The sequence below is a fragment of the Mauremys mutica genome, chromosome 10, assembly GCF_020497125.1.
Source record: "Mauremys mutica isolate MM-2020 ecotype Southern chromosome 10, ASM2049712v1, whole genome shotgun sequence".
Lineage (NCBI taxonomy): Eukaryota > Metazoa > Chordata > Testudines > Geoemydidae > Mauremys > Mauremys mutica.
In genome coordinates this window covers 1,699,557-1,820,627 of record NC_059081.1, presented here as the reverse complement: position 1 = coordinate 1,820,627, position 121,071 = coordinate 1,699,557, and the positions used below count along the sequence as shown (strand labels likewise).

At 61.6% G+C, this 121,071-nt stretch overlaps 6 protein-coding genes across 11 annotated transcripts; 3 read left to right on the top strand and 3 right to left on the bottom strand.

Moving 5' to 3' along the window:
* Positions 1 to 213: 213 nt before the first annotated feature.
* SLC23A3 (solute carrier family 23 member 3) lies at positions 214 to 29,338 on the bottom strand. Its single transcript, XM_044978474.1, has 12 exons — positions 29,162 to 29,338; positions 26,767 to 26,924; positions 26,463 to 26,548; positions 15,836 to 15,909; positions 14,652 to 14,833; positions 14,219 to 14,342; positions 12,414 to 12,561; positions 12,069 to 12,322; positions 2,264 to 2,369; positions 1,773 to 1,940; positions 1,333 to 1,428; positions 214 to 760 (listed from the first exon to the last, which is right to left on the bottom strand). Exons 1-12 carry the CDS (start codon positions 29,267 to 29,269, stop codon positions 435 to 437), a joined length of 1,830 nt encoding a protein of 609 aa, XP_044834409.1. The 5' UTR covers positions 29,270 to 29,338; the 3' UTR covers positions 214 to 434.
* Positions 29,339 to 32,467: 3,129 nt separating this feature from the next.
* Positions 32,468 to 42,730, bottom strand: CNPPD1 (cyclin Pas1/PHO80 domain containing 1). Its single transcript, XM_044978487.1, has 8 exons — positions 42,256 to 42,730; positions 40,470 to 40,572; positions 39,363 to 39,444; positions 38,390 to 38,510; positions 38,176 to 38,304; positions 36,723 to 36,784; positions 35,980 to 36,097; positions 32,468 to 33,771 (listed from the first exon to the last, which is right to left on the bottom strand). Exons 1-8 carry the CDS (start codon positions 42,526 to 42,528, stop codon positions 33,076 to 33,078), a joined length of 1,584 nt encoding a protein of 527 aa, XP_044834422.1. The 5' UTR covers positions 42,529 to 42,730; the 3' UTR covers positions 32,468 to 33,075.
* A 1,015-nt stretch (positions 42,731 to 43,745) lies between these two features.
* RETREG2 (reticulophagy regulator family member 2) lies at positions 43,746 to 66,915 on the top strand. 3 transcript variants are annotated; one of them, XM_045031930.1, is made up of 10 exons: positions 43,746 to 44,140; positions 49,463 to 49,569; positions 55,026 to 55,056; positions 55,902 to 56,037; positions 57,575 to 57,659; positions 59,786 to 59,923; positions 60,350 to 60,444; positions 61,496 to 61,631; positions 62,707 to 63,264; positions 63,359 to 66,915. In XM_045031930.1, exons 1-10 carry the CDS (start codon positions 43,947 to 43,949, stop codon positions 63,505 to 63,507), a joined length of 1,629 nt encoding a protein of 542 aa, XP_044887865.1. In that variant the 5' UTR covers positions 43,746 to 43,946; the 3' UTR covers positions 63,508 to 66,915. The 3 variants fall into 3 exon arrangements, with proteins under 3 accessions (XP_044887865.1, XP_044887863.1, XP_044887866.1); XM_045031928.1 differs by having other exon boundaries at positions 62,707 to 66,915; XM_045031931.1 differs by lacking the exon at positions 43,746 to 44,140 and adding an exon at positions 45,686 to 45,780 and having other exon boundaries at positions 62,707 to 66,915.
* ZFAND2B (zinc finger AN1-type containing 2B) lies at positions 63,549 to 79,169 on the top strand. 3 transcript variants are annotated; one of them, XM_045031933.1, is made up of 10 exons: positions 63,549 to 63,685; positions 71,132 to 71,211; positions 73,116 to 73,210; positions 74,081 to 74,212; positions 74,953 to 75,104; positions 75,722 to 75,841; positions 76,091 to 76,160; positions 76,810 to 76,886; positions 77,339 to 77,423; positions 77,757 to 79,169. In XM_045031933.1, exons 2-10 carry the CDS (start codon positions 71,157 to 71,159, stop codon positions 77,799 to 77,801), a joined length of 831 nt encoding a protein of 276 aa, XP_044887868.1. In that variant the 5' UTR covers positions 63,549 to 63,685; positions 71,132 to 71,156; the 3' UTR covers positions 77,802 to 79,169. The 3 variants fall into 3 exon arrangements, with proteins under 3 accessions (XP_044887868.1, XP_044887869.1, XP_044887867.1); XM_045031934.1 differs by lacking the exon at positions 63,549 to 63,685 and adding an exon at positions 70,607 to 70,713 and having other exon boundaries at positions 77,342 to 77,423; XM_045031932.1 differs by lacking the exon at positions 63,549 to 63,685 and adding an exon at positions 70,607 to 70,713.
* Positions 79,170 to 80,955: 1,786 nt separating this feature from the next.
* On the top strand, positions 80,956 to 87,011 carry LOC123378703. Its single transcript, XM_045032802.1, has 7 exons — positions 80,956 to 81,331; positions 83,284 to 83,463; positions 83,910 to 84,080; positions 84,540 to 84,671; positions 85,194 to 85,366; positions 85,909 to 86,163; positions 86,572 to 87,011. Exons 1-7 carry the CDS (start codon positions 80,956 to 80,958, stop codon positions 86,755 to 86,757), a joined length of 1,473 nt encoding a protein of 490 aa, XP_044888737.1. The 3' UTR covers positions 86,758 to 87,011.
* A 413-nt stretch (positions 87,012 to 87,424) lies between these two features.
* Positions 87,425 to 118,590, bottom strand: ABCB6 (ATP binding cassette subfamily B member 6 (Langereis blood group)). 2 transcript variants are annotated; one of them, XM_044978378.1, is made up of 20 exons: positions 118,535 to 118,590; positions 114,318 to 114,849; positions 111,622 to 111,759; positions 104,825 to 105,014; positions 102,175 to 102,267; positions 100,390 to 100,582; positions 99,728 to 99,849; positions 99,251 to 99,360; positions 98,540 to 98,605; positions 98,083 to 98,208; positions 97,797 to 97,873; positions 97,075 to 97,138; positions 96,645 to 96,730; positions 94,360 to 94,417; positions 93,947 to 94,051; positions 91,594 to 91,768; positions 91,198 to 91,310; positions 90,020 to 90,114; positions 88,480 to 88,548; positions 87,425 to 88,162 (listed from the first exon to the last, which is right to left on the bottom strand). In XM_044978378.1, exons 2-20 carry the CDS (start codon positions 114,831 to 114,833, stop codon positions 88,021 to 88,023), a joined length of 2,538 nt encoding a protein of 845 aa, XP_044834313.1. In that variant the 5' UTR covers positions 114,834 to 114,849; positions 118,535 to 118,590; the 3' UTR covers positions 87,425 to 88,020. The 2 variants fall into 2 exon arrangements, with proteins under 2 accessions (XP_044834313.1, XP_044834314.1); XM_044978379.1 differs by lacking the exon at positions 118,535 to 118,590 and adding an exon at positions 117,814 to 117,908.
* Between the last annotated feature and the right edge of the window lie 2,481 nt (positions 118,591 to 121,071).

Here is a 121,071-nt window from a genome sequence, read left to right as displayed (position 1 = left end):
ACAGAGACTGAAGCAGCCCAGCTGGCTGCTGGCTCCGCTTTCAGCCCCTAGTGAATCTGGCCTCAGTCCAGAGCAGACCTTTGCCCCGGCTCCAGCACCACAGGGCACTTTCTCTCCTAGAGGCAGCCAGTAGGAGCCGGGCTCTCTCCTCTCTTCTGCTAACACAAACACACAGCAGTGGAGATGGCTGGAAAGGAAACCAGAAGTCCAGAGGTGGTTGCATCTTTTTATACAGCCCCAGCTGGGGAGGAACAAGGTCTGTGCTGGGAGCGTGGGACGGAATTGCATCCTCCAGTCGGTACAAGCTTGAAATGCAGGGAGCAAAATAACCGGGTGAAACCCACGTCACTTCCGGTGCCTGCCTCAGCGGGATGCAGAGCAGGTTCCTTGGGAAGGTTTCCCAGCCGTGCTCCCTCGGAGCAGGGCTCCCAGCATCAAACAGCATTGTCCCATTTGCGCCTCTCGGTCTCTCTCCATTTCCTGTCTGACTCCACCTCCATAGCGCTGGGTTTCAGCAGCAGGCCTGTGGCTTCCCCCAGGGGAGCTGACCCCTCTTCCAAAGCGTGGCTCTCCTCCCTCCCCGGGCAGAGGAAGCAGAATGGAAAGGCCTTACACCTGGAGGGAGGGAGAAGCCTTCTCATGGCCGGGGGAAGCCCGTACACCTGGCTGGCTTCGCTCCCATACCCTTGACGAGCGTTCTGGCCCACGCCTGGTTTCCACGCTGCCAGCTCAGTGAGCAGCCCTCGTTCTTCCAGAGTCCCTGCAACCAAGGAGGAGGGACGTGGTCAGAGAACCCGCCCACAGGCAGCTGGAGGAGAACCCGCTGAGATCCAGCTGGCAGCTGGAGGTTGGCACTGGTAAAAATACTCACCACGTCTACGTCCTCCCTAGCCACTAAGCTACGCTCCGGTCCCCAGGGCAATGGAAGGTGCTGCAGGGGCGCAAGGCACTGGCTTTACCGCTACCACCATGGTGACAATAAATATCACCAGGGTCCTAGGTGTCCCGGTCACTGGCCACCAGCACAGTCGGGATTGCAGAAAACCCCATCCTTACGGCCGTCCCAGGCGGGGACTGTGGGGCTGGAGCCGTCAGTCTCACGGGGCTGTTGTCCCGGTGACAGTCCCCATGACTCTCCCTCACAGCAGTCCCACAGGGGCCTCCCTCCCGCATGCGCCCGCTGGCCGGATGCACAGGAAGGGATTCCACATCCCTCGGTAACTAACACCAGAATCCAGCCACAGCGACTCGCCTGGAGCCAGACTTGCTGCCCCTGCAGCAGAGAGAGATTTAAACGAGGGCGCCTGGCAATGGGTGGGGGCGTCCTCTTACCGGAGACCGTGTTCTCCAAGAAGAAGGACAAGAGGCCGGTTAAAAAGACTGGAACCGTCATCACAGAGAGGAGGAAAAGGTCCAGGCAGACCCAGCCTAGGGGGAACAACAGCAGAGTTACCCGACCACGAGCAGCACCGACCTGCCCCCAGGCGTCCATCACACTGAAACGTTCCAGCCAAGGGCTGCGAGGGGGAGATCGGCCCATAAGCAGGTGCCAAAGAGCAAGGAGGGTTCGGAGCCCCGCTGCAGGGTTCAGAGCCCTGCCAGGGATCAGCGGCTGGAGCCGAATGGCACAGAGGGGGAGCAGCCAGCCACCAGGACTGGACTCACACAGCACATGGTGACCCAGAGTCCAGCGTCCCGGGGGGGACACAAGAGGGAATGTGATTCCCAGGGTCGTCAGCTCCCAGCCCGAGAGAAGGCGGCTCATACGGCACCTGTGGCCACGTATCCGGGGGCCGCGCTGAGCCACCGCGGCACCAGCAGCGCCATGAACATGGTGAAGCCGACGATGAAGATGTTCCTCCCCGAGTCGATGTTCGCGTACTGGAAATACGAAATCCCAGTGCCGACAGCAACGGTGTATGTCACGCAGAGCACCCCACCTGCAGCAGCAAGCGGAGGGGTCAGACCGGGTGGGCAGGCTTGTGTGCCCATTGCAGACAGGGAAGGTGAGTGTGCAAATCCTGATGGGGGGTGGGGTGGGAGAGGTGTGCGAATCCCAGGCCTGCTGTTGCTTTGCTTCTGGGGCCCTGGCCTCACTTCTCCCCTTCTCCCCCCCACACTCACAGTCCTCCCAGCTGTCAGGCCTGCACATGGCCCCGTCCAGAGCGCACCTGCTCTGCTGCGGGAGTGCAGACTCCAGCGCTCTGTTCTCCCTGGGGGGAGGGGGTTCTCCCTGGAGCCCCGGCTCCGGGGGGCTATTTACCATGAACCGCCAGTGGGATGGTGGTGAGGAGCTCTGCCAGCCGGGGGGACATGCCCAGGAACACACATGCCAACGCACTCACTTGCACGGAGTGACGCGAGCTGGCCTGGGCACAAAGAGAAGAGAATGGGGAGGAGTGGCGGGCTGGGGGAGCCCCAGTAGCACCCTGCCCAAGCCTGCACCCCCCGACTGCCTCTGCCCACTCTGGCCTGCCATGCACCCCGGCCCCCTCACAGCTGGTGGGGCCTGGCGCTTGGGGTAGGGGGCATCTGTCTGCCTCAGCGCTCCATACTCTGGCCTGAAGCCCCCATTTCTGGAGCAGACCAGGGGCCCCAGACAGCCCAGACTGTCCCACAAGGCGGCCTCCAGCACCCTATGTCCTACGCATGGCCAGCGTGCAGTGCCTGCTGGGAGCCATTGTCGCCCTGGGCTGCACCTCTGTGACAAGCAGGGCAGCAGGGATCTGCTCTGTGCCGTGCCCCTGGGCTCCCGCCACACTGCCAGCGCAGATGGGCAGAGCCTGGGTGTCTGCTGGGTCGTGACGTTATCCCTCTGTGCTCTAGTGCTCTGAGGCCTCCTGAATTCCCGGCACCCTGCCCTGCCTGCCCAGACCACCTTGCTCACATGGCACAGCCTGCGGGAGAGTCGCCTTCCAGTGCCAGCAGCTGCCCTTGTAGGGTCTCCCTTCGTACCCCAGTGCCATCCCATGGGCGCCAGGGCACCGCTGGCAGGCAGACCCCTTCCACCAGGCCTGCCATACCCATAAGAACATAAGAACATAAGAACATAAGAAAGGCCATACCGGGTCAGACCAAAGGTCCATCTAGCCCAGTATCTGTCTACCGACAGTGGCCAATGCCAGGTGCCCCAGAGAGAGTGAACCTAACAGGCAATGATCAAGTGATCTCTCTCCTGCCATCCATCTCCATCCTCTGACGAACAGAGGCTAGGGACACCATTCCTTACCCATCCTGGCTAATAGCCATTTATGGACTTAGCCACCATGAATTTATCCAGTCCCCTTTTAAACATTGTTATAGTCCTAGCCTTCACAACCTCCTCAGGTAAGGAGTTCCACAAGTTGACTGTGCGCTGCGTGAAGAAGAACTTCCTTTTATTTGTTTTAAACCTGCTGCCTATTAATTTCATTTGGTGACCCCTAGTTCTTATATTATGTGAATAAGTAAATAACTTTTCCTTATCCACTTTCTCAACATCACTCATGATTTTATATACCTCTATCATGTCCCCCCTTAGTCTTCTCTTTTCCAAACTGAAGAGTCCTAGCCTCTTTAATCTTTCCTCATATGGGACCTTCTCTAAACCCCTAATCATTTTAGTTGCTCTTTTCTGAACCTTTTCTAGTGCTAGAATATCTTTTTTGAGGTGAGGAGACCACATCTGTACACAGTATTCGAGATGTGGGCGTACCATGGATTTATATAAGGGCAATAATATATTCTCAGTCTTATTCTCTATCCCCTTTTTAATGATTCCTAACATCCTGTTTGCTTTTTTGACCGCCTCTGCACACTGCGTGGACATCTTCAGAGAACTATCCACGATAACTCCAAGATCTTTTTCCTGACTCGTTGTAGCTAAATTAGCCCCCATCATGTTGTATGTATAGTTGGGGTTATTTTTTCCAATGTGCATTACTTTACATTTATCCACATTAAATTTCATTTGCCATTTTGTTGCCCAATCACTTAGTTTTGTGAGATCTTTTTGAAGTTCTTCACAATCTGCTTTGGTCTTAACTATCTTGAGCAGTTTAGTATCATCTGCAAACTTTGCCACCTCACTGTTTACCCCTTTCTCCAGATCATTTATGAATAAATTGAATAGGATTGGTCCTAGGACTGACCCTTGGGGAACACCACTAGTTACCCCTCTCCATTCTGAGAATTTACCATTAATTCCTACCCTTTGTTCCCTGTCCTTTAACCAGTTCTCAATCCATGAAAGGACCTTTCCTTTTATCCCATGACAGCTTAATTTACGTAAGAGCCTTTGGTGAGGGACCTTGTCAAAGGCTTTCTGGAAATCTAAGTACACTATGTCCACCGGATCCCCCTTGTCCACATGTTTGTTGACCCCTTCAAAGAACTCTAATAGATTAGTAAGACACGATTTCCCTTTACAGAAACCATGTTGACTATTGCTCAAGAGTTTATGTTTTTCTATGTGTCTGACAATTTTATTCTTTACTATTGTTTCAACTAATTTGCCCGGTACCGACGTTAGACTTACCGGTCTGTAATTGCCGGGATCACCCCTAGAGCCCTTTTTAAATATTGGCGTTACATTAGCTAACTTCCAGTCATTGGGTACCGAAGCCGATTTAAAGGACAGGTTACAAACCTTAGTTAATAGTTCCGCAACTTCACATTTGAGTTCTTTCAGAACTCTTGGGTGAATGCCATCTGGTCCCGGTGACTTGTTAATGTTGAGTTTATCAATTAATTCCAAAACCTCCTCTACTGATACTTCAATCTGTGACAGTTCCTCAGATTTGTCACCTACAAACGCCAGCTCAGGTTTGGGAATCTCCCTAACATCCTCAGCCGTGAAGACTGAGGCAAAGAATCCATTTAGTTTCTCCGCAATGACTTTATCATCTTTAAGCGCTCCTTTTGTATTTTCATCATCAAGGGGCCCCACTGGTTGTTTAGCAGGCTTCCTGCTTCTGATGTACTTAAAAAACATTTTGTTATTACCTTTGGAGTTTTTGGCTAGCCGTTCTTCAAACTCCTCTTTGGCTTTTCTTATTACACTCTTGCACTTAAGTTGGCAGCGTTTGTGCTCCTTTCTATTTGCCTCACTAGGATTTGACTTCCACTTTTTAAAGGAAGTCTTTTTATCTTTCACTGCTTCTTTTACATGGTGGTTAAGCCACGGTGGCTCTTTTTTAGTTCTTTTACAGTTTTTCTTAATTTGGGGTATACATTGAAGTTGGGCCTCTATTATGGTGTCTTTAAAAAGGGCCCACGCAACTTGCAGGGATTTCACTTTAGTCAATGTACCTTTCAACTTTTGTCTAACTAACCCCCTCATTTTTGTATAGTTCCCCCTTTTGAAATTAAAGGCCACAGTGGTAGGCAGTTGGGATGTTCTTCCCACCACAGGGATGTTGAATGCTATTGTATTATGGTCACTATTTCCAAGCGGTCCTGCTATAGTTACCTCTTGGACCAGCTCCTGCGCTCCACTCAGGATTAAATCTAGAGTCGCCTCGCCCCTTGTGGGTTCCCGTACCAGCTGCTCCATGAAGCAGTCATTTAAAGTATCGAGAAATTTTATCTCTGCATTTCGTCCTGAAGTGAAATGTTCCCAGTCAATATGGGGATAATTGAAATCCCCCACTATTATTGGGTTCTTAATTTTGATAGCCTCTCTAATTTCCCTTAGCATTTCATCATCACTATTACTGTCCTGGTCAGGTGGTCGATAATAGATCCCTAATGTTATATTTTTACTAGAGCATGAAATTTCTATCCATAGAGACTCTATGGAACCTGTGGATTCGCTTAAGATTTTTACTTCATTTGAATCTACACTTTCTTTAACATATAGTGCCACTCCTCCCCCTGCACGGCCTGTTCTGTCCTTCCGATATATTTTGTACCCCGGAATGATTGTGTCCCATTGATTGCTCTCAGTCCACCAGGTTTCTGTGATGCCTATTATATCAATATCCTCCTTTATCACAAGGCACTCTAGTTCACCCATCTTATTATTTAGACTTCTGGCATTTGTGTACAAGCACTTTAAAAACTTGTCCCTGTTTATTAGCCTGCCTTTTTCTGATGTGCCAGATTCTTTTTTATGTGACTGTTCATCATCTGATCCGGCCCTTACATTATATTTCTCATTCCTCTGCTCCTGACTATAACCTGGAGATTCTCTATCATCAGACTCTCCCCTAAGAGAAGTCTGTGTCCGATCCACACGCTTCTCTGCAGCAGTCGGCTTTCCCCCATCACCTAGTTTAAAAACTGCTCTACAACCTTTTTAATGTTTAGCGCCAGCAGTCTGGTTCCACTTTGGTTTAGGTGGAGCCCATCTCTCCTGTATAGGCTCCTCCCATCCCAGAAGTTTCCCCAGTTCCTAATGAACGTGAACCCCTCCTCTCTACACCATCGTCTCATCCACGCATTGAGACTCTGAAGCTCTGCCTGCCTACCTGGCCCTGCGCGTGGAACTGGGAGCATTTCTGAAAATGCCACCATAGAGGTCCTGGATTTCAGTCTCTTCCCTAGCAGCCTAAATTTGGCTTCCAGGACATCTCTCCTACCCTTCCCTATGTCATTGGTACCTACATGTACCACGACCACCGGCTCCTCCCCAGCACTACACATAAGTCTATCTAGATGCCTCGAGAGATCCGCAACCTTCGCACCAGGCAGGCAAGTCACCATACGGTTCTCCCGGTCATCACAGACCCAGCTATCTACATTTCTAATAATCGAATCTCCCATTACTAACACCTGCCTTTTCCTAGAAACTGGAGTTCCCTCCCCCGGAGAGGCAACCTCAGTGCGAGAGGCAACCCCAGCACCATCTGGAAGGAGGGTCCCAACTACGGGAAGGTTTCCCTCTGCTCCCATTGCCTGCTCTACTTCCCTGGGCCCTTCTTCCTCCTCAACAGCACAGGTGCTGTCTAAGCGGAGGTGGGACAATTCTACAGTGTCCCGGAAAGCCTCATCAACATACCTCTCTGCCTCTCTCAGCTCCTCCAGTTCTGCCACCCTGGCCTCCAAAGTCCGTACATGGTCTCTGAGGGCCAGGAGCTCCTTGCACCGACTGCACACATACGCAACCCGCCCACAGGGCAGGTAATCATACATGCTACACTCAGTGCAATAAACTGGATAGCCCCCACTCTGCTGCTGGGCTTCTGCCTGCATTGTCTCCTATTTAGTGAAAGGCTGGTTTACAGAAAGTAGTTTTGGAATGTAGTTTGGTTTATAGGTTTTAGGATTTTAGGGGGGGCTACAGGGAAGGGGTTATGGCCGGCGAGGGACTCCCGCTCCCTTCCCACTCCCCTTCTAAACTCCCTTGCGAAACTCCCTGTTAGCAGCCCCTGTTCGCAAAGCTCCCTGGTCGCTTGTGCGCGGCTTTATAAAGCCCTGGCCTGGCCTGAGTGAATGCCCCGCCCACTGATTAAGGCTCAGCCAATTACCAGAGGCTTCGAGCTTTCAAACCTGCCTCCAACTGCCAGCCAGAGCACACGGTCCCTCAAACAACCAAACAAACAAACAGACTGACAAACACAAGCTCAGCACACAGCAAGTAACCCCCAAACACAAACAAACACACACTACAGACAGTCACTTACCCCACAGATGCTGGATTAGCTCCTCCTTCACCTGGAGAACTCCCTTGCGAAACTCCCTGTTAGCAGCCCCTGTTCGCAAAGCTCCCTGGTCGCTTGTGCGCGGCTTTATAAAGCCCTGGCCTGGCCTGAGTGAATGCCCCGCCCACTGATTAAGGCTCAGCCAATTACCAGAGGCTTCGAGCTTTCAAACCTGCCTCCAACTGCCAGCCAGAGCACACGGTCCCTCAAACAACCAAACAAACAAACAGACTGACAAACACAAGCTCAGCACACAGCAAGTAACCCCCAAACACAAACAAACACACACTACAGACAGTCACTTACCCCACAGATGCTGGATTAGCTCCTCCTTCACCTGGAGAACTCCCTTGCGAAACTCCCTGTTAGCAGCCCCTGTTCGCAAAGCTCCCTGGTCGCTTGTGCGCGGCTTTATAAAGCCCTGGCCTGGCCTGAGTGAATGCCCCGCCCACTGATTAAGGCTCAGCCAATTACCAGAGGCTTCGAGCTTTCAAACCTGCCTCCAACTGCCAGCCAGAGCACACGGTCCCTCAAACAACCAAACAAACAAACAGACTGACAAACACAAGCTCAGCACACAGCAAGTAACCCCCAAACACAAACAAACACACACTACAGACAGTCACTTACCCCACAGATGCTGGATTAGCTCCTCCTTCACCTGGAGAACTCCCTTGCGAAACTCCCTGTTAGCAGCCCCTGTTCGCAAAGCTCCCTGGTCGCTTGTGCGCGGCTTTATAAAGCCCTGGCCTGGCCTGAGTGAATGCCCCGCCCACTGATTAAGGCTCAGCCAATTACCAGAGGCTTCGAGCTTTCAAACCTGCCTCCAACTGCCAGCCAGAGCACACGGTCCCTCAAACAACCAAACAAACAAACAGACTGACAAACACAAGCTCAGCACACAGCAAGTAACCCCCAAACACAAACAAACACACACTACAGACAGTCACTTACCCCACAGATGCTGGATTAGCTCCTCCTTCACCTGGAGAACTCCCTTGCGAAACTCCCTGTTAGCAGCCCCTGTTCGCAAAGCTCCCTGGTCGCTTGTGCGCGGCTTTATAAAGCCCTGGCCTGGCCTGAGTGAATGCCCCGCCCACTGATTAAGGCTCAGCCAATTACCAGAGGCTTCGAGCTTTCAAACCTGCCTCCAACTGCCAGCCAGAGCACACGGTCCCTCAAACAACCAAACAAACAAACAGACTGACAAACACAAGCTCAGCACACAGCAAGTAACCCCCAAACACAAACAAACACACACTACAGACAGTCACTTACCCCACAGATGCTGGATTAGCTCCTCCTTCACCTGGAGAACTCCCTTGCGAAACTCCCTGTTAGCAGCCCCTGTTCGCAAAGCTCCCTGGTCGCTTGTGCGCGGCTTTATAAAGCCCTGGCCTGGCCTGAGTGAATGCCCCGCCCACTGATTAAGGCTCAGCCAATTACCAGAGGCTTCGAGCTTTCAAACCTGCCTCCAACTGCCAGCCAGAGCACACGGTCCCTCAAACAACCAAACAAACAAACAGACTGACAAACACAAGCTCAGCACACAGCAAGTAACCCCCAAACACAAACAAACACACACTACAGACAGTCACTTACCCCACAGATGCTGGATTAGCTCCTCCTTCACCTGGAGAACTCCCTTGCGAAACTCCCTGTTAGCAGCCCCTGTTCGCAAAGCTCCCTGGTCGCTTGTGCGCGGCTTTATAAAGCCCTGGCCTGGCCTGAGTGAATGCCCCGCCCACTGATTAAGGCTCAGCCAATTACCAGAGGCTTCGAGCTTTCAAACCTGCCTCCAACTGCCAGCCAGAGCACACGGTCCCTCAAACAACCAAACAAACAAACAGACTGACAAACACAAGCTCAGCACACAGCAAGTAACCCCCAAACACAAACAAACACACACTACAGACAGTCACTTACCCCACAGATGCTGGATTAGCTCCTCCTTCACCTGGAGAACTCCCTTGCGAAACTCCCTGTTAGCAGCCCCTGTTCGCAAAGCTCCCTGGTCGCTTGTGCGCGGCTTTATAAAGCCCTGGCCTGGCCTGAGTGAATGCCCCGCCCACTGATTAAGGCTCAGCCAATTACCAGAGGCTTCGAGCTTTCAAACCTGCCTCCAACTGCCAGCCAGAGCACACGGTCCCTCAAACAACCAAACAAACAAACAGACTGACAAACACAAGCTCAGCACACAGCAAGTAACCCCCAAACACAAACAAACACACACTACAGACAGTCACTTACCCCACAGATGCTGGATTAGCTCCTCCTTCACCTGGAGAACTCCCTTGCGAAACTCCCTGTTAGCAGCCCCTGTTCGCAAAGCTCCCTGGTCGCTTGTGCGCGGCTTTATAAAGCCCTGGCCTGGCCTGAGTGAATGCCCCGCCCACTGATTAAGGCTCAGCCAATTACCAGAGGCTTCGAGCTTTCAAACCTGCCTCCAACTGCCAGCCAGAGCACACGGTCCCTCAAACAACCAAACAAACAAACAGACTGACAAACACAAGCTCAGCACACAGCAAGTAACCCCCAAACACAAACAAACACACACTACAGACAGTCACTTACCCCACAGATGCTGGATTAGCTCCTCCTTCACCTGGAGAACTCCCTTGCGAAACTCCCTGTTAGCAGCCCCTGTTCGCAAAGCTCCCTGGTCGCTTGTGCGCGGCTTTATAAAGCCCTGGCCTGGCCTGAGTGAATGCCCCGCCCACTGATTAAGGCTCAGCCAATTACCAGAGGCTTCGAGCTTTCAAACCTGCCTCCAACTGCCAGCCAGAGCACACGGTCCCTCAAACAACCAAACAAACAAACAGACTGACAAACACAAGCTCAGCACACAGCAAGTAACCCCCAAACACAAACAAACACACACTACAGACAGTCACTTACCCCACAGATGCTGGATTAGCTCCTCCTTCACCTGGAGAACTCCCTTGCGAAACTCCCTGTTAGCAGCCCCTGTTCGCAAAGCTCCCTGGTCGCTTGTGCGCGGCTTTATAAAGCCCTGGCCTGGCCTGAGTGAATGCCCCGCCCACTGATTAAGGCTCAGCCAATTACCAGAGGCTTCGAGCTTTCAAACCTGCCTCCAACTGCCAGCCAGAGCACACGGTCCCTCAAACAACCAAACAAACAAACAGACTGACAAACACAAGCTCAGCACACAGCAAGTAACCCCCAAACACAAACAAACACACACTACAGACAGTCACTTACCCCACAGATGCTGGATTAGCTCCTCCTTCACCTGGAGAACTCCCTTGCGAAACTCCCTGTTAGCAGCCCCTGTTCGCAAAGCTCCCTGGTCGCTTGTGCGCGGCTTTATAAAGCCCTGGCCTGGCCTGAGTGAATTAAGGCTCAGCCAATTACCAGAGGCTTCGAGCTTTCAAACCTGCCTCCAACTGCCAGCCAGAGCACACGGTCCCTCAAACAACCAAACAAACAAACAGACTGACAAACACAAGCTCAGCACACAGCAAGTAACCCCCAAACACAAACAAACACACACTACAGACAGTCACTTACCCCACAGATGCTGGATTAGCTCCTCCTTCACCTGGAGAACTCCCTTGCGAAACTCCCTGTTAGCAGCCCCTGTTCGCAAAGCTCCCTGGTCGCTTGTGCGCGGCTTTATAAAGCCCTGGCCTGGCCTGAGTGAATGCCCCGCCCACTGATTAAGGCTCAGCCAATTACCAGAGGCTTCGAGCTTTCAAACCTGCCTCCAACTGCCAGCCAGAGCACACGGTCCCTCAAACAACCAAACAAACAAACAGACTGACAAACACAAGCTCAGCACACAGCAAGTAACCCCCAAACACAAACAAACACACACTACAGACAGTCACTTACCCCACAGATGCTGGATTAGCTCCTCCTTCACCTGGAGAACTCCCTTGCGAAACTCCCTGTTAGCAGCCCCTGTTCGCAAAGCTCCCTGGTCGCTTGTGCGCGGCTTTATAAAGCCCTGGCCTGGCCTGAGTGAATGCCCCGCCCACTGATTAAGGCTCAGCCAATTACCAGAGGCTTCGAGCTTTCAAACCTGCCTCCAACTGCCAGCCAGAGCACACGGTCCCTCAAACAACCAAACAAACAAACAGACTGACAAACACAAACCCCCTTTACAAGAACCATTTCTAACGAGCTGCCAGTAGCGCCGCAGGGGGCATCCACGCCACCTGAGCCATCTGATCCAGGCCCTCGCTGGCGTGAGATGAGCCCCGGGATGGCCCCTGGTGGAGGCACACGCCCAGCTTGGGCGTGGACAGGACCCGCCTGCATGGAGGAGGCGACACGGCCCATAGCTGGGCAGCCTCCGTTATGCCCCTGCAAGCCCTTTACCCGCTGCCCCACAAGCTGGCCAGACCGGTGCCCCACAGCGCAGTGGCACTCTGGCTTGGCCTGGCACGCCCACAGGCCCCCCAGCCGAGTCGCCCGCCGTACCTGGGTGAGGCTGTTGGTGCAGGCGTTGGGGATGCTGGAAGCTGTGCCACTCACGCCCCCCAGCGCCCCCAAAAGGAGGCTGCCCAGCCCTTCCGTGCAGAGCCCGCGGTTGCAGGCGTGCCGAGGAAGGGCGGGGGCCCGCAGTGCTCGCGGGCACAGCAGGTAGCAGCCCACGGAGTTCATGCTGGAAGTGATGCCCATGGCGACGCCCACGCCCAGAGCCCGGGAGCTGAGGGACGGCCATTCCCGCTCACCTACAAGGGAGGGAGGGAGAGACGGTCACTGGCGAACGGGGGCCAGGGGCAGAGGGTGGACAGGCAGGGCCCGCCCTGTCCCCCATCCTACCTGGGTAAGGGACTTGGACCCAAGGGGAGTGGAGGGTGCCGTTGGCTGTGGGCAGCTGCCACGTGGCAGGGCCCAGCAGGTCCCAGCGGACGTGAAGGTGGCTCAGGATTCCCCAGACAATCCAGGCACAGCAAAGCGGCAGCAGCACCTGCAGAGGCAGCGAAGGGAGCCTGAGACGGGCCCGTGAAAGCCCCGTCCCGAGGGCACACACCCCGCCCCCTCCAGAGTCCCCACCGATGACAGCTACAGGCTCGAAACCCGGCCCAGCCAACGCGGCTGCCCCAGCCAGGCCAGTGCCACTCCCCGGAGCAGGGCGCCCACCCCACAACGTACCATTGCCACCAGGTGCTTTGATCTGCTTGTGGGGCAAGGGGGCAGACCCATCAGCATCAAGTCAGTGGAGCTGCCCTGACAGAGGGTCTGGCCCAGGGAGCGGAATGGGACACCAGCACTGGCAGATTGGGTCAGCCCCCGGCTCCAGCTCCCCCAGTCTCCTGCCTGGGGCAGCGCCCAGCATCACTGCAGAGGGAGGTGGAAGAACCCTGCAGCAGCAGATGGGGATAATCATCAAATAATAGAACCCCAGGACTGGAAGGGACCTCGCGAGGGCTCCAGGCCAGTCCCCTGCACTCAGGGCAGGACTAAGTGTTATCTAGCCCAGCCCTGACAGGTGTGTGTCCAACCTGCTCTTAACAATCCCCAATGATGGAGATTCCACAACCGCCCTGGGCCATTTATTCCAGAGCTTAACCACCCCGACAGGACGTGTTTCCTAATGTCCAACCTAACCCGCCCTTGCTGCAGTTTAAGCCCATTGCTTCTTGTCCTGTCCTCAGGGGTTAAGAAGAACAATTCTTCTCCCTCCTCCTTGTAACAACCTTTTATGTACTTGAAAACTGGTATCACCTCCCCTCTCAGGCTTCTCTTCTCCAGGCTAAACAAACCCGATTGTTTCAATCTCCCCTCCTAGCTCATGTTTTCTAGACCTTTCATCATTTTTGTTGCTCTTCCCCTCTCTATCTCCCCCATATCCCCCCCCGCCCCCCAGTCTGTGACAGTTAGAGATCCGCTCAAGCTCTGATGCAGGAGGGGTGATAGCCCTGCCAGAATTTGTGTTATAATTCATTAGAACAACTCTGGAGGGTCCTGTTATCCAGAGAAATGTCCAGCCCCTTTCTGAATCGTGACTTCCGGTGGCAGTGAGTTCCACAGGCTAATCACACATTGTGTGAAAAAGTGTTTTCTTTTGGATCTCCCACCTGCCATTCTCGTCCAGCAGCCCCTTGTTCTTGCTCCGTGAGCCGGGAGAAGAGACACTCCTCACCTCCCTTCGCTCGACCAGGCAGTGCTGTACAGACACTGATCACATCCCCAGTCTTTGCACTCTCCCAGGTCCTTGATGGTTCTCGTTCCTGTCCTCTGAGCCCGTCCGGTTCTGCTCTGTCCTTTCTTTGCACTGACCAGAGGTCTGCTCGCGCTGGCTAGACGGGCCCAGCTCCCTCCCCGAGCAGATACAGCCCCGGGAGAGCCCGGACGGTGCACCCGACGTTGACATCCCCCCGCCATGTGCGCTACTTGGCCTTTGTCGATACGAATTCCCCTAGCACAGCCCATTGCCTGGAGGGGCTGCGTCTCCCCGATGCCCCTCACAATCCCCTTTGGTGCCGACTAACCCAAATCCCCTGGGTCTAGGTCAGTCACAAAGAGGAGGGTGAAGTGCTCAAGTCGCTGAGGGGCCGGTGCCCAGGCAGGCTGCCCGGGGCCAGCGGGGAACGAAAGTGCCGCGCGCAGCAGGGGCCTCGTACCGAAAACATGCGCAAGGCTGGGATGCTTGTCTCCACGGAGATGCCCTTGGCCCAGGTCCACGTGCAAAGGGGCAGGCGGCAGGACCCCAGGTGCTGGGAGAACAGGATGGCGAGGAGCACGAGCCTAGGAGAGACGGAGCCCGGGTCATGGCATGCACCCAGGCCCCAGCTCAAATGGATCACCCCTGCTGGGACAGGGTGGGCCTGGAAGAGCTGGGAGCATGTGCCATTCCCCCAGCGCCTCCTGCTGGGAGAGCCTGGGGATCAGAGCGCTCACATTCGTGCCTTCTGCTGGGAATGCAGTAGCGGGGAGTTCCCCGGACACCACTCCCCACAGCACCCCCCTTTGGGAGAGACTGGCCAGAACCCCGGTGTGGGTGTGACCAGGTGGCTCCGCAGGCCGCCCCAGCGGCAGGACCCCAGACTCACGTACAGCAGGGCGACCCCCCAGCTGGCCGAGCAGAAATGGGCTGCCTCTTTGTAGGCAGACAGTCCGATGATGGAGAGGCTGGGGGCCAGGACCATGGGCCCGCAGCGCTGGGCTACCCATCCCCCCACGCCAGACACCCCCAGGGCCAGCTGCACCAGCCCCGACACCACCACGGCTCCAGAGACCTGCGGAGAACAAGGGATGAGAAGATGGTGATAGCGGCCCCATGGCCTCCCCCAGCCCCTCCCAGAGCGACTCAGCCACTCACTGGGTTCATCCGCTCCCTATTGCTCCTGGGACCTGACGTCTGCAAACCCCCCACCCCCCATGCACCCCGCATCGCACCCCTACACACACACACACACCCCACCGCCCCACCCTCCCATGCACCCAAACCCCCATGCACCCCGCATCCCACCCCTACATCCCCCACACCTCCACACCCCATGCACCCCGCATCGCACCCCTACACACACACACCCCACCGCCCCACCCTCCCATGCACCCAAACCCCCATGCACCCCGCATCCCACCCCTACCCACACACACCCCACCGCCCCACCCTCCCATGCACCCAAACCCCCATGCACCCCGCATCCCACCCCTACCCACACACACCCCACCGCCCCACCCTCCCATGCACCCAAACCCCCATGCACCCCGCATCCCACCCCTACCCACACACACCCCACCGCCCCACCCTCCCATGCACCCAAACCCCCATGCACCCCGCATCCCACCCCTACATCCCCCACACCTCCACACCCCATGCACCCTGCATCCCACCCCTACACACACACACACCCCACCGCCCCACCCTCCCATGCACCCAAACCCCCATGCACCCCGCATCCCACCCCTACATCCCCCACACCTCCACACCCCATGCACCCTGCATCCCACCCCTACACACACACACACCCCACCGCCCCACCCTCCCATGCACCCAAACCCCCATGCACCCCCCATCCCACCCCTACATCCCCCACACCTCCACACCCCATGCACCCTGCATCCCACCCCTACACACACACACACCCCACCGCCCCACCCTCCCATGCACCCCAACTGCCCCCATCCCCCCACACACCCTCATCTCACTCCTGCACCCCCCCCCACCCTACCCCTACCCCCCCCACCCCACTCCTCTACATTCTCCCCAGGGCTGGGATAGCAGAGGCACCAACCTCTCTGAGTGACTGATTCCAGCTCCCAGGGGCGGCACAGTCCTGCCCAGCACACTCAGCCGGCACGTCTGTACCTGGAAGGGAAGGATGGACAGACATGACTGGGCAGCCATCGGGACTGAGCGGTACCTGGAGGGGGAAGGGACCCCAGTTACTAGGAGGAGCCAGGTAACAGGAATGGGGCATTCGATTCTTAGACATGTCAGCAGTGGGGTTGTGATGAGCAGGAGACCCGGCCAGCGAATTGCCTGCTGGGTGCCCAGGCAATGGGTGGCAGGGGACTCCAGCAGGTTTATGTGCAGTGCTGGGAAGGAGCCGGTGGCCGTGGCACATGGAGGTACCAGTGATATAGGGAAGGGCAGGAGAGAGGTCCTGGAGGCTGGCAGGAAAGAGGTTGAAGTCCAGGACTCCATGGCAGCGTTCTCTGAAATGCTTCCAGCTCCACGTGCAGGGCCAGGCAGAGCTGCCAGGTCTCAGTGCGTGGCTGAGGCGATGGTGTAGGGACGAGGGGTGAGGTGCATTAGGAACTGGGGAACCTTTTGGGGAGGGAGGAGCCTATACAGGAAGGACGAGCTCCACCGAAACCAAACGGAGCCAGTTAAAAAGGTCGCAGAGGAGGTTTTACATTAAGGGCTGGGGGAAGCCGACTGGTGGGAAACCACAAGGTTCAGGCAGAGGCCTCTCTTAGGGATGAATTGATTAACGGCGGAACTCTGTAACCTAACAAAGAGGACAGGCTAGAGGTCGGGGAAGTCCAGGTGGGAGCTGGTGAGGACCAATCAAAGGTAGCGGAGACGGAGTCCTAGGTCAGTATAACACAGGAAGGCAAGGAAGGAAAACTGTGATGCTCAAACGCTTCTCTCTCCCACCGACAGAAGTTGGGCCAATCAGAGATCTGACCTCCCCCTCCTTGTCTCTCCGGAAGTCTAAATACCAAGCTGGGTGAAGCAGAGGGGCTGGCATTGCGTGAGGATAGTGATGTAAGAGGCATCAGAGAAATGTGCTGGAAGGATGATCATCAAAGGGTAAAAATATACAGGAAGGACAGAGCAGGCTGCGCTGCTGGGGAGTGGTGCCGCCGTGTGTGAAAGAAACCACCACACAGTCGAATATGGTAAAAATCTTAAATGACTCAAACGGTCCCATAGACTCTCCGTGGGTAGAAATCCCATGCCTGAATAATAAGAGTCGAGCAGTGGGGATGTGCTACCCACTGGCTGACCAGGATGGTGACGGCAACTGAGAAATGCTAAGGGAGGTGCTGGGGAGGAGCCGGTGGTCGTGGTACATGTAGGTACCAATGACATAGGGAAGGGTAGGGGAGATGTCCTGGAAGCCAAATTTAGGCTGCTAGGGAAGAGACTGAAATCCAGGATCTCTATGGTGGCATTCTCAGAAATGCTCCCAGTTCCACGCGCAGGGCCAGGTAGGCAGGCAGAGCTTCAGAGTCTCAATGCGTGGATGAGACGATGGTGTAGAGAGGAGGGGTTCGCGTTCATTAGGAACTGGGGAAACTTCTGGGATGGGAGGAGCCTATACAGGAGAGATGGGCTCCACCTAAACCAAAGTGGAACCAGACTGCTGGCACTAAACATTAAAAAGGTTGTAGAGCAGTTTTTAAACTAGGAGATGGGGGAAAGCCGACTGCTGCAGAGGAGCGTGTGGATCGGACACAGACTTCTCTTAGGGGAGAGTCTGATGATAGAGAATCTCCAGGTTATAGTCAGGAGCAGAGGACGGAAGAGGATAATGTAAGGGCCGGATCAGATGATAAACAGTCACATAAAAAAGAATCTGGCACATCAGAAAAAGGCAGGCTAATAAACAGGGACAAGTTTTTAAAGTGCTTGTACACAAATGCCAGAAGTCTAAATAATAAGATGGGTGAACTAGTGCCTTGTGATAAAGGAGGATATAGATATAATAGGCACCACAGAAACCTGGTGGACTGAGAGCAATTAATGGGACACAATCATTCCGGGGTACAAAATATATCGGAAGGACAGAACAGGTCGTGCGGGGGGGGGGGGGGAGTGGCACTATATGTGAAAGAAAGTGTAGATTCAAATGAAGTAAAAATCTTAAGCGAATCCACATGTTCCATAGAGTCTCTATGGATAGAAATTTCATGCTCTAGTAAAAATATAACAGTAGGGATCTATTATCGACCACCTGACCAGGACAGTAATAGTGATGAAATGCTAAGGGAAATTAGAGAGGCTATCAAAATTAAGAACCCAATAATAGTGGGGGATTTCAATTATCCCCATATTGACTGGGAACATTTCACTTCAGGACAAAATGCAGAGATAAAATTTCTCGATACTTTAAATAACTGCTTCATGGAGCAGCTGGTACGGGAACCCACAAGGGGAGAGGCAACTCTAGATTTAATCCTGAGTGTAGCGCAGGAGCTGATCCAAGAGGTAACTATAGCAGGACCGCTTGGAAATAGTGACCATAATACAATAGCATTCAACATCCCTGTGGTGGGAAGAACACAACTGCCCAGCACTGTGGCATTTAATTTCAAAAGGGGGAACTATACAAAAATGAGGGGGTTAGTTAGACAAAAGTTAAAAGGTACAGTGACTAACGTGAAATCCCTGCAAGTTGCGTGGGCCCTTTTTAAAGACACCATAATAGAGGCCCAACTTCAATGTATACCCCAAATTAAGAAACACAGTAAAAGAACTAAAAAAGAGCCACCGCGGCTTAACAACCATGTAAAAGAAGCAGTGAGAGATAAAAAGACTTCCTTTAAAAAGTGGAAGTCAAATCCTAGTGAGGCAAATAGAAAGGAGCACAAACACTGCCAACTTAAGTGCAAGAGTGTAATAAGAAAAGCCAAAGAGGAGTTTGAAGAACGGCTAGCCAAAAACTCCAAAGGTAATAACAAAATGTTTTTTAAGTACATCAGAAGCAGGAAGCCTGCTAAACAACCAGTGGGGCCCCTTGACGATCAAAATTCAAAAGGAGCGCTTAAAGACGATAAAGTCATTGCGGAGAAACTAAATGGATTCTTTGCTTCAGTCTTCACGGCTGAGGATGTTAGGGAGATTCCCAAACCTGAGCTGGCTTTTGTAGGTGACAAATCTGAGGAACTGTCACAGATTGAAGTGTCACTAGAGGAGGTTTTGGAATTAATTGATAAACTCAACATTAACAAGTCACCGGGACCAGATGGCATTCACCCAAGAGTTCTGAAAGAACTCAAATGTGAAGTTGCGGAACTATTAACTAAGGTTTGTAACCTGTCCTTTAAATCGGCTTCGGTACCCAATGACTGGAAGTTAGCTAATGTAACGCCAATATTTAAAAAAGGGCTCTAGGGGTGATCCCGGCAATTACAGACTGATAAGTCTAACGTCGGTACCGGGCAAATTAGTTGAAACAATAGTAAAGAATAAAATTGTCAGACACATAGAAAAACATAAACTCTTGAGCAATAGTCAACATGGTTTCTGTAAAGGGAAATCGTGTCTTACTAATCTATTAGAATTCTTTGAAGGGGTCAACAAACATGTGGACAAGGGGGATCCGGTGGACATAGTGTACTTGGATTTCCAGAAAGCCTTTGACAAGGTCCCTCACCAAAGGCTCTTACGTAAATTAAGCTGTCATGGGATAAAAGGAAAGGTCCTTTCATGGATTGAGAACTGGTTAAAGGACAGGGAACAGAGGGTAGGAATTAATGGTAAATTCTCAGAATGGAGAGGGGTAACTAGTGGTGTTCCCCAAGGGTCAGTCCTCGGACCAATCCTATTCAATTTATTCATAAATGATCTGGAGAAAGGGGTGGCCAAGTTTGCAGATGATACTAAACTTCTCAAGATAGTTAAGACCAAAGCAGATTGTGAAGAACTTCAAAAAGATCTCACAAAACTAAGTGATTGGGCAACAAAATGGCAAATGAAATTTAATGTGGATAAATGTAAAGTAATGCACATTGGAAAAAATAACCCCAACTATACATACAACATGATGGGGGCTAATTTAGCTACAACGAGTCAGGAAAAAGATCTTGGCGTCATTGTGGATAGTTCTCTGAAGATGTCCACACAGTGTGCAGAGGCGGTCAAAAAAGCAAACAGGATGTTAGGAATAATTAAAAAGGGGATAGAGAATAAGACTGAGAATATCTTATTGCCCTTATATAAATCCATGGTACGCCCACATCTCGAATACTGTGTACAGATGTGGTCTCCTCACCTCAAAAAAGATATTCTAGCACTAGAAAAGGTTCAGAAAAGGGCAACTAAAATGATTAGGGGTTTAGAGAGGGTCCCATACGAGGAAAGATTAAAGAGGCTAGGACTCTTCAGCTTGGAAAAGAGAAGACTAAGGGGGGACATGATAGAGGTATATAAAATCATGAGTGATGTTGAGAAAGTGGATAAGGAAAAGTTATTTACTTATTCCCATAATACAAGAACTAGGGGTCACCAAATGAAATTAATAGGCAGCAGGTTTAAAACAAATAAAAGGAAATTCTTCTTCACGCAGCGCACAGTCAACTTGTGGAACTCCTTACCTGAGGAGGTTGTGAAGGCTAGGACTATAACAATGTTTAAAAGGGGACTGGATAAATTCATGGTGGCTAAGTCCATAAATGGCTATTAGCCAGGATGGGTAAGAATGGTGTCCCTAGCCTCTGTTCATCAGAGGATGGAGATGGATGGCAGGAGAGAGATCACTTGATCATTGCCTGTTAGATTCACTCCCTCTGGGGCACCTGGCATTGGCCACTGTCGGTAGACAGATACTGGGCTAGATGGACCTTTGGTCTGACCCGGTACGGCCTTTCTTATGTTCTTATATGTTCTTAGGTTAGAGAGGCTACAAAAACCAGAAAACTCACTAATTATGGGAGATTTCAACTATCCCCATATTGCTTGGGAACATGTCACCTCCAGGCAGGATGCAGAGAGAACATTTCTAGACACCGTTACTGCCGGCTTCTTGGAGCAGCTGGTCCTGGAACCCACAAGGGGAGAGGCACGTCTTGATTTAGTCCTAGGTGGCGCATAGGATCTGGTCCAAGAGGTGACTGTAGCTGGATTGCTCAGTAACAGTGACCATCATGTAATTAAATTTAACATCGGGGGGGGGGGGACTTTTCACTTTCAAAAGGGGAACAACCCAAATTCAGAGGAGCTGTCACAAGGGTGAAATGCCCACAACAGAGGTGCAGATGAAATGCAGACCCCAAATCAGAAAAGCTTGTAAGAGGACCAGAAGACACCCCCCCGCCCCCCAGGGCTAAACAGCAGAGCAATGGATGCCGGGAGAGGCAGAAGGGCAACCTTTAAAATCTGGACATCAGATCCTAGTGAGGACACTGGGCCGGGGCACAAACTCTGCCCAGTTCGGTGGAAAGGTAGAATGAGGCAGGGCAAGGGAGAATCTGAGAAGCAACTTGCTGAAGGCACAAAAACGAACAGGAAGAATTTGAAGTGTAACAGGAGCAGGAAGCCGGCCAAGCAGGCAACAGGGGCACTTCACCACCAACGTGCTAACGGAGCCCTCCGGGAAGACCAGGGTGTTGCAGAGAAGCTAAATTAATTCTTTGCGTCAGTCTTCACCGTGTGAAGGGCCATGGGGGAGACCCCCACATCAGAGCTGTCCTGTTTGGGAAACAAATCTGAAGCACTGTCCCACAGTGAGGTGTTAACAGCGGAGGTTTTGGAACAAATTGATAAACAGCAGTAAGTCACCAGGCCCGGATGGTATCACCCAAGAGTTCGGAAGAACCTCAACTATCAAATTGCAGAACTATTAACAGCGCTGTGGAACCGTTCACCGAAACAAGCCTCTGGACCAGATGGCTGGAGCACAGCTAATGTGCCCTGCCTCACCACTCTGCTAGAATCATTTGAGGGGTCAAGAAGCAGGTGGACAAGGGGGCTACAGTGTACTTGGATTTCCAGAAAGCCTTGACCAGGTCCCTACCAAAGGCTCTAAAGCAAAGTAAGCGGGATGGTCCTCTCGTAGGCAGGGCCACCCAGAGGATTCAGGGGGCCTGGGGCAGAGCGGGGGAGCTGCGGCGCTTGTACTCACCCGGCGGGGGTCTGGGGCTTCAGTGGCATTTTGGCAGCGGGGGGCCCTTCAGTCGCTCCGCGTCTTCAGCAGCACCGAAGGGCCCCCTGCCGCCGAAATGCCGCCAAAGACCTGGAGCGACTGAAGGGCCCCCGCCGCCGAAATGCCTCAGAAGACCCAGACCGCCGCCAGGCCAGGGCTCGCGGGGCCCCTGTGGGCCCCGGGACCTGGGGCAAATTGCCCCCCTCCCCCCCCGGCGGCCCTGCTTATAGATCAGTAACTGTCTGAAAGACAAGAAACAAAGGGTAGGAAAAAAGGGCCAGTTTTCAGAATGGAGAGAGGTAAATAGTGGATCCCCCAGGGCTCTGTACTGGGCCCAGGCCTATTCCACATAGTCACAAAAGGTCTGGAAAATGGGGTAAATGGTGATCACCGCTGGCAAAGTTGGCAGATGATACAAAATTCCTCAAAATAGTTAAGCCCAAAGCAGCCTGCGAAGAGCTACAAAGGCATCTCACACAACTGGGTGACTGGGCAACAAAGTGGCTGATGAAATTCACAATTAATAAGTGCAAAGTAACGCACGTGGGAAAACATCATCCCACATGCAATAGCTAATGATGGGGTCTAAGTTAGTTCCTACCACTCCAGACAGAGCTTGGATTCACCATGCATAAGGCTGCAAGTTTGTCCATGACCTCTGCAGGGGCTGGTGCGCCTGGCCCGGGAGCAGCTCAGGCAGCCCCTGCGCCAGTCTCGCCAGCCACTGGTAGGGCAGTCTCGGGCCTCTGCGCCCCGCCCCCCAGCAGCAGCAGAGTTAGGTTTGGGGGTGGGGGGTTGGGGCACGGGACAGGGGTGAGGTGAGCTCTGGGCGGCGCTTACCTTGGGGGTATCCCCGGAACTAGGGACATCCCCCTCCCTTGGCTCCTAGGCGGAGGCGTGGCCAGGCAGCTCTGTGCACTGCCTCTGCCTGCAGGCACCGCCCCCACAACTCCCATTGGCCGTGGTTCCCAGCCACTGAGAGCGGGTATGACAGAGGCCTATGAAATCAGGATAGGTGTGGAGAGAGTGAATTGGGAAGTGTTATTTACCCCTTGTGACGTTATTGATATAATCTGGGACCATATAGAACATGGTTGCAACCAAGGTCCTGTAGTGGCACCAAATCTTATGTAAAGGGGGTCATATAAGGTGTCTAAGACCAGGTTAGGGGTTGCTGGTTAGGATGATGCTGTCTGTGTGTCTGTATCATTTTGTAGTTGAAGTTATGAGTATTGGCTCTGTACTGTCTGTATTTCAAACTTGTGCTGTGCTGCTGGGAAACATCCCAGACAAGTTGGTGTCAGCTCTGCCTAGCCTGCTTGAGGGCCCATTAAGGACCATCAGCTACAATTGACCCACTGAGAGAAGGCAGATACGCCTTGTAACTCAGCAAAGTGCAGGGACTTGCCCATGTGACTCCAGACTCCATTTTGCTGTAATTTTCCTCAGTAAGGACAAGGACGTTCTTACACCTGGAAAAGCCTATATAAGGCAAATGCCTCATCTCCATCTTGTCTTCAATCTGCTTCTTATCTCTGGAGGGACTTTGCTACAAACTGAAGCTCTGAACAAAGAACTGACTGACCCATCCCAGCAGGGGATGTACTGCAGAGACTTGATTTGAACCTGCAGTTTATTCCATCACTGCTACAAGTCTGAACTAAGAACTGTGCCATCACTGTATGTAATTGATTCCATTTAACCAATTCTAGCTCTCATCTCTACCTTTTTCCCTTTATGAATAAACCTTTAGATTTTAGATTCTAAAGGATTGGCAACAGCGTGATTTGTGGGCAAGATCTGATTTGTATATTGACCTGGGTCTGGGGCTTGATTTTTTGGGATCGAGAGAACTGTTTTCTTTCACTGGGGTGTTGGTTTTCATAACCATTCATCCCCAGGGCGAGTGGGACTGGTGGTGATACTAGGAGACTGGAGTGTCTAAGGGAATTGCTTGTGTGACTTGTGGTTAGCCAGTGGGGTGAGACCGAAGTCATTTTTGTCTGGCTGGTTTGGTTTGCCTTAGAGGTGGAAAACCCCCAGCCTAGGGCTGTGACTGCCCTGTTTAAGCAATTGGTCCTGAATTGGCACCTCAGTTGGATCCTGCCAGAACCGCATTGTCACACCCCCTTCACATAACACAAGAACCAGGGGTCAGCCAATGAAATTAATAGGCAGCAGGTTTAATGCAAACAAGAGGAAGTATTTCTTCACACAAAATGCACAGTTAACCTGTGGAACTCCTTGCCAGGGGAGTTTGTGAAAGCCAAGACTACAGACGCTCCCCGAGTTACATAAACCCGATGTACGCAAATCTGAGCTTACAGAAAATGTTCCATAAACTAGAAATAGGAGGCTGGGGTTGGGGTTTTTTTGCGTAATGGTCAGAGATATGTTTCCAATTTACGCGAAATTTGAGTTACGCAAGGCGTTCCGGAACAGAACACTTGCGTAAGTCGGGGAGCGTCTGTATAGCTGGGTTCCAAACAACTAGAGAAGTTCCTGGAGAATAGGTCCAACAATGGCAATTAGCCAGGATGGCCAGGGATGCCACCCCCTGCTCTGGGGGTCCCTAAACCTCTGACTGCCAGGAGCTGGGACTGGACGACAGGGGGTGGATCACTCGGTGATTGCCCTGCTCTGTTCACTCTCTCTGAAGCACCTGGCGCTGGCCACTACAGGAAGACAGGACCCTGGACTGGACAGGCAAATGGCCTGACCCGGTGTGTCCGTTCTTACATTCTGGGTTTGAAGCTGCTTTGAGTCCTGAAATGTCAGCCATGAAAGCCCCCTGCTGGGGCAGAAGCAGAGAGATGCCAAACTCCTTGCACTGCCAGGCTGGGGTAGTGGCAGCACATCAGTGGGTGCTCTGGGGCCACGAGCCAGGTGCCCTGCCCTGCAGCTGGTACGTGCCCTGCTCAGTTGCCAGGCCAAGGAACGGGTGCAAGGAGATGCCACCTGGGGGGTGGGGTCGTAACACCGAGTGGATGTGTCCCCAGCAGAGGAAGGAACAAGAAAGAGCCGTGACTAGGAACACAGCCCCCAGCCCCTCCCTATCCCCTGGTCCCTGCTTCTCCTTCCCTGAACACAGCAGGCCCTGGTCACTCAGGACCTTGACTCAGGGACCGTGACCCAGCAGCCTGAGGCTGGCAGCTGGAGCAAGACAAGCCAGCCTGGGAGTAAGAGGCAGCCTATCGGGGAGGGTGACGGACCATCAGGGGAGCGTCCCTGGGCTGGAGGCAGCACTTGCGGGTGACGGGCTCTGGCTGCCTAACACCCCTGCCTCTACGAGAGCCAAGTTCAGTCGCTCCCCTCGGGGGGGAGGCGCAGAGCGCTGGGCTGGCCATCGGGCAAAAGGCCTGGCTCCCACGCTCCCACGTCCCCCCTGGGCCAGGCCCGGCTCCCACATCCCCCCTGGGCCAGGCCTGGCTCCCACGTCCCCCCTGGGCCAGGCCTGGCTCCCACGTCCCCCCTGGGCCAGGCCTGGCTCCCACGCTCCCACGTCCCCCCTGGGCCAGGCCTGGCTCCCACGTCCCCCCTGGGCCAGGCCCGGCTCCCACCTCCCCCCTGGGCCAGGCCTGGCTCCCACGTCCCCCCTGGGCCAGGCCTGGCTCCCACATCCCCCCTGGGCCAGGCCCGGCTCCCACGTCCCCCCTGGGCCAGGCCCGGCTCCCACGTCCCCCCTGGGCCAGGCCCGGCTCCCACGTCCCCCCTGGGCCAGGCCTGGCTCCCACGTCCCCCCTGGGCCAGGCCCGGCTCCCACATCCCCCCTGGGCCAGGCCCGGCTCCCACATCCCCCCTGGGCCAGGCCCGGCTCCCACGTCCCTGCCTGGGCCAGGCCCGGCTCCCACGTCCCCCCTGGGCCAGGCCCGGCTCCCACATCCGCCCTGGGCCAGGCCTGGCTCCCACGTCCCCCCTGGGCCAGGCCCGGCTCCCACATCCCCCCCTGGGCCAGGCCCGGCTCCCACATCCCCCCTGGGCCAGGCCTGGCTCCCACGCTCCCACGTCCCCCCTGGGCCAGGCCCGGCTCCCACGTCCCCCCTGGGCCAGGCCCGGCTCCCACGTCCCCCCTGGGCCAGGCCCGGCTCCCACATCCCCCCTGGGCCAGGCCTGGCTCCCACGTCCCCCCTGGGCCAGGCCCGGCTCCCACGTCCCCCCTGGGCCAGGCCCGGCTCCCACATCCCCCCTGGGCCAGGCCCGGCTCCCACGTCCCTGCCTGGGCCAGGCCCGGCTCCCACGTCCCCCCTGGGCCAGGCCCGGCTCCCACATCCCTGCCTGGGCCAGGCCTGGCTCCCACATCCCCCCTGGGCCAGGCCCGGCTCCCACATCCCCCCTGGGCCAGGCCCGGCTCCCACGTCCCCCCTGGCCCAGGCCTGGCTCCCGCGCTCCCACGTCCCCCCTGGGCCAGGCCCGGCTCCCGCGCTCCCACGTCCCTGCCTGGGCCAGGCCTGGCTCCCGCGCTCCCACGTCCCCCCTGGGCCAGGCCCGGCTCCTACGTGGCCAGGTCCCCGCTGGGCCGGGACGATATATCGGGGGCTCCGCTCACCGTTCCTGGCCGTGTGGGGCATGTGGCGGCTCAGCACCATGGCGGGGACCAGGAACTCGAACGATGGCGCTTGAACCAAAGGCAACCTGCAGGAACAGCAAAGACAGATCAGCTGGGAAGTGGGGAGGGGGCTGCTAACACGTCTGCCCCCCCACCGCCCCGGCAGGGGAGTGGGAGCAGGGAGAGAAACCCCCTTGGCCCAGGTGCAGGCTCCCGTCTCCCCGGGTGCCTGGGTTCAGGGAGAGGTGGGTGCCCCCTCCTGCCCACCCCAAACCCGCAGGAGTCCCCAGGGCCCTTCACTCACCTGCTACCCAGGCTGGTCTGCAGCGCCGTGGAGACCCCACAGGCAAAGAGGCTCCGGGCCAGCAGCTCGTTCCAGTTCCGGTTCTGGTCCCGGACGGGGGGCGCTGGGAGCAGGAGCAGGTGGAAGATGCAGAGGAGAGAGGCCTGGACAGCCAGGTGCTAGAGAGAGTGAGGCCGGGGGGTCGGGTGACAGCAGGCACTGGCTTGTGCCACTGTACAGCATAGGGCGCCCCACGGCTCTGCCCCCTGCCCTGGGGCTCTGCCCCCCTGCCCCGGGGCTCTGCCCCCCGTCCTACGGCTCTGCCCCCTGACCCGGGGCTCTGCCCCCCTGTCCTGGGGCTCTGCCCCCATCCTACGGCTCTGCCCCCTGACCCGGGGCTCTGCCCCCCTGCCCTGGGGCTCTGCCCCCTGCCCCGGGGCTCTGCCCCCTGTCCTGGGGCTCTGCCCCCCGTCCCGGGGCTCTGCCCCCGTCCTACGGCTCTGCCCCCTGCCCCGGGGCTCTGCCCCCCGTCCTACGGCTCTGCCCCCTGCCCCGGGGCTCTGCCCCCCGTCCTACGGCTCTGCCCCCTGCCCCGGGGCTCTGCCCCCGTCCTACGGCTCTGCCCCCCGCCCCGGGGCTCTGCCCCCGTCCTACGGCTCTGCCCCCTGCCCCGGGGCTCTGCCCCCCCTGCCCTGGGGCTCTGCCCCCAGTCCTACGGCTCTGCCCCGTGCCCCGGGGCTCTGCCCCCGTCCTACGGCTCTGCCCCCCGCCCCGGGGCTCTGCCCCCGTCCTACGGCTCTGCCCCCTGCCCCGGGGCTCTGCCCCCATCCTACGGCTCTGCCCCCTGCCCCGGGGCTCTGCCCCCTGCCCTGGGGCTCTGCCCCCCGTCCTGGGGCTCTGCCCCCTGCCCCGGGGCTCTGCCCCCCGTCCTACGGCTCTGCCCCCTGCCCCGGGGCTCTGCCCCCGTCCTACGGTTCTGCCCCCCGCCCCGGGGCTCTGCCCCCATCCTACGGCTCTGCCCCCCGCCCCGGGGCTCTGCCCCCGTCCTACGGCTCTGCCCCCTGCCCCAGGGCTCTGCCCCCCGCCCCGGGGCTCTGCCCCCGTCCTACGGCTCTGCCCCCTGTCCCGGGGCTCTGCCCCCTGCCCCGGGGCTCTGCCCCCCGCCCCGGGGCTCTGCCCCCGTCCTACGGATCTGCCCCCTGCCCCAGGGCTCTGCCCCCCGCCCCGGGGCTCTGTCCCCGTCCTACGGCTCTGCCCCCTGCCCCGGGGCTCTGCCCCCGTCCTACGGCTCTGCCCCCTGCCCCGGGGCTCTGCCCCCCGTCCCGGGGCTCTGCCCCCTGCCCCGGGGCTCTGCCCCCCGTCCTGGGGCTCTGACTCCTGCCCCCGGGCTCTGCGCCCCACCCTGCAGCTCTGCTCCCCCCAATCCCAACCCGCAGCCCCCTGTCACCCCTGCCCTGGGCTCCCTCCCGCCATAGCTGTGCCAGTGCCCCTCAGTCCCAACTGGCTCCATCAGCCCTGTGCTGCCCAGCACACCTGGCCCCTTTAACACTCCCATCAGCAGCTAGAGTCTCAACAGTCCAATTTTGTAGAAACAGAGGCTGTAACAGAATCTGCCCAAGAGCCAGCTCGGAGCTAGAGCAGCCGGCAAAGTCCCAGCCCTGCTCGGTTGGCGACACTCTGGGAGACCCACAGCGCCTCACATAGGGCCAGGCCCCATAGGACTGAAAATCTGGCCAGCCCCTCCCGGTGCCTCAGTTTCCCCCCCACACAATGGGGGTGAGGGGCCAAGCCCCAGGGCATGTGGTGTGGGGGGGTTCCTGGAACAGGGTGAGCTGCCCAGCTGCAGGCGGTCGGACTGCAGGAGGCTTCAGTGAAACGCTGGGGGAACACGTACCACAGAGCTGGGGCCTGATCACGTCAGGCTGGTGCCAGGGCTGGGCTGGGCTGGGGGGACCAGCCAGCCCCGTCTCACTCCTTGCGGGTGCAGCCGGCGGCCAGGGAGGGGCTGTGCCCTGTGGGGCTGGACGGTCCCTGGGACTCTTGGCACTGCAGCGGAGGCCTGGGGGGAGCTCTGTCTTGACCACATCCTTCCCCAAGCACCGACGGGGATCCCAGCACCACGCTGGCACCTGCCCTGCTGAGCTGCAGGAAGCGCCGGGCCAGACCCGGCTCCCATTCCCTAACGCCTGCCCCACCCCCCTCCACGGGCAGAGAACCGGCTCCCCAGCCCTCCTGGGGATTTCCCTTAGATCCTGCAGGGTCTGGGTGTCGTGCCATGGTGCCCTCGATGCTCTCGGAGGTGCAGGGACCGTCCCGCCAGCCCCCGCCCACCCTGGGCCCTGGGGTGTCAGGGTTGTCCCTCGCCCCAGCGCAGGCAGCGAGCCCATCCCCTGCCAGCGCCTGCGGCAGCTCTCACCTGCAGGGCGAAGCAGCAGCTCAAGCCCCAGGGGGGCGTCTTCAGCAGGGAGTAGGAGGCGCGCCCAGGGCTCCGGGAGGCAGGGCTCGCGCAGCAGCCCCCATTCATGCTGCCCCTTCCCTATGCTCCCTGCTTCCGTCTGGCACAGGGCATGGCAGCCGGGGGGAGGCCACAGCAGGGCTGAGTGGAGGTGACCTTTGCCCGAGCCCCCGGCCGGTTAGCCATTAACCCGACTGCAAGGAACCGCTCACTGCCCCCCCCCCCAGACTCCGTGCTGTGACCTCGAGGCACTGCCATGGTACCAGCGCTCGGGCCACGCTCAGGGCACCCCAGCCCCAGCCCCTGGTCCGATCCGCACTCGCTCCCCCAGCGCCCGTGCAGGGGAGTTCTGGGCGCAGCCGGTAGAAGGAATCACCCATCCCTGTGCCAGGCTGGGGGACGGGCACCACTGCAGACAGCTGCTCCTCAGGGCTCTCTGCCCCCCTTGGCTGAGGACCCTCCCAGCCGTCTGGAGCCAAACGCCCCCCAGGCAGTGGCAGAGCCCAGCTGCTCCCTGCCCACAGCCCGGGTGCCCCTGCAGCAGCCCAGCTGAGGAGGGGCCGGGCAGGGCCGCCCAGCGCAGCCTCACAAGAAGAGACTGGGAGAACAGCTGGCCAGACGCAAACACCCCGACTGGAAGGCAGCGAAGGAGTGAGCTGTCCCAGCCTGGCTACTGAGACACCCTTGGGCCTCTGCTGCCTGGATCCCGAGAGGTGTGGGAGCAGGCTGGGCCGAGGGACCCACACGACGCCGCCACTTCCACTGGCCTTGGCTGCATCCCAAACACCCCCAAACTGCCAGGGGCCCTTTTTCTCTCTCTCCTTTCGCCTTCTGTCGAACAGGAGCCTGGCTCAGCCGGCCAAGACAGCATCCCTTGCAGCTGCCGGAGCCTGGGACCAAGGGCAGCCGAGCCAAGCCCCAGGCCTGGGGTTTGCCCGCAGTGACATTGCAAATGAACGTCCGCACCCGAGACCGACGCTGCGGCTCCCCTCGTGCGTGTTCGGCTTGGTTTGTCCTTGAGGAACGGGGATGAGATTTTAACAGCACCAACAGCCCCCTCCCCATCTCAGCTAACTTCTCCCCCAGGACAGATCTCACCATCTTTCCACCCATCTAACAGACTGTCAGACTTGGGCTCTCTCTCCCCAGCTCCAGGGAGAGGGGACAGGGCTGCTGTTACCAGAAGAGCCTCATTCACTCCCGTCTAGTCCAAAGGCTCTAACGGCTTTTCCCCTTCTCCATATCCTCAGTGCAGGGCTTGCACGACCGGCAGCTATGTCTGCCGGGTGCTAACGCGGCTCAGGTCCTGGCTACCAAACCCCACGGTGGCTAACGCTGGTTAATGTTGGACAGCGACTGGGTCACGGTAACACCGGTGTCTCTTTGGGCCTATTTATTCCACTGAGGTGAATACAGCTCCCTGTGCTTCACCGGTCCCCCCTCCCTTGTGCCCAGCCCTGGGTGGGTGCAGCGCCGGGGGCTGGCGATTCCCTTGGGCGGGGAGCTGCAGACCCAGCCCCTGCTCGCTCCCTGAGTTCACTGATTAACTGGACGCTGTGAAGGGAGCAAAGGGCAAAGGGGAGCCGTGCATTCCCCACATTCCTCAGGGGGCAACCGGCAGCTCCTCTCCCCACCCCCTGCCCCCACACCGGCCATCCCAGCACTGCCAGCAAAACCAGCCCAAACCGGGCACCCCCGCTGGGGGCAGGCTCCTGGGCCGGTCAGAGGGGACCAGGCCATGGGAGTCCTGGATGCTGGGACCTTTCCCGACCGCTCATATTAAGCAGGGGGCAGCAGGGACTGTGCTTGGATGGGAGACCTCCTGGGACCTCCCAGTGACTCCAGAAAGTACCGCTGGGGATTGAGGAGAGGGCGCTCTCTGAGCCAGTGATCACAGTGTGCCGCTGCCAGGGACACGGTACTGCAGGGAGCAGGTGGGGGGCTCACTAGGGGGGCTATGCTGGAGGGGGGGCACTAGGGGGCGCTCTCTGAGCCAGTGATCACAGTGCGCCGCTGCCGGGGACACGGTACTGCAGGGAGCAGGTGGGGGGCTCACTAGGGGGGCTATGCTGGAGGGGGGCACTAGGGGGCGCTCTCTGAGCCAGTGATCGCCGTGTGCCGCTGCCGGGGGCATGGTACTGCAGGGAGCACTTGGGGGGCTCACTAGGGGGGCTATGCTGGAGGGGGGGCACTAGGGGGCGCTCTCTGAGCCAGTGATCGCGGTGTGCCGCTGCCAGGGACATGGTACTGCAGGGAGCAGGTGGGGGGCTCACTAGGGGGGCTATGCTGGAGGGGGGGCACTAGGGGCGCTCTCTGAGCCAGTGATCGCGGTGTGCCGCTGCCGGGGACACGGTACTGCAGGGAGCGGCTGGGGGAGTCTCTAGGTGGTGCTGTGCTGGGGGGGAGGGCTCTCCAAGTCAGTGATCACAGTGCAGTGATGCCAGAAGCCCCGTACTGCAGGGAGCAGCTGGGGGACTCACTAGGCAGCACTGTGCTGGGGGAGGCCTCACTATGGGGTGCTCTCCAAGTCAGTGATCGCAGTGCGCTGCTGCCGGGAGCCCCATGCCCCAATGGGTGTGGGGGGGTTGCTATGGGGTGACCTCCCACTCAGTGCTGGATCCAGGGGCCACTATGCTGCAGGGGGGGGCACGCTCCCTTAGGGTCACTATTACCAGCAGTTAAGCCCCAATATTCAGCGCCCTGCACAAGAGACACAGAACAGGGGCTCAGACACCCTGGGGTGGGGCTCAGCTCGCTCTGCCCTGCTGACCCAGACCTGGAGGAAGGAGGGGGGCAGGCTGTGCCCCGGTGGGAGCAGCCCCTCCACAGGGCACTAGGCGACGTGACTCGTGTTTTCTCCTGCTCTCTCCTGGGGAAGCCGGGGCAGGGGTGAAGCATGTTGGGGGGGGTGTTTCTGCTGCAGGCGGCTGGGGAGAGAACACACCTAGAATGGGGGCTGGGCCACGGAGACAAGGAGCAATCATGTTCCAGGTCTCAGGCAGCCTCTAGGGTGCCAAGGCAGGAAGCGGAGGAGAGTTGCTGCCTTGCTGCATGGCCGAGATGTTGGGCCCGGGCCCAGTCCAGCTGGGGCAATTCCTCCCCTCCCCCTTCAGCAGGCTCCTCCTTACGCACCGTCCTGCATTGCTGGGGGCTGAACCAGCCGCTGTGCCCCGGCCCAGAGGTGGCTGCATTTCAGTGGTGGGGGAAGCGCCCCTGGCCTGGGACCCGCTGGGGCGAGAGGCAGTAGGAGAAAGGCCGAGACGGGCGCACGGCCAGAGCTACCTTTATTGGAAGAGATTTTCAGCTACAAAAGAGTGAAAAACGGATTTAAAATCCAGCGTAAAAAGAGCTGGTGCTGGGCGGGGCGAGAGCTGGCACAGCAGGTGAGGCTGGGCAGCAGAACCAGCCCCTTCTCCCCACGCCCAGCAGATCCACTCCAGGCCGTCAGGCCCCTAACTCCCCTCTGGATCTTACAGCCCTGTCAGAGCGTGCCCCTGCCCCTCCCCCCCCAGACCCTCCATTGTGCAGCCCACGGACCCAGAGCCTCATGTGCCCCCTCGCTCCCCCCACCCTCCACGCTGCCCAATGCAGCAGGGGGCTGAGATCCCAGCTTCACTGGGAGGCAGCAATGGGTGCGGGTGAAAGGTGCCCTCCCCAGACTGGCACCCCTGCTTGGGGGCACCCTAATCCCCCAGCAGTGTCGCTGCACCCCACAGCCGCCAAGCCCCCGTGCCAGCCCCCGGCAGCCCCCCCACCCTGCCCATAGCTGCCCCCACCCAGTAAAGCCTGAAGGGTCTGGTGAAGAGAAGCCCGACCCACAGGGTACAAACGCTGGCTTGGAACTAACGCGGGGGCCTGGCCCTCCCAGGCCAGCCCTAGCTGGGGAAGATGAAGGTCTTGATTCTGCCCAGATCCATGGCTGCCTGGAAGGAGCACTGCTTCAGTGCCAGGGGGTCGGGCCAGTCCTGGGGGCTGAGGGCTGCGGACGGATGCCAGCCCCAACTGGGGCCGGATGAGCAGCCACTGCAGCAGAGCGCCAGGCGAGCGGGGCCCAGGCCGAGTCCAAAGGGGGCAGGCGGGGTGAAGGGGCGGCTGGGGCTCGTGCGGTTGGATCTCTCACAGGTGCTGCGCCCTCTGCGGAGTTTCAGGCAGTTTGGGCAGAGAGGGGGCACTTGCTGGGGACTAGTCTGCATGGCAGAGCCTGGGGCCTCCGTGTAGGACAGTGCCGTCAGCACGCTGCCCCACAGGTACAGTGCCGTGGCCGTCACCCCACCACCAGGGCAGCACTGCTCCTCCTCCGTCTCGTTCTCCACCGGACAACAGGAGCTGCTATCGGAGCCAGAGGGGGAAAGGGGGCCAGGCAGCCCCAGCCCAGGATCTGGCAGCTGAGTGACACAGGGGGCGAGGGGTGCCCCAGAGCCCAGCGGGCGCCCACCATCCATGGGGAACAGCAGAGGCCGGAGGGCAGCGGGGCCGGCACTCCTCACACCCACGACCTGGTGCACCACAGTGACAGAGGCGAAGACTGCAGCAATGCCAGTCAGGTACATCACGCCCAGCAAGCAGGCCAGCTGTGAGGAGAGAGAGACTGGTCACCCAGTGCCCGGGGGGCCACACAGACAGTGACCCTAGTGCCCCTCGCAGGGGGCAGGCCAGCTGTGAGGCCAGTACCCCTTGGCAGAGCAAAAACGGCCCCACCAAATGCCGGCTAACGCCATGCAGAGGACGTCGGGGCTGGAACCAGGGCTCTCCGCTGCAGCCCTCCGCCCCAGGCTCTGACCAGCAGCTGGCACGGGGGACGAGGGTGACACAGACTGCCACCCACCTGCCAGCAGGAGTGACCCATGCTGACCACTGGCTCTGTCCTGCCGGGGGCAGCAATGCACAAACCACTCCGCCCTGGTCCAAAAAGGGGGGGGAGGGTCGTCACTTTCATCCAAGTTTGCCCAGGAACATCTTCATAAGCCAAAATGTTTGGCAAAAAAGCCTGTTTCCTCCCAGAAATGCTGCCGCTGTGGCTTGAGACATACCCTCAATCAGTCAGGCTCCGCCCTTGGACTACATTTCCCATGATGCACCACCTACCCCCCAAGAGTGAATGCCGTGGTGCATCATGGGAAATGAAGTCCAGCAAGCAGAAAAGGCAACTGAGGCACATTTCCCAAGAGGCTTTGCGGCAGCACTTCCAAGGTAAAACGATTCCATTTTCAGCAGTTTGGTTTCTCAACAACAAAAACTGGAATTTTCCCTGGAAAATGTTCTGCCCAAAACCTGCCTGATGGAAAGCAGCTCTCATGCCCTCCAGCAGGGGGCAGTGCACTCATGGACATGGCTCCTGGCTCTGGCCCATGGCCTCCTGGCAGGGCCGCCACTAGCCATTTGGGTGCCTTACACAGCCCCCCTTGCCCCGGCCGAGTCGCTCAGGGGAGGGGGCTTGGGGAAAGCGGTCCCCCCCCGGCACTCTCCAGCAGCAGCAGGAATCGGAGCAGCAGCCTGCTCTACTCTGCCACCTCCGAGCCGTGTCTCTCCGCTTCCCGCCGATGGTGAGCGCGGGGGGCGTCCTTTCCCAACCCCACCTTCCCCGATCGACACGGCTGGGGCCGCGTCTCTCCGCTTCCCGCCGCCGGTGAGCGCGGGGGGCGTCCTTTCCCCAACCCCCCCTTCCCCAAGCGACACGGCTGGGGCCGCGTCTCTCCGCTTCCCGCCGCCTGTGAGCGCGGGGGGCGTCCTTTCCCCAACCCCCCCTTCCCCGAGCGACACGGCTGGGGCCGCGTCTCTCCGCTTCCCGCCGCCGGTGAGCGCGGGGGGCGTCCCTTCCCCAACCCCCCCTTCCCCGAGCGACACGGCTTGGGCCGCGTCTCTCCGCTTCCCGCCGCCGGTGAGTGCGGGGGGCGTCCCTTCCCCAACCCCCCCTTCCCCGAGCGACACGGCTGGGGCCGCGTCTCTCCGCTTCCCGCCGCCGGTGAGCGCGGGGGGCATCCTTTCCCCAACCCCCCTTCCCTGAGCGACACGGCTGGGGCCGCGTCTCTCCGCTTCCTGCCGATGGTGAGCGCGGGGGGCGTCCTTTCCCAACCCCCCCTTCCCCGAGCGACACGGCTGGGGCCGCGTCTCTCCGCTTCCTGCCGATGTTGAGCGTGGGGGGCGTCCTTTCCCCAACCCCCCCTTCCCCGAGCGACACGGCTGGGGCCGCGTCTCTCCGCTTCCCGCCGCCGGTGAGCGCGGGGGGCGTCCTTTCCCCACCCCCTTTCCCCGAGCGACACGGCTGGGGCCGCGTCTCTCCGCTTCCTGCCGATGGTGAGCGCGGGGGGCGTCCTTTCCCCAACCCCCCCCTCCCCCCCACTCACCGGCGGCGGGAAGCGGAGCGCCGTGGCTGGGAGCTGGCGGAGTAGAGCAGGCTGGGGCCACGTTGCTCTGCTTCCCAGCGCTGCCAGTGAGTGCGAGATCACGGGGGGAAGAGGTGGAATGAGGGTGGAGCAGGGGGGAAGGTTAAGAGGTGGGGCGGAGGGAGTTGTCCGGGGCCCCACAGCCCCTAGGTACGGCCTGTCCCTTGCAGTGGGCGCAGCCTGCAGGGGGCCGGCCGGGGGATAGGGCTGGTCGCTGGAGCTGGTGCTGCTGCGTATGCACACAGCTGCCTAGGGCACCATGAAATTTCATGGTACCCTACGCAGCTGCGTATTCTGCGTATGCCTAGGGACGGCCCTGCCTCCTGGTTCTCTCCCTCCTGTGGTGCCTCCTTACGGGAAGGCTTCCTGTGCCCTCGGGGCCTGGCCAGCTCTCACCTTTGCCACCTGCTGGTAGAACTGGCCCAGGGCATGCTGCCAGAGGGACTGCTCCAGCAGGACGCACAGGTCCGTGTAGGTGAACCAGCCACGCTGAGTGCCCTGTCTCCTTGCCACGCTGAGGGGAAGGAAGGCAGTTAGCTGTGTGCTCTGGGCACAGACCCTCTCCCGCCCTGGCTGTGCCTGCAGCTGCCATCGGTGAATGGGTGGCTGCCTGCATCGCAGCTCCTGGCAGAGTCTCTGTGCCTCTGCCCGCGGGTTCAGCGTGCCACTGACGAGCCCCAGGTCCCTGGCGGCCGAAGTGCACTGGTGCCATGTGCGGCTCTGCTCAGGGCGAGCCCAGGCCAAGGAGGAGCTGCCTTCCCCCTCTCTGCCCTGGGGCTTGGCATGTTGACTCCCCTCAAAGCCCCACCAGGGGAAGAGGGTGCAGCCCCCACACACACCAAAGGGATTCCGCTGCCGGGTAATCGAGGCCACCTCGGACAAGCTGTGACTAGCACGAGCCTCACCCAAGTCCAGCCTAGAGCTCCCTGGGCAAGTGGACGGCCTGCTCCTGGGACAGCTCCGGCTGGTGGGAGGGGTTTGCAGAATGCAGCGAGTGGGGCCCGAGGAGCCCAGAGCAGGGGCTGGCCGACACGTACCCCAGCAGATCCGGGCATGGCAGGGCAGAGGTGCTATATCTGCCTCGGAGCCAGACCCCTGCCATGAACACACCCCCTCACCCCGGTGCCCCAACCCCCTACCATCCTTCCAGCCAGCTCAGCACTTCAAACAGCTCCTTGGGGTCAGTGTAGAGGGTCCAGTCCTGCAGGAAGGGAAACACCAGTCAGGCGGAGGGTGCCCGGTAACAGCCTGGGCAGGCCAGGCGCCCCCAGCATGGACTGAGCGGGGTCGAGAGAGGCTGGGCAGCCAGCGGAGGAATTCCAGCTCCATTTGGCCCATTGCCCAGCCTGGCTGGGGGCTTTTCAGCCTGTCCCCTCCCCCCTGCCCTGGCCCCCTCGTGGTGTGATCACTGCTCTGCCCAGCCAGAGCTCAGACGGGAGCCTGGACAACCACCGCCTGCAAGCGGGAGTCCCCTTCGGGCTGCCCCCAAAGGGACACTCTCGCTGCCCCTCCGCAGACACGGCTGGCCCGGGGAGCCCAGCAGGGCCGCAGTCGCATGCACAATGGCCAGGAACCAAAGGAGGAGGGGGGACTTCATGGGGGAGGCAGATCCCAGGCTGGACAGAACCAAGGCCTAACGAGCTGCAGTAAATGCTACGTTCCCACAATGGGACAACTCTGCGCCAGCCCCTGCCGGCCCCTCCCACAGGGGAATGTGCTACGCCAGCCGGGGCCCCAGGCCAATCTCCCCTTCTGCACGCCAGCCCCCGGCCCCGCAACCAGCCTCGGCTCAGCACCCCCAGCTGCCCGCGACGCTCCTTGAGATGCTCCAACCTGCACTCAGGTGGGCCGGGAGCGCCCCCTGCTGGCCAGCTGTGCACACTGCACTGCCGACAGCCCAGGGGATCCTGGCCGGGAGTGGGGGGTCAGGCAGCAGAACTAGGGGTATAGTTTGTGCACGAGGGAGCAGGCTGTTCCCAGCCCAGGCTGACTGGGGATGGAGCAGCCCACACCAGGGTGGGGCCCACAGCAGACACATTCCTCCATGTCTGATCTTACTGGGCCAAGCCCATGGCTCATGGGGGCAACAGTCCCGCTGCACCCTGGGAAAGGGGCCAGCTGCTCCCACCCAGGCGGGAAGCCCTCTCCCCCTCCGTCAGCTGATCCTATTCCATGCAGCCTCTGATTTCACCCCAACGCCCCACTGAGTGCAGCACCTCAGCAGGCCCTGGCCCGGCTGCCCAGGTCAGACGCCTCCTGAAAGCTAGGCCCAGCCCTGAGCTCTCGCAGCGTGCCCAGCCCCGCGCAGCCCTGGGAGAGCCCTCTGCTAGTTAGCCGGGTCACCCTCAGCACTACGAGCTACCCCGGCACCCTGACGCGCCATTTCTCCTCTGCCCAGTGCCTCTCACCCGGACACAGACAGACGCCGAGCGAGCACGTCCGGACTGGTCTTGTCACCTCGCTCTGGGTCTGTGCAGCGCCCGGTGCAACGGGACCCTGATCGTGTGTGCGCGTGTGCGTGAGAGAGAGAAAGGGGCCCCCCCAGTGGGCTCAGGACACAGGCACTCCAGCGATTACATCAGCACTACTTACAATGGCGCTCAGGAAGTTCATCTCCAGCGTGTTAACGGTCTGCACCCCCACCTTGCCAGCTGCGCCCCATTCATCATTGAACACCTCCTCCTCCTCCCCTTCGTCATACAGGTACTTGCTGGCAACCATCTGCAAGCCAGGAGCACAGCGCCCATCAGCACAGCCCCCAGGGGAGAACCCGCCCCTGCCCCAGCCCACTCGGGGCCTGGCTCACCATGGAGATCAGGAAGAGGTCCGAGGAGGAGATCTGCTGCAGGTACTCGGGGTTCCGGTGCCGGAGTCTCTCGATGTAAACCAGAGCCAGCATCATGGAGCAGGGCGAGATGCAGGCTTCCCTGTGACCGCGGGGCGAGAGCAGGACTTAGGGTTCCTCTGCGGCCCGGCACACACAGCGTCCCACCACTGCCAAGGCAGCCTGGCTGCTCCCATCCCCCCACGTAATGGGCAGGGCAGGGCATACGCTGCCTGCTGCTGGGTAGAACAAGGTTTGTGTGCACGCCCGTAACTGCCCCTGGCAGATGGACAGATCACACCAGGTGGCTCGGCTCCTCCTGCTAGTGAAGCTGCGTCTGGCTTGTGCCTGCGGAGCTGCCCTGAGTGTCATGGCGTTCACAAAGGTCACGGCTTTCTCTAGTGGACAGAGGGGAGAGCGGCCCAGCCGCAGGGCTCTGGGCCACCAGCGTCGAGCTCTGCCTGTGTCAGGAAATCCTTCAATCCCTTACACAGAGACTGGAACCGCCTGGACAGAGCTGCACAGGCAGTGGTACCGGCTGGCTCCCTGCCCCGCCAAGGTGCAAAACCCAGAAGCCTCATTGCTCACCTTTGGCACTACAGAAACCTGAGAGCACCAGGCCCCAGGGAGCTACCCCAGGCTGAAATACAGACCAGACAGGCATGGCGTGCACTGCCATATAGCTCAGGGACTGGCTGCGCACATCAGTCAAACAGTGACCCAGGACAAGCGACCCAGGAGAGCATCAGAGGGGCAGACAAGGGAAAAGGCCCAGAGAAGCTCAGTGCAGGGCCATCGAAATCCAGCACGACAGCACAGGGGCGATGCCTGGGGTGGGGATGCTCTCCGGCAAGAGGCTCCCCATCCATGTGGCTGGTAGCCACGCTGAAGTGTCGAGCCAGACCAGAGGCCCCCGCCTGCTGCAGACGACGGGCTAGGAGGGGTCGCGTCTTACCGAGACACGTGGCAAACGTATTTCTTCTGCAGCCTGCGGATGGGGCTGGGAGCTGCTTTCTGGAGCAACTCGACGGCGATGTCTAGGACAGAGGAGAGCGGCACAGGGATTAACACCAGCAATAATGCTGCCCCCGTCCACCCCCCTCGATTCCCTCCCAATGAACAACCAACGCCAGCACCCAGCCGGGAGCAACACCCCTCTACCCAGAGGCAGGGAGCTCAGCAGGGAATGGATGCCCTCCCCTCCTGGAGCAAGATTTTCAAGAGTAATTTATGGTGCCTGGCTCGAGGCACCTGCCCTCGGAAACCAGCCCCTGAGAGTGCGTCTCATGCTGGGCAGCCAGAAATCAACCACCAAGTTCAGCATCTGTTACCCCGCTCAGTAGTCAGGGGTTTACAGAGATGCTGGCAGAAGGTCAGACAGAGATGGGCTCCCCAGTCGTTACGGGAAAGGCCCGAACAGCTCTGAAATTTACACCCTAGTTCTCAAACACAACCCAGCCTCAGTTTGGTGGGCCCCTTGTGCCACGCCAGCCCCGCTGGATTGCTACGGCTATTCCAGGGGGCACGAGCGCAGAAGCAAGCTGTACGGCAGGGACGGGCTCCTCGTTGAATTTGTAGAGCCCCCAGCACAGTGGCCTTGGCCCCCAGGCTCTACCCTAACACAGCTAATAAATCATAACGAGAAGGGAGACCTGCTGGCCACTGCTCCTGCAGAAACACGCCTGGGCGTGCACACATCTGTGGGGAAAGGGGGCCAGAGCCTTTGCCAGCAAAAACGGAGGTCGACCCAGCTCCGTTGCTCGGGGTGTGAACAATCCACCCCTCTGGGTGACGTTGCTACGCCAACCTAACCCCAGGCGCAGCCAGCGCTAGGGCGACAGAAGAATTCTCCCGTCAACCTGGCCACCGCCTCGCGGGAGGTGGGTTAAGCACAGCACTGGGAGACACCCTCCCATCTGCACTGAAGTGCTGCACCGCAGCAGCTGTAGCGGTTCAAGTGTAGACGTGGCCTTAGTAGATGACTGAGTTCATTCAGCCCGTGGGTAGTTCCAATCCCTGGCTCAGCACACGTCCTCGCCACACAGAGACAGGCACCACTCACCGGCCACCGGGCTGGAGAGATTGTCCAGGCTACAGTCTTTGTCCCAGCCATAATACAAGCGCTTCCGCACCCTCTCGCTCAGCTGCTGGTGCCCTGGCAGAAACTGAAGATGGGATGGGAAGGATGAGAACAAAGCTGCAGACCACCCAGCCCTGGTCCCAGAAAGATGTGCTGGGTCCTCAATACAACTGCAGGCTGGTCCCATGATACGGCCACACCTGGAATCCTGCCCCATCTCAAAAAGATACATTCCAATTGGAAAAGGTGCAAAGAAGCCAATAAAAGTGATTAGGGGGATGGCACATCTTCCATATGAAGAGAGATTTAAAAGTCTGGGACTGTTCATTTTAGGAGAGAGGTGACTAAGAACAGAAGAACATCCACACTGGGTCTGACCAATGGTCCCTCCAGCCCAGTGCCCTGTCTCTGATAGTGGCCAGCGCCAAATGCTTCAGAGGGGATGAGCAATACAGGGCAATTGTTGACTGATCCATCCTGTCATCCAGTCCCTGGCAATGGGAGGTTTCGGGATCCCTGCAGCATGGGGCTGGGTGCCTGACCGTACTGGGGGGATATGGCAGAGGTCTGTAAGGGGATGGCTGGTGTGGAGAGTGAATTGGGAAGTGTTGTGTGACGGGGTAAATAACACAAGAACCAGGGGTCGGCCAAGAGGGTTTAAAAGAAGCCCAAGGAGGCGCTTTCGCCCGGCGCCCAGCCAGCCTGCGGAGCTCCTCGCCAGGGCACGGGGCAAGGCCAGAAGCGTAACTGGCTTCAGAACAGCCCCCGAGAAGTTCCTGGGGGACAGTCCAGCCATGGCGCTTAGGCAGGGACACAGCCCCTGCGCTGGGGGGCCTGGCCCTGGAGAACGGGGGGGGGGGGGTCACTGGGTCACTGCCCGGCCCTGGCCGGACGGACCCTTGGGCTGACCCGGTCTGGGGCGGAGGGAGCTGGGAGCCCGCGGCGGGGGGGGGGGGGATTTTAGGGTCCCTGGGTTTGGGGGTCCCTCGCTCATCCCCGGGCCCGGCTCGGCTCCCGGCAGGGCTGGGCGCTGCTGGGCCGCGGGCTGGAGACGGGCCCGGCGGAGCCGAGCGGCGGGTGTAGGCCGCGCCCGCGCCGCGTCCTCCGGCAGGTGCCGCAGCCGAGAGCGGCCCGCGCCGCGGCCCTGCCCAGCGCCGCCCCGAGGCCCACGGGGGCCGGGGAGGAGGAGCCTGGGGGGGCGCGGGCCGGGGAGGGGGGGCGCGGGCCGGGGCGGGGGAGCGGAGGGGCCGCGGGCCGGGGAGGGGGGAGCACGAGCTGGGAGCCGGGGGGGGGGTGCGGGCGGGGGAGGGGGCGCGGGCCGGGGCGGGGGAGCCGGGGGGCGCGGGCCGGGGCGGGGGAGCCGGGGGGGGCGCGGGGAGCACGAGCTGGGAGCCGGGGGAGGAGGGTGCGCGGGCCGGGAGGGGGGGCGCGGGCCGGGGAGGGGGGGCGCGGGCCGGGGGGCGCACGAGGGGGGAGCCGGGGGGAGGCGCGGGCCGGGGAGGGTGAGCCGGGGGGCGCGGGCCGGGGGGAGCACGAGCTGGGAGCCGGGGGGAGGCGCGGGCCGGGGAGGGTGAGCCGGGGGGCGCGGGCCGGGGGGAGCACGAGCTGGGAGCCTGGGGGGGGCGCGGGCCGGGGCGGGGGACCCGTGGGGGGCGCGGGGCGGAGGGAGCACGAGCTGGGAGCCGGGGGGGGCGCGGGCCGGGGGGAGCACGAGCTGGGAGCCGGGGGGGGCGCGGGCTGCGGCAGGGAGGCCTCGGGGGACGCTCACCGTGAACTCCTGGAAGCCGCTCAGGGAGAAGGTCCCCTCCTCGTCCAGCAGCAGCCCGTCCAGATCCATCCCGCGGGGGCTGCTGGGGGCCCGGTCCGTACCGCGGCGGGGCGGGAGTAGGGTCCGTCTCTCTCCCTTCCTCTTCCCGGGGCAGGGGGAGTGTCTCAGGCAGCCCGGCCCGGAAGCTACCGGCGGTGATTCACCAGCCAGCGAAGCTCCGGGCTCTTCTGCGGCCTCCTGACTCAGCGCCCGGATACCGCGGGGATGGGTCATCTAGTGCTTGTGACCCTGAGTCTGATGGGGCGGAGCCAGCTGGGGGACCCGCGAGTACAGCGCCGAGCCCCCATCCCACCGGGCAGCTGAGTGAGAAGCAGGATGGGCCGGGTCAAGCACTGGGCTGGGAGCCAGGACTCCTGGGTTCTGTTCGCATCTCCAGCTCTAGGGGCTGTGACCCTGGCTGAGTCACTTCCCCCTCTGGGCCTCAGTTTCCCCTCTCTGCAAGCTGGGGACAGCAGCTCGCTACTTGGGGACTCCGCAACCTGATCAATGTGTGTGAAATGCTTCCTGCTCCTCTGGATGGCAGGACACAGGGGTAAAGGATGGAACATTATTACCTCCTGGCAGCTTATAAGCAGCTGGAGGACTTGAGAGGTTAAGATCCTCCTCTGTTATCTGCCAGGACAAACCTGACCCTGGGGTCATTCTTCCTTGTAGGTACAAACGTGATGAGAAACTGTCACTTTGGCAAGTGCAGGGAAGTGACCAAGGGATTAAATGTCACATTCTGGGCCCAGGGCCGGTGTCATCCCAGTGACGGAGAGATGTCCAGTAACCAGCGGGGAACAGCAGTTCCCTCTCCACTTCAAGCTGCCATCTTTTGGGGACAAACTCGCCCATGGTGAGTTTTGTCACAAGGACATCCGGGCCTGCCACAGCGAGGTGGTGTTATGTCAACCCCCCTGTCCGGTGAGATTGCAGCGAGGAAATTGGGACACTCAGAAACAGCAGCCAGAGTGGTGATGGCCCCTGTTCACCCCCTGGCCAGGAAAGGAGCAATCGAGGGGCCCTGGTGGTAACAGACATGCCGGAGGAATTGGATAGCAAGTCCTTTGAGGGAGGACGATGGACGGCCCCGGGAGGGAGACTGGGGCCTGGCCCCGAGTTATCTGGCCTGTAACATCCCCGCTAGTGGGATCCACAGGCCCCAGCAGCCCGAGTTTGGTCCCAGGGAAAGGCCCAGAGGGGTGCAGACCCCAAAGCAGAACACGTGCACACAGCCTGGGCTGCAGGGACTCCCTGGAGTGCTGTCCCTGCTTTCCCCTCCCAACTCAATGCTAAAGGCCATGCGAGGGGGCGGGGCTTGGGAACGCACCTGCCCTGTGTCCCGCCCCTTATGAGCCCTGCCCAGCAGCAAGCAGCACGCATGCGCAGTTGGATAAGGGTGCCGCCGTCGCTGATACCCCCTATGAGGGACTGGGAGGAGCTAAACTGGAGCATGCGCAGTACAGTCACCAGTGTCACGTGACGAGGGCTAGCCAAGCAGTAACACGTGATGTAGAGCTGTGCGCTAGCGCGCGCCGCATTCCTCCTGGGTCACGTGCTGAGGGAACGCCCAGGCCGGCCTCAGCGCGCGGCTCCTTCCGCCCGCGGCTGACAGCCCCTCCCCCCGCTGGGCCCGGAGCCGAGGCGCCATGGCGAGCGGCGGCCGGGCGGAGGAGGCGGCCGGGCCCGAGGCGCACGAGGAGGCCATGGAGCGGCTGGCGGCGGCGCTGAGGCAGCGGCTGCGGGGCTGGGAGGCGGCGCTGGCGGCGGCGCAGCGGCTGCTGGTCTGGGAGAGGCCGCTGCTCAGCCTGGTCACGGCCGGCGGGCTCGGGGGGGCCCTGTGGTGAGAGGGGGCGGGGCACCAGGGCTGAGGGCAGCGAAGGGGGCGCGAGGCTGGGGGGGGAGAGGGGCGGGGGAGAAAGGGGGTGCGCGAGGCTGGGGGGGAGAAAGGGGGGGCGCGAGGCTGGGGGGGGAGAGGGGCGGGGGAGAAAGGGGGGCGCGAGGCTGGGGCGGAGTGGGGCGGGGGAGAAAGGGGGGGCGCGAGGCTGGGGGGGGAGAGGGGCGGGGGAGAAAGGGGGGGCGCGAGCCTGGGGGGGGCGAGGGGCGGGGGAGAAAGGGGGGGCGCGAGGCTGGGGGGGGAGAGGGGCGGGGGAGAAAGGGGGGCGCGAGGCTGGGGGGGGAGAGGGGCGGGGGAGAAAGGGGGCGCGAGGCTGGGGGCGGAGTGGGGCGGGGGAGAAAGGGGGGGCGCGAGGCTGGGGCGGAGTGGGGCGGGGGAGAAAGGGGGGGCGCGAGGCTGGGGGGGGAGAGGGGCGGGGGAGAAAGGAGGGGCGCCAGGCTGGGGGGGCGCCTGGCTGGGGGGGAGGAAGGGGGGGCGTGAGGCTGGGGGGAGGGGGGCGGGGGAGAAAGGGGGGCGCGAGGCTGGGGGGGAGAGGGGGGGCTGGGGAGAAAGTGGGGCGCGAGGCTGGGGGGAGGGGGCGCGAGGCTGCGGGGGGGAGAGGGGCGGGGGAGAAAGGAGGGGCGCCAGGCTGGGGGGGAGGGCGGGCGCGAGGCTGGGGGGGAGGGGGGCGGGGGAGAAAGGGGGCGCGAGGCTGGGGGGAGAAAGGGGGCGCGGGGGCACGAGGCTGCGGGGGGGGAGAGGGGCGGGGGAGAAAGGAGGGGTGCGAGGCTGGGGGAGAAAGGAGGGGCGCGAGGCTGGGGGTGAGGGGGGTGGGGGAGAAAGGGGGGGCGCGAGGCTGGGGGGGGAGAGGGGAGGTCAGGGTGCTGGGGATTTTGGAGCCCCCACAGTGTGAGCAGGGGAAGCTCCCCACTAACTGGCACTAAATGCTGTCGGGGGTGATGCTAATGTCGGGGTCCCTGGTTCCTGCCCAGGTCCGTTTTGCTGTGAGCTACGCGTGCCTGGCAGTTCACATTCGAGCTGGCAGCCTTGCTCGGGAGGGAAGGTGGAGTAGGGGAATTCAGCCCCGCAGTGATGCGTCTATTGAAGTGCATCTCCTGAGTGGTTTTTTAAGGATTTCATGTGCTGCTGTTCTCATCTTCCCCGTCTCCTGGTACCTCAGTTGCTTGTTCCGACTGGAACACAAGGTCGGAAAGCTGTAGAAACTGCCCAGAAAACCAGATGCTGCGTTCAGCCTGTTTCTCTGGGGAGAGGCGATACAGATCTTGTGCATTTGTGAAGAGTGGGGCTCTCTGCCCCAGTGTAGGTTCTTGTTCCTGCCTTGTCCTTTCCTCACATACGCCATCTCATGGTGACGCTGCTGTGGTGGGAGAGTTAGAATTCTCTCCAGAGCCTGGTCAGTGCTACTTGTTCAGGAAAAACAAGTGTTGCTTTAGATCTGGGTGAGACAAATGTTTTTCACTTTCTCCCTAGGGGACTGAATGCACTATCACTTCTGGACAGGGACAAGTGCAGCCCTGTTGTAGGACAGAAAGAAATGTGGTCCATGGAGTTCGGCACTGTGCCCTGCTGTTGCCCTCTTCTCCAAGGTGCAGTTAGCGGAGATGCAGATCTCAAACTGCAGCCAGGCTGCATAGCCCAAGATAAGGTATCTTGTGATGTATCAGAGGGGTAGCCGTGTTAGTCTGATTCTGTAGAAGCAGCAAAGAATCCTGTGGCACCTTATAGACTAACAGACGTTTTGCAGCATGAGCTTTCGTGGGTGAATACTTGCATCCGAAGAAGTGGGTATTCACCCACAAAAGCTCATGCTGCAAAACGTCTGTTAGTCTATAAGGTGCCACAGGATTCTTTGCTGCTTCTATCTTGTGATGTCACTGGTAGTCTCAGGGGGCTGCTAAATTTTATTTAAATTTAGGGAATCCCTGGAACTCCTGGCAAGTTGTTTATGTGAGTTGGGCAGAGTTCACATGTCCCCAGCTCGAGGCCAATGAACCAGTTACCTTTGGCTTAATGGCCAGTATAAAGCTGGGTGTGAGCAGTTCAGTGCACAGTTCTATAATTCTCTCATGCATCAATTGCCAAGGTGTATTCGCCTCATGATCTTTATAGAAATCTAAAATTCCTGTTTTGAAGTGCAAATTGAACTTCAGGTGATGTTCTGTAGAACCTCATTACAGAAAAGCGTTTCTAAACACACTTCGGGACGTCTTCCGAGAACCTGGATGGTCTGAAGTGAGAGAGGCTTGAGGGGAGACTAAAACAAAGCCTGGAATGACCCGGTGTCCCCAAAGCATCCTGCAGGCTAAGTCAGGGCAAATCTCCTGACTGTCTCAGAGCAGAAAGTGTGTGAGAATAGTGGGTAAAGTGCAAAGCTAGAAACCATTGTGGGCAGTTGCATGCAGATGTTTACAAGATAATGTGAGCAGTGGAAAGAGAAATGAAATTGAGTTGCTGCCATACCGCAAAACCATTGTTATGTCTAGCAATGGTAGCAGCAGCTAGAATGATCCAGGGCTGCAGTAATGGAGGATGCTGCAGGTTAGGATTGAGGTGCATTAGCCGAGCTGTCTTGACGACTCCAGAATTAATTAATGGTGTCGGTGGGTCACGCCGGAGAGTTGCATCTGAAGTGGGGTGGTGAGAGCTTACACTGCCTTTCTGAGTACAAAGTCTCACCTTTTCTGAGAAATAAAATTCTCCAAAATATTTTTAAAAGACCGAAGTACAAGACTCTTCTCTGTCCCTATTGCATGTGTTTAATAGCTGATGTGATCCCAAGAGAAGTGCTCTGAATACTCCTGGGGGGATGTATCTAATGTGGGAGACTGTAAAAAATCAATGGTATAGTGAGCAGGGAGGGAGGATGAAGCAGCAAATACCCTTCGCTGTGGGAACATCCAAAATGTGCCCATCCAGGAGTTACGCTAACATCTTACCAGCTGGCATCTAGCTTGCATAAAACTGTCCTTTGCATCTGCCCTGAGTATGGCGGTGCAAACCATGGGTAGTAGGGGTCCCAGCATACAGTACGCCATCTTGTCCAAAGAGGAGGCCTCTGCGCAGATGTTCTGTCTGTCTAATGCCCCCTTGGTCCATGGACTGCACTTCTGTATTCAAGATGAGGTCAGCCACAGTCCATAACACAGAAGTGTGTGGCTTGTGTTTAGCCTGGAGTAACCCTGCTGCTTTCATTTGACAAGCACAAACAGGCCTCTCCCTGCTGCCAGGGAGGTGCCAAGGGCTTCTACAGGATTTGGCCTATGATGATAAAGTGCTTGCTCCTGCTGGCAGCTGTAGCTAATTGGAGCCTCGCCCAGGCATGTTTCTAGTTAAATTCTTTGTCCTTGCTATATTAGTGCACTTCATCCCATGGTCACCCTAGTAATGTTCTGGGCTGGAAGGAGGCTTGGTCCCTCCACTAATTCCCTCCACTAATTCATCTCAGTGTTTGGGGACCTTGGTCTCTTGCTAAGCCTATAGCTGCACTGTATTTCTGTCCTGGCACATTCCTTTCATCCCGCCCTGCGTGCCTGCCTGTTTCCTCCCCCACACACACAGCAGCAGCATTAACAAATTTGGACGATGAGTGGCAGAACCAAGCTGTGGACTGGAATGAAAAATATCCTGTTTACTCATGTAAACAGTGAGTCTGATTGTTTTTGGCAAAATGTTCAGTCTGTGGTCTTCCAAACAGAAAAGGACAAAATTGGTCAGAAAATCTTTTTTTTTAAATGCCGAAACAATTGAACAATTGAATCTAAAATTATGGGAAGAAAAAAGGTACTTGACCAGTCACTCATTTAAATCATCTTCTATTACTGTTCCCTCTTCCTTAAAATTACCCAGCTAGAAACTTGCATAATATGCATCTCCTTAAATGACTATGAACTAATGTGCTGAATATAGAGGGTAAACCCAAAGCAGAGCTTTGAAGCTGGAGCTACGCTGTGAGGCTGGTGTGTTTGGGAGGCTGGTGTATGAGGAAAGATTAAAGGAGCTAAATGTGTCTAGTTTGGCTAAGCAACAATGACAGTGGATTAAAATGGGGTGTGACACACACACACACACACACACAGAATGGTTTAAGTGCCGCAGGTGGGGGGAGGCCTGAGTACAGTCCCATGGGGGCTATGATTGGTGATTATGAGCTGAAATTCAGAAAAGAGACATTTAAGGTGAGCAGTAGGAAAAACTTCCTGAGCTGGTGTGTTTCTAGCTGTAGAATCATCCCCCCAAGGGAAGAGAAGGGAACAGTTCCGTCTTGGCCTCACCGAAGGGAAAGGGAGGTTGTTTTGCATGGCCCTTGATAAGACCTAATCTCTCTTCTGAGCTCTCTAACTTCTGATTCTCTGGTTTACCCTGGCGTTCAGCTCTCTGTTGCTCTGCACAGTGAGATGTGTACACCTCCTGATTATCTAGTCTGTATTTCTAGTGCACTTCCCTGTTTGAGGTTAATCTCTTGATAAGTGTTTCTAGCAAGGTGAAGCCAAGTGTGGTTTTGTGCTCCCTGGGCTGAGAGCACTTTCAGCCTGAAAGCATAGAGGGCGAGGAGTCTATTCGCTCCCTCTTCAGCCTGTGGTTGGCCCAAGGATGGGGATGACCGGCTCTGGAAGGAGACGTTAACCTTTCTTTACTTGCTGCTGGGGGGTGAGAAACCAAGAAGAATGGGGCTGGAGTTGGGGGGTAGCATGTGTTTCATGAGCACCTTTTGCTGTTGAATTTATGAAGTGTTGATTTCTGCCTTGGGAGGAGACAGCCCCTCTAGCTAGGGGCGAGCATGGATCTCTGGGGCTGTTGGGTATGGGCCAGAATGTCGGCGAGAGAGATGGAAGAGCCTGGGATCCAATCCGTCTACATCAGCTGAGTGGTAGGGCCACATGCTGCATGTGACCCATGCTCGGATCAGTGAGGGAGAGGACCGGCAAAAGGACTAGTGTTTGGAAGCAGATTCTGGATCAGTTTCTGTTGCCATCTAATGCTATCTGGCGACGGTTTAGAAACCGGTGCTTCATCGGTCACCACAGCTCTTTTTGAAACTGAGCTAATCTTCCCAACGCACCTCCTAAAGGGTCAGTTAGACAGTATGTAGCGCTGTGAGGATTTGTACTTGTGCAGCTGCCCTTATTCTGCGGCGGGGGAAGGAAGTCTGGCACAGAGGGGGAAGTCTGTCTGCCCACAAAGCCGCAGTTACGGATTCATCTTAGTAACGGGGGCTCACAGCTTTCTTCCCAGTGCATCAGCTAATGATGGCTCTGTTTGGTTTCCCAGGTTGTTTTCCTCCACTTCTCTGCGACCTCTCTTTCTCCTCAGCATCTCTCTGCTTGGAATTCTCTTGCTGGAGAGGTGGAAGCCCAGGTTCCTGTTTGACTTCTCTGGTAGGTGATGCATATTGCTGTAGCAGGGAACTGCTGGGTCGTGGACAAATGCTGGTATTCCCTGACCATTATGGGTATTGTAGGTCCCCTCCTTCCCTTTCTTCAGGGCCTTGTTTTGCCTCCGTTGCATTGAGCGGGCTCAAATCCACAAACTAGCTTGGGCAGACTCCTTGGCGGGTTGGAGCATGTGCAAATAGGAGGCAACAATGGCTGTCTGGGGATTGATACAACTGCCTCAGTCAGTTGGAAGTTGCTGACAGCAGTTCAGTTTGATGCGGGGGAGGGATAGCTCAGTGGTTTGAGCATTGGCCTGCTAAACCCAGGGTTGTGAGTTCAATCCTTGAGGGGGCCATTTAGGGATTTGGGGATTGGTCCTGCTTTGAGCAGGGGGTTGGACTAGATGATCTCCTGAGGTCCCTTCCAACCCTAATAATCTATGATTCTATGGATCTATGATTCTATGGGGCCTGGCGAGGCCCAGCTAACTTGGATACACATGTCAAAAGGACAGTGACTGGGGTGGTACAGTGTGTTTCTGCTGAACACTAGGATTATTCTGACTCTGGGTCTCCTCTGCCAGTTCAGATGGGAAATTCCTCAGAGCCCAGGTTCTCTGAACCAACATCACTTTGTTAATCCTCCCTTTTTCTGAACAGCGTTCTTCAGCTTCCAGGGGTCTGTGTCAAACAGTGCGAGGTACTGTCCTTTCCATAGTAAAAGCCATCCAATGGTCCAGCTAGCCCAGTAGCCTGTCTTCCCACAGTGGCCAGTGCAGATCAGTAGGGAGAGTGAACAGAACAGGGCAATTATCAAGTGATCCATCCACTCTCGTCCAGTCCCAGCTTCTGGCAGTCAGAGGTTTAGGGACACCCAGAACAGGGGGTTGTTACCCTGACCATCCTGGCTAACAGCCATTGCTGGACCTGTCCTCCAGGAACTTATCCAGTTCTTTTTTGGGTCCAGTTATAGTTCTGGCCTTCACAACATCCCCTGGCAATGAGTTCCACAGGTTGACTGTGCGTTGTGTGCAGAAATACTTATGTATGTTTGTTTTAAGCCTGCTGCTGATTAATTTCATTGGGTGAGCCTTGGCTCTTGTGTTATGTGAAGAGGTAAATAACGCTTCCCTGTTCGCTTTCTCCACATCAGTCAGAATTTTATAGATCTCTATCATATCCCCCCTTAGTCGTCTCTTTTCTAAGCTGAACAGTCCCACTCGTTTTAATCTCTCCTCATACAGAAGCAGTTCCATATCCCTAATTGTTTTTTGTTACTCCACACTAGGCCTCAGAGTAGCAGCAAGGAAGAATATTCAAGCAAGGTGTGATTGGTTGCCATCTAGTTTGAGCCCCTCCTTCAGCTACATTTATTAAATGAATAGACTTTAGGAAACAGTTTTGTATGTAGCTGAAGGAGGGGCTCAAACTAGATGGCAACCAATCACACCTTACTCTGAGGCCTAGTGTACACCTAAAACTTAGAACAACCTAGCTACCTTGCTCAGGGGTGTGAATTTTTCACACCCGTGAGAGACATCGTTAAGCCAACCTTAGTCTTCCTGATTTACCCACTTAAGTCACAACCTGGAGTTCAGTGTAGTCCATTGTACCAAATGTCCTTAGCTCCCGCGAGGGAAGATCCGTGTTCCGGCACCAAGGGGCCTCCTAGTGCCATGTGCCACAACTGAGCGTGTAACGGCTCTTGTCTGAGTCTGGCCTCCAGTTTAAACACAGAATGGCACCCTGGTAGCTTCAGGCCTCGTACTTCCTGCAGAGCAAGAAACAGGTCAGTACGGCACCTGTACGAGTTTCTACATATACACACACGCACACTCCTCAAAACCAGTATGTGTCAGTCTGGAGCAGCATGGGAGGCTGAGCGTCCTCAGTAATTCCACTTGTGGATGAAAGCTGGTACGAAACATCAGCTTTTATTCTTCAGTGACTCACCCGCCACAGTCACGGACCACAGCGTGAGCACAGAGAAGCGCAGCATGTTAGGAGCTGTCTCAGAATGGAATGGGTGCATTCTGCGCACTTCCCTCTCTTTCCATTCCATTCAAAACCAACTCTTGCAATGTCACAGAAACATGAAAATGCTTCCTGCAATGAGGATCAAATAAGGATCATTACTGGAGCACTGTACAGAACCAAGAGAGAGACACTTGCCCCCAGGATCTTGTGGTCTGTTAGTGCAAACACACTGGAACTACAATCTGCTGGCCGACCAGACGACAGGCAGAGCTGAAGGAGGTGCAGATCATTCCTACATTTTTTTTTTTTTGGTCTTGATATTTCAAGTCTATGCATAAGTGTACAAGGAGGGATTTGAATAGAGTACGTGACTGACTGGGAGTAGTGGGAGCTGCATCTGGGGTTAACGCTTCTGCCTCCACCCGTGAAGTTCACTTCTCCCAGGGTCCAGATCCTCTTGTGACTGGAAAACACCTCAAGTCACACTCCAGCACCAGGGTGGAGGCCTGGCTCAGTAGCTGCATTCTGTATGGACAATAACTAGGACACAGATGAGTGCCTGGTGCTCTTTTAAAAAGGGGGCCTGCTTTCTAGCGGAGTTTGCACTGGGAATTTCTAAGAGCTGAGGAACTGCAGGCGCCATCCCCTGACCTGAATACTGGCAGTTGCATCTCTTAGATGGAATCTGGTGTGTCAAGCTGGGTTTACACTGGTTGTAGGTTAATGTAAATGTTTACCGTGAAATGTCGGCAGGCATTACTGTTCTGGACAGATGTTTAAAGGCCCGCTGGCTGTCCTGAATACACTCTCTAACCTCCCACTGATTTAATTGGGATGATGGCGGATGATCTCTCAGGAAGAACATAAGAACAGCCGTACTGGGCCAGACCAAAGGTCCATCTAGCCCAGTATCTGTCTACCGACAGTGGCCAATGCCAGGTGCCCCAGAGGGAGTGAATCTAACAGGCAATGATCAAGTGATCTCTCTCCTGCCATTCATCTCCATCCTCTGACGAACAGAGGCTAGGGACCCCATTCCTTACCCATCCTGGCTAATAGCCATTAATGGACTTAACCACCATGAATTTATCCACTTCTCTTTTAAACGCTGTTATAGTCCTAGCCTTCACAACCTCCTCAGGTAAAGAGTTCCACAGGTTGACTGTGCGCTGCGTGAAGAAGAACTTCCTTTTATTTGTTTTAAATCTGCTGCATATTAATTTCATTTGGTGACCCCTAGTTCTTAGATTTCAGTTGCACTTTGGTCGGCTGCGGTAGACACCGAGAATATGCTGCCATTCTGCATCTCCCAGAGCCACCATTGATTTGGAGCTGGGTTCAAAATCATTTGGAGTCAGCAGTTCTGGAAGGAAGGAGTCATCTCATTCCCCCTGTGACACCCTGGTCCCCCAATATTCACCAGTCATGTGGCAACCGAAATCCCCTGGTAGAGAACAATCAGTGGGTGTACAGAGTTAGGATCTTATACTGAGCCTGTCACGCCCTCCATTGCCATAGATTCAGTCACTCTGCCATTGCTTGTGGCAGGGTCAGCTGCACTGCCGGCACTGGGATCCTGGGGAATTTCACAGCCCTGGTGCTATGCTCCAGGCAATAGGAGAGGTGGCAGAGGTAGGCCAGTGGAGTATCACTTGTGCGATAACAGTGCAGGCGCTATCACCTAATGCAGCAAACAAACAAAAAAATGCCGATGCCAAACACAACTTCCGGAGTGATATTGGCGTAGTGCAGGTGGCAGCTGCACCTCAGAGAGCTGGATTTCTCTGTGCTGTGATGCAGCAGCACCTCTGTGTCGTCTCAGCATGGAGACGGGATAGACAGCAAGCGTTTTGCGTCTACTACAAGAGAGAGGTAGACTCCCAGCACAGCAAAACGGCTGAAGTAATGATGCTTACATCTCATGCTGTGGCAGGAAACTATGGCTCTCGGTGTGTGCCTGCTGAGCTGATGAAATAGCCGCCAGAATGCAGACGGGCAAGGAGAGTGACTGGGCAGCTGACAGGGCTGATTACGAGAATCTGGGTCACAGACTCAAAGGATTGCCTCCTCGCCTCCGCACACTGTCTCCCGCTCCAGTGCACAGCTCAAGAGCCTGTCGGTTTGGACTTACAGCAAAGGGAAGTGTTTGACTGACTTGCCCACCACTGTCATTTCCAGGGCCAGTGTACAGCGAACAGATCTGTTAAACAGAACAGCCTCCATCTCCGCGTCGGGACCGCTGGAGAGAGTTAAGTCTGAGAAGTCCAAGTCTCACTTCGCACTCGCCACGGGGAAGAATGCTTGTTTCTTTTTGCATCTCACTCAGCTGGGAGGTGAGACTGGACTAGACCAACCACTTCCACTTCCTGGCGGACAAGACTCCGGGGAGAGATTCCAAAGCCCTTCGGTTCATACAGGGTTTGGGAACCTGTGTTTTGCATACAGCTTGAATTCCAGGCCTAAATTCAGTCAACAACGGCCCTTTATTTGTATTGCACTTTTTGGATGTTTGAGGGGAAAAATCCGGTCGGAGCCTGGAATTGTGCAAGCATCAGGAAATGCCTTCAGTGCTGCACAGAAGCCCTGCTTCATTGTCCCTGAGTCTGTCCCCCAAGCTGGGCTGGAGAGATGTCTCGGCCAGTCAGCGTTTGTCAGATTCCCAAGCCCTCCAATAGCCTGACTTGCATCAGTACAGTGGGGCCCTGGGCACTTTGGTAGGACAAATAGTAAATAATGTCAATTTCCCAGGGCGGGTCAGAGTTACACCCAGGAACCCTGCAACTAGTGAATTATACAGCAGGTCTGTGCTATTTGGTACCCAGTTGCGGGGAGGGGGATGTTTTTAGCATGCAAACATCCCGCCATGACTTGCAGAGAGGAGCCTACTTGGAACACTCTCAGCAGATGAATCTAGGGTGGCAGGTGCTAAAGGAAATGCAGCACGTAGCTGGCAGCCCAGGGCATCAGATGAACCATGTTCAGGGACTTCGCTATTCAGTTTTCAAACAGCCTCTGAGCTCCTATTTGGCCCAGCTCAGGAGCCTCATTGGTGCCTTGTTGGGAGTTCAAGGGATGCTCTTGTCTTTAATACAGTGTTGCAGCCTATGGAAGCGACAGGCCCAGCATTCAGGACTCCCAGTCAATCTGTATTGGTGTCCCGAGTGGAGATGGAATCTGTGGCCTGACTGCATTGCCTGCTGGGGTCTGAGACAAGGGCAGCCACTGGCCCCATTACAGACCTCTGGGCTGAATCTGGGCTGTGTGCAATGCTTCAGCCACTCTGGTGTTGAAAGCGAACCTTTACCAAGAAGCGTTCCCGCTTATCTCTGCACGTAAACACATGCAAACCCAAAAGCCATCTCTAGCCTGATTCCTACGCGCAGGGAGATCCCCAGGCTAATTCTCTACTCAGCTCCTAGCAATTAAGCTGTCGTGTTTTATTTTTCACTTGGCTAACGAATCTCTCCTGCTCTGTCCCTACAGCACAGCCCTCGGAGGAGCCGGGAGGGGACAGGTAGGCTCTCTTGTGCCCTCTTAGGAAAGGGGACAGTGGGGGTGGTGAGTTCAGTGTGGTGATTTTGTCTGTCCTTCTCTCTGCCTGGCCCCCCCTCCTTTGCCCTTGCTCAGGATTGCTCCCCCCTCACACTGTAATGTGTTTGTGTGCATGGTTCCTGAAATGCCTGTTCTTTAGTTGACACACAGCAGGGTTTGCAATGGTTCCTCCTTCCGCAGTGGGAGCTGTTTGCTTCATTTGCGCAGGAACAGCATTTTGAGATTCCAGGAAACCTTGATACCCTTCAAATGTCTGTGTGCTTCTGGCACTCGGAATGTCCAGGATTTTTCCCTAAAGCTCAGGCAAAGAGGATCTGTCCCAAGCTATTTTAAGAATCCCCAGAGAGAGGAAATCCCTGGGATTGGCTTTTGTAGAGTGTATGCGCCATCTGTAATTGCATGCTTCCGGCCCCCAGTGCTTAGCCATTGGTTATGGGCAGCATGGTCACCCAGCGTTCCAGGGCGTTTGTTGCCCAGGGCTGGATGCTAGGAGCTCCCTGAGGTTTAATCCCGGCTCTTGACCTGTGACATGGGATGTTGCTGTTTGCGAGGAGGTGCTGTGTTTTGCAGCAAGGTGCCTGGGCCCCTGCTCTTTCAGCATGGTTCAGCTGTCCCTCGTCAGAGCCTGTCTGAGCTTGGAGTGGGATGGGCAAATCAGAGAGGTGTCATTAGTGAAGTTAAATTTGAGATGCACCTCAGTAGTATGAAGCCCTTGAAAGGGAGCCCTGCTGCCCTGTTGCTGTTGAATCCCCCAATGAAGTGGGGCGCACTGAAGGTTTGTCCTGACACTTGTATCTGTGTCTCTAGTGAGAGCGTGACGGCCGGAGCACAGCCTCACCTTCTCAGCGTCCCCGAGCTGTGCTACTGCCTGGCTGAGAGCTGGGTCACCTTCCACTTGTACCTGCAGGAGCTGCTACAGTACAAGAGGCAAAACCCTGCCAAGGTAAACTTGGGCCATGCCACTCCCCTCTGCCGGAGGTGTTCCTCTTGTCGTCAGGGGCTCCTCAGATGACCTGGGGGATGGGAGGAATCTTAGGGCAGGATTTTCACTGGTGATCGCAGGTGCTCTTCTTTCATCCCACCCTGCCCAGACTTCAGGGAGGGGAAGCTTTGCTAAGGAATAATTGTGTTCCCAGCACCTGTGAGCTGGGGCCAAGCTTAACCCCTTATGGGAGTGGCCAGCTCTTTGTTCCGTTTGTTCCTCGATTTCTAGTCCGAGTAGGAAGTTTGCCCGATTACGGCTTTTGCCCTGTCATAGGCTCCATTCAGCTCTGGAAGCTGTTTGTAGCTCTCTTGCAAGCAGCACCCTCAAGCTGCTGTTCTCCAAACCCATCGTGCAGTGGTGGGCAGGGCTCCTGAATGCGTGAAAGAATCTGGCATGAACCTAAGGGTTGATGGATGTGCCAGATGTCGTTCGGAGAGGAATTACCTCTTATAGCCAGGTCTTGGTTCTGGCCTGTATTAGGACCTCGACATCACCGAAGATCAATGACCTCCACACAGGCTACCTTTGTAGCAGGCTCGGCAGAATCCAGTGCGCTCAAGTTATAGAAACAAGTGGGGTTTTACTATGTTTATTTCCATTGCTGGCTATACCCCCGTCTCAGACAGGTGACTCCACACTTACAATATTCAGCCAGAAGCAGGGGAGAAAGCAACTCAAGACAGATGCCGTAAACTTAGTCTGGTTTCCTCTAGTGTTGAGCTTGAATTAGTTAGAAGCTGAGACTCAGAGTGCACCAAACTCTCCTCTATGGCTTCCTTTACTTGGCGAAGCAGCATTTCAGCTCCCGCTGAGCGCCAGTCTCTCCAGCCCTGATCCCTCCAGTACCCTAGAACCATCATCTAACCCGTGAGAAGGGCCTGTGCCCCTTGCAAAGAGCAGAAGAGTCTGGGCTGGACGGTCACACGCCCACCAATTCCAGATGAGCCATACCAGGGAGTGGACAGGGCACCATGGATTGTGAACAAATCATCTAACATCTCTCTGCCTCGGTTTCCCCATCTGGTAACGGGAGGGACAGTATAGACTCCTCTATAAAATGTTAATCTACAAATGAACAGCACTATCTAATGCCTAATTATAATATATCCTATCTTACTTCCAGGAGACCTTGTTGAACTTCGGAAGTGAGACAGTTTAGGACATTCCCATAAAGGTTCTTTAGTCGGGGGGCAGAGGGGTGGTCACAGGTTCTTAGGTTTCCCTAGGTCTCATCTACACTGACTTTCTTTTTTGCACTTCACTCTGCTTCTCCCCAGGGCTGGGAAGTTTGAGTTCTGACCACCAGTGCCGGGAGCTCAGCACAAAGCTAGGCCAGAATAAGTCATTGGGTTGGATCAGGCTTTTGTGTGTTAAATTTGCGTTACAATATTTTAAGGTGAGAAATGGCGCCGAGCGAGTCTCTTGCCCCCGCTGCAGGGATGGCGTCTTTGCCTCTTGTCTGTTTTGTTAATCCCTCACCCCCTTGTTTCCCCAGTTCTGTGCGAGGGTTTGTTCGGGGTGCCTGATCCTGGCTATGGTCGGACATTATGTTCCAGGCATAATGATCTCCTCCATCATCTGTGAGTATAAGTGGCCCCTTCGTGTCAGCTGAGACTAGTCGTGACTTGGCAGAGTCATTTGATAAGTTGGTAGAAGTGTGCTCCCGATTCTTCATATCCCACAGCCCATACCAGATAAAGTGAGGTGCATAACCCCTCACCTCCCTGCCGCCTCAGGTCATTCGCTCGCATACAGGGGTCAGCAACCTTTCAGAAGTGCTGTGCCGAGTCTTCATTTATTCACTCTAGTTTAAGGTTTCACGTGCCAGTCATACATTTTAACCTTTTTAGAAGGTCTCTTTCTACAAGTCTATAAACTATGGTTGTATGTAAAGTAAATAAGGTTTCAGAATGTTTAAGAAGCTTCATTTAAAATTAAATTAAAATGCAGAGCCCCCTGGACTGCTGGCCAGGACCCGGGCAGTGTGAGTGCCACTGAAAATCAGCTCGCGTGCCGCCTTTGGCACGTGTGCCATAGGTTGCCTACCCCTGATGTAGGACCTGCAGTGTGATGCAGTACCGCACAAAGCCAGCAGAGGGGGCCGAGGTCAACCAATGAGCCCTCTTCCCAGCTGTGCACCGCTGGGTGATTACATGCAGTGTAGCTGTAGGCGCGTTGGCCATGGTATTAGAGAGACACGGTGGGCGAGGTGTTGGTCCAGTAAAAGCTATTACCTCACCCGCCCTGTCTCTCACACTTGCTCAGTGAAGCAGGTGTTCCTGCAGGGAAGCAGAGAAATGCAGTGTCACTCTGAAACTTCAGCAGAGAACAAGTCCATGGCTACCAGGTTTGAAAGGAAAAAATTGCTGGGGAAAGAAAATGTGTATTCAACCTTCCCAAAGCGTTACAGGCAGCAGGAGGTAAAATTGGAAGGACATGTAAGTACTTGGCTATCTTAAGATCACCCTAAAGAACTTGATAGTCAGGGCAACAGTTTGGAAACTTGGACTGCTGATCTGCTTACTCTTCCCCTGCTCCAGTGGACGTGTTAGCTTATCGGGTCACTCAGGTGTTCAGTACGCTGGCTTCCCATTGGGGCACAGCCTTGCTTGTAGGGCCTAGGCTGCTGCTGCCCTTTCAGAAGTCAGTCACTTGAATTAACCCCCAGCTATAGCTCCAGCTCAGAGGTCAGGAATGAGGTGTGTTGAGTGAGCTACAGAGAGCTCAGGCTTTGGAATAGCAGGTGTGACAGGGAAGGACTGCTGTGCCTGGGCAAAACTGTTTGTGGATGAAAGCAGCCCTGGAATAATAGGGTGGTGCTGCAGATCAGGAGTGAGGTGCATTGGCAGACCTGTAAGGGTGAAGCCAGTGCCATCAGACTGCTCTTCAGCTGACATCGGGTTCCATTCCTGGCGCTCATGTGCCTGGCTACTGGGAGAATTGGCCTATTGTTCCTTTCCTAGAGTAAGAGCGGCCACAGCGAGTCAGACCAAAGGTCCACCCAGCCCCGTATCCTGTCTCTGACAGTGGCCAATACCAGGTGCTTCACAGAGAACGAACAGAACAGGACAATTATCAACTGATCCATCCCCTGTCATCCAGTCCTAGCTTTTAGCAGTGAGAGGTTTTAGGGACACTGGGAGCCTGGGGTTGCACCTCTGGCCATTTTAGCTAAGAGCCATTGATGGACCTACCTTCCAGGAACTTGTCTAGTTCTTTTTTTTTAACCCAGTTGTAGTTTTGGCCTTTACAACATCCCCTGGCAGTGAGTTCCACAGGTTGACTGAAGAAGTACTTCCTTATGTTTGTTTTAAACCTGCTGCCTGTTAATTTCATTGGGTGACCCCTGGTTCTTGTGTTATGTGAAGGGGTAAATAACACTTCCCAGTTCACTCTCTCCACACCAGTCATGATTTTACAGACCTGTCATATCCCCTCTTAGTGATCTCTTTTCCAAGCTGAACAGACCCAGTCTGTCTGTTCTCTCCTCATATGGAAGCTGTTCTATACCCCTCCTCATTTTTGTTGCCCTTCGCTGTATCTTTTCCAATTCTAGTACATCTTTTTAGATCAGGTGACTAGAACTGCCTGCAGTATTCAAGGCGTGGGCGTGCCATGGATTTATATCGTGATGTTATGATATTTTCTGTCTTCTTAACCCCTTGCCGAATGGCTAACGTGTTCTGGGTTCTCTCTGCATTTCCAGTGCTCAGCATTCTGCTCTGGCCGCTGGTGGTTTACCATGAGCTGATTCAGAGGATGTACACTCGGCTGGAACCTGTCCTGATGAAACTGGACTACAGTATGAAAGCAGAGACCCTGCACCTGAAGCACGAGAAGAGAAGTAAGGCAATGCCTTTTCCCGGTTCTCTCTGCCTTGGCCGGCTGGGAAAACAGCACTGGCAAGTCGGAATAGGTGTGGCATGCCCGAGGAATGTCCTCCCCGAGGAGGAGGGGGAAATAGCCGGGGGAGGGAGGGTCATCCTAGAGGTTGTGACTAGGGCTGATGGGGTAAAACTGAACAAAGTATGGGGAGAGACTGCTTGGCAGTGACCTGTCAAGCATGAAAGAGGTTCCTAGGGGAAGGGGGGAGAGCCCCATTACGTGGGAGGCTGGGCTGGGCGGGGCAGAACTCTAGCGAAGGGGCTGAAGGGAACAAACCTGGCCTGGCTCCTTGGGCAGGGGTGGGGATGGACCAGTTCCTTCCCTCCCTTTCCAGGATTCTGAGCCCGGTGCCGCTCAGTGACGTTTCTTCCATTTCCGCACACAGAGCGCCAAGGAAAGAGTGAGCCCATGGCCGGCGATGAGCCAATGGCGGAGACCGAGAGTGAGAGCGAGGCGGAGCTGTCTGGCTACTCCCCGGTGGTAAGGGCTGTAGAGGAGCCCTCTCCTCCCTGCCAGCGCCTCCCCAGAGAGCCAGGAACAGAGGGTTGGTCAGAATGCAGCCACACTGGTAACCAGCAGCAGAGCTGTACAAGTCGTCCCTGGCCTCCGGGCCCTGGCAGGGATTGGAAAGTCACCAGTGGGTGCTAAGGGAGGGTGCGAGCTGCCTCTGTGGAGGGGCTGTCACCGAGAGCCTGCTTGTCAGGTGGCCCCGGGAGCAGTGCGGCGGAGTGCAAAGCCCAGGGACCCTTGTGGAACTGGTGCACTCGAGCCCTGGAGTAAGGGAATGCCCTGCCCTGCTCTCCTGCTCCCTCGAGCAGCCCCGATGGGCTCAGGAGGGAGACACGCTGCACCTGTCTCTGCCGGCCTGCAGGCAGCGGTGCTGGTGGTGCAGAGGGCTTGCTATTTCCTGGAACCCTGACCACGCCCAGGGGAAAGGGTCATGGAGCTGTTCCCCGCCACCCGCGCGTGCTCAGTAGATGGGAGATGTGTCGTCCCATTTATTTCCACACTGATGGGGTCATCAAGGCAGGTGTCTGGCTTTGCTGCAGCTGCCAGTGGAAGGAGAAGCTGGGCTGGGAGGTGGGAAGCTGTGGGTTACATGGAAGCATGTGCAGTGCCCGCTGCTGCTGCATGTATGGACGTCCTTTTTGGCATGGCCTGTTGGCACTAGTGTGAAAGGGGGCCCTGCCCTTTGCAACAGTGCTGTAGCCACCGCAGGAGGGGGGAGAATCCCCTGCTGTGGGGATTTCTAGGGCTTGCAGGATTTCACTGGGCCCTCCATGTGGGGCGCTGGCAGGATGCAAACCCATCCGAGCTCACTCCAGGAGCAGCAAGGATGAGCCTGGGCGTGGACGGCGTAATGAGGATTCTGCCCAGCCCCTTGCTCGTACAGCGCAAGAACCCCGTGTAACAGTTCATCTGGCAGATACCTTCTGCCCCTGCGGCTCTGGTCTGTGCAGAGGAGCCAGCAGGGAGCACTGCCAGCTGGGCACCCAAATCTAACTGTCCCCTCTGCTCTCCTCCGCCACAGGTGGATGTGAAGAAGACCGCTCTAGCGCTGGCGATTACAGACTCTGAGCTCTCTGACGAGGAGGCCTCCATCCTGGAGAGCGGGGGCTTCTCTGTCTCCAGGGCCACCACCCCGCAGCTGACTGATGTGTCTGAAGGTAATTCCCACCCTCACCCCACGCTTTGTCCTGAAACAGCTGTCTGGTAGGAACTGGCCATCACTGTCCCTTCCTCCGCCCCTGGAGCTGGGACAGGCCTCTGGAGGGCAGGGGGAGAAGCAGGCTGTTTGCAGAGGGAAAGGGCCGGAAGGGAGCCAGGAGACCCTCACTTGGCAGTGAAGGTGGCCTGCCCCATCTCCCCCATCACTGGGCTGGGAGTCTGTATGTTGTCATTTCTGGGTGTTTGGAACTCTCCTAGCCGGGCTGTTAGCCCAGCCCCCGTGGGGATGGGCTCTGCCCAATTGCTGCCTTGGGCGGGGAGGCGTTAGCAGCAGCACATCTTGTCAGGGCTTCCCCCGTAGCCATGACTGCTCTGGCTGTCTGATCGCTGCTGCCCGGATGATCCCGCTCCCTGCTGACTCTGGGAAGGGAGGCAGCGCAGTCCTCAAGGGCTCTGCCAACGAGCAGAGGCGCAGGCAAGCCCAGCCAAGTGCTGACGTGTGCTCTGGCGCCCAAGCTGTGCGTGGCATTGTAGAAAACAAAGCCAGAGGCCTTGCCCGCCGCGCTCGCTGGCTCCGACGAGGGCTGTGTGCTGGTGACGGCAGGATCCCGGGGCTGGCTGGGTGTGTGCAGGAGCAGTGGCGGGGACTGGGTAATCCACGGGAGTGTAGCTCGTCAGGCACTTCGGGGTGGCTTTGAGGAGGGATTGAGAGAGTGGAAGTGTGACAGAGGAGTTCTGGGCATGAACAGGCCCAGTGGCAGGTGGAGGATGGCAAGAAGCGGGTGGTCAGGTGACACCCCACATGTGGGGCAGAGTGAAGGGAGGTGGCTCCTAGGCAGGAAGAAGCTGAATTGTGGAGGAGCTTGAATCCAAACCCAAACTCCCTCGTGGGAGTACAGGGCAACTCCTGCTTCCACACTCCCCAGGATGGAGCAGCCCGGGGGGCAGAGATCAGCTGTTCTCTCCGCTGGCGCAGGCAGACGCGCAGCCTGGGTCTAAGGGGCTGGGACTGTGGAGGGTGGCAGAAGCACCCAAGAGCTGCCGCTCATGCCGTTGCCCGGCTGTGCCTTTCAGACCTGGATCAGCAGAGCCTGCACAGCGAGCCGGAGGAGTCCTTCGCCAAGGACCTGGCAGAGTTCCCCTCCGTAGAAGAGTATCATTCCAGAGACCTGGGGCCACAGAGCGACGACGATGCCTTCGGCCTGCCACTGGGCCCTGAGCTTGCCCATGCTGCCCACGAGCTGGACTCTGTGGAAAAGGAAGCTGTGGACTCTGACCTCTCCGTTCTCCATCTAGCTTCTCCTCTCCATTTTGTAAATACGCACTTCAATGGGAACGGGCAAGGGGCGCCAGGCAGCCCAGAGCCGCAGACTGCTGCTGCCCCCGGCCTGGGCATCTGCATCGATGCGCTAAGCGAGGAGATTGTCACCACTGCCATCACCACGGTGGTGCAGAACACCCTCTCGGCCCTCCTGCGCTCCTCTGAAGCTAGCGAGGGGCCTTCCCTCTCCGAGTTCCTCCCCACTGATCCCGAAGAGAAACTGAACTTCCAGGCGCAGCTGTCAGAGACCGAGGTGGTGGGGACGGAGACTGCAGCTCCCCCGGAGGAGGAGGGGGAAGTGGATGACTTTGAGCTACTGGATCAGAGGGAGCTGGAGCAAATGGATGTAGAGATGGGCCTTGGAGGAGAGCAGGAAGTGCAGGAATCGCCCATCACTCCAGTTCCAGCTTCCTCCCAGCCCGCATTTTCTGAGCTGCCAAAGCGAAAGGATCCAGAAGAGGCAGCGTCAGCAGCGTCTTTGTCTTAGGTCATCTCTGTCGCCCCCTCTTTCCTCGTCCTCCCTGGAAGGAAGGATGGACGGACGGACGGACTAGTGCAGTGATGTCCAGTCCGTTTTAGATATTCGTGTTGACCAGGATGGCAAAAAGGCCGTGTTCATGCGCTGTGTCTGGAATAACCCATCCTGCCCAGCCCAGCCTTCCTCGGTCTGAGTGAGGAGAGGAACCAGGCCGCACTTGTAACACCAACCCCAGCAAAAGCTTCCTAGTGATGGTGCAGTATTTTGGTCTGTCTTCTGTTTGTCTTTCGTTTTGCACGCAGAGTGCTGAGCTAGATGTAGCTGCTGCTATCCCCACGTCCCCGGTAGGACAGATGCAATCTTATTTTATTGGGGTTTTAAATGGCTAAAAGTGTAAATAATTTTAACTGTCTTTGGTTGAGCTGGATGGGGGGAGGGGAAGGAACTACAACTCAGATCTCCGGGTGGGGGGAGGAGCAGAGGCAGGCCGCTTCCTACCAGCAAGGAAAAGGTGGGTGGATGCAGGAAGGGGCCTGCGAGCCTGATACCAGATTGTAGTGTCCTCTCCATCAAACCAAGCGTCGGGCATTTCCCTGTGTGTCTGGCCTGAATTACGCTCCCTCGCTGCCTTGGAGACCGCGGCTGGGAATGGAGCAGCTTCCTGGGCTGGACCTTGCCCCGGTTCTCTCCTGTCTTTAACTCTGCGGCACGCGGATGGCTCCTCAAACCATCGTGCTCTAAATAAGCGTGACCAAGCCAGAGCCCCGAGTGCCGCTTCCTCTTGTGTAGTGTCTCGCTGTGGCAGCTGGCGGCTTTCCGCTGGCTTGGGAGGAGTTTATCCACTTGGCTTGTGCAGCAGAGAAGAGTCTGATTGTTTTATGGATGAGACTGTTTTGTGGCCCTAGTCCGAGGGGCTGCGCAGACAGTAATTGTGTGAGAGGGACACCCCCCGCCCCCTCCCCATGTAATTTTTTAGATAACTAAAGGCTGTTTTTAGGCAGGGTTCTGTAATCTCTTACTGCACTTTACGTCCCAAGTGCCCCCCGCCCAAGGCCGGGCCACTACAACTCCACTCTACCACCTGTCCTTGGCTTGTCCCTGCTGTGAGCACTTGGCATCTCAGTCCCAGTCCCAGCTGGCAGGGCTGCCCCAGCTGGGTCTGGGAGCTTTCAGGGCAGTGTGGGGGACTGAAGAGCCGCCTCAGGTCCTGTCCTCGCAAGCAGGCCTGTTGGAAGCACCTCCTATCCTAGCCCAGTTGGGTACCCAGCGCTTCCTGGGACTGTCCCAGAGTGTACCCTGGACTAGGTTCTGGTCTCGCAGCCACAGGCCATCCTAGCTCTAGTCCCTGCCTGAAAAGGCTCCTGTTGTGTTCCTGGAGCAGGGAATGGGCATCCTTGGCCGTAGCTCTGGCATGGGAACAAGAGAGGCTCTGCTGCCTCTCATGGGGGAGCTGTAAACTGACTTGGCAGCTTGTGTGCACAACCCAGCAGAAGTGTCTCAGCCAGCGGGTGGAGGCTCAGCACGTACCCTAGGCCTGTTCGGGGTAGCTCTGTCTCTGCCCAGACAGCGGAGCACCGCAGGTGTATGTGGAAAGGGCCTCTCTGAAATGGTGGCAGTGGAACTTCAGGCTCTGCCTTGGGCATATAGGCCAACATGCCCAAGAGCAACGCTGCCTGGAGTCCTGCCTGTCGTCGCACCCAGTACGTACAACCCCTCTCACTTGCGTAACCCTCGTACTGGCTGAGACTGCGCGAGCAGGGAACTCATTGCACGTAGACCCTACAGCGTGAGGGTCCTTGGCTAGCGGAAGTGGAGGAGCGGGAATCTTATGTACAGGTGAGTCTCATCTTACGCGCATTTAACATGCAAATTCAGCTTTGCATGGTCAGCAAAAACAAAAAAAGCAAAATAACAATTCAATCCTGTACCTGTAGTGCAGGCGATTCCGCCTGCCATTACACTCAATGTCGTTTTGACTAGACGCGATTTTCGCTTTACGCGCTGACAGCGGAACCCCAGCGTAAGATGAGACTTGCCTGTATGTACAGGGCAGTTGCAGCCTCTCCTATCAATTCTTGGGGTGCTGCAGTCGAGGAGCGTATGGAAAGTGAGAGGCTGCATGGCCGTGGCCACCAGTCCCTGGAATATGGGCCCGGAGGGGGGTCTGTCTAGCCTGAGTGCAGAGGCAGGATGCCTTGCCGTGCTCCCCTGCCTCCCAGACAGCACTCTCTCTTCCAGAGCTGAGACTGTCAGCTCGGCATGCACCCAAGCACAGCCCCTTGACTGGATTTCTCTTAACTGACAGCAGAGCTTTTAAATCAGCAGCGACTTGTACTCCAGAAAACTCAGCTGAGATAACCAGGGGATGGGAGCAGAGGCCCAGTGATTTCCTTGCTGCACCCCTTGGGCAGAGCATTTTGGAGAGTTCTCTGGCCCCACGACGGCAGTTGGAGCTGGGCTTCGGCTGTGCCCCTGGATTGTGTGTGGGCTAATCCCCCCCCTTTCCCTGTCTGTGTGGGACAGGGCAGACTCCAGAGGCATTGGTAGCTCTGTCACTGGTTGACTGTTCAAAGCATGGACTAGATGGACACTTCTACACTCTGTATGACTTCCATGGAGTGTTCCATTGAGCAGGGGAGTGGTGGCTTGTGGGTCTATGAATTCTTTAATGGTAGCCCCTCCTGGCCTCTTTCGAGCTAGGAGGATCTGCTTTCAAATCCCAGGTTTGAGAAGCATTAGATTATTTATTGAGTAGATAATATAGATGCACTTCCCAAAAACCTCCTCCTAGCCCAGCGAATGCCAAACTGGCCCAAATGGAGCCTGTTCTCACCCCCTTTACCAGAGCAGTGTAGCCCCTAGCAAGCAGTGTCCTTCCTCGGAGAACACCATGTCTCATGAGGGTGGCTGCAGTCTGCTTTGATGTAAATTAGATAAGCTCCTGGTAGGCTGCCAAAGCAAAATGTCGGCCCCCTTGTCCTGCATTGCATTGGGAATCCCGTGCGCAGCGCAGCATCCTGCGGTCTACAAGGTTGTGTGCATGGCCCACATGGCAGCCGCCTACGTTCAAATGGTGCTAACGTTGTTCCAAAAAGCCCCCGCCAACGTATCCAGTGAACAGGCTGCCACGTATTGCTAACCAAGGCATTGTTGCATGGTAGGAGCACAAATGGGTCACAACAATTTGGACCCCAAATTTTCTTTCAGGATGTGGGGCAGGGAAGGGATCTTGTATGCGTGTGCTCATATGCCCGCCTCTCCCTGAGTACTGTGTCCGCAAGAGAATTTGAGGCACCAGTGCTGGTAGCAGCGGGTGGCTTTTCATTGCTGGTAGGTCTGTAGGAGACCTGGTGATAAAAATGTGTTAATCTCTTCCTAAGAACATCCAGGAAAGGCGGGGTGGGGGGATGGGTCCTTGTAACCAGTGTTCATTCTATGGCTATATTTAAAAGCAAAATGTAGAATTTGTAATAAAAAATAAAAACAAAAAAAGTTAGAGGAGAAAGTTTTGGGCAATAAAGTTTGTTGGCTGTATGTGATGGAGTCTTTCTAGCTTGTCTTACAGACGTCGCTCTCCTCGCTTGGGGTGTCAATCTGACCTTCACCCCAGGCATGGGGGGAGAAATCACTTCTTTTCAACCTGGCAGGAGATGTCTGTTTGTCTGTCTGTCAGTGGTGGTGCTGTACACTCAGAGCAGAGCTAGCAGTGAGCTTTGGTGCCTATCAGCTGCAGGGTGGTGTGAGCAGGCCCCCCAGGGAGGTAACGTTGGGGGTGGGGCAGAGCCGGCTGGCTACCAGCTTGGATTCTCCTCTCCTGCCCAGATCACTCATTGCTCAGGAAAACCCCTTTCTGCGGCAGTTGCTCAGCCAAGCAGCCTTGTAGAGTTGTTGCAATGACAATGAGGGGATGGGTGACTATGCCTTTAATGCTCACTGGCCTCTGGCTGTCCCTTCAGCATCACTCTCCTTGGAAACCTCGGCAGCCTCTACTCTGCAGTGGCCTAAGATGCTCTAGTGTCAAGTCCCACATTTACTGACACCTCCCCAGTCTGATGCTCTGCTGGCCACGAAATCCCCAGGGCAGCTGCTACCAGCCTTCAGAAGCCGCTGTCTGGAATCTGTGCCCGGTGCCTGCTGGGCACAGGCAGGAGCAAGGCTAGAGCTGATGAGAGCAGACTCCAGTACTGCAGCCCTCTGCCCTTGCAGCTAAGGGAGCCGGGCGAGCACAAGCCTCCTGCTAGTTAACTTACAGTGGTAGAGGGGGGGTGGGCCCCAGGTGACCTGGATTCTACTGGCTCTGGCAGGGGCCTGCTGGGAGACATGGGCAAGAACTGAAGAAGGGCAGACACAGCCTCATCTTTAAAAAGGGGAACAAAGAGGAGCTGGGGCTTATAGACCAGTCAGCCTAACTTTGGTACCTGGAGAGATACTGGAACAAATGATGAAACAATCAACTTGCACGCACCTTTGTCTAGAACAGATCATGCCAAACTACCTGGATTTCCTCCTTTGACAGGGGTACTGGCTGAGGGCGGGGGGGCAGCAGACATCATGTCTTGATGTCAGTAAGTCTTGACACAGTCCCATGTTCTTAGAAGCAAACGAGGGAAATGTGCTGTAGATTAACTTACTATCCGGTGAACGTAAGAACAGCAACACTGGGTCAGACCAAGGGTCCATCTAGCCCTGTTTCAGATGCTTCAGAGGGAATAAACAGGGCATTTATCATGTGATCCATCCCATGTCATCCAGAGCCAGCTTCTGGCAGTCAGAGGTTTAAGGACACCCAGAGCAGGGGGTTGTGTCCCTGCCCATCTTGGCTAATAGCCATTGCTGGACCAGCCTCCATTAATTTATCTAATTCTTTTTTTAAAGCAGTTACAGTTTTGGTCTTCACAGCGTCCCCTGGCACTGAGTTCCACAGGTTGTGTGTGTTGTGTGAAGAAAATATTTCTTTGTTTATTGTAAAGCTGCTGCCTATTAATTTAATCAGGTGACCCCTGGTTCTTGTGTTATGTGAAGAGGTGACTAACACTTCCCTGTTCACTTTCTCTGCACCCCATTCATGATTTTTAGACCTCTACCATATCCCCTCTTAGTTGTCCCTTTTCTAAAATGAACAGTCCCAGTCTTTTTAATCTCGCCTCTTCTGGAAGCTGTTCCATGCCCTAATAATGTTTGTTTCCAATTTAGACCCCATCATTTTATATGTATAGTTGGGATGATGTTTTCCAATGTGTGTTACTTTGCATTGATCAACGTTGAATTTCATCTGGCCAAGGCCCTGTGTCCTCGCAACTGATGGCCTGGGCCCCTCCCCTGCAAAGGTGCCAGCTGAAGGTGTTGGAGAACAGAGAGATCAGGTGACCTCCTGGCCCGGGGAAGGGACAAAGGCAGAGGAGGGGCTGGAGAGTTTCAGTTTGGAGCTGGCTGGGGAAATGGAGGGGAGACTAGACCGACCTCTTGGCCTCCCCGGCCCCCCAAGATGCTCCTGACTGGGGGGGTCCTGTTGTCTGTACCTGCAAGACCTGTATTGGACTGTGTTCCTGTTGTCTAAATAAACCTTCTGTGTTACTGGCTGGCTGAGAGTCCCAGTGAATCGCAGGAAGCTGGAGGTGCAGGGCCTTGTCTCCCCAACTCTGTGACACCATGGGATCATTCCTCGGTCAGGCACTATTCAATATTTTCATTAATTACTTAGATAATGGAGTGGAAAGGAAGCTTATAAAATTAGCAGATGACATCAAGTTGGGAGAGGTCACAAGCACTTTGGAGGCAGGATCAGAATCCAAAAGGTCCTTGATGAATTAAAGAATTGGTCTGAATTCAACAAGATGAAATTCAGTAAGGACAAATGCAAAGTACTTCAATTAGGAAGGAAAAATCAAATGCACTGAGACAAAACGGTCAATAGCTGGCCGGGGGTGGAACTTCTGAAAAGCATCTGGGGATTATAGTGGATCACAAAGTGAGTCAACAGGGTGATATGGCTGCAAAAAAGGCCAATCTCATTCTGGGTGTATTAACAGGCGCGTCCTATGTAAGACACAGGAGGCAATTGTCCTGGTCTAGTTGGCACTGGTGAGGCCAAAGCTGGAGTCCTGGGTCTGGTTCTGGGCGCTGCACTGCAGGATGTGGACAAACTGGAGAGGCCGGAGGAGAGCAACAAACCTGATCAAAGGTTTAGAAAACCTGAGCTGTGAGGAAAGGCTAAAAGACGACTGGGGAGGGGGACTTGATACCAGACTTCAAATATGCGAAGGGCTGTTATAAAAAGGACAGTGCTCAATGGTTCTCAGCGGCCATGGATCGCAGGAATGGGCTGAAGCTGCAGCCAGGGAGACTGAGGAGAGATAGTGGGAGCAGCTTTCTAGCGCTGGGCAGTCACCTCTGGCACAGGCCTCCGGGGGCTAGGGAATCCCTGTCACTGCAGCCTTCCAGAACCAAACCCGTCAGGCCTGGTCTTTACGTGGGCCTGCCTTGGTGCAGGGGGCTGGACGTGCGGAGGGTCCCCCAGCCCCACGGGTCTGGGACTCTACGGACCTGAAGTTGCACAAATTCAGACAAGAAATAAGGTGCAATTTTTAAACAGGGAGCGTCATTGACCGTTGGCATAAGATAGCAGGGGCTGCGGTGGATTCTCCAGTGCGGGCAGCTTTTAAGTCAAGCTGGGATGTCTCCAGGAGCCCTGCCCTGGGTGTTATTAGCCCCCCCCCCGGGGGGAGCCCTGCCCTGGGCGTTATTAGCCCCCCCCCGGGGAGCTCTGCCCCGGGCGTTATTAGCCCCCCCGGGGGAGCCCTGCCCTGGGCGTTATTAGCCCCCCCCGGGGGAGCTCTGCCCCGGGTGTTATTAGCCCCCCCCCGGGGGGAGCCCTGCCCCGGGCGTTATTAGCCCCCCCCTGGGGAGCCCTGCCCCGGGCGTTATTGTGGGGCTGTTCCCTAGCCGGGGCGTGCGGGGGGCCAGGCTGGTCCCGCCCGGCTTTGGTCTCTGTGACAAGGGGTCGCGACCCCTTCCGCGCCCCAGCGGCTGGGCTCAGCGCCGGGCCGGACCCGGGCCCAGGGGCCGCGCTGCCGGGCGGGGCGAAGATAGGGGGGGCGCTAGGACCCGGGGCGAGGCCAGGGAGCCCCGCTGCCCCTAGCCCCGCCCACCCGCTCCGCGCCGGGAGGAGCCGGGAGCGGACGCGTTGTTGCGTATCGCTGACGTCATCGCGTCGGCGCGTCCGCCCCGCGGAAGTAGGAGCGGGTCCGGGCTGGGGCGGGTCCGGTCCCACATCGGCCGCCGGGTGGGTTCCCCCGCCCCATAGCAGGGTGCCCCCCCCCGCTCCCCCGCCCCATAGCTGGGTGCCCCCCCCGGGCCCCCCAACCCCCATTAGGTTCCCCCCGCCCCATAGCTGGGTGCCCCCCACCCTGCTCCCCTGGGGCCCCCCTCTATTGGGTGCCCCCTGCTGACCCCCCAACCTGCCTCATAGCTGGGTGCCCCCCACCCTGCTCCCCCGGGCCCCCACAACCCCCATTGGGTTCCCCCTGCCCCATAGCTGGGTGCCTCCCATCCCCAGTGGGTGCCCTCCACCCTGTTCCCCTGCCCCCCCCAACCTCCATTGGGTGCCCATTCTCCTGCCCCGTAGCTGCCCCCCCATCCCCCAGTGGGTGCCCCCCATCCCCCCGCCCCACTCACTCTCTCTCTCCCTCTCGCTGCTGCAGGGGACCCGGCGCCGGCCCCACCGCCATGGAGTTCCCGGACCTGGGCGCGCACTGCTCCGAGCCGACCTGCAAGCGCCTGGGTGAGGCCCCGAGCCTGCTGGCGGGGCAGAGCCTGGGACCACCTGCCTCCCCTTGGATGCCTCTGCCCTCCGGGGGGCTGCCCCGGCTTGAGCACGTGGGGTTGTGGGTGTTTATTGCCCTGCCACTGCCCAGTGCCCTGCAGCATCACGGTTGTGAGCCAGGACTCCTGGGTTTTCTCCCTGGCTGTGGGAGGGGAGTGGGACTGGTGGGATAGAGCGGGGGGGGCTGGGAGCTCGGACTCCTGGGTTCTCTCCCCGTCTCTGGGAGGGGAGTGGGGGCTGGTGGGTTAGAGCAGGGGAGTTTGGGAGCCAGGACTCCTGGGTTCTCTCCCCAGCTCTGGGAGGGGAGTGGGGGCCGGTGGGTTAGAGCAGGGCGGGCTGGGAGCCAGGACTCCTGGGTTCTCTCCCCAGCTCTGGGAGGGGAGTGGGGGCCGGTGGGTTAGAGCAGGGCGGGCTGGGAGCCAGGACTCCTGGGTTCTCTCCCCGGCTCTGGGACCTTGTGCCAGTTTCAGAACCGCCCTGTGAAATACGCTGCCGCTGTTTACAGCGCGCTGGGCTTGTGCAGGTTTGGAGCTGACTGCACTCCCCAAGGAGTTTGCTGTTGTTGCTGGCGGCTCGGGGAGCTACAGCCGAGGTGCCTCTCTGCAGAGGTGTTGGGACCATATGTATGACTTGTGGCGTAGTAGCCGTGACTTTCTAAATCCTGTTCCTTTGCTTGCTTGTGCCTTCGTGCTTCAGACCTCCTGACAGAGACTGGGCCCTGCTTTGTTACAGTGAGGGGCACTGCGTGTTCTGGGGTGGGAGCGAGGGGCAGCGACCCGGACAGTTGGGTCAGACTGCAGCCCCCTAGGGGAGCAGGGGGTGATGGGAGGCTTCGGGCCTAGGGAGCTGGCCATGTTGGCATGCCCACCTCAAAGCCGGGGAACGAGTGCCTTTCTCAGGAGTGCTCTGATGCTATCGAAGCAGACGCAGCCCTTGTCTGTTACCCACGTGTCTCTCTGGTGGGCTGTGTCCCAAGGGTTCAGACCCGCTGGAGGATGGTGGGGACCAGACAAATGATCAGTCTGACTCCAGCGCACGGTGCCCCGGTCCCCCTAGGTGATGGTCGGAAAGCAAGTGCTGAGCATCGTCACGCCAGGGCGCTTCAGCCACACAGCTTGCAAAGTGTGAGGAGCAGAAATTCCACCTTAGTGTCTGGGGTCTCCCTGCCAAAGAGAACGTGAAATGGCTGTAAACAGGTGCTAACTGGCCAGTCCAGGGCTTGCTCCCATGGCACGTGGCTGTGTCACAGAGCTCGCGGGGGGGTGGCTCCCTTGCGGGATCACTCGTGCTGCGGGAGCTGGCTCGGCTTTGCTCTCGTCTCTCGCTCGTACTGCTCACGAGTGCTGTGTATTGATTTCTCAATGGCTTGTCTCCTGTGGCGGAGACCTGCAGATCCCAGTGCCCCATTCTTATTTCAGCATTAGTCTCCTCATTGGGAGGGGGAAGGGCGGGCGCTGAGGTTACAAACCCTCGTTGTCAGGAGCGTGTAGCTTTGGCATGAAAACAGTCTCTTGCTGTCTCCTACCGCGGTGACTGTTTCGGGGTCGAGTCCTTGGCATCCCTGAAGGCGCCTGGAGAAGCTGTGCCTTTGGCTTGCTAGGAAATATTCCAGATCAGTTAAACAACTTTGAAAAGCTACAAACGTTTCGCGTAGGCCATAAATGTGGGTTTTGTTTTCAAGCTGGAGCAGTGCATGCTGGGAGCGGCGGTCTGGAGCGGCTCGGTCTATCAGTTGCTGCAGCCCTGGGCCCCTGCGGGCTGGCTGTCCCAGGCAGTGCGTAGCTGGGCTGGCCCTGGCTGTGCAGTGGGAAGCGCCGACTCCTTGGCCCCTCACCCACCTGCCGTCTCTCCTGTCTTGTCAGACTTTCTCCCTCTGAAGTGCGACGCCTGCGAGCAGATATTCTGCACCGACCACATCACCTACACCCAGCACCAGTGCACCTCTGCCTACAAGAAGGTAAGTGGGGCGCGGTGGCTGGGGGGTGGCTCCGAGTGCTGTGCTCCCAGCGGAGTTGGCGCTACCTGGCAGCCTCGTTCTGAGACCTGCTGAGCAGCTCCCGGCGAAACCTCGGGATCAGGCCCTGCATGTGCAGGTGAAGCCTGGGACGAGGGGCAGGTGGAGCCAGGGGAGCTGCCTGAGGCGTAGCTGTGTCTGGCTAGTCTGAGAGCGAGACCAGCCTGGCCAGTGACAGGAGGGCGCCGGGCGGTCCCTGGAATCCTCCAGCAGCCAGCCCCGCAATGGGGCGGAGAACACGAGGTGGCAACGTTTGCCAGGCCAGCTGACCGGTTTCTAGAACCCTGACGCTGGGGGATGGAGGGATCACAGCAGGGCCACGGAGCTCCCTCAGGCGATGTGGCTGCGGTGTTTGGCTCTGGGCCTTTACACCCCTGGGCGTTTAGCATCACCCCTCCATGCAGCCCAGGCCTGAGCTGCGGTTCACAAGGGATGGGGTAGCGGCTCCCTCACTTGGGGTCTTTAATCCCAGCCCAGCAGCTGCTCTCCGGGCTCTGTCCTAGCTCCGCTCGCGTGGCTGGGTGAGGTTCTGTGGCCTGTGTTGTGCAGGGGCTCGGGAGGGATGGTCAGAACCAGCCTTTGCACTTTAACACCTGTTCCTTCCCTGTCCCTGCACACGGGTTAACAAGCTCCCAGCATTCCCGGGGGGTGGCCGTGCCCCCAGCCTGCTTGCTTGGCAAAGGCAGAAATCATCCAAAGGGTTAGAAAATACCACATGAGAGAACCATCATCTGCGAGGCAGCTCCTGCCCCTGGGGAGACGGCACGGGGTGGGCTGGGGAGCGTGTTCAGCCTGGCCTCTGCTGCGTTACAGGACGTGCAGGTCCCCGTGTGCCCCCTCTGCAGCATCCCCATCCCTGTCCAAAAGGGGCAGATGCCTGATGTGGTGGTGGGGCAGCACATCGACCGAGACTGCAAATCCGACCCCGCCCAGCGCAAGCGCAAGGTAGGAGGCTGTGACCTCGTTTCCGCCTGGCCCTAGCTCCGGTCGGCACTCGCCCGATGCCGGCTGGGCGCGTTGGGCCAGGTCTGCTGCTCTCCGCTGACTGGGCTGAATCACCGTGCTGCTCGGCTCTGGATGGACATGCGGGGGGCTGGAAATCAGGATGGGGGAGGGGGCACTGGGGCAGGCAGTGTCCAGGCCTGGAATAGCTGCGGGGGCTGGGGGTTGGGATTGGGGGGCAGCGGGAGAGCTGGGTGCAGGAAGCCCAGGCCTGGAACAGCAGGGGCTGGGGTGCTGCTGCTGTGACAGGAACTGAGGGAAGCGAAAGTGAGAAAAATGCATCAGTTGGAAGTAGCCGCTTCCCCCGGGGGGGCTATCCGTGATGGGAACAGCTTCCCAGTCCACCAGCCTGGACCCACCCCCGTTCAGCCACAGGCTGCTGGGCTCTGTAGCGCCCCTTGCGGCACAGGAGAGGACAGGGCCTGGCTGCAGGATGCCGGTGTGCAGCGCCCCGGCCTGTGCCCGCCACCCCCGAGAGAGCAGCGTGGCTGGGGGCTGGAGCTGGGACACAGAGACCTGGGGTCTGACCCGGCCAGCTCCTGGAACGTACATTGCCAGGGCTCCGTCCGCCCCCCATCGCCCGGGCGCTGCTGCTGGGCTGCGCCGTACCGGTCGGGGATGGCTGCGGGGCCCTGTGTGCCGCGAGCTCGCAGCTGCTCACCGGGTGCCTTGTCTCTGCTTAGATTTTCACCAATAAGTGTCTGAAGCCCGGCTGCAAGCAGAGGGAGATGATGAAGGTGATCTGCGACCAGTGCCACGGGAACTTCTGCCTCAAGCACCGGCACCCCCTGGATCACGACTGCAATGGGGCGGGGCGCCCCCTCTCCAGAGCCGGGTACCGGGGGGGAGAAGTGCTCACCACAGTGGTGGTGACGGGAGAACTGCATAAGCTGCGCTCGCCCTGCCTCGTGTCCCAGCTCTCCCGCCCCCCGCTGGCTGGGTCTGCCCCGGGCAGCCCGGCCCCACCCCCTCCCCGCCCCCCGCCGGCTGGGTCTGCGCCGGGCAGCCCGGCTCCACCCCCTCCCCGCCCCCCGCTGGCTGGGTCTGCGCCGGGCAGCCCGGCCCCACCCCCTCCCTGCCCCGCGCTGGCTGGGTCTGCGTTCTGGTGCCAGGAGACCCCCTCGCAGGGCTGCAGCCACAAGGAAGTGCCCCGTCCCTTGACGCTGGTCTGCGGTGCAAGCCGCTCGCACGTCCGACGCTCCTGCTGTTCTCTCCAGCTCCTGTTCTTAGCGGGTCTGCCTAGGGGCCCGTGGCACTGAGTGACTGCCCAGAGAGCAGGGCGGGTGAGGGCCCGCGCGGGAGGTGAGCACACAGGAAAGCAGGAAGGATGCAGGGCCCACGGTTTGAGGGAGGGACGGGGGACATCCAGGGATGCAGAGGGCTCCAAGCCCCCTCCCATGCTAAGCCCCCGGGCAGGGGGAAGCTGTTACTGATGGACGTCGTCTGTTGCAGACACGCTGCGGTCGCAAGAGCCCAAGCATCCTCCTCTGTGGCAGCCGGGACATCGAGCAGAGGAGCTTCCAGACCAGCAACCAGGCCGGCAGCCGGCCCCCCTGCTCCAGCCCCAAGCAGGTACGGTGATGCCCACCCCTCCTCTCACCCCCAGGGCCTGGCTGGAGTGGTTAGACCCAGCAGCCCCTCCAGAGAGCTGGTGCGTCGAAATCCCTCCCCTCCCCCCTCCGGGTCTGGCACATCCCCTTGGCCTGCTGGGAGGGGCACGGAGCCACCCATTGGTTTGGGGGGGGGGTCCCCCGCCTGGGTGTTGGCCCCCTGAGCTGCTCCGCGTGCTAGCACTAACCCTGCTCCTCCTCTTGCGCCCAGAGGCGGCGTGATGGCGGCACCGCAGCCCAGCAGCACCTCGCCCCCAGCCGTTGCGCTGCAGAATGGACTGGTGAGTGGCCCGGCGCGAACCTCTCCCAGTGGGTGCCATGGCACGGAGAACCGGGTGCCCTTGCTCCCAAGCTGTACAGCCTCATTGCCCCGTGTGTGAGGTACCCACCAGAGCAGGGCAGAGAGCCAGGCACAGGAGCCCTGTTCTGGAGCCAGCTCCATCACCCACCTCCTAGATGGCAGGACCAGGCCCAGTGCTCCCCAGGACGCCTGGGCTGGCGCTCGGCAGTGGGGCCCCCGTGGGCTGAGTGATGCCATGACAGAGCCTGCACGTGAGAGCCTGGGCTCTGCTGGAGGCTCCTGGGGGACCAGGCCCAGGCGAGTTTGCTCTCTCCACCCGCCATTGCCTCCCTCGCTCTGCTGTGTGAATGTGGAGCCGTGCGAAAGCAGCAGCCCCTTGCCACAGGCCGGGGGGCGCGAGGAGCTGCTTGGTGAGCCTGTTCCCCGCAGGGGAGGCTCTGAATCCGGGCGCCTTCCCTCTGACTGTGTCCGACTCCCAGGCCTACAGCTGGGCCTAGGGTGGGAGGTGGCGCAGACACCCCCCCCCCCCCCATGGCTGGGGGTCAGGGTAGGACTGTCCCTGCAGTGCCCTCTCTCCAGGGTGTGGCTAAGCCGGGCAGTGCCGTGGGCACACCCCACTCTCGTTCCAGAGCGAAGAGGAGGCGCTGCAGCGAGCCCTGGAGATGTCCCTGGCAGAATCGGCGCCTGGCTCGGCACGGGCGCTCAGGTACGGTCCAGGCCTGGCGCAGCACAGCAGGGTGCACTGGGGAGGGCATGGGACACGCTGACGTTCACCTGAGAACCGCCCCCCACGAGCCTGCACAGGGCACCATTGTGGGGGCGAATCCTGGAAGGGGCCAGGCTGGGGGCGGGGGCGCGAGGTGCGTTAACTGGCCTGGGCTGGGATCCCTTCACCTCTTACCAACTAATAGGTGGGAATAGAAGGGGCCAGGCTGCTGCAGGGAGTGGTGCGGTCCAGCAGGTGGCGCCCTTTTGAGCCCCGTGCTTCAGTCTGGTTCCGGGGGGGGGCCTGGCTCCCGAAGTCCCCTGTGCTGTTTGCACGGGGATTGTCCCAACGGCTCCCCCGGCCTCGCTGGGCTCGGTACCCCGCTGCGGGGAGCCGTCCCTGGGGCGGCTGGGCTGCGGGGTCCCGTGCCCCTGACCAGACGCTGTCTCCAGCAGCGCGCAGGAGGAGGAGGACCTGGCCTTGGCGCGGGCGCTAGCCGCGAGCGAGGAGGAGTACCAGAGGCGGCAGCAGCAGCAGGTGAGCTGAGCTGGGCTCTGGAGCTCCGTGCTGAGGCCCGGCTCTCACCAGGTTCTTCCCCGCTCCTCGGCACTGCCGGCTGGAGCTCTGCACCCCGCTTCCAGGCTGCCGTGAGCCAAGGCAGGACCGTCCCTGGGGGCAGCCTGACCTCCGGCAGTGCAGAGACCCCACTGGCTAGGGGAGGGGTCAGCCCTGCTGGGGCGAGGCCTGGGATTACTGCAGCAACCCGCGGCCAGCCTGCCCCATCCCTGCCCTGGAGGCCCCCTGAGTGCTGCTGGGGGGCGGGGCAGGGCGGGGGGGCGCTTGCTCACTCGTGCTGTGTTCACGTTGCAGGCCCAGAGCCGGAGTTCGAGGCCATCAGACTGCAGCATGTTCTAGGCTGGGAGCACCACAATGCCTAGGGCCTGTCTGCAGTGCCGCCGGGTACCATCGCCCAGCTCTGCCAGGCCCTGCAGAGGGCCAGCGGGGGCTTCTCCTGCCTCTTCCACAGCTGGAAACAACTGCCCAAAGGCTGGCTGCTCCTGCTCCCTGTACAGTAGACCGGAGCTGAACAGCGAGCTCCCACCGTCGCTTTGAGCTGCACGGGGCCACCCCATTCTCCCAGCCCAGAGCCGGCTGCAGCCACGTGGGAGGTGCGACCTGCAGCCGCCAGCAGGCCAGCCTTAGCAGTGGCAGCAGCCTTGGGATCGAGGTTGGGTGTTGTGCCTCGGTTCCACACTCGCCTGGCACAGTGCTGCGAGTGGGGTGAACTGAGGGGGCACCTCTGGCCTGGAGGTGGAGTGTTCCAGCCGGGGTGTCCTGACCCCAATACCTTCACTCTGACCCAGGCTGGCTGCATGCTGGGTCATGTCCACCCCCTGCCCTACACACTACACAGGGGCGAGGGCTCGCTCCCTGGGTGCCCAGTGGGGTAGGGGGGTTGTAGCCTCAGTCAATGGCTGGGTAACGCTCATTTCCCGGTCCACATCAGGGGCCGCGCTGGCCACACTATGTAGCAGAGCCCCCTGCCCCACAAGGCCTGGCCCCTGCCCGGCTGTGCCACAATCCCCAGGGAGTGGCTCCCCGCTGTCCTCCAGGCAGGGCTCAGCTGAGGGCCAGGCCAGCCTTTCTCAGCCCCTCCCCTGAACTCGGATGCTGGATGTGGGGCAGGAAGCGGGAAAAGCAGCTGCCCTGTTTCCCGTGGGAGCACAGCCCCTCTGCACAGTGATCACTGCCTGCTCCACTGCCTCTGCCAAGAGCCCCCCCCCACCCCCCAAGCCAGCACAGCCCTTCCCCGAAGGCATCACTGACCTCCCCCGGGAGCCCTGCTGGAGCGTCTCCCATGGAGTCTTCCCAGAGCAGCCCCTTCTAGTCCTGCTGAATTCAGGGCTAGGGGCCGGCCTGGTGTGAGGCCGGGGCCCTGCCAGCAGGCTGCTGGGTGGGGGTAGGGGGGCTCTCCCCAGCCCGGCCTTTCGCCGGCAGACGCTGCCTGAGGCGCTCAGTGCAGCCGCTTGGACATGCTGGGAGCTGCTTCCCCTCCAGCTCTGGGTGCTGCGGGGTCTTGTGTAGTGGGTAGCGGCTGCACCTTCTGCAGCCGGGCAGGTAGCGGGCACGGGCCTGCGGGCATCGTCTCCCTGTGCCCTGAGTGTGGGCCTGGGCCGGCTGTGTGTGTGTGTGTGGGGGGGGTGGCGAAAGGGAACTCTCTGCAGGGCTCCAGCTGTCTGGCTACGAAGTGCTGCCGTGAGGGAAATAAAGTCCTACCCCAAAGCGGGGGGTCCTTGGTCTCTTTCATGGGGGAGGGGCCCTGCCGTGGGCTGCGCTCAGTCCAAGAGCCTGTCTGACTCCTCTGGCCCAGGCGCCCACAAGCAGTACCTGGCCTGCTGCCAGGGCCGCTGGGCCAAGAGCACTACTAGGAGCCGGCAGGAAGGTGCCTGAGCCCCCAGCTCTGATCTCTCCCCCTCCCGCTGCCCCAGCTCTGGCCCGGGCTGGGGTGATGGCTGCCAGCAGCAGGGGCCCAGGTGGCTGCAGGTGCCACCACGGAGCGGAGGCTGTGTCCTGCCGCAGCTGGTGAGTGCCAGGTGCTGCTCCTGGCCTGGCCCCTTTCCCCTGAGCAGCCCTGGCCGTGGGTGCCATCGGGGGCTGCTCCCCCAGCCCCACGCTGCCAGTCGCTTTGTCTCCTCGGGCCGCGGCCTGCGGTCAGTTCAAGCGAAGCTGCTGCTGGTCGGTGCAGACTCCAGCGGCTGGTGCTCAGGAAATGTCCCAGGGAGTTTCCTGCCCTGTGGGGGGGAGGGAGGAGGGGACACGGGCAGCCCCTCTGAGCAGCTCGTTCCCATTAGGACTGCAGGGGCAAGCCCAGGCCTTCCCCCCAGGCGGGGTGGCCCTTGCTGTGTGCAGGGCTGGGGGCATCTGCAGCCAGGGGCCTGGCAGGGCCTCTCCAGGAGCAGGTCACTGACCTCGGGGCAGGGCCTCTGAGCGCGGCTCCCGCCTGGCAGTCAGTGCCAGCGGATCTCCTCCCCGGGCTGGTGCTGCACTGCAGCCTTGTTCCCCTGCCTGCGTTGCACAAGTCAGGGCTTGGCTCCAGCGGTGCCAGGGCTCTGGACTGCCAGGCCCCCAGGGGCTGGCTACAGCCACGTGCAACGGGCAGGGAGCGCTGAGCTGATCTGTGCCCAGCTGGCCCCAGGGGCCCTGTGGAGCTGCGGCTGACAGAGCTGGACCAGGCTGTGGGGGTGGGCAGCCGACCCCCCCCAGGCCGGGCCTGTTCCAGTCACCCACCGGGCGGCTGCTCCTGACCCCACGGGCAAGCGATGTGGCTGCTGTCACACTGCCCCAGGGGAGCGCGGTGCCCCGGGTCCCAGGCAGCACTGGCAACCCCCGGGCACCTGGTGCAGGAGGGCACTGGTGCCATGGCAGAGAACCCTGGCTAGGGGCAGCCAGACTGTGTCACCCGCTGCCCCTCCAGGGTGCGGGGCTGCTGCCACCCCAGCACGCGGCTTCCCAACACCTGCCGCCCTTCCTGCCAGTGGCTGCCTGGCTCCCGGTGCCCGGCTGGTTAGTGTCCAGCAGGGGGGAACAGTGCCAAGGCTGCCCCGCACCCGCAGCCCTGGGCTCCCCCCTGCTGCCCCAGCCCTTGGCTCTCCCCCCCCATCCCCCGCCGCCCCAGCCCTGGGTTCCCCCTGCCCCCCACCGCCTGCCGGCCCAGCCCCACAGCCCTGGTCGCCGCCCCAGCCCTGGGTCACTTGTGACTCGCTCCCGGGGCGGGCCCTCCGCATCCCGCTCATGACACTAGCAGGGACCGAAGCTGCATCCGCCCGACTCCTCCCCGGCGCCCAGGGGGGCCTGATTCCGCCCGCTCCCCCCTCGCCTCCAGCCGGTCCGGCGCTGGCAGGGTCGGGGGAAGCCGCGGGGCTCCCGGGCCGCGCCTCAGCCCAGGGTCCCTCCAGCCGGGGCTCCTGCCTCCAGGAGCGGCCGGGCCCGGGAGGGCAGAGCCGGGGGGACCGCCCGGGCAGGGCAGCCCCAGAGGGAGCGGGACGCGGCCCGGGCACCAGTCCCCTCTATGGCCCCGCTGCTGCTGCTCCTCCTGGCCGCCCTGCCGCTGCCCCTGGGCGGCTCGGGCCGCTTCGCCCAGCCCCGGCTGCGGCACCTGCAGGCGGCTCCGTGCGCCCCGCGGGGCGGCCCCGAGCCCGAGTGTCCCGCGCTCTACGCGTCGGAGCCGGCCCGGCCCGGCCACAAGCTGCGGGCGCTGCTCCCCGACGGCTCGGCCGCGGCCAGCGGCGCCAAGCGGGGCGGCCCCGGGGCGCCCCCCGCGCACGACGCGCTGCTGCTGCTGGACCCGAGCCCCGGGGCCAGCTTCGGCCACCCGCTGCGGCTCTTCCAGCTGGACTTCGGCGTCAGCCCGCGGCGCTGCCGGGGCCCGGACCGCGTCTACCTGGGTGAGCCCGGCCGGCCGCGGCCGCCCCCGCCCCAGCGCCCGCTGTGCCCCGGTCCCGCCCCAGCCCCATGTCCCCTCTGCGCCCCGCTCCCCGGTCCGGCTCCAGCGCCCCATTGTCCCCTCTGCGCCCAGCTCCCCGTCCGCCCCCGGTCCGGCTCCAGCGCCCCATTGTCCCCTCTGCGCCCAGCTCCCCGTCCGCCCCCGGTCCGGCTCCAGCGCCCGCTGTGCCCCGCTGCCCGTCCGCCCCCGGTCCCGCCCCAGCCCCCATGTCGCCTCTGCGCCCAGCTCCCCGCCCCCCTTCCAGCCCGTCCGGGCCTGCGTCCGCCCCCGGTCCCCGGCCCCCCTTGTGCCTCCGAGCCCGGCCCGGCCCGGTCCCCTCCGACCTGGCAGTGCCCGTGGCCCCTTCGCTCACCCCCGACTCAGAGCGATGGGGCAGATCGCGGGCGCGCCCCGGGACGCGCAGCCCCCTTGCCCCGCCTGTCTGTCACGGGGCAGCCGGGCCCCGGGGGCTGCACTTACCCCCGCCCCGCCTGGGCAGGTCCCGGCTCCGCGGCGCTGGGGCCGCCCGGGCCAAGGCGAGAAATGGCCCCGTGTCCTGCCCTGGGAGCTGGGCCCGGCCAGTGGCGGGGCTGGTGCCTGTAGCCCAGGGACGGGGAGTGCGCAGCCTGCGGCCGCTGCCTCCCCCGGGGGCTGCAGAGAGCGCGGGGGGGGGGGGCTGGCCCCAGTGCCCGTGGGCGGCGCTAGGGGGCGCTGTGCGCAGGGAGGGAGGGGCTCAGTAGGGGGCGCTGTGCGCGGGGGGGGGCTCTCCCTGGCAGTCAGGGCTGGGCTGGTGCCCGTGGGGGGCGCTAGGGGGCGCTGTGTGCAGGGGGCGGGCGGGGGCTCAGATGGGGGCGCAGGGGGTTCAGATGGGGGCGCAGGGGGCGGGCGGGGGCTCAGATGGGGGCGCAGGGGGTTCAGATGGGGGCGCAGGGGGCGGGCGGGGGCTCAGATGGGGGCGCAGGGGGCTCAGATGGGGGCGCAGATGGGGGTGCTGTGTGCAGGGGGCGGGGGAGGGGGGGCTCTCCCTGGCAGTCAGGGCTGGCCCGGTGCCCAGGGGGGGGGCTAAGGGGTGCTGTGTGCAGGGGGCAGGCGGGGGCTCAGATGGGGGCATAGGGGGCGGGCGGGGGCTCAGATGGGGGCGCTGTGTGCAGGGGGCTCAGATGGGGGCGCAGGGGGCTCAGATGGGCGCAGGGGGCGGGGCGGGGCTCAGATGGGGGTGCAGGGGGCGCAGGGGGCTCAGATGGGGGCGCAGGGGGCGGGCGGGGGCGCAGATGGGGGTGCAGGGGCCGCAGGGGGCTCAGATGGGGGCGCAGGGGACGCAGGGGGCTCAGATGGCGCAGGGGGCGGGCGGGGGCTCAGATGGGGGCGCAGGGGGCTCAGATGGGGGTGCAGGGGGCGCAGGGGGCTCAGATGGCGCAGGGGGCGGGCGGGGGCTCAGATGGGGGCGCTGTGTGCAGGGGGCTCAGATGGGGGCGCAGATGGGGGCACAGGGGGAGCGCGGGGGCTCAGATGGGGGCGCAGGGGGCTCAGATGGGGGCGCAGGGGGCGGGCGGGGGCTCAGATGGGGGCGCAGGGGGCTCAGATGGGGGCGCAGGGGGCGGGCGGGGGCTCAGAGGGGGGCTCAGAGGGGGGCGCAGGGGGCTCAGATGGGGGCACAGGGGGCTCAGATGGGGGCGCAGGGGGCAGGTGGGGGCGCAGATGGGGGCGCTGTGTGCAGGGGGCTCAGATGGGGGCGCAGGGGGCTCAGATGGGGGCGCTCTCCAGCGCTAGGTGTGAAGTGGCCGGTTCTGCCCCGCACCGTGGCTGGCGCGATGCGTCCCGGGCTCTGGCCGCGTGGGTCACCGTGTCGCTCAGCTCTGCCCCCCCCTCCCCCCGTGCTCAGACCGGCCCCCACAGCGTGCGCTCGCCCCACAGGCAGCTACGAGTGCCTGACCCTGGCCCTGCGGAGCCGCTGCGAGAACCAGACCAAGCGGCGCGGGCGCGGCGGGCAGGGCACGCGGGGGGAGCCGCTGGTGGGGGGCTGCGAGATTCACTTCCTGCCCCTGGTGGTGGCGGCGCAGGACCCCAAGCGCCAGCAGAGGCTGCGCTGCGTAGGTGGGTGCGCGGGGACCCTGGGGGGGGGCGGCAGCGAGGGGCGGCTCTGGCACCAGTTTGACTCCTGCACAGGGAATGCGCTTCCCCCCGCCTAGGGCCCTGGTGCTGGGCCCACCCCCCCTCTCTCTGTGGGCCCTGCCCCGCCTCTGTCTATCCGTCTGTGGGCCCCACACACCCCTGTCTGTCCATCTGTGGGCCCTGCTCCCCCTCTGTCTGTGGGCTCTGCCCTGCCTCTGTCTGTCCATCCGTTTGTGGGCCCTGCCCCCCCGTCTCTGTCTGTCCGTCTGTGGGCCCTGCCCCGCCCCATCTGTCAGTCTGTCTGTGGGCCCTGCCCATCTCTGTCTGTCTGTGGGCCCTGCCCCCCCATCTGTCTGTCTGTGGGCCCTGCCCTCCTCCCCGTCTGTCTGCCTGTCCTGCCACATCTCACGTGTTGCTTTTCCTGGCAGAGCTGCCGGGATTCAGCCCGTGTCCGCAGCCGCTCCCCGTGGTCAGCCCCGGCCCCGCGGCCGCTCGCTGCGAACTGGCCAGGAACACGCGCCGGTGCCACCGGCAGCAGCTGCCCTCCCACAAGTCCTGCCGCATGTACCAGACCTGCGACCACGCCGTGCTCATGTCAGGTGTGGCCCCAGGGTGGGGAACGGGCCACGCGCCTTCCCCTCTAGGGGGCGCTGGCTCCGATGCGGCCCCAGGGCAGGGGCCTGGCTGGCTCAGCGGGGCAGGGAATGGGTGACGGGGCCCTTCCCCTCTGAGCCAGCCCCATAGACCGGGGGTTAAAGGCATGGCCCAGCTGGGGCCCTGTGGGACGTGGGTTGGGCTGGGGCGTTGCCAGGCCAGTTTCCTTTATCAGCCCCCAGGGAGGCGCACGGCTGAGTGGGTCTCACCCCCGGCCATGCTGGGGGGGCGGCCTGCCCCGGGCTCTTTTCTGGGGCTGAACGGGGTTTGCTCGTGCCCTCTCCTGGCGAGAGTGGCACAGTGCCTCCCCCACTCCCCATTTGCAGGTGCTGCCAGGCTCTGGCCCCTCCCTGCCCAGCCAGCCGAGCCCCGTGCTGCCCTTAAGGCTGTGTCCCCTGCCGCAGGCGGCTGGCAGGACCAGATCACCTACCCCCACCACGCCCGCAACCTGCGGCTCTTCGGCCAGATGCTGCGGCGGAACGGCTTCCGGCAGGAGCACATCAAGGCCTTCTTCGCGGGCGACGGCCAGGCGCCAGGTCAGGGCCTGCGGCCCCGGGGCGGCAGGGGGCTCGAGGGACTCCCCGGCGGGGGGGATGGGTACCATGCCATGGGGAACCCCGGTGGGTCACCCCCGACCCCTCGGCAGGGGCTAAGTGGGGCTTTGGGCACCAGCACTGGCCCTGACGCCGGCTCTCAGGGCGCTGCCTCCAGGTGCAGGGTGGAGACGCCGGGGACTGGGCCCAAGTGAACCATCGCTTAGGGCATTGATTGGCACAGCCCCTCCCCCCTCCTGCAGCTGGCACCAGCCTTCTCCCTCCCCCCTTCAGCCCCAGACTGGCGCGGCCCCGCAGGGCAGGGGAGAGGTGGCAGGGGGTTGGGCTTGGTGCAGGAGGGGGCTCGGCGGGGACCAGGCCAGGGGGCATGACGCAGGGTGTGGTGACAGGCTTGGGGCTGTGTCGCAGGCAGGAGGTGGCTGGGGGAGGCCCAGGAAGCCGGAGGGGGGGCTCTGGGCAGGCGCTGCCTGAGGCCTGACGGGTGTCTGTGCCCTCTGCCCCCAGTGGCTGCAGAGGTGGGCGACGTGTATCCGGCCACGGAGAAGCTGCTGATCCGCAGCCACCTGGCACTGGTGTGCCGCACGCGGCACTGCGCCGACTCACTGGTGCTTTACCTGAACAGCCCCACCCGGAGCGACGGCACCATGCTCCTGTGGGACACCAACAAGAACGGCATCGTGAGTGGGGCGCTGCACGGGCCCCCCCCAGCTGGGAGACCTGGGCCTGAGGTTCCCGGCCCGCACTGCCAGGCGGTGCCAGCGGAGCCCCAGCGACGCCGCTGTGCCCTCGCCCGGCATCCCTGGGGCGGTGAGGGGTTCTGCAGCCAGGGGATGCGGGGTGACTCCGCGGCTCTGTGTCCCCCCGCTGCCCCCGGGGTGGGGCTGAGAGAACCAGCCCCCCCCATTGATCTCCAGGTGGAGGTGAGCTCGCTGCCCTCCCCCCTTGCCGCTGATCTGCTGCACTTCAAAGGCGCTTTCTGCGTGGCGCTTTCATCTGCGCTGGGTGGGTGGGAACCCGCCAACCCGCCCCCCCCCCAATCCCCCCTTTCAAGTGCTGGGCTGCTGGAATTCCCTTGATCTCCTGCCTGGAGTCTCCATGCAGCTGGCATGTGTGGGGTGGGGGAGGGCAGGGCGGGGGGCGGCCCCCTCCCCTCTGTGCTGCGGCCAGGCGGGGGAAGGGCAGTGACGGGCACGCTCTGCCCCCCCCCCGCCCCCCACAGGCCGACCCCAAGGAGCGCTACCCTGTGGCCGAGCTCCTGGCCGACCTGGAGGGCTGCAGTGCCCGCAGGGTCTTCCTCTTCCTCGACCAGAGCTACCCGGGCCCGCTGGCCAAGAAGCTGCTGGCGTCCGGGCGGCACGGGAACGTGGTGCTGGTGAGCGGCCAGCGGGGCTCCGACTTCGCCCGGGGCTCGGCCTTCAGCGAGTTCTGGGCTCGGCTGCAGCCCGACCAGTGCCTGCTGCAGCACCTCCTGCAGGTGGGTCCGCGGGGCAGGGGGGCAGCGCCAAGGGAGATGCCACCACAGGGCAGGTGGCACCAAGCCCACAGGAGATGCCCATGTCACACAGTGCAGGCCTATGCCCGCCTTGGAGCTGCCCCTTGGGCATGTCGGGGGGGTGGCACCAACCTCCAGCATGCGGGGGGATGGGTGGTACAAGTCTGCAGCACCGACACCAGGGGGTCCCCTGTCCCTGGGGTCCCCCCCCCACTGGGAGGCAGCCTGTCCAGGGAGCGGGTGTCCGTGAGCAGCCTCGGGTGCCGGGCCGGGGGTCAGGACAGCTGGGGGCTCGTCCAGGGGTAGCGCTGTTTCCCCAGGCTTTGGGCACCTACCCGGGGGACCCCCAGGAGCCCGCTGGGCCCTGACGCTGCCTCCCTCACTCCCCAGGCGGGCCCGCGGGCAGCCGGCTCCTCCCCCGGGGCCACGCTGCAGCTGCTCAACGTGACCCTGGCCGGGGCACCCTGCCACAGCACCCTGGCGCTGACGGAGGACGAGTTCCTGGGCTGCCAGAACCTGCCCACCATGCTCTGGTACCAGGCCACGCACACGCAGCAGCAGCAGGATGACGACTGAAGCCAGGTCCCGTCCCTGGTTCCTGCTCCCTGCTGAGCCCCTCACACCCACCCAGAGCCAGCCGCAGGGGCCGTGCCCTCTCCCAGGCATCAGCCACAGCGCCAGGCCCAGCTGGGATGAGCAGCCGGGGCGGGAGGGCAGCGCTCGGGCTCCGAAAGGGCCCTTGGCGCGTGCCAGGCGGGGGCAGGGAGGGGACCCGCTGTACGTCACCCACTCCCTCAATAAAGAACCAGTTCTGGCCACCCGTGTGGAGCCATTTAACCCTCTCAGTGCCTGCCCCCGGACGCCGGGGTTCTGCACATGCTGCCATTCCTCCTGCACAGCTGAGAAGCGGGGGGTGGGCAGGACTCCTGGGTTCCATTCTCAGCCCCCGCGGGGGCACTGTCCCTCACTTGCTGGTTAACACCTGAAAAGCGCTTTCAGCTGCCAATTGTGTGGGGGGGTCCCTCCTTCCACACTGCTCCTGTGAGAACTGCAGGCCCCCCCCAGCATGTCTGGGGCAGGGACCCTGAGACCGGCGCTGGGTGACCTGCTGAACTCCCTCCCCTCCCCAGGCTGAGCGCAGATTCTCCAGGAGCCCGGTCTGGAGCCGGGCCTGGCCTCCCCCCACCCAATCCAGAGAGCTGGGCCTGCCCCCCCCAGACAACACGGAGCCGGAGCCCAGAGCTGGCCACACGCAGTTTACAAGATTCAGCAACAAGAGACATCAAATCAAAACTTAAAAACCAACCCACTCCCAGTTCTGCCCCCCTAGTGCCCCCCTCCAGGGCTCCGTACTGGGGGGCAGCACCTCCCCCCTCCCCAGTGCGGCCGGGAGCCTCCCGTAAAGAGCGGTGCCCTGGGCCATGGCCAGCCAGAAGGGCTCCCCCCGTCCTGCCCACGGGCAGCCTGGCAGCGGCCCTGGAGCTGGGGCGAGCTGTAGCAGCAGTGCTGGGGGCGCACAGTCCCAGCATGCAATGCTCTGCCAGCTGCACCGTCGCCACCCATGGTGGGGGTGCCCGTGTGCCCAGCAGGGATCCAGGCTCACGGGGGTCCCTGGGCCAGGCCGCAACTCGCCCTGTTTGGCCGCTCGCCGTACAGCAGGAACAGTGGAGCCAGCCCCCCGCTGCCCCCCGCTCCAGGAAGGTGCCACGGCTCTGAAACAAGCCGAGATAACACAGCCGGGGGGGGCTGGCGTGCCACCCGATGCCAGCCACGGCGCGGGGGTCGGGGGCAGCTCTGTGCTGCTGGCGCTGCCCAAAGTCCCCTGGCTCCTGCCTGCGCTCACGGACCCTTCCTGGGGGCTGCCGGCAGCTTCTCGGAGCTGCGGTCCTTGCTCTCCGTGTCGGAGTCGGACGCGTCCCCAGCCTGCTGCTGCTGCCACATCCCAGCGTAGACGCCACCCTTCTGCAGCAGCTCCTCGTGCCTGCGGGGGGCAGAGCCGGGGCTCAGGGGGGCTGCAGCTCCAGCCCTGCCCTGCCCCAGCCCAGGGGCCAGCTACCCCTCTCTGTGCCCTGCCCTTCTCCCTGCTGATGGGCTCTGCCCAGCCCAGGGCCCATTGGCAAAGTCCCCACCCCCGCCCAGCGGCCGACGGACCCATGCTGTGACCATCCCACCGGGCACGAGCCGCCCGCCATGGCCAGCATGGGACCAGGGAGCAGCCGGGCACCTGGTGCCAGCCCAGGGACAGCTGCATCTCCCAGGGTGGCCTGGGACCCGCCTGCGGTTGTGTCGGTACGTTACCTTCCGCGCTCCACAACGCGCCCGTCCTTGAGAACCAGGATCTGGTCGGCGTTGACAACCGTGGAGAGCCTGGCGGGGGAGACAGTTCGTTACCAGCGCATGAGCAGAGCCCCCCCTGCCCGCCCCAATCCTAGCCACCACCAGCCACACCTGGCTCAAGGTGCCCAAGCTCCCAGGGCCTGCGACGCCCACGCCCCGCTTGGCACAGGGGTGCCCTGCACAGGTCACAGCCCCCAGCCAGTCCTGTGCCCCAGCCCATCTTGGCACCCAGAGCGCTGCTGGCACGCCCCAGCCCCACCCAGTCTGTCCTTTCAGCCCCTCTGCTCCTGCCCCACCGGGGGCACCCTGCAGAACTCGCCGGCCCCTTCCTGCACCACCCCCTCCCCACACAGCCAGCGGTGCCAGCCTTGCCCACCCCAGCTCCCGACAATGGGCGCTGCGACACCAGAGCGCGCAGCCGCCCCCACGCTCGTGTGGCCGCGGGCACCAGCACCACACGCTGCTCCGCCCCCGTGATACGGCCTGCCCAGCCTCCCTGGCTCCAGGACCCACTGCCGGCGCCCGGCAGCTGCTGGCTACGGCTCCTGGCCAGCCACGGCACAGCGAGGCCATCAGTCACTGTCACCACGGGCTGGAGACGCTCCGCTCACCTGCCAGGGGCCAGGGTGGGACCCTGCCCCACGCTCTGGGCCGAGCTGTGGCCCAGGGCTTCGTGCCCGCTGCCCCCACCTCCTTCCTTTGCTCACGCCCCACCGTGCCCCCCAGGGCTGACACTGCAGACGTGCCCAGCACCCGCAGAAGGGCACCAACACCCCATGTCCCAGCTCCGTGGGAGGCCCCGTGCAGCCAGGCCCAGCGGCTCACAGGGTGACGCTCCCTCCCCCGGCCAGCACACGCCGTGGGGCCAGGCCCGGCGAAGAGGGAGGCCCAGGCAGGGTTATGGATCCAGGGACAGGATCAGAGGGGTCTGGCTCCGGCTCAGCCCAGCCCAGCTCACACCATGTGTTTCCCATCGGAGGTGGGGGCAGTGACAGCTGGGCTCTGTCCCCCCCGCCACACATGGGAGCCCCCCAGCAGACACGGGGCTTTGGGCAATGCTGACCCCCATCCAGGCTGGAGCCCGAAGGACGGGGGCTCCGAGCACCCCCCTTCCTCAGCTGCTCTCCACCCATTCGCACGGGAGACCCCTCCCCAGACAGGCACCAGCCAGAGCCCGACCCATGGCAGCGACCCCCCAGCTCGCACCAAGTGCCCCGTTCCCCCAGCATGTCGGCCCCACCGACCCCTGGGCCAGTCCCCACTGTACTAGGGCTGTTCGGAGCCCCCCCCCCGCAGTGTGCTGCAGGGAGGGGTCACTAGGGGGTACCCCCCCAGTCAGTGCCAGCCCCAGTGTGGCTGTGGCACAGCAGAACTCTCACTAGCCCCCCAGGGTGCAGTGACAGCCCCCCAGGGAATGCCCCCCCCAGCCCTTGGGCCTGCAGGGCTCCCGCCCCCATCCCCCAATCCCGGCAGCCCGTGCAAAGTCCTGCCCCGTCCCCACCTGTGGGCGACGACAATGGTGGTGCGGTTGGCGCAGACCTTGGCCAGCGAACCCTGGATGTTCCTCTCCGTCTCGGTGTCCAGTGCCGACGTCGCCTGCGTGCCAGGCACAGCGTGTGGGAGGGGCTTTGGTGTCACGTGGTACCTGGCCTGTGCCAACCTGTGCTGCTCTGTGCTATGCGGTATCTGCCCTGTACCCACCCTGTGCTGCCCTATGTCATGCTGTACCCGCCCACTGCCATGCTGTACCTGCCCGGTGCCACGCGGTACCCGCCCTCTGCCATGCTGTAACTGTCCGGTGCCACGCGGTACCCGCCCTGTACCCACTGTGCTGCCCTATGTCATGCTGTACCCGCCCACTGCCATGCTGTACCTGCCCGGTGCCACGCAGTACCTGTCCTGTACCCACTGTGCTGCCCTGTGTCATGATGTACCTGCCCAGTGCCACGCGGTAGCTGCCCTGTACCCACCGTGCTGCCCTGTGTCACAATATACCCGCCCGGTGCCACGCTGTACCTGCCCAGTGCCACACTGTACCCGCCCAGTGCCATGCAGTACCTGCCCGGTGCCATGCAGTATCCGCCCTGTATCCACCGTGGTGCCCTGTGTCACGATGTATCCGCCCGGTGCCACGCTGTACCTGCCCTGTGCCACGCTGTACCCACCATGTTACATGGTACCCGCCCTGTATCTACCCTGTACTGCCCAGTGCTATGCTGTACCTGTCCTGTACCCACCCTCTACTGCTCTGTGCCCTGCTGTACCCCCCGCCGTGCTGCAGCTGCCCGTACCCCACCCAGCCATGGTGCCAAGCGGCTGGCAGAAGCTGCCCGCAGTGCAGCGGCTCAGCGCTGTGAGCAGGGTCGGCCGCCGGCCCCAGGCCTCGCTCAGAGCCGGTGCCCCGAGCAATGAGGGCGGAGATGTGGGGAGTGAGAAGCACATGGGAGGGAAGTGGGGCACTCGGGGGTCTGGCGTTCGCTGATGGTGGGAAGGGGATGAGGGATGGTGATTGCTGATGGGGGCAGGGGCTGTGGGGGGCAGGGAAGGGGCCATGGGGTGATGGGGGCAGGGGCTGTGGGGGGCAGGTAGGGGGCTGTGGGGGCAGGGAGAGGGGCTGATGGGGAGCAGGGCCCCGCAGGGGGCAGGGAGGGGGCCGATGGGGGGCCAGGTCCCAGTTACCTCGTCCAGCAGGATGACCTGCGGGCCCTTGAGGATCGTGCGTGCGATGGCCACTCTCTGCTTCTCCCCCCCGCTCAGCTTCAGGCCTCGTTCCCCCACCTGGGTCTCGTAACCTGCGGGGCGCAGAGCCAGACGCGTGGGACCCGGCTCCCTGCTGCCAGCGCCATGGGGCCAGGCTGGCCTCTCCTCCCTCGCCCCTCGTGCCCCCCGATTCCTCCTGCTCCCCAGGGAAAGCAGCTGGCACCACTGCACCCAGCTGAGCCCCCGGGAAGGGGGCAGGGATAACGGCACGTCCCAGCTTCCCCGGGCCGGGTCCAGGGGCTGCCAGCGGGGTCGGCCAGCCCTGGGCGTGATGCCGCAGGGCCCGGGAGGCCGCGCGCGGCGGGACGGACTCACCCTCGGGGAAGGAGAGGATGCGGTCGTGGATGTCGGCGGCGCGGGCCGCCTGGCGCACCTCCTCGTCGGAGGCAGCGACGCGCCCGTAGCGGATGTTGTTGCAGATGGAGTCGTTGAAGAGCACCGTGTCCTGGGGCACCACCCCGATGTGGGCGCGCAGCGAGGCCTGCGTCACCTGCAGGACAGCCCCGGCCGTGCCCGTCAGCAGGGCACGGGGGCAGCCGAGCCGGCCCCCGCCCTGCTCCCCCCCAGCCTGGCCGAGCCCGGGGCTTCTGGGGGCAGCGCCAGGCTCCCCCGAGCTGCCGAGCCAGCCCCGGCCCTGCTCCCCCCCAGCCTGGCCGAGCCCGGGGCTTCTGGGGGCAGCGCCAGGCTCCCCCGAGCTGCCGAGCCAGCCTCGGCCCTGCTCCCCCCCAGCCTGGCCGAGCCCGGGGCTTCTGGGGGCAGCGCCAGGCTCCCCCGAGCTGCCAGCCAGCCCCGGCCCTGCTCCCCCCCAGCCTGGCCGAGCCCGGGGCTTCTGGGGGCAGCGCCAGGCTCCCCCGAGCTGCCGAGCCGGCCCCCGCCCTGCTCCCCCCCGGCCTGGCCGAGCCCGGGGCTTCTGGGGGCAGCGCCAGGCTCCCCCGAGCTGCCGAGCCAGCCCCGGCCCTGCTCCCCCCCAGCCTGGCCGAGCCCGGGGCTTCTGGGGGCAGCGCCAGGCTCCCCCAGGAGCTGCCGAGCCGGCCCCGGCCCTGCTCCCCCCCAGCCTGGCCGAGCCCGGGGCTTCTGGGGGCAGCGCCAGGCTCCCCCGAGCTGCCGAGCCGGCCCCCGCCCTGCTCCCCCCGCCGGCCTGGCCGAGCCGGAGCCCCAAGGCCCTCGGTCCCCCACAGGGAGGCCAAGCTGTCAGTGACCCATCGCCGGGGCCCCCCAGCCCCTCGCCTCAGCCTGCCCACGGAGCACAAATGAAAGAAGCCCCCCCCCCGTGGGGGCTGCGGTAACACGGGAAGCCTTTGATCTGCCCCCCTCAGCACTTCCAAGGGGGCTGCCCGCGCCTGGGCCCCCTCCCCCTCCCCAGCAGCTAATTGAGGCCAGGCTGGGAGCCGGCCTGTCCCGTTCGCCCTGGCGGGCTGGGCTCTGCCCCCCCATTTCCAGCCGTAGTGGGGGGGTCCCACAAAGCAGGCCGAGTTCCTGGGGGAGCAGGCGGCCCCCGACCTGCCCTTGGCAGGAGACGCTCAGACCCCCCTCCTGGGGCCCCCACGGCGCTGGCACCAGGGGCTGCGGGACAAACCCAGATGGCGAAGGCCTGGCAGGCTCCCCCCATGCCAGCACTAGGCCTGGCTGCCCTAAGCACCCCTGGGGGCTGGGGCTCCCAGATGGATCCACCCCATCGGGGAGCCAGGGGCTGTCTCACCCCCCTGCCGGCCGGGGCTCCCTCCCTCCAACGCTGGGGCTGCCGGGAGGTGACACCGTCCATGCCAGGCGCGTGACCGGGGGGGCTGCAGCTCGGGGGCTGCGGGGGGGTGCGCAGACTCTCCCCTTGGCTCCGGCTCTACGCGGAGCCCTGGTACCCTGCAAGCAGCAGCAAACGCGAGCCAGCCCTGAGCCACAGGGCGTCCCCGACCCACCCGGGAAACGCGAGATGGGGAGGGACCGGCCCAGCAGAGCTTCGCCAGCCACCGGGACGACGGGCACTCGGCACCGGGGCAGACGCTTTCCCTGTTCCCTGCCCCCCAGGCACCCCCATACCCTGCCCCAGGCACCCCCAGAGCCCCTCACGCCCTCCCTGTACCCTGCCCCAGGCACCCCCAGAGCCCCTCACGCCCTCCCTGGACCCTGCCCCAGGCACCCCCAGAGCCCCTCACGCCCTCCCTGTACCCTGCCCCAGGCACCCCCAGAGCCCCTCACGCCCTCCCTGGATCCTGCCCCCCAGGCACCCCCATACCCTGCCCCAGGCACCCCCAGAGCCCCATACGCCCTCCCTGGACCCTGCCCCCCAGGTACTCCCCATACCCTGCCCCCAGGCACCCCCAGAGCCCCTCACGCCCTCCCTGGACCCTGCCCCCCAGGTACTCCCCATACCCTGCCCCAGGCACCCCCAGAGCCCCTCACGCCCTCCCTGGACCCTGTCCCCCTAGGACTCCCCATACCCTGCCCCCAGGCACCCCCAGAGCCCCTCACGCCCTCCCTGGACCCTGCCCCAGGCACCCCCAGAGCCCCTCATGCCCTCCCTGGACCCTGCCCCCAGGCACCCCCAGAGCCCTTCACGCCCTCCCTGGACCCTGCCCCCCAGGTACTCCCCATACCCTGCCCCAGGAACCCCCAGAGCCCTTCACGCCCTCCCTGGACCCTGCCCCAGGCACCCCCAGCACTGCCCCCTCACCTTGGCGATGTCCTGCCCGTCGATGCGGATGCAGCCGCCCCACACATCGTAGAAGCGGAAGAGCAGGCGGATGATGGTGCTTTTCCCTGAGCCGGACGGACCCACCTGAGCATGAGGAGCACAAGGGTCAGCAGGCCAAGGTGCCGCTCAGTGCGGTGGGGGTGGGGGCACAGAGGAGGCACTGTATGGACCGGCACAGGTTCCTGAGTAAAGGGAATATGCCGCATGGAGACCCCAGTATTCCTGGGAACGGGCAGCTCTGTACAGACCAGGACCAGGCATCATTCTGCAGACTGGCACGGGAGGGCACAGGGAGCCGGGATGGGGCAGGGGCAGGCTCCATACGGACCGGTCCCTACTGCCATCGGCCAATCCCGTCCACACAGATCCCAGCGCAAAGGTCCCGTTCTCACCAGGGCAAGGGTCTGTCCGGGCATCACCGAGAAGGAGACGTCCTGCAGGATTTCCCTCCTGGGGGAGAGAGGGGTTCAGCTGCTTCCTCCCCATTCCCCCACGCAGCCTTCAGCACGGGGCACCGGGAGCTCCCGCGTCCCGCCCTGGAGCCCTGCTTCCACCCCGCACGCCCCAGCCCTCTACGCGCCCTATGCTCCCGTCTCCCTCCACCCCGCACGCCCGAGCCCTCGACCCGCCCCAGCCCCCCTCCTCCCTCCACCCCAGCCCTAGCTCCCGCGTCCCGCCCTGCAGCCCTGCTTCCACCCCGCACGCCCCAGCCCTCTACGCGCCCTATGCTCCCGTCTCCCTCCACCCCGCACGCCCGAGCCCTCTACGCGCCCCACCCCCTCCACCCCCACTCCCCAGCCCTCTACGCGCCCCAACCCCTTCACCCCCACTCCCCAGCCCTCTACGCGCCCCACCCCCTCCACCCCCACTCCCCAGCCCTGTACGCGCCCCACCCCCTCCACCCCCACTCCCCAGCCCTGTACCCTCCCCATCCCCCTCCACCCCCACTCCCCAGCCCTCTACGCGCCCCACCCCCCTCCACCCCCACTCCCCAGCCCTCTACGCGCCCCATCCCCCTCCACCCCAACGCCCCAGCCCTCTACGCGCCCCACCCCCTCCACCCCCATTCCCCAGCCCTGTACGCGCCCCAGCCCTGTACGCGCCCCACCCCCCTCCACCCCCCCTCCCCAGCCCTGTACCCTCCCCACCCACCTCCTCCACCCCCACTCCCCAGCCCTGTACGCGCCCCACCCCCTCCACCCCCACTCCCCAGCCCTGTACCCTCCCCACCCACCTCCTCCACCCCCACTCCCCAGCCCTCTACGCGGCCCACCACCCTCCACCCCCAGTCCCCCGCCCTGTATGCGCCCCACCCCCTCCACCCCCACGCCCCAGCCCTCTACGCGCCCCACCCCCTCCACCCCCATTCCCCAGCCCTGTACGCGCCCCACCCCCCTCCACCCCCATTCCCCAGCCCTGTATGCGCCCCACCCCCTCCACCCCCACTCCCCAGCCCTGTACGCGCCCCACCCCCTCCACCCCCATTCCCCAGCCCTCTACGCGCCCCCACCCCTCCACCCCCATTCCCCAGCCCTGTACCCGCCCCACCCCCCTCCACCCCCATTCCCCAGCCCTCTACGCGCCCCACCCCCCTCCACCCCCATTCCCCAGCCCTGTACGCGCCCCACCCCCCTCCACCCCCATTCCCCAGCCCTGTACGTGCCACACCCCCCTCCACCCCCATTCCCCAGCCCTGTATGCGCCCCACCCCCCTCCACCCCCATTCCCCAGCCCTGTATGCGCCCCACCCCCCTCCACCCGCATTCCCCAGCCCTGTACCCGCCTTACGCCCCCCTCCTCCCTCCACCCCAGCCCTGTACCCTCCCGACCCACCCCCTCCACCCCGCACGCCCCAGCCCTCTACGCGCCCCACCCCCCTCCACCCCCATTCCCCAGCCCTGTACCCTCCCCACCCCCCTCCACCCCCATTCCCCAGCCCTGTACGCGCCCCACCCCCCTCCACCCCCATTCCCCAGCCCTGTACGCGCCCCACCCCCCTCCACCCCCATTCCCCAGCCCTGTACCCTCCCCACCCCCCTCCACCCCCATTCCCCAGCCCTCTACGCGCCCCACCTCCTCCACCCCCATTCCCCAGCCCTGTAAGCGCCCCACCCCCCCTCCACCCCCATTCCCCAGCCCTGTAAGCGCCCCACCCCCCCTCCACCCCCACTCCCCAGCCCTGTACGAGCCCCACCTCCTCCACCCCCATTCCCCAGCCCTGTAAGCGCCCCACCCCCCCTCCACCCCCATTCCCCAGCCCTGTAAGCGCCCCACCCCCCCTCCACCCCCATTCCCCAGCCCTTTAAGCGCCCCTGCCACCCTCCACCCCCTCTCCCCAGCCCTGTACGAGCCCCACCTCCTCCACCCCCATTCCCCAGCCCTGTACCCGCCTTACGCCCCCCTCCACCCGCATTCCCCAGCCCTCTACGCGCCCCAGCCCCCTCCACCCCCACTCCCCAGCCCTGTACGCGCCCCACCCCCCTCCACCCCCATTCCCCAGCCCTGTACCCTCCCCACCCACCTCCACCCCACACGCCCCAGCCCTGTACTCGCCCCATGCCCTATCCCCACTCCCTACTCCCCAGCCTTGATCCCTGTTCCCATCCATCCCCACTGCACCCCGTAGTCTCCATCCCTGCCCCGCCCCCGATCCCCGTGCTGGCTCCATGCCCCCTACCCGTCCATGTAGCTGAAGTGCACGTTCTCGAACTCAATGCGCCCTGAGCGGAAGCGAAGGTCCCCTGCATTCACCTCGTCCTTCACCTGCGGGACAGAGACACGCAGCCTCACAGCCCTGCCCCCCCCCCGGGGGCTGGCCCCTGCACAGTCGCTCCCCGGACGCAGTGGGGGGGAAAGGAGGGCAGAGCAGACCCCACACGGGCAGAGCAAACGGACCAGCGCAGGGGGACCAGAGCCCCAGGTGGAGCCAGAGGAGCTGCCTGAACATGTGTGGGGGTGATGGCTGGGGGGAGTCACCCTCATCTCCTGTGGAGAGGAGCAGCTGATCTGCTGGGGGTGGGGCACCCACCTCCTGGGGGCGGAGCTGAAGGCAGGGGGTGTGGCTCCCTCCTGGGGGCGGAGCTGAAGGCAGGGGGCAGGGCACCCACCTCTTGTTCCTCGTTGAAGAGCTCGAACATGTTTTCCATGTCGATGAAGGAGCTCTGGATCATCCTGCAGGCGGAGGACAGGGCAGGTGAAGATGGGACAGGGGGCCACCGCCCCACTCAGCCCAGCCATTCCCACCCCCATGGTGTGGGGAGGGGGGAGCTACCTTGGTCACATCTCAAGGGGGATTTCACCAGCAAAGTGCCAGCAGCAACAGGGTGGGCTGGGCAGACCAATGGCCTGATCCAGTGCAGCAGGAGGCGGGGCCACAGCCTAGATGGACCAATGGCCTGATCTGCCACGTGGGGCGGAGCTACCAGGCTAGCTGGCCCAACGGCCTGACCCAGTGCAGCAAGGGGCGGGCTACAGGCTAGCTGGCCCAATGGCCTGATCGAATGCAGCAAGGGCCGGAGCTACAGGCTAGCTGGCCCAATAGCCTGATCCTGTGCAGCAAGGGGCGGAGCTACCAGGCTAGCTGGCCCAATGGCCTGATCGAATGCAGCAAGGGGCAGGGCTACAGGCTAGCTGGCCCAATAGCCTGATCCTGTGCAGCAAGGGGCGGAGCTACAGGCTAGCTGGCCCAATAGCCTGATCCTGTGCAGCAAGGGGCGGAGCTACCAGGCTAGCTGGCCCAATGGCCTGATCCAGTGCAGCAAGGGGCGGGGCTACAGGCTAGCTGGCCCAATGGCCTGGCTCGGGTAGGTTTCTCCCACGCTGGCGTTACCTGTAGTAGGTGCCGAACCAGTTGAGCGGCGTGTAGAGCTGGATGATGTAGGTGCCGAACAGGACAAAGTCCCCCACCTGGCAGAGATGGGGAGAGACGCCCATCAGAGCCGGAGCCGGGGCCCCCACCCCTGGCTCCCCCAGGCCGGCAGGGGTCAGGGGCACCCAGCTGGGGTGCAGCGGTGGGGGCTGGGGCAGAGCTGACCAGGGGCATCTCTGTCCACAGGGGGCTCGCGGCCCAGAACATGCCAGGGCTTCTGGGGGGCATGGGCTGGCCCCAGGCTCACCTGGAACTTCTTCTCCGTCACAAAGTAGGCGCAGAGCAGGGAGCCGGCCAGCAGCCCCAGGCCGATGATCAGGTTCTGGGTCTGGTTCAGCAGGGCCAGCGAGGCATTGACCTTCCACTCCGAGACCTGCCGGGGGGCGGTGGGAGGGAGTGTCAGGGCCCCCCTTCCCCCCAGAGCCACATCCCCAGCAATAGGCATGCCCCATGCTCAACCCACTGGCCCCCCAGTGCCCCCCCACCTCTGAGCTGAATCTGCCCCCACTACAATGTATCTGCTCTAAACCCCATTGGGGTGCAGGCAGCTGAGGCTCCCCTTGCAGGGCTGCCCCCCTGCAATGCAGAGGGGCAGGCTGGGCTCATGCTTAGCCCCCTGGGGCTGCCAACTGCCCCATCCCCCAGTGCAGGGCGGTGAGGGGAGCTAGGCACAGGGATGGGCGCCTCTCCCAGCCCCCCAGCACCTGGTACTTCAGGATGGCGTCATTGAATCGATTCACTTCATAGCTCTCCGCGTTGTAATACTTCACCTGAAACACACGGAGCCTGGACTCAGCACCCGCATCCACCTCCCACCCACCGCTCCCTGCTGGGCTCACGTCCCTGTCCCGCTCTCTGGAGACTGCCCAGCCCCCGGCTGAGAACCGGCCCCCCACGCCTCAGCACCAGCCTCCCGCCCCCCCTCCCCGGAGACTGCCCAGCCCCCGGCTGAGAACCAGCCCCCCACGCCTCAGCACCAGCCTCCCGCCCCCCCTCCCCGGAGACTGCCCAGCCCCCGGCTGAGAACCGGCCCCCAGGGCTCAGCACCAGCCTCCCACCCCACTCCCCGGAGACTGCCCAGCCCCCGGCTGAGAACCAGCCCCCCACGCCTCAGCACCAGCCTCCCACGCACCCACTGCTCCCTGTCCCCCCTCCCTAGAGACTGCCGAGCCCCCGGCTGAGAACCGGCCCCCCACGCCTCAGCACCAGCCTCCCACGCACCCACTGCTCCCTGTCCCCCCTCCCCAGAGACTGCCCAGCCCCCGGCCCCCCACCTGCCCCCAGGGCTCAGCACCTCCACACTCTCTTCCCCATGCTCCCTCCCGGGAGAGTCGCCCCCATGCCCCCGGAGCCCCCACACTCAGCAGCTCAGCCCCCGGGCGGATCTCCCCAAGGCCCCGCCCGCGGGTTGGTACCGTCTCGAAGTTGAGCAGCGAGTCCACGGCCCGGGCCTTGGCCTCGTTGTCGCGGGAGTTCATGTCCCGCCGGTACTTGGTTCTCCACTCTGTGATGATGATGGTCAGGGCTACAGAGGGGGGGTGTCGCATGTCACTGGGTCCTGCCGCCCGGCCCCTCAGCCCCTGCTCCCCCAGATCTGTGCACCAGGGTCACCGAGTGCGGGTGGGGGAGGGATCCCAGCACAACCATCCCGGGCAGCACCCCCGCCGCCCTCCCCCCGGCCCGAGCAGCTCAGGGCCCCCCCGCTGCCCTCCCTGTCCCACCAGGCCGAGAAGCACAGCCCCCCCCCCACACCGCCCTTCCCCCTCCCAGCGGGCCGAGCAGCTCAGGGTTCCCCGCCGCCCTCCACCCTCCCGCCAGACCAAGCTGCACAGCCCCCCCCCGCCCTCCCCCTCCTCGCCGGGCCGAGCAACGCCGGGCCCCCCCGCACGCACTCAGGTAGAGGCTCATGCAGACGAAGATGATGAGCCCGAACCAGAGGCTGAAGGCCGAGCTGAAGTAGATGATGCCGATGACGATGTCAGCGATGGTGGGGAAGATGCTGAAGATGATGTAGCTGTGGGGGGGCGGGGGGGACAGGAAGGGTCACGTCAGCCCAGGGTCACCCTGCCCTGCCCATCCCTACCCCCTTTCCCCACCGCCCCATGGCCCGGGCCACCCCCCACCTCCTCTGCCCGCCCCATCTCCCCCCCCGCCCCATGGCCTGGGCCACCCCCACCCCGATCCACCTCCCCCCCCATGGCCCTGCCTACCCCTCACACCCTCTGCCCTCCCCATCCCCCACCCCGATCCACCTCCACCCCACCTCACAGCCCTGCCCACCCCTCACACCCTCATCCCCACCCCCTACCAGTCCCTCTGCCCTGCCCATCTTCCCCCACCCTGACCCACCCTCACCCCCCACCTCTCCTTCTCCCCAAAGCTCTGCCCCCACCGTATCCCCCTTGCACCATCCCCTTCTCACCCCCACCTGGGTCAGCCCCGCTCCTGGTACTGGTGACCCTGCTGGGCGGGGAGGGGGCTTTGGAGGTGAGGCCGCAGGAGGTTCCCCTGGCTGGCCGGACCCCTCGGGCAGGTCCCCCGCCCCCCGCGGTACCTGAGCAGGCTGTTGACGCTGCTGGTGCCCCTGTCCACGCTGCGCAGCACCTCGCCCGTCTTGCGCCCCAGGTGCCAGCGCAGGGACAGGCCGTGCAGGTGGGCGAAGAGACGCACCTGGACCTGCCGGTTGGTGAACTGCTGCACCCGGATCCACAGGAAGGTGCGCAGGTTGCTAACGAAGCCAGTGGAGCCTGCAGGGAGAATGACACAAGATGAATCAGCAGAGACCTCCCCCACCCACTGCCCACAGCTGGTACGAGGGGGTACGTGGCCCCCCAGAACCACCCCCTAGGCTAGGCCTGGGGCAGCTCCCGCCCCACCCCAAGTGCCAAGGGGCCCCTGGAAATCATAGAATCACAGAGTCTCAGGGTTGGAAGGGACCTCAGGAGGGATCTAGTCCAACCCCCTGCTCAAAGCAGGACCAGCCCCAACTAAATCACCCCAGCCAGGGCTTTGTCAAGCCAGGCCTGAAAAACCTCTAAGGAAGGAGATTCCACCACCTCCCTAGGGAAACCATTCCAGTGCTTCACCACCCGCCTAGTGAAATAGTGTTTCCTAATATCCAACCTAGACCTCCCCCACTGCAACTTGAGACCATTGCTCCTTGTTCTGTCACCTGGTACCACTGAGAACAGTCTAGATCCATCCTCTTTGGAACCCCCCTTCAGGTAGTTGAAAGCAGCTATCAAATCCCCCCTCATTCTTCTCTTCTGCAGACTAAACAAGCCCGGTTCCCTCAGCCTCTCCTCATAAGTCATGTGCTCCAGCCCCCTAATCATTTTTGTTGCCCTCCGCTGGACTCCAGTTTTTCCACATCCTTCTTGTAGTGTGGGGCCCAAAACTGGACACAGTATCCAGATGGGGCCTCACCAATGTCGAATAGAGGGGAATGATCACGTCCCTCGATCTGCTGGTAATGTCCCTACTTATACAGCCCAAAATGCCGTTAGCCTTCTTGGCAACAAGGGCACCCTGCTGACTCCTATCCAGCTTCTCGTCCACTGTAACCCCAAGGTCCTTCTCTGCAGAACTGCTGCCGAGCCACTCGGTCCCTAGTCTGTAGCAGTGCATGGGATTCTTCCGTCCTAAGTGCAGGACTCTGCACTTGTCCTTGTTGAACCTCATCAGATTTCTCTTGGCCCAATCCTCTAATTTGTCTAGGTCCCTCTGTATCCTGCCCCTACCCTCCAGCGTATCTACCACTCCTCCCAGTTTAGTGTCATCTGCAGACTTGCTGAGGGTGCAGCCCACGCCATCCTCCAGAGCGTTAATGAAGACATTGAACAAAACCAGCCCCAGGACCGATCCTTGAGGCACTTTGCTTGATACTGGCTGCCAGCTAGACATGGAGCCATTGATCGCTAACCGTTGAGCCTAATGCCTAGACACCAGCCCCCAGCGCCCAAACCCTGGCACCCAAGGGGAGCTGGGCCAAAGCAGGGAGGGGCTGGGCACGGGCTGGTTAATCTGCTCCCTCTGCTGGCCTGTTCCAGAGAATGCCCCAAGCCCCCTGCTGCCCTCCAGCATGCCCCCATCTCTGTGCCCAGCACTGCCCACGCCCCTGCCATAGCAGCCCCAGTCTGGGCAGGCCAGTGCCCCCAGGACTGCCCCCCGCCAGGTCCAGAGGGTTGGGGGGCCCAGCCGGGGATCGTCCCTGGCTAGGGGGTTAAGGACGAATTGAGTGCAGGGCACTGCCCGCTACCCTCCCATGGGCCAGCATCTCCACCAGCCCCACCCCACCCAGCCGGGAGCCCCCCAGGCCCAGCCCCAAGGCAGGTCCTACCGGCGCCTCCACCCTGCAGGAACTTCAGGAACACGTAGGTGCAGATGGTCCAGGCGACTGTGTGCCAGGCAGTGCCCTCCGTCAGCTCGTTCACTGGGGAGATGGGAGACCCGGATCAGAGCGCTGGAGGCGGGGGCGGCTGGCAGCACTTCCCTGCAGCCGAGCGAGGGAGCGGGGGCCTGCATGGCACCCCAACCCGCGTGCCGTCCCTCCCCCAGCTTCTCATGGTGCTGCCCCCCCCCACGTGCCAGGGTGCCACTGCCCAGCCGGCGCCCTCCCGCTAGCGCCCCCCAGCTCCCGGGGCAGGAGCCTGGGCTCAGCGGTGCTAGAGAGAACACGGCCCACGCCCCCAACCCCCAGGCAGCAGCACCCAGCACTGAACTGCAGCCTCTTCTGGGGTGGGGCACAACAGCCACGGTGCGGTGCGGCCAGGTGAAGGCGACTCCTGGGCCCCTTGGCACTGTGGCAGGCCGAAGGGGACACCGGGGCCAGCTGTGACCCTGGGGAAAGGGCCCCGGGCTGGGCAGTGAATGCAGGGGGCCCATGGGGGGCGCTGAGAGACCGTGGCCCCTAGCACCATGTGGGGGAACTGCCCCAGAGAATTCCCCCCAAGCACCCCCCCCCGCAGCCTGGGGGGGCAGCTCGGGCAGAGCGCGGGGCAGGCTGGGGGGCAGGAGGGGTCTGGCGTGTGTGGGCTCGTTATCATGGGGCAAAGCTAATATGACTGGGGCAGGGAGGGCATTCAGCAGGGCAGCTGTGCGGGGAGGAGGGCTGCCCCCCAATGCCCAGCCCCTAGCCCTGCCCCCCACCTTCTACCCAGGGTACTCGTTCCCCACCAGTGAGAAACGTGTCGGTACGTACTCAGCCCCTTCCCGTCACCCCCCCTTTTTTTGCCCCCCCCCCCCCCCCCCGCTTGAAGGTAGCTGCAGAGCCTGGCGGGTGCAGCGCACACAAAGGGGCCTTGTTCCTGGCTTGGGCTTTGTCCGCCTGAGCCGGGGAGCGGGCTGCCCTAATCCTAACTGGGGGGGGGGGGGACGCCCTGCGGGGGGGGGGCGCACTGCTTCCCGCTGCTCAGCGACGGACCCCTCACCCCCCAGCCTGGGCACAGGCAGGGGCACCCGCTGCCGGCTCCATGGGCCTGCCCCACTGCACGGAGCCCAGGGGCCTGGGGAGAACACAGGGGTGGCCAGAGGAGGCCTGCAGGGGGCAGCCAAGCGCCGGGGCTGGGCAATCTGGGACCAAGCCCCCCCCCCCGACCCCAGGGAGCACCCCCAAGGGGGGCCCTGGGGCCCCGGCCAGCGCAGGGCTGGGCTGGGGAGACTGCAGCCTCCGGCCTGGGGCTGATGGGAGGCTGGACAGCAGCACCCTCCCTGCCCCCACCCGTAGCGGGGGGGAGGGGGGCAGGCATTTCGTATGCAGCCCACGGGCCGCTCCCCCCCATTCAGACCCCCCATTATCCGCCCCGGGGCCTCCTGCCAGCACCGCTTAGCGACGCCTTTGTAAGTCTAGAAGTCAAGGCTGAAAGGCAGACGCCAGGGCCGGCCTCTCCCATTCTCAGTGCCTGACCTAGCGCCGGGAGCTGGCACCCGGGCCGCCCGCCGGGGCCTGGGAACCTGGCACACAGCAGCCCCAGAGCAAAGGAAGGGGCCCCGCGCTCCGCAAGCCCCAGCCCCACTGGCTGGCTCTGGCAGCGAGCTGGCCAGGGACTCCCACCTTCCAGCCCGGCCCAGATCGGAGCCACTCAGAGCAGCACGAAGTGTGGAGCCCGGAGCCCATCAGCCCACTGAGTCAGGGCGTCGGGCCCAGCATCCTGCTTCCCTGAGCCCCCTGCAATCGCCACTGGAGGCAGACCTGTCCTTCACCTCCTGTGCCAGCCTGCTGTTATTCTGCTGCTGTGCCCCACCCCAGAGGTGGCTGCATCTCAGCACTGGGTCAGGGATCCCTGTATAAACAGCACCCTCACCCCACCCAGAGGTGGCTGCATCTCAGCGCTGGGTGAGGGATCCCTGTGAGCTGGGTGCCTGCGGGATGGACACACCAGAGAAGCAGCACCTGATCGAGGGTGCAGAAGGCAGGTCCCCTCTCAGCCCCAGGACACACTCTCCTGCCAGGCCGGCTTAGAGACTCCAGACCCCAAAGCTGCTGCCTCCGTCCCACAAGGCCCCGCTATGACCCCCCGAGCTGGCTGGGCATGCAGCAGAGCCAGGCTGGGCCCCAGGGGCTGCCCCGGGCTGCACGCAGGGCAGGGACTGAGCTGCACCTCCCAGTGCCGCAGTGGCTCCTGGCTGGCCTTTGGCTGAGGGCTGCCTCCCCCCGAAACAGCGGCTCATCCCAGCCCCCTATAGAGCCCCATAGGGGAGCACCCCCTGGTGGAGAAGCCCAGGCACTGCCCAATACGTGCAGCAGCTCCCCTCCACACAGGGCCTCTGCCCAGGGGGCTGCGGACAGAGCATGGGCCATGGGAACCAGCGCGTCCTGGGGCAAGGGGGGGGGTCCCCTGGGCCTGGCCACCAAGCTTCAGCCAGCCCCCCACAGCTGCTTCCCAGCAGCCCATAGCTCCACGCAGCTGTGTCTGCCAGAGGGGTCACGGGACAGCGCCAGGGCCGTGGCAGCCTGCCCTGGGGGCGCGACCCCTCCCCACGGGCCTCACCGATGTTCTTGTAGTAGATGGGCACGAAGACGTTGATGACGCGCTCCAGCCCCATCAGCGTCATGCAGAACAGCACCAGGCCCTGCAGCAGGGGGCTGCCCCGCGGCCACACGTACTGCACCAGCAGCCGCAGCTTCCGGCCCAAATCCTTCCAGGTGGAGTGGCTGCCGCGGTCTCCTGCCAGGAGGGGCTGCGACGGGGAAAGGGGGTGAGGAGGGGTGTGTGCCCAGGGGGATCCGTCCCTTCACCCCCAGCCCCCGAGCAGCACGAGTCACGAAGGGACGGGGGGTACCCGGGCAAGGGGCAAAAGCTCCCAGCCCTGGGGTGCTGATCCCATTGGGCGTGGGGTGACCCTGGCACTGGGGCACAGGATGAACAGGGCACTGGGGTGTGGGGTGAATGGGGGTGTGGGGTGACCCTGGCACTGGGGCACAGGATGAACAGGGCACTGGGGTGTGGGGTGAATGGGGGTGTGGGGTGACCCTGGCACTGGGGTGAATGGGGCACTGGGGTGCGGGGTGACCCTGGCACTGGGGCACAGGGTGAACGGGGCACTGGGGTGTGGGGTGACCCTGGCACTGGGGCATAGGATGAACAGGGCACTGGGGTGCGGGGTGACCCTGGCACTGGGGTGAATGGGGCACTGGGGCACAGGGTGAACAGGGCACTGGGGTGAATGGGGCACTGGGGTGACCCTGGCACTGGGGCACAGGGTGAACGGGGCACTGGGGTGTGGGGTGAATGGGGGTGTGGGGTGACCCTGGCACTGGGGTGAATGGGGCACTGGGGCACAGGATGAACGGGGCACTGGGGTGTGGGGTGAATGGGGGTGCGGGGTGACCCTGGCACTGGGGCACAGGATGAACAGGGCACTGGGGTGTGGGGTGACCCTGGCACTGGGGCATAGGATGAACAGGGCACTGGGGTGCGGGGTGACCCTGGCACTGGGGTGAACGGGGCACTGGGGCGTGGAGTGACCCTGGCACTGGGGTGTGGGGTGAATGGGGGTGTGGGGTGACCCTGGCACTGGGGTGAATGGGGCACTGGGGCACAGGGTGAACGGGGCACTGGGGTGAATGGGGCACTGGGATGACCCTGGCACTGGGGCACAGGGTGAATGGGGCACTGGGGTGTGGGGTGAATGGGGGTGTGGGGTGACCCTGGCACTGGGGTGAATGGGGCACTGGGGTGCAGGGTGACCCTGGCACTGGGGCACAGGGTGAACGGGGCACTGGGGTGTGGGGTGAATGGGGGTGCGGGGTGACCCTGGCACTGGGGTGAATGGGGCACTGGGGTGCGGGGTGACCCTGGCACTGGGGCACAGGGTGAACGGGCCACTGGGGTGTGGGGTGAATGGGGGGGTGACCCTGGCACTGGGGTGAACGGGACACTGGGGTGTGGGGTGACCCTGGCACTGGGGTGAACGGGGCACTGGGGTGTGGGGTGATTGGGGGTGCGGGGTGACCCTGGCACTGGGGTGTGGGGTGACCCTGGCACTGGGGTGAACGGGACACTGGGGCACAGGGTGAATGGGGCACTGGGGTGTGGGGTGAATGGGGGTGCGGGGTGACCCTGGCACTGGGGTGTGGGGTGACCCTGGCACTGGGGTGAACGGGGCACTGGGGTGTGGGGTGACCCTGGCACTGGGGTGTGGGGTGAATGGGGGTGTGGGGTGACCCTGGCACTGGGGCACAGGGTGAACGGGGCACTGGGGTGTGGGGTGAATGGGGGTGCGGGGTGACCCTGGCACTGGGGTGTGGGGTGACCCTGGCACTGGGGTGAACGGGGCACTGGGGCGTGGAGTGACCCTGGCACTGGGGTGTGGGGTGACCCTGGCACTGGGGTGACCCTGGCACTGGGGTGTGGGGTGACCCTGGCACTGGGGTGAACGGGGCACTGGGGTGTGGGGTGACCCTGGCACTGGGGCACGGGGGAGCAGGTGCTCCTAGGCCTTGGAGGAGGAGGCCGAAGTGTGAGTCCTGCTGCGCGTATGGGGCCGTGGGGGGAAGCCTGGCACAGGTGCGCAGCACCCCGGGCTTGTGGGAGGGGAGAGGACTGATGGGGGGGCCCTGACCTCAGGAGTGCAGACCGTGCTGTGCTCAGCCATGGGGGGGGGGCTGACCCCGACCCCAGGGTTCCGCTCCCGCAGCGCCAGGGCAGGGAGCCAGAGTCCGGCTGCCCCCCGCTGCGCCGGAGTGACCCACGGCCTGCTGGCAACGCGGCCCTGGCAGCTCACATCCCCTGCCAAGGGACAGGCCAGCAGGGACACCGAGAGCCGGCAGCACCATCTGCCAGCAGCTTCACTGCTCGCTCAAACCCATTCTCTGCTGGGTCACGTTTACACACTAGATCCAGACCCTGCCAGGGTCATCCCTGGGCTGGGGAGGGTGAATGCTGGGGTGGGGGGGGGGACTGAAACGAACGACAGAATAAACCCCGTGGAGAGCTCCATTCCCACCACAGTTCCTCCTCCGGAGCCGGAGCCTGAGCCCTGGGGCCTGGCAGAGCCGCTGGGCTGGGGGTGACCAAGTGGGGACGTTCTTAATGTTTTCTTTGAATGCTGGGTGGGGGCCTGTGACGCGCAGGGGGAGGGGAGAGCTGGCCTGGGAAGGTGGCAGGGGAGTTTTGCTGGGACTGGCTGCATTGGGGATGGGAGACTGTCCTTGAGGGAAGATACCTGAGCACCTAACATGAGAACCAAGGAAGGAGTTTGGGGGCCAGGTGACACCTCTGCCCAGGAAATGGACAAAGGCTGGGGGTGGGGGCGGCTGAGTGAGATGCTGGAGGGAGTTTCAGTTTGGAGCTGGCTGGGGAAATGGAGGGAGGGCCCAGAACCGGGGTCTGGGCTCCCCACCCCCCAAGATGGACCCAGCTGAGGGGTCCTGTTCTCTGTACCTACAAGCTCTGTTTCAGACCCTGTTCCTGTCATCGAATAAACCTCTGTGTTACTGGCTGGCTGAGAGTCACGTCTGACTGCGACGTGGGGGGGCAGGACCCTGTGGCTTCCCCAGGACCCCGCCTGGGCGGACTCGCTGGGGGAAGCGCAGGGAGGGGCAGAGGATGCTGAATGCTCCAAGGAGAGACCCAGGAGGTGAAGCCGTGGGAGCTTCTTGCCCTGCAGACAGGCTGCTCCGAGGGAGAGGAGGCTCCCCAGAGTCCTGCCTGGCTTGGTGGGGAGCAGTTCCAGAGCATCGCCCGGGGACTCCGTGACAGGGGGCTACTCAGGAGCAATGGGACAAACTGGCTAGCAGGACCCGCAGCCTGGATACAGGGAGGGAGGTTCTGGGACAGCCTCCCCTTGGAGCAGCGGGGGCCCCGTCTGGTTTGAAGATGGAGCGTGAGGCGTCTGAGTGCGCTGACCTGTCGGCTGCAAGAGCAGCAGCTGGACTCGATGGTCCAGGGGGTCCCATCCAGGCCTGTGTCCCCCTAGTCCCCATCCTAGGCACGGGGAGGGACTGTACTGAGGCAAGTCCCAGGGTCCGGTCCTGATCTCCATGGGCCGTGCTGGAGACCACAGATACGTCTGGGCAGGGGACAGTGTCCTCGGGGCCGGCCCCAGGCCATGGGAGGAACTCACTGGAACTACGGCTCACCCCAGCCCTGCCCACTACAAACCCGCAGTGGGAACCTTTCAAAAGCAAACCCTACCAAAACAACCCCCTGGCTCCCCCAGCGCTCCCCTGGGCCGGGGACGAGCGAGAGAACAGGCCACCCGGGGCGGGGCAGGGCAGCTCCCGCTGGGCCCGACTCCCTGTGGCCCGCTCGGTGCCTCCAGCCCCTCTGTACAATGGGGCGTAGCTGGCCGGCCTCCCAGGCCTGGTGTGGGGCTGAAGATGCCCACATGCAATGGGGAGGGGGCCCAATAAGGACTGGGCCAGGCGCCGGTCGCAGGGTTTAACGCACAGCGGGAAGGCACCGGATGCTGGTGACGGGGGCGGGGAAGAACCGTCCGAACCGAACTGTGGGCGGGTGGATGAGCCCCAGGGGGTGGGGCGGGGGGCTCAGACAGAGACCTGAACACCTGCCCCGAAGGAACACGGCCCTCGAAGGGACGAGGAATGTCTGGGTGGGGAATGGAGAAACTTCGACTCGGGGGGATGGGCCCTCCCCTGTCCCAGCCCCTCACAAACTTCTCCAGCTCCATCGTCACCCCAGGCAGGGCATCTGCCCCCCCCCTCTTCTCGGAGGGCTGGGGTGGGGGCACCTTGCTACATGCGGTGCCCATCACACCAAGGCATGGGCGAGCGGGGGGCAGTACTGAGCTCCCAGGCGATGGGGGCCTTAGAAGAGATTACACATACCGGGGTGCAGCAAGCCCCCCCCACCCCCCACCCCTCTGACCAGAGCTGGGTGGCTTAATGGCAAAGCCCCTTCCCTCCTGGCATGATGGAGGGGTGCCCGGTCAAATCTGAGCAGTGCTGCAACCCTGTGCGCTGGCTTCCCCCCCTTTGCAATCCTTCAGTGTCCATGGGCACCGGACACTCCTCCCCCCAGGGAGAAGTGGAGCAGGGGGCACCAGACACCCCCCAGGACAGGTGAGGGCTGGAGCCAGGCTTTGGGTGCTTCCTGGGGAAGCGAAGGGCTGGGCGTAGGGCAGTGTGGACAGAGTGTGGGGCGGAGGGCAGATTGCAGGGCTGGAGGTGGGGCAGCAGGAGGGGAGTGAGTGTGGGGCTGGGGGCAGGGGTGGGAGTGGGGCAGCAGGAGGGCAGTGAGTGGGGAGCTGGGGGCAGGGCTGGAGGTGGGGCAGCAGGAGGGGAGTGAGTGTGGGGCTGGGGGCAGGGGTGGGTGTGGGGCAGCAGGAGGAGAGTGAGTGTGGGGCTGGGGGCAGGGTGCAGGGCTGGGCCTGGGGCAGCAGGAGGGGAGTGAGTGGGGAGCTGAGGGCGGGGCTGGGTGTGGGGCAGCAGGAGGGCAGCGAGTGGGGTGCTGGGGGCAGGGCTGGGCGTGGGGCAGCAGGAGGGGAGTGTGTGGGGTGCCACGGGGCTATAACACGGCATGCAGACCTCCGGGCTCTGGGACATGTCCAATGCCAACCCTGCGGTTTATAGCCACGCAGCCGTGGCCCGCTGACCCGGGCCAGCCGTGGGGCTGAGTGCCGTGTGGACGTGCCCTAGTGAAGGGCCAGCCAGGTTCAGCTTGGTGCCCGGCGCCGTTGGCTGGGGGACAGACGCACCCGCTGTGCACTGAAGCTGGCGCGATTCATGCCCTCAGGAGGGAGCTGCAGCCGGATGGCAAGGCCGGGTGACCGGGACACTCTCAGAACCATCCGAGGTGGCTGTCAGCAGCCCCAATCCCCATCCTGCAGGGTCCAACTGCCCCCAAAGCCTGGGGCTGGCTCCCCACCTCCAGCCCTGCAATCTGCCCAGCACCCAGGGAAAGTTCAACTCAGTCCAGGCTGGGCTGGGCCGTTATTGACGTGAACTGGGACCGTACAGATCATTGTTGCAACCAAGGTCCTGTAGTGGCACCAACTCTTGTCACAGGTTGTCGGGTCAGGTGTCTATGGGAGGTTACGATTCGCTGGTTCTGATGCTCTGTAGGTCTGTATCCTCTTTGTAGCTGAACTTATGACGATTGGCTCTGTACTTGTCTCTGAGTGTTTGATTCTAAGTAGCCTGAGTGAAGCGTTTGGGCAGCTTCTTGAGAAGGGACAATTCTCAGTAAGTGCCCAACCAAGAAACACTTCACTGACAATGGACCTTGGGAGACGCCAACCCACATCGGAGCTTTCCTGGGAACGTTCAAACTAACACGGAAACACTGGCCTCGGCCTGCAAACTGAGTCATGCATGGACATGTGACTTGCCCATGTGACTCCAACCTCCATCTTGTTGCTGTGATTTTCCACAGTAAGAACAAAGGGGGGGTCCTTCCACAGGGCAGAGGATATCAAAGGCCCTGGAAACCCCTCCATTTTGTCTTCAATCCTGCTTCTGACGTCAGAAGTCTGAACGTTCCCAGGAAAGCTCAGATGTAGATTGGCATCTACAACTGAAGCTCTGAACAACGGACTGAAGGACCCATCCCAGCTGGGATGTTTGTACTCCAGAGACTTGCCTGGCTTAAATCAGCAGTGATCCCATCAAGCCTGAAACAAGCCTGAACTAAGAACTTTGCCATAACTGTATGTATTTGAGTCCCTTTAACCAATTTTAACTCATCTCTATTTCTTTCTTTTTATGAATAAACCTTTAGATTTTAGATTCTAAAGAACTGGCAAAAGTGTGATTTGTGGGTAAGATCTGACTTGTAATATTGGTCTGGGGCTTGGTCCTTTGGGATCAAGAGAACCATTTTTCTTTTACTGGGGTGTTGGTTTTCCTAACCATTCATCCCCACAAGGAGTGGTGCTGGTGGTGATACTGGGTAACTGGAGTGTCTAAGGGAATTGCTTGTATGACTTATGGTTAGCCAGTGGGGTGAGACCGAAGTTCTCTCTGTTTGGCTGGTTTGGTGCCTCAGTAGTGAAGGACCCCAGCCTGGGGCTGTGACTGCCCTGCTCTAATTACTTTGTCCTGAACTGATACTCTCAGTTGTGTCCCGCCAAAGGCCTCTTTGTTACAAGGGCTCCTCCTTCTGGCCTGCTCAGCCCACACCCTAGATCCTCCCCACCTCATGGAGCTGCTCCCACCTCCCTTGTGTCCAAGTGGGGCACTGAGCCACCACCCCAGTGAGCCAGTAGGATCCACTGAACCCTTTCCCAGCAGGATTGACACCTCACAAACCACTGCGATAACCCAACACTGCCCTGTTGGGGTGACGCCGCCCCCCCAACACCTGCGAGGGACAGGGGGACCCACCTGCCTGTTCTCCACATCACGCTCATCCTCGTTCACCAGCAGCATGTAGGGCTTGTGCGGCAGCCCGGGGGCCTTCATCCCCAGCACGAAGAGAGTGAAGGTGCAGACATATCGCAGCACCCACAGACTGAACTGCACCTGCGAGGGAGCCACAGATCAGCCATTTGCACCCCCGAGATCCCAGCCCCCCCGCAGGTGGGAGCCCTCAGCTGCGAGCCAGAGAGCTGGCGAACAGGCCCGGGGCTGAGAGACAAGCGGGCCCCCGGCAGCAGTGGGAGGGGGAAGGGCCCAGGTGCGTGGGCGAAGGCAGGACGCTGGGCCGTGCCGGGCCTGCGTGGATGGGCTCAGACCGGGGGATGTCTCGGGGCGGCAGGCCCACGAACCAGGTGGGAGGGAGCCGGAGCCCAAACGTTCCTGCCGCTGGCTGCTCTGGCCTCGTCCGAGCCTCCGCTGCCCCGTGCCGACTCGCGGCCTCCCCAGGCTGCCTGCACGGATCCGGCGCAGCGCGAACAGCTCCGACCGCAGCCTGCGCTCGCTGGGCAGAGCTGACGGGCCAAGCAGGAGGGCTGGGGCCAGAGGCTCAGCACTGGAGGCCACGTGGGCTGCCCCGAGGGGAGTGGGACCCTTGGGGCCTGGCGCACTGACGGATCCTCCCAGGGACTCTTCAACGGCCGGGGATCCGCGGGATCCGGGACCGTGGGTCCCGCTGAGGACCAGGCCCCGGGGGGCACCAAGCCATGGGGGAGGGGGGCTCATGCCACGTCCTGGCAGCTCCCCCTCCGGCTAGTCTCTCCCCTCTGTGTCCGGTGAGGTCTGGGAGCCACCTCCCTCCCAGCGCAGACAGGGGCCCCACGGCCCAGGCTGGGGGGAGCCGTCCTGCCCCAGCCAGGGGTGGGGGAGCTTGGCCAGCTGGAGCTCTAGGCTGCGGCTGGGGGCTCCCCTCCCCTGGGAACTGGTACCCCTAGCACCCCGCAGCAGGGGACTCCCCCTCCATGGCTGCCAGGTGAGGCTGGGGGAGAGGGGCCAGGGTCCCACCCCGGGAGGAGCTGTGGGGAGCGAGGGGCCCCTAGCTGAGATATCGGGGCTGGGTTGAAGGGGGAGCAGCTGGCTGGCTGGGGGGGAACCTAAAGCCCCCCCTTCCCCTGGGAGCTACCCCCCATCTGCGCAGTGGGACCAAAGAGGGACAGGACAGATATCCCGACCCATGGGGGGGGGGGGCAGGGCCTGGGGGTTCAGTGCTGTGTGACTGGCCCCAGGACTAGAATGAGCTCCCTGCACGGGGGAGGGGGCCCCACATCCAGCCCTGGGGACCCAGAATGCAGACCCCCCCCCCGCCAGTGACTCAGCAGGACACAGCCAGCGGGAGCCCTGCCCCGCCCCCCACATGCCTGCCCCACTGCCGGCTCCACCCCCCCGTGACTCAGCAGGACACAGCCAGCGGGAGCCCTGCCCCCCCCCCACATGTCTGCCCCACTGCCGGCTCCACCCCCCCCCCGTGACTCAGCAGGACACAGCCAGCGGGAGCCCTGCCCCGCCCCCCCCATGCCTGCCCCACTGCCGGCTCCCCCCCCCCCGTGACTCAGCAGGACACAGCCAGCGGGAGCCCTGCCCCGCCCCCCACATGCCTGCCCCACCCCCCCGTGACTCAGCAGGACACAGCCAGTGGGAGCCCTGCCCCGCCCCCCACATGCCTGCCCCACTGCCGGCTCCACCCCCCCGTGACTCAGCAGGACACAGCCAGCGGGAGCCCTGCCCCGCCCCCCACATGCCTGCCCCACTGCCGGCTCCACCCCCCCGTGACTCAGCAGGACACAGCCAGCGGGAGCCCTGCCCCGCCCCCCACATGCCTGTCCCACTGCCGGCTCCACCCCCCCCCCCCGTGACTCAGCAGGACACAGCCAGCGGGAGCCCTGCCCTGCCCCCCACATGCCTGCCCCACTCCACCGTGACTCAGCAGGAATCCCAGGCCCAGGGGTGGGGGAGAGAAACGGGGGCTCCCTCTCCCCAGAGTACCCGGCGGCTGCAGGGTAAACGCCCTGGAGGGGGAGGCAGTGGGGGGGATTCCAGGGGGCTGAATTATGAACAATACGGACCGGAGAGCAGGACAGACTCCCCAGAGGGGAGGTGGCTCCGCTGGGCCTGTCCCCACGGGAAGGGCCGGGGCCCTGGCGTTCGGGGCACTCCAGTCCAAGCCGGGCACTGCCCTGGCGTACGCTGGAGTCAGACGCAATTAACTAGTTAAGGGGCCCCGCCCCGCCCCCACGGGAGCTAGTGCTCGTAGAGCCAGCCGGGTGCCCTCCCCACGGCCGGACACTGGCGGTGACTGGCACAACCGGCCCAGCCCTGGCAATGGGGGAGGGGCATCTGGGAGCAGCCCCCAAGCTCTCACTGCAGGGCTGCCTGGGGAAGGGGGGGTCAGAGGCAGCCAGCCTGGCAGATGGGGGATCCTTCGGGCTCCGGTGCCCTGGCGTTAGGGGCTGGACCAGCCAACACCAGTGACATCTATGGGGCCAAGCGGGGCTCCAGACCCCTGGGCTCAGGGCTCTGCTCTGCCCTGGTCTCGGGGGGTGCAACCCATGGGCTGACCCAGGGCGTGGCGGCCGGACCCCAAAGAGGGACTGGGGTGCACCCAGCAGCAGCCCCAAGCCCCCCACTCCGGGCTCCACCAACCCTCCATGCCTCGCCCCCCGACCTACCTTCTGAGGGGCGTCTCCCAGGGACCACCACCAGAGGGGGCTCCTCCAGGACACCAGGGCCAGGTTCTCGGCGGCAAAGGCCAGCGCCCAGAAGAGCAGCAGGACGGTGCCGTGGCCTCTGGTCCTGTCCTGTGCCAGCACCCGGGTGTGCTCCAGCTGCAGGAGGCCGAGGGCGCAGCCCCAGCCCCCAGCCGAGAGGCAGCCGTACAGCAGCGCGTAGCCGTACAGCGGGCCCGCAGCCAGCGCCTGCCACAGGAGGGCGCCGAGGGGCTGCACCGCCAGCAGCAGCGAGAGCAGCACCTGCGCGTGGTAGAGGCACGAGCGGGGGATGTGCTTGGGCTCCATGGCGCGGCCGAAGCGGGCGTAGCAGGCGTACTGCAGGGCGCCCAGCAGGAGGCAGACGCTCAGCAGCACCGTGGGCACCAGCGTGAAGTAGAAGCAGGGGGAGAACCCCTGCTGCGTCCATGGCTGGGAGACGGTGCCGTTCCCCGGGCAGTAACTCCCCAGCACCACCATCCTGCCGGGCGAGAGGCTGCGGAGACACAACGGCACAGACACAACCGCTCAGCAGGGGTCTGGCACCGACACGAGCTGCTGTGCACCAATGCATGCTGGCATGGCTGGGCACCCACGCACTGAGGTGTGCAAATACACACTGACGGCTATGCAGACACACGCCTGTGAGCGCCCACGCACCAGTGCATGCTGGCACGGCTGGGCACAGACACACATGTGTGAGCACCAATGCATGCTGGCATGGCTGGGCACCCATGCACTGAGGTGTGCAAATACACACTGACGGCTATGCAGAGACACGCCTGTGAGCGCCCATGCACCAATGCATGCTGTCACGGCTGGGCACAGACACGTGTGTGAGCACCAATGCATGCTGGCATGGCTGGGCACCCACGCACTGAGGTGTGCAAATACACACTGACGGCTATGCAGACACACGCCTGTGAGCGCCCACGCACCAATGCATGCTGGCATGGCTGGGCACCCACGCACTGAGGTGTGCAAATACACACTGACGGCTGTGCAGACACACGCCTGTGAGTGCCCACGCACCAATGCATGCTGGCATGGCTGGGCACCCACGCACTGAGGTGTGCAAATACACACTGACGGCTATGCAGACACACGCCTGTGAGCGCCCACGCACCAATGCATGCTGGCACGGCTGGGCACAGACACACGTGTGTGAGCACCAATGCATGCTGGCATGGCTGGGCACCCACGCACTGAGGTGTGCAAATACACACTGACGGCTATGCAGACACACGCCTGTGAGCGCCCACGCACCAATGCATGCTGGCACGGCTGGGCACAGACACACGTGTGTGAGCACCAATGCATGCTGGCACGGCTGGGCACAGACACGCGTGTGTGAGCACCAATGCATGCTGGCATGGCTGGGCACCCACGCACTGAGGTGTGCAAATACACACTGACGGCTGTGCAGACACACGCCTGTGAGCGCCCATGCACCAATAATAAATAATAATAGTAATTGGAGATATACCAATCTCCTAGAACTGGAAGGGACCTCGAAAGGGCATTGAGTCCAGCCCCTGCCTTCACTAGCAGGACCAAGTACTGATTTTTGCCCCAGATCCCTAAGTAGCCCCCTCAAGGATTGAACTCACAACCCTGGGTTTAGCAGGCCAATGCTCAAACCACTGAGCTATCCCTCCCCCCATAATGCATGCTGGCACGGCTGGGCACAGACACGTGTGTGAGCACCCATGCACCGAGGTGTGCAAATACACACTGATGGCTGTGCAGACACATGCGTGAGTGCCCATGCACCAATGCATGCAGACACATGCATGTGAGCACTCACACCGAGGTGTGCAAATACACACTCACAGCTGTGCATAGACATGTGTGCGAGCACCCACGCATGCACTGACGTGTGCAAATATACACTCGCGGCTGTGCATAGACACACACGTGAGCACCCATGTACCGAGGTGTGCAAATACACTGACACAGCTGTGCAGACACACGAGTGTGAGCACTCACATGCACACTCACACGCACACAATCATATTCTATTCTACGTAGGTTCTCCTACCACTCTCATCACCCCAGCAACTCAGCCCCCAGGAAGACCGGCTCTGTCAAGAGTGGAATGCACAGGCAGGCGTGCACAGCACAACGGATTAGCAATCCAGTGCTGCAACCACTCAGCCATCTTGTCTGATGGGTGGGCAAATGCACACACAGACGTGCAAATACCGGGCCACAAGCCCACACGTGTGCACAGACCCTTGCACTACATGTTCAAATCCCCAAGCCAGCGCCCTGGCACACGCGTGGAGAGACACAGTCCCCTGGGTCTCCCTCCCTGCAGCTTCCTGGGGAGATTATGGCCTGGGCCCATCTGAAAGCTGCGGCTCCCAGCAGCCGTCCCTGGTCACAGCGCTGGCCTGGTCTGGCCCTGCACCAGCTCAAACCCTGCTGGGCTGCAGGCAGGGAGGGGGGTGGTAATCACAGGGGCATGCCCCTCAGGGGGCTATAAACCAACACGGCCCCCCAGGAGATGAGCTCTATGTCTCCAGAGGCCGGCCCTTGCACTTCTTGGAGGCCAAGGGTGAGCAGTGGCCATTCCTCCAGTGGCCCCAGCCAGACAGCGGGCCCACACTAGCCACGCCGGGTGGGGGCAGGGGCCTGTGTTCCCCCAGTGCAGCCGCACTGCCCTCTGGGTACGTATCCCATCATTCTCTGCCCAGCTCCCCAGAGCAATGGCTCCTGGGAGGCCTTGGAACGAGGGCAGTTCACGCAAGCAATTAACTCAAAACAAATTAACACGATTAAAAAAACAAATTGCGATTCCTCGCAGTGTGAAACAATCGGGTGCCCAAGAAACGGATTATAAATGTTTGTGGGTTTTCTACATTTCAAGTGTACTGAATGCAATGACCAGGCAGAACACACAGCGCACTGCGCTATTAATTTTTAGTGCAAATATTTGCACTGTAATAAAGACAAACAAAAGAAACAGTATTTTTCAGTTCACCTCCTACAAGTCCTATCCTGAGATCTCTTTGGCCTGAAAGTGCAACTTACAAATGTGGAATTATCTTTGTTCCATAACCACTTTCAAAACCAAAACCATGTAAAACCTCCGCGCCTACAAGTCCACTCAGTCCAACTTCTTGTTCAGCCAATTGCCCAGACAAACACTCTGGTCACTATGTCCCCTGAACATGAGCCCAGGCGTTCGCACTGCACCGTTGTAGCCGGCATTGCGAGATATTTACGTGCCAGATGTGCTAAACATTCGTACGCCCCTTTGAGCTTCGACTTGCAGATCACGCTCGCCTCTGTTTAACGTTTTTTACAGTGCAACTATTTGTAACGAAAACCACCACCACGAAGTGAGCCCTGTACCCTTTGTATCCTGCGCTGTCACTGAAATCGAAATGCTGGACAATACAGACAAACAGCCACAAATATTTATAATCATTCGATCAACGCTGCGATTACTCCCGATTCATTTTGTAATCGTTTGACAGCCCTAGTTGAAACAAATCAAACCAAGCTGGCGGCGGGTGCAGGACACAGCTGCTTGCAGGGACTCTCCCGTCCTCCTCAGCCCCCACACCCCAGCCCCACATGGGGGAGACCGGCCCCCCTCGCCTCCCCCCCAGCCCCACATGGGGGGGACCGGCCCCCCTCGCCTCCCCCCCAGCCCCACATGGGGGGGACCGGCCCCCCTCGCCTCCCCCCCAGCCCCACATGGGGGGGACCGGCCCCCCTCGCCTTCCCCCCCAGCCCCACATGGGGGGGACCGGCCCCCCTCGCCTCCCCCCCAGCCCCACATGGGGGGGACCGGCCCCCCTCGCCTTCCCCCCCAGCCCCACCTGGGGGGGACCGGCCCCCCGTGCCTCCCCCCCAGCCCCACATGGGGGGGACCAGCCCCCCTCGCCTTCCCCGGCCTCCTCAACCCCCCAGCCCCACATGGGGGGGACCAGCCCCCCTCGCCTCCCCCCCAGCCCCACATGGGGGGGGACCGGCCCCCTCGCCTCCCCGTTCTCCTCACCCCCCCCCAGATGGTGATCCCCGACCGGACCCTCGGCCTCCTCAACCCCCCCCCCCCGCCCCACATGGGGGATCAGTCCCGTCACACACTCCCCGCCTCCGGCCCCCCACGGCCCCGGCCCCGGCCCCGGCCCCGGCCCCACACGGGGGCTCTGCCCGGCCCCGCTCACCTGCCCTGCTCCGACTCCCAGCCCAGCTGCGCACACGCTGCGGCCCTGCCGGCTCCCGCCGGGTCCTAGTGCCCGGACGGTGACTGGCCTGGCGTATGGACCCCGCAGGGGCCCCCCGAGCTCCCCTGCAGCCTCTGCCCGGACACCCCCGGACCTGATCCCCACGTGCCCCGTCCCCGGGACCCCCCGAGCCTCCCTGCACCCTTGGACCAGACACCCCCAGACCTGATCCCCACGTGCCCTGAGACCCCGCTGGCTCCCCCCGAACCTCCCTGCAGCCTCTGCCTGGACACCCCTGGATCTGATCCCGCACGTGCTCAGTGGTTTGAGCATTGGCCTGCTAAACCCAGGGGTGTGAGTTCAATCCTTGAGGGGGCCACTTAGGGATCAGGGGCAAAAATCAGCACTTGGCCCTGCTAGTGAAGGCAGGGGCTGGACCCAATGACCTTTCAGGGTCCCTTCCGGTTCTAGGAGATAGGATACATGCCCCGTCCCTGGGACCCCCGAGCCTCCCTGCAGCCTCTGCCCAGACACCCCTGGACCTGACCCCCCCAGGCCCCCACATTCCCCCAGTCAATGGAGAGTCCATGCAAACGGTGCCTGGGGACATTTGGTACCTAGCAACTAATGACCATGGCTGGCCACCCTCAACAGGAGGCCGAGGAGGGGCCGGGGCACTGGCCTGGGAACTTGAACAAAGACAGGGGGGGACACACTGCTGGCTGGGCTCTGGGCTAAGCCAAATGGACCAGAGGCTGTAACCTTCTTGTGTCCGGGCTCCCGGGGCTGGTCCAGGTGACTCATCACCTGCCTGTCGGCCCGCGCCGGCTGCGTGTCCCTGCAGATGCTGGCGGGTGGGGGGGGGGCGCTGCCCCCCGAGATGGTACAAGTCTCCCTCGGGGTCTGTCTCAGGGGGACTCGCTGCCCGGGGCTCATGGGGGGGGGCTGCAGGCCCGGGGTCCAGCCCCAGGAGGCCGTGAATACGTGTAGCTTCCCCTGCAGGACGTGTGAGACCCCTCGGGGGCCTGGGCCGCTGACAGGGCCTCCCAGAGCCTGTCCCCGATCTGGGGCCGTGGCCCTGATCCTGTGAACACAATAGGGACAAGGCTCCTGCTCCGGCTCAGGCCCCAGGCGTGGTGGCTCCTGCAGCCCGGATGCCAGGGGGCAGGTGCCGAGGGTTGTGCACATTAACGCATGGACAGAGCTCCCCAGTGCAGGTCCCGGCTGTGCCTGGGGTGGACTCCAGCGACGCCAGGTCCCAGCTTGTCAGGCTCCTGCTGCCAAGGCCCCATGGCGATGGCCGGGGCTCGCACGGGCCTGGGGGCAGGATGTTCTCCGGGAGCCCTGCCCAGGAACTGCCTCTGCTCGGAGCCCGTTTCCAGGGTGGTGAGGCCCCGTGCACAGTGTGTTTGTTCAGCCAGGCTTGGGCCCGGCGCAGCAGCCTCAGTGTCTGCAGTGTGGGGCTGCCCGCAAGCCGTGCGCTCGGCTGGCCCCGCTCCTGGGGCTCTGGGGGTGTTTGGCCCCACAGATCTTTGCCCAGACCGCGCAGCAAGGCTGAGGCGGCCCCCACCCCACCAGGAGAGCCAGGCCCAGGCGTGGGCCCTGCCCTAGCGCGGTCAGAGCCAGGCTCACATCACCTCGTAACTACTAGTGAACCGAGCCTCACAACCCACTGGGCTGAGCCAGGATCTCCAGCCCATTGCACAGATGGGGAAACTGAGGCACCCAGAAAGCCAGTGGCAGAGCCAGGAATAGAACCCTGGTCCCCCAAATTCCAGTGTCCCCCGTCCCTCCCCTGTGTTCTAACCCTCTCCTCCCCGAGCTGAGAACAGAACCCAGGAGTCCTGGTTTCAAGTCCCCTGCCGACCCCACCACCCAACCTCAAGAGCTGCAGATGTGAGGGGGGGATGGGACTTATCCCCTTCGTGTGCCCGTTCACACCGAGCCGCCCACATCAACGCGTCCCACTGACGCTGGTGCAGGGCCAGCTTAGCGCACAGGACACCAGGAGACTCCCCAGGCGCGTTGTGAACCGCTTACCACCACGGTGCAGCCTGCCCAGAGAAGCCCCGTCAGCGCCCTGCTGCCAAGCCCAGAGGGAGGGAGTCACAGCAGGGAACAGCTGCCATCGCCTGTGTCACTTGAAGGGAGCAGGGTGCAGAGCGTGCGGGGAGAATCCCTGCTGCCACCTCACCAGCTCCTCAGCTGCAGCGCGACAACCCCAAGGCTGCGCCGTTGCGGCATGGGGCAGAGGCTGGGACATCACCCCAAACCTTGTGGCCAAGGGACTCCCAGGAGACCTCAGGATTCCCAGCCTCCACGCCCTTGCTCTACCCACTAGACACCATTCCCTTCCCACTCAGCCTGGCACGCTCGCTGGACGGGAAAACCCCTGTAGGCAATTTGCCCCCAGTTCAGGGGTGGGCTAAGGCAGGGCCCATGTGCTGGCGCCCTGTGGGCAGAGGGGGCAGTGGGGCAGAGCCAGGGACGGCAGTGGTGAGGGCCCCGTCGAGTATAGCCAGCCGTCTGCCTGTCCG

Excerpts from the sequence above, each read along its gene's own strand:
- SLC23A3 (XM_044978474.1), bottom strand. The coding sequence starts at position 29,269 with ATGAATGGGGGCTGCTGCGCGAGCCCTGCCTCCCGGAGCCCTGGGCGC. Across the intron at positions 15,910-26,462 it reads GCCCCACACGGCCAGGAACG|GTACAGACGTGCCGGCTGAG; the intron begins GTGAGCGGAGCC and ends CTTCCCTTCCAG. Across the intron at positions 2,370-12,068 it reads GCACCAACAGCCTCACCCAG|GCCAGCTCGCGTCACTCCGT; the intron begins GTACGGCGGGCG and ends CTTTGTGCCCAG.
- CNPPD1 (XM_044978487.1), bottom strand. The coding sequence starts at position 42,528 with ATGACCCATCCCCGCGGTATCCGGGCGCTGAGTCAGGAGGCCGCAGAA. Across the intron at positions 38,511-39,362 it reads TACGTTTGCCACGTGTCTCG|GGAAGCCTGCATCTCGCCCT; the intron begins GTAAGACGCGAC and ends CCGCGGTCACAG. Across the intron at positions 33,772-35,979 it reads TCTACCAGCAGGTGGCAAAG|CTGGCCTGCTTGCTGGGCGT; the intron begins GTGAGAGCTGGC and ends CTCTCCTCACAG.
- RETREG2 (XM_045031928.1), top strand. The coding sequence starts at position 43,947 with ATGGCGAGCGGCGGCCGGGCGGAGGAGGCGGCCGGGCCCGAGGCGCAC. Across the intron at positions 55,057-55,901 it reads GAGGAGCCGGGAGGGGACAG|TGAGAGCGTGACGGCCGGAG; the intron begins GTAGGCTCTCTT and ends CTGTGTCTCTAG. Across the intron at positions 59,924-60,349 it reads CCTGAAGCACGAGAAGAGAA|AGCGCCAAGGAAAGAGTGAG; the intron begins GTAAGGCAATGC and ends TTCCGCACACAG.
- ZFAND2B (XM_045031933.1), top strand. The coding sequence starts at position 71,157 with ATGGAGTTCCCGGACCTGGGCGCGCACTGCTCCGAGCCGACCTGCAAG. Across the intron at positions 71,212-73,115 it reads GCCGACCTGCAAGCGCCTGG|ACTTTCTCCCTCTGAAGTGC; the intron begins GTGAGGCCCCGA and ends CTGTCTTGTCAG. Across the intron at positions 75,842-76,090 it reads CCTGCTCCAGCCCCAAGCAG|AGGCGGCGTGATGGCGGCAC; the intron begins GTACGGTGATGC and ends TCTTGCGCCCAG.
- LOC123378703 (XM_045032802.1), top strand. The coding sequence starts at position 80,956 with ATGGCCCCGCTGCTGCTGCTCCTCCTGGCCGCCCTGCCGCTGCCCCTG. Across the intron at positions 81,332-83,283 it reads CCCGGACCGCGTCTACCTGG|GCAGCTACGAGTGCCTGACC; the intron begins GTGAGCCCGGCC and ends CTCGCCCCACAG. Across the intron at positions 83,464-83,909 it reads GCAGAGGCTGCGCTGCGTAG|AGCTGCCGGGATTCAGCCCG; the intron begins GTGGGTGCGCGG and ends TTTTCCTGGCAG.
- ABCB6 (XM_044978378.1), bottom strand. The coding sequence starts at position 114,833 with ATGGTGGTGCTGGGGAGTTACTGCCCGGGGAACGGCACCGTCTCCCAG. Across the intron at positions 98,209-98,539 it reads ACGCCATCCTGAAGTACCAG|GTCTCGGAGTGGAAGGTCAA; the intron begins GTGCTGGGGGGC and ends GCCCCCCGGCAG. Across the intron at positions 88,549-90,019 it reads ACCATTGTCGTCGCCCACAG|GCTCTCCACGGTTGTCAACG; the intron begins GTGGGGACGGGG and ends CTCCCCCGCCAG.